The 144,179-nt window shown below is 40.9% G+C and overlaps 4 protein-coding genes across 5 annotated transcripts; 1 reads left to right on the forward strand and 3 right to left on the reverse strand.

Annotated features, from left to right (window-relative positions):
* Window positions 1-19,115: 19,115 nt before the first annotated feature.
* On the reverse strand, window positions 19,116-79,863 carry LOC122039903 (protein YABBY 2-like). Its single transcript, XM_042599320.1, has 8 exons — window positions 79,855-79,863; window positions 78,778-78,860; window positions 55,273-55,507; window positions 20,361-20,489; window positions 20,149-20,272; window positions 19,857-19,905; window positions 19,661-19,736; window positions 19,116-19,211 (listed from the first exon to the last, which is right to left on the reverse strand). Exons 1-8 carry the CDS (start codon window positions 79,861-79,863, stop codon window positions 19,116-19,118), a joined length of 801 nt encoding a protein of 266 aa, XP_042455254.1.
* Window positions 79,864-79,900: 37 nt separating this feature from the next.
* LOC121969452 (fra a 1-associated protein-like) lies at window positions 79,901-83,741 on the forward strand. The gene is made up of 2 exons (XM_042519565.1): window positions 79,901-80,167; window positions 83,187-83,741. Exons 1-2 carry the CDS (start codon window positions 79,944-79,946, stop codon window positions 83,545-83,547), a joined length of 585 nt encoding a protein of 194 aa, XP_042375499.1. The 5' UTR covers window positions 79,901-79,943; the 3' UTR covers window positions 83,548-83,741.
* A 28-nt stretch (window positions 83,742-83,769) lies between these two features.
* Window positions 83,770-85,574, reverse strand: LOC121969442 (protein VAPYRIN-like). The gene has a single exon (XM_042519555.1). It carries the CDS (start codon window positions 85,503-85,505, stop codon window positions 83,874-83,876), a length of 1,632 nt encoding a protein of 543 aa, XP_042375489.1. The 5' UTR covers window positions 85,506-85,574; the 3' UTR covers window positions 83,770-83,873.
* Window positions 85,575-101,253: 15,679 nt separating this feature from the next.
* Window positions 101,254-114,492, reverse strand: LOC121969461 (histone-lysine N-methyltransferase SUVR3-like). 2 transcript variants are annotated; one of them, XM_042519578.1, is made up of 3 exons: window positions 113,808-114,492; window positions 101,841-102,268; window positions 101,254-101,686 (listed from the first exon to the last, which is right to left on the reverse strand). In XM_042519578.1, the coding sequence occupies exons 1-2, from the start codon at window positions 114,451-114,453 to the stop codon at window positions 101,883-101,885; spliced, it is 1,032 nt and encodes a 343-aa protein (XP_042375512.1). In that variant the 5' UTR covers window positions 114,454-114,492; the 3' UTR covers window positions 101,254-101,686; window positions 101,841-101,882. The 2 variants fall into 2 exon arrangements, with proteins under 2 accessions (XP_042375512.1, XP_042375524.1); XM_042519590.1 differs by lacking the exons at window positions 101,254-101,686; window positions 101,841-102,268 and adding an exon at window positions 102,275-110,259.
* Between the last annotated feature and the right edge of the window lie 29,687 nt (window positions 114,493-144,179).

Raw genomic sequence — 144,179 nt, forward strand, 5'->3', positions numbered from 1 at the left:
GAGAAAAAAATTCAAAACAGGTAAAAATACTAGTTTGAAATTAAACGTAAAACTGAAAACCGAAAAAAGATTAATTTTTCACCCCCTGTCTGATTGGTGATTGCACCAAATCAGAGCGGTACCTGCTCTGATACCACTTGTAGGACCGTGATCGTTCGATAGAGGGGGGGGGTGAATATCGATTCGAAAACTCGAGTGTAAAAGTACGCAGCGGAAAAGTAAATGAACACAATTGATTTTACTTCATTCGGAGCCTGTGACGACTCTTACTCGAAGACCCGTGGTCCTTGACCACTTTCGTTGGGCAATCACTAGCAATTCGAATGTGATTACAAAAAGAGTGCAAGAAATGCTAATGAAACAAAACACAAAGCTATACCGACAGAAAAGAAAGCTTAAAGAGCAAGGGCACGTTGTCGGAGCTTTGTTAGCGTCGCTGGAGCACAGAGCAGCAAAGCAATCTGGGAATTCTGAGATGATCTTGAAGCTCCACCCCTGGGGCTTCTTTTATATGCTGCTCCGGGCGCCCTGGTGCGACGTGGCAAGTCCAGTCAGGATGCTCCACGTGGCGAGGCGACGCAGAGGATAAAAGTTGCCTCCGCGCGCCCGGACCACCTTTTTCCAGAGATTCCTTCTCCTGCAAAACAAGGTTAGTCCGAGGCAAAATATATCTTGCAACACAGATTATTAGCACAATTTATAAAGTATGAATTAACAGAAAAAGTATGACTTAGATTCCGTCTTTCCGAGACCGGAATCTAGTCACGATCTCGACTTAGATATCCGAAATGGATCTAAGCCGGATCGACGCCTAATGTTCCCTTCCTGGGAACGCGTCCTCGCAGTCACTCCCCTCCAGTGACTTACCTTACTTACCTGCCAGACTTCCGGTCAGCCCGTCGACCCGTCTGGACTTCGTGCCAGCTATCCGGTCAGCCCGTTGACCTAGCTGGGCTTCGTGCCTAAGCGTCCGATCAGCCCGTCGACCCGCTTGGACTTCGTGCCAGCTATCCGGTCAGCCCATCGACCTAGCTGGGCTTCGTGTCAGACATCCGGTCAGCCCGTCGTCCTGTCTGGACTTATCCTGCATACTCGATCAGAGTGTTAGATCAACAATAAACCTAACTTAACCTATTTGTCATTCATCAAAACCTGGGTTAAATCGTTAGTGCTAACCGCACCAACAGATTCAGGATGAGTGTTTCGACGTAGGATTTTTGATTCGATCTTCTATTGAAGGCGGGTACTTCTTGCTTTGTTTTCTTTTAGTACTTTGACCTTGGTGCATGAACTATTTTGGATAAGGATTGTTTTACCTTGACTCCACTCGTATTTGTCCTGCGCTTGATACTTCCATGTGATCTTTGAGATATTCGTTTCCATATCTATACAGTCTCTTTTTATTGTCCATCATAAGTAGCAGATATTATACACCATGTTTGTGTGCTTTGATTGTTGTTTATTCATGTATTATATTGAACATGCTGGCTTCATGTAGCATACCTAATTTTTTGGTTATATTTGTATGATGACTGTTGTATTTGGCGCATCATATCATAGCATGCATGTCAACGATCAATTCTCCCTTACGGTCGAGAGAGTTGTTGACCAGAGCCGCACCCTCGGCCACCCGAGAGAGTGGTAGCTGGAGTTGATGCCGCTTGTCCTGTCGTGCCGCACTCGGCCACGCGTGGGTAGTGGTAGCTGGAGTTGCGAGCAGCAGGGACCCCCTTCACTGTGTAGCTAGTTAGCTACTCAGCACCTGTCCATCCGGTCACTCGCGGGAGTGGCGGCCTTTGGGTGGTACAGTTGTCATTGATCCGACCTCTAGACCATACCGGGGTCATGGTGCAGAGAGGTGGGCGGGGTGACCATCCATGCATACGTTGTTATTATGCCTGCTTTGGTTGCTGCTATTTACTTATGTTGTTATTGCTTACTTATGCTGTTGTGGTATATTTATGTTGTCGTTGCTTCTTCCTGTTGTTCACTTATGCTGATATGCTGTCTTATGTTGAGATATGCTCACGTTGTAGGTGGTTAAACCTTGGTTTATTAATTGGAAATGTTTATATACCTTACCCATTACCTCTGTAGTTATGAGCAGTACTGTAGCAGATTAGTACCATTTCTGACTTTCTATATCTAGCCTAGGATATGGTTCCAGGTATGAACCTTTATCATGGTTTTATTTTTGTATCTGCTATTCTCTTATGAGACTATATTCCTTTTGGATATTCTTTATTGGTTGATTATGTTCATGCACTATCTTTTCTATACCCGCTGAGTTCCAATACTCACCACCCCACAAAATGGTTTTCTTTCGCTAGGTAACAGATAGATGAGTCATGGATGCTTGGAGAGATGTCGGCTGCCAGTCTTGGGTCCTACGTCACACTCGAGGATAGTTTTCGTTTTGGTTTTGTTATCGTTTGGGTGACATGTTAATTTTGTGTATTTTGTTTTCAACAAGTCGATGTGAATTTTGGGTCAAGTCTGTGATGACAGGTATTCTTGTTAGTGTCGTTGTTGGTTTTACGTTCGTATCGTTTTATGTCTTCCGCTGCTGTGTGTTTACGTTCAGCCGTGTAGGCTTATTAAACTGCGTGGTTGTGTTTATTTCATTTTTTTTCCAGTCGGGTAGGCTGAGTATATTAAACTGTGTGTTCTGTTGTTTATATTTTGTATATATACATTCCAGCCGAGTGTGGCTGAGGTATATTTTGTATGTAGTAATGCTTCAGATTGTCACCCGTACAGGGGAGATGCTGCCGAAATTTCTTCGGACAGAGACTCCTTTGGGGCGTGACAATTTAGTAACCTAGGTCTTTACTGTAGAATTGCATGATCCTATATTTTTAGGAGTCAGCATCTCACAAGCACAGTAGGATCCCTTGCTTGATAACTTAGAATGGGTGAGATGCTTAGGACCTAGCCTAAGATTTCAGATGTTTATGTTAGTGCATCGCAATAAATCTGGACTTTAAACAACATACATGGATCAATTTGAGTTAACTAGCTAGTAACAACCTAGTTAGTCCTAAATATTCAAATTGACCAACCTGCGTCAATTGCTACTATCTTGTGGTCATTAGCTTTGTACAAAGGTTTGACATTTCATCACAAGGATATTTTTTCCTTAGTTTTTTCTAACTATGTTTGGACTTTTAGGATATTATCAATTTTAGGGGAGCTTCAAGCTATAGTTTTCAAGTCTACCTTACATATTTTCCAAATCTTGTTCTGTTTATAAATTCATTTTCAAAATTATTTTTGAAATATTAGTGGAATATTTTCATAATTTTACACTTCTCAAATTTTCAAAATTATTATATTTTGTATCAAAAATTCCTTGATTTTTATATCTCTTTTAAAATTATTTTTCTTTCACTCTTCCTAAAATTTTTTTTATGAAAATAATAATTTTTCAGATTGGATTTTTCCCAAACACTTTACCTATGCTAAAATTTTAACTTTGCTATGTTTCTAAAATCTTAACTTCATTAACTTTTCAAATATTTTTCAAGTTCTTCAAAAGATTTAACTAAAAAATGTTAGGTTTTTCAAATATTATTTCACAAACTGCTATAGGTTTTAAAAAACTTTGTAAAATTTTAACTGGGTTGTAAACCTTAACCTTTTTTAACTCAAAGATTTTCTTTTAAAGTGGTTTTGAATTTTTTCCCCTATTTTTGATGTGTGTCAAAGGGGGAGAGATAGAGAATTCAGGGGGAGTTGTTTAACTCAGGGGGAGAGTTAAAAGTTAAATTGCTTGTTTATTTAATTTTTACATATTTTAACTTAACTTTGAACCTTGGTTGCCAAACATCAAAAAGGGGGAGATTGTTGGTGCGAGTTGCACCAAAATTAAACCTAAGTTTTGATGTTGTCAAAGGTTCAAGTTAAGTCTTGTTGTGATCTAACAAGTTGACTGAGTGTGCAGGCTGTTTACTTAACCGGGAAAGACCTAGTTGGAGGATATTGCAGGAGAAATCTTAGCAGATCCAGGTGCAAGTCCAAGTGGGTCAAGGGGGCCCAACGCTTGGCGGTATGATCGAGAGGTCTGGAGGACCGAAGATCAAGAGAAAAGTCTTGGCGAGCCGATCAAAGCTAAGTGAAAAGTCCAAACTAGATCTGGAGGATCTAAGTTTGGCAGGTAGGTTGAGGTAAACAACTGGAGGAGCGATAGTGAGGTCGGGTTCTCGAAGGGAATAACCTTAGGTTGCTGATCCAATTGAAGAAACCGGGAAGGTCTCCAAGTTGAGATCAAGACAGTTCCACTGTCTTTTATATTACTCATGCATTATAATATTATTGTGCTAACATCTGTTTTGCAGGATATTTTGTCTAACATTGTTTTGTAGGTCCGGCTGGATCGGTCGACCGAATAGGTGAATAAGTCGACCGAACAAGGAGAAATCAAAGTAGTGTTCAGATCAGACCAGAACAGACCGAGTCAAATCAAAGCTTGATCGGTTGACCGATAAATATGTTCGGTCGACCGAACCTGATGACTCAGCACAAAATCAGCACCGATAAGAAGTAGAAGGAAATAAAGCTGATCGGTCGACCGAACCCATGGATCGGTCGACCGAACCAATCAACCATTAATGCAACATTAAAAGTGGATCTTGGCAAATTTCGACGAACATGACAAGAGCATGTTCGGTTGACCGAAAAGAAGGATCGGTCGACCGAACCCTTAATGACCAGTTAATACCGAAGATCGAATCAGCGTCAGACTCCAACCAAGAAAGAAGGAGCTGGTTTGGTCGACCGAACAGAAGGATCGGTCGACCGAACGTCAATTACATTTATAAAAAGGGGCTCAAGGTCTGAGGCTTGATAATACTATTTTTTGATCATCTCAAAGCTCATCTCTGCAAGCGGACCGTGCTACAAGTCTTCTACATCTTTTCAAGCTACTCTGTTTGGAAGTACCGACCGAGCTTCAACCTTTACTTACTATCGTCGGTATATTTTATTTATATTGCATTTAAATTCATATAAGATAGTAGGATTGTTACTATCTTATATCTTTGTATCTGTATGATCTGCTTCTTTCTGAGGATTTTGGAAAGAAGGGTTATAATGGATTGTCCATCGGTGCAGTCAAGGATCGCGGGCCTTCGAGTAGGAGTTGACCTAGACTCCGAATGAAGTAAACGAACTAGTCTTTCATTTTACTTTCCGTTGCACGACTTTGGTTTCTAAAAGAAAAAGAAAAGTTTTAGAAAGCGCGATATTCACCCCTCCCCCCCCCCTCTTTTATCGCACTCATCCGATCCAACAGTTCAGGTGACTCACCATAGCCCAGAAGTTTATCCAAAAAATGCCTGTTTGTTGAACCCAAAGTTAAACTTGAATCTAACACAAGGTTAAATCAAACCCTGAAATTGAACTAAACTTATCTCACAAAATTATAGGATTTCCTGATTGAAAACATACATCGGGTGAGATGACTAAGAACATTAAACTTAAAATTAAAAACTAAATTAAAAATTAAATTAAAACTTAAAATTAAAAATTAAAATTAAAAAAATAAATTAAACTTAAAGTTAAAATTAAATATTAAATCAAACTTAAACTTAAAAATTAAATTAAACTCAACTTAAATTTAAAATTAAATTAAAAACTTAAAATTTAAAAAATAAATTAACTTAAAATTAAAAATTAATTAACTTAAAATTAAAAATTAAACTCAACTTAAACTTAAAAATTAAGTTAAAAACTTAAACTTAAAAATTAAATTAAAAAAATTAAATTAAACTTAACTTAAACTTAAAAATTAAATTAAAAAATTTAAATTAAACTTAACTTAAACTTAAAAATTAAATTAAAAACTTAAACTTAAAAATTAAATTAAACTTAACTTAAACTTATAAATTAAATTAAAAACTTAAACTTATAAATTAAATCAAAAAACTTAAACATAAAACTTAAAATTAAAAACTTAAAACTTAAAATTAAAAACTTAAAACTTAAAATTAAATTAAACTTAAAATTAAAAATTAAATTATACTTAAAAATTAAATTAAAAACTTAAACCTAAAAATCAAATTAAACTTAACTTAAACTTAAAAATTAAATTAAACTCAACTTAAAATTTAATTAACCTAAATTGACTTAAATCAAATTTAAATTAAAATTAACTTAAAATTCAAATTAAATCAAACCTAAATTAACTTAAACTTAAACTAAAGATTAACTTGAACATCCAAATCAAATTAATTTAAAAATCAAATTAACTTAAAATTTTACTTAAACTTAAATTTTAAAAAAAAAAACAGGGGCGGGCGCCCCTGGTATTCGACTCCGGGCACCCGGAACATGCTCCGCGCCCTTCCTCGCCGTCCCGCTCCAGGCGCCCGGACCTTGTTCGGGCGCCTGGACCACCCTATAAAAGGGGTGGCAAGGGTGCCCCCATAGCCTTGCACCTCTAACTTTCTCTTTTTGTAAAGGCCTTCATCAGGCTTTAACGCAAAAGGAATAAAAGTTTAAAAAAAAATTCTTCCTCCGGTTACTACGCCGTTGCGGAACAACCGAGATCGTCAATTTTAGTATTTTCAACAATGTGTCAGTAAATTTTCTTTCCTTTCCTAATTTTTTTTAAAATTATTTTATTTAAGTATTTTATGCTTAGTTTAGTTTTCCTTGATAAATTAGGAAATGCTCTAATCTTGGTACTGGACCCTCTATTGCTAGTACTGACCCTAGGTTTCCTACTGAGGAACTTAGGATTAGGTTTGCCATCACTATCTATATGCCTATATGGACTAGGTGTCTAGATAGATAGTTTTTTATGCGTTCATGTATTCCTGCTGTAGAGATCATTAACTACTATAGTTTGCAGCGTTTGGTTTATTGTACCAGTTCAGTTAACATAGGTTTATGTGCTGAATTGTACAACAACCTAGTTAGAATATATGACTTTACATACACCACTAGGTTAGATGGTACTGATATCACGCTATCCCCTACTGTCATTCAGACCTTTCTAGGATTACATCCATCTACATGCACTTTTCAGTTCTATCCCCCTAGGGATCCACCATTTGGTGATCCATACTCGGACATTACACTTAATACGATCTATTCATATTTTTTTATGGAAGAGCAAGTACCCACAACTACCCTATTTAAGTCAGTCTCCCTTAGAGTCCTGGACTATGCTCTTTATAGGGTCTTAGTCTCTTGCATTTTGTCGTTGACCACTCGCGACGTCGCGATGATGCGTCCCTTTCACTCATTTTTACTATATGCCTTCTATTATAGATTAGATATAGATATTATTTTATATATTTTTCATGTCATTCTTTACTCAGCTGGACTCATCACCAGCAGACGGGTTCACATGCCCTATTGCCACATCTTGACTGCATACATTGCCTCTTTAGGTATTGATGTCACCAGAGGTAATGTCAAAGCTCTGACTAGTTTGACATGGTAGGATCTAGGAACCTTTATTTAGGTGGTATTCATACAAATGATGAAGGTGTCTTGGCCCAGCACCAACTTGACTCGGACATCGAGCCACAGCCAGATGTCGAGGGGGAGGAGGCAGGGGTGGATGAGTTCATGGTTGTGCTTTTTGGTGACCCCGTAGCACGTCCTGCCCCTCGTACTCTAGCCGACCAAGTTATCGTCCTTGAGTCAACTGTGACCAGCCTTCGGCAGGATGTCACTGATCTTCGACGGGACACGAGGCAGGAGATTTCTGATCTTGGATGGGACATGCGACAGGATGTCTCCGATCTTCGACAGGACCTGTCCAACTCTCGCGAGGATGACCAGACTCGTCACACTGAGTTGATAGAGATGTTGCACTCTCTGAGTTCCGGACCACCCTCCTCATCATCACAGTAGATTAGGTTTATATTGTCTACTTGTATTTGCCTTGATTATTATTAGAGTATCCACATCAATTTTCCTATTAATATATCTAAAATTTAGGACAAATGTCCCACTTTATTAAATTTAGATAATCACTTTTCACTACACACTACATCAAATACCCTAAAATTTCCATCATCCTTAATTTTTTTATTATTTTATTCTCTTTCTTCTTTTTTTTATTATTATATTTATGGAATGAGTGGAAGGAGAGAAATTAAAAAAATAATATTTTATTTTTAGGGTAGATGTTTCATTCCTTAAATTTAGAGAAATACTATTCATCAAATCTAAATTTAGGGAATAGATTGAGTAACTGATGCAGAGGGAAGTCCTAATTGGAGGTTAGACAAGGGAAGTCCAGCAGGAATGTTGGCAGAAGATGAAAATATACCTGGGTCAGTATTGATCGAACAATTGGTGAGAAATCTTAGTGAGTGAAGCCATGTGAAAGTTCTAGTGAGTGAAGCTATGTGATGGGAAAATCCTGGTGAGTGAAACCAGGTGAAAGCCCTAGTGAGTGAAGCTAGGCAGATAGAAAATCTTAGTGAGTGAAGCTTGGTGATGGGAAAATCCTGATGAGTGAAGCTAGGTGAAAGCCCTAATGAGTGAAGCTAGGCAGTAAGGAAGTCTTAGTGAGTGAAGCCAGACGCATGGAAATCCAGGTGGATCCAGGTTGACCAGACACTTGGCACAGGGAGAAAAGTCCAAGCGGGTCAAAGGATTGACCAGACACTTGATGATGAAGTCCCAGCAAGTCAAGGTTGACCAGATGCTAGGCATGAGGGAGTTCTAATAGGTCATGGTTGACCAGATGTTAGGTTTGGGACCCTAGACTTGGGTTAGTTAAGTTAGGGCTAGTCAATCGATCAGCTGATCGATTGGGAGAGTGTTGCAAGAAAAAGCGGCCCAATTTATCGATTAATCGATTGGGAGATATTCTCACGAATACAGAGAGGTTCTCAATCGATCAACCAATCGATTGGGCACTGCCAATTGATTAGACGATCAATTGGGATATGACTGTTGCGTATGTAGTGAGCTTTAGATGGCTGAGATTGCGTGGATCTGACATGACAATTGATTGGGAGAAGGCCCAATCGATTGGGAGCCCTAAGAGCGCAAAGTATAAAGTCGTTGGTGAACTTTCTTCTCTGCAAATCTTCACACAATCTTCTCCACTACTGTTCACGGGGCCTAGAGTTTTGGAAGACAAGTGTTGCTGTACTTTTCAACTGGTCCAGAGGCATCTACAAGCTACAAGAGATCAAGCAAGAAGGTTTTTTTTGTTGTATTGTCATGTATTTACTTTTTGTTTTGAGTTGTATGCTTGTGTGAGTTTATACGAGGTTTCTCCACCTCCAGATTATTCCAAGGGGTGTTTTTGTTAGTGGAGAGTGTGCTTGTGTGTGGATCCTTGGATTAGTCACCTCATCTTTAGGTGAATACCAAGTAAATCTTCTGTGTTAGCATTGTGATTTTGCTGTGAGATTTTCAGCTGCATATCATCTTCTTCGACGTAAGCAAACAAGCGAGACGAGCTATTCCCCCCCCCCCCCCCCCAACCCCCTTCTAGCTCCCAAAGTAACCCAACAATTTGAGTTTTCTCTGCTATTTCACACTGTGTTATTCGTACTTTGTATCCAGGCTTGATTTTGTAATAATTTTCCTTGCTCTTGGGTTTTGAACCTTGTGACCACTTTTATTCATTTTTTTTGGATTTTATTATTGTGTAAGTCATGCCAGCATAAAGTATAACGATTCATCTTATTTTCCTATGTAGTTTGTGTTTATACCAACCGTGTGGGCTGAGTAATAGTTTTATCTTCCACTATGTTTAATTCCAGCCATGTGGGTTGTAGCTATTTAGATTAACCCTTAGTCAACCTATTAAATTCATTAGTTGGATTGTTTGTTCATATCTTATTTGGATAATTGAAGCATGTTAACATCTTACTAGCTCAAGTGTTGGAGTTGGTCCGCCTTCATTAGTCAGATGTAGCAGCATCGCAACACAACGGTAATACGAGGTCAGAGCAGCCAAACAGTTAAGGAATCATATAGAAGATGTGTATACTGAATGATGTCATTGACCTCCTTTTAAACAGTGTTGGAGGCAACTCCAAAGCTTCAGGTCACCTTCAATAGAGCTTATCTGAACTAAATACTACGATCTTTATCCGTGTGAGGGAGCTTCTATCAGCTCTGAGGCACCTCCAACGCGCTCTGAGGTGCCTCTAATCACCTTCGAGGTGCCTTTCCGCAGTGAAACCTTATCTTCAAACTTTATTAACATGAGGGCACCTTCGTCCTGTCCAGGGGGCCTCCATTAGCTCTGAGGCACCTCCCCGCAACTCTGAGGCACCTCAAACATTATTCATCCGAGGTAACTTGTGCATTTTAGCTCCTGCAAAATATGTTAGTCTAAATACCAAAGATACCCTATAAAACATAGTTAGTACATGAATAAAATAAATTTATGACTTAGATCCTATCTTACTAAGACTAAGATCTAATCATGGCCTCAACTTAAACTTTTAAAATTGATCTAAGTTGGATCAGCACCTATTGTTCCCTCAACCGAGAATACGTCCTCACTAGATCTTTCTCCTTTGTGCTTACCTCCACTTACCTACCAAACATTTGGTTCTCTAGACTTGTTTGGACTTTCTTTGGCCCTACTTAATGTCTAATCAATCTAATCTACTAAGACTTACTTGCAACATTGAGTTAGTACAATAGGCATAAAATAATAAAGTAAAATAATGTTAGCAATATTAAGAATTCGCTGGTCCAGTCAACCTCACCTAGCTTCACTCACTATGACTTTCATTGTCTGGCTTCACTCACCAGGAATTCCACCACTTAGCTTCACTCACTAGGGCATGACTTCACTCACCAGTACTTTCACTATTTAGCTTTACTCACTAGGTTCTGGCTTCATTCACCAAGACTTCCACTTGCCTAACCTCCATTTAGGACTAGTCACTCATTAGACTTCTCACATGTCTAACCTCCAGTTAGGATTAGTCATTTAGTAGACTTCTCACCTATTTAACCTTTGGTTATAACTTACCCTTGCTAGTCATCTAGTCCTGACTAGACTTCTCTCTTCCAAATATTAAATCTTGTTTGGATTAATCCTTAGTCAACCTGACTCGACATTGGTATATTATCAGGCATCAAAATCCTAGAGGTTGATTGCACTAACTGTTGGAACCCCAAGGTGTTTTGATGTGATCAAACAAGCTAAGTTAGGTCATGCGTTTGTTTAACCCTTGTGTCTAAGTGTGCAGGAGCTTAGGAACACAGGAAGTCGAGCGGAAGACGCGGCTAGCGAGAAGGACGGCACGGGAGAGAGCCGACGGGCTCGATGCGTCTGAGGGACGAGGTGTCCGCGGAAGAGTACACCGGTGGACAAGAAGAGCGTGCGCGGCGCTCGAGGGACGAGAAACCGGGAAGGAAGGCTGCTCGAGGAGAAGGCCGGAACATGGGTTCGGATGAGCCCTATTCCGGAAGGCCGAGATCACCCAAGCTAACGAAGCCGGAGCGAACAGACCCCGACCGAAACGAGCTAAACCGGAGTAGTAGAATCGGACCACAAAAAGTCAACAAAGTTGACTTAAGGGGTCCGGGCGCTCGGAATCATTCCGGGCGCCCGGAACCCCTCCGGGCGCCCGGAGCTGACTTTTGACCAGGATCGCGTCAAACGCGATCTGATCGTTGGGGATAGAATTTTATCCCCTCCAGGGCGCCTGGAACTCCTTCCAGGCGCCCGGGCCAGTACTATAAATATAGTACTGGTCTGCACATTCAGTTTAACTCACTTGTAATCAATTCTTTCTCTGCTTTCAGTTGTGTTCTTTTCATCTGTGCTGTCAACGTTGTAAAGAGGCTTCTCTGCCTAGAGGAGATCATAGTGCGCTTACTTTCCTTGGATTAGCAATCCTCTGATTGCAAACTAAGTAAATCTCTGGTGTATGATTTCTTTACTTAGTCTCTACTTTTTATTACAAGTGTTTATGTTATATAGTTGAAATCTGAGAAAGGTTCGAGTTTAATTTTGTAGGGCAATTCACCCCTCCCCTCTTGCCGGCCTCCAAAGGGACCAACAAGTGGTATCAGAGCAAGGCGCTTCAAGAGGACTAACCGTCGATCGAAGCAACAAGATGGCCGGACCAAGCATCGTCCCACCAAAATTCGAAGGGAACTTCGCAGACTGGAAGCGTCGTATGGAGGTATTCCTAAAAAAAGATTTTGAAATTCGATTTATTATGAAATATGGTTTTGTAACTCCAATAGATAAAGATGGAAAAGAAAAAGAAGAGAGCGATTGGACAAAGAAGGAGCAGAATAAGTCGGTAGCAAACAGCCATGCGGAACATCACCTGCTGAGCGTGTTACCGCCTCAAGAGGTCAACCGCATCGGAAACTATTTATCTGCTAAAGAACTTTGGGAGAAGTTCTTGGAACTCCACGAAGGCACGTCCGAAGCAAAGCTCGCTAGAAGGGACATCCTCCGCAACAAACTGATGAACATCCGTCTGGAGAAAGGTGAGAAAGTAGCTGGTTTACACGCAAAGGTAAAAGAACTAGTTACTGGTCTCGAGAACCTCGGTGAAACGGTAACAAACCGGGACACTATACGATACGCGCTCAACGCGTTTCCAAGAAATCCGGAATGGACATCAATCGTCGACGCCTACTACATCTCAAAAGACCTGGAGGTAAGCACTTTAGAAGAGTTGTTTTCTACTCTTGAATTGCATGATACCAGGTATGCAGGAACGACAAAGGATACAACCCAGACTATGGCACTGAACGTAACCCAGAAGGATGAACTCGAGTCAGACTCCGAAGACGATCAAGAAGCATACATGGTAAGAAATTTTAAAAAGTTTTTTAGATCTAATAAATTTAAAATGTAAAATAAAAGGAATCAAAAAGGTGGAAGAAAGGTGCGGTGCTACCAGTGTCAAAAGGAGGGACACCTAAGAGAAGACTGCCCAGAACTCAAGAAGGCCAAAAGGAAGTCTCCCAAGAAACACAACCTAAAAGCAACTTGGGACGACACTTCTTCATCCGAATCAGAAGCTCAAGAATATGCCGGAATAGCACTAATGGCAAGCTACGATAGACAAAGTATATCAGAACCTAGCATCGATGAAGGGGGAGCGACCTCGGATGAAAGCAGTGAAGCAAGGGGAGATTCAGGCTTCAAGTCCGATATGGTAAGTGAGGTATGCCTCTTACCCCCTGATCAACTTTATTCTGGCATTAAGGCAATGACGAAATCCATGTATAAATTAGAAAATGAAAATATCAAATTAAAAAATGAAATTTTGGAAACAAAAAGAATTTTAACAAAATCATGTCTTATAGAGGATTTTGATAAATTGAAAATTGAAAATGAAAAACTAAAAGAAGAAATAGAAAGATTGAAAAAATATAAAAATTCAAATATTTCTACTTTTAGAAATTATAGAGGTTTAAATTGGTATTATAGATTTCATCAAAGTCAAATTAGAAATATATCAAAAATCTATGTACCTAGGAAATACTTGGTTAACCCTGTAGGTAGGAATCTCTACTGGGTTCCAAAAACCTGTTTAATCTAAAATTAGACTTAGCATTTTCAGCAAGGAAATTAAACGACTAATTTCATTATGAGGCTTTGTCTAAGGAAGTGGTTGTTGCTCCAATAACCAAGAAGGCCTAGTGCCTCGCCACGACCTGGAAGTCAAGTATCGAAATGAAAAGTTTAATTGACTAACTGAAAAAGCATTAATTTAATTTACCTAATGCTTTAAAAGAGTTATTCAATTTGTGTTAGAAAATATTTAAAATTAATTTATAAATAAAAAGAAAAAAAATTGGAAAATAATTTTTTTTAATTGACTTAGAAAATTTCTGAAAATTATTGACTTAGATATTTTTTAACTTAGGAATTTTTCTATGAATATTGTCTTAGACATTTTTCTTTGAAAATTGCCTTAGAAATCTTTTATGAAAAATAACTTAAAAAATTTTCTGTATATTGACTTAGAATTTTTTTTTTAAACTAGATATTCTCTTTTGAAACATTACCTTAGAAATTAATATTAATTATCTTAGAAATTTTTATGAAAATTGACTTAGAAATTTTTTGAGTTATCTTAGAATTTTTTTTATATTGCCTTATAATTTTTTCTTAAAATTGACTTAAATTGTTTAATTAGAAATTTTTTTTGGGAATGCTGAGATAAGTTTTAAACTTAAATTTTTAACACTTATGACTGTTCTTATCTGAAACAATTCTGAAGAGTGTCTTTACTAAATATTTTACACTTAAAAGTTCTTGTTTGAATTTACCTTAGACTTTTTTATAACCCCAATTTTTATGTGATCAAAGGGGGAGAAATATGTTAAGTCTAGGGGGAGGTACTATATAATTTTTCAATTGAAAAATATTTTGACTTATCTTAATATAAATTATTTTTATTGCATATGGTTACCCTAACTTAACTTGGGTTGCTCACATCAAAAAGGGGGAGATTGTTGGAACCCCAAGGTGTTTTGATGTGATCAAACAAGCTAAGTTAGGTCCTGCGTTTGTTTAACCCTTGTGTCTAAGTGTGCAAGAGCTTAGGAACACAGGAAGTCGAGCGGAAGACGCGGCTAGCGAGAAGGACGGCACGGGAGAGAGCCGACGGGCTCGGTGCGTCTGAGGGACGAGGTGTCCGCGGAAGAGTACACCGGTGGACGAGAAGAGCGTGCGCGGCGCTCGAGGGACGAGAAACCGGGAAGGAAGGCTGCTCGAGGAGAAGGCCGGAACATGGGTTCGGGTGAGCCCTATTCCGGAAGGCCGAGATCACCCAAGCTAACGGAGCCGGAGCGAACAGACCCGGACCGAAACGAGCTAAACCGGAGTAGTAGAATCGGACCACAAAAAGTCAACAAAGTTGACTTAAGGGGTCCGGGCGCCCGGAATCATTCCGGGCGCCCCGGGCACTATTGAGGGTCCGGGCGCCCGGAGCTGACTTTTGACCAGGATCGCGTCAAACGCGATTTGATAGTTGGGGATAGAATTTTATCCCCTCCAGGGCGCCCGGAACTCCTTCCAGGCGCCCGGGCCAATACTATAAATATAGTACTGGTCTGCACATTCAGTTTAACTCACTTGTAATCAATTCTTTCTCTGCTTTCAGTTGTGTTCTTTTCATCTGTGCTGTCAACGTTGTAAAGAGGCTTCTCCGCATATGTAACGACCCGGCCCTCTTGGCCCATTTGGCGGCCCATTTGGCGACCTCTCATGTCGTCGACCGTTGGCCCTTATGTCGTCGGCCCATTTGGCGACATCTAATGTCGTCGACTGACGACCCTTGGCCGTGTCGTTACTCACTAGGACTTTCCACCCCTGGCCAGTGGATTTTTGCCTCCCCCAGGATTCGAACTCTAAACCTCCAGGCTTAAGTATTAGAGTTTATGAATCCTGGTAACCAAGTGAGATCGAGGGTCGCCAAATGGGCCAAGAGGGCCGGGTCGTTACAGCCTAGAGGAGATCATAGTGCGCTTACTTTCCTTGGATTAGCAATCCTCTGATTGCAAACCAAGTAAATCTCTGGTGTATGATTTCTTTACTTAGTCTCTACTTTTTATTACAAGTGTTTATGTTATATAGTTGAAATCCGAGAAAGGTTTGAGTTTAATTTTGTAGGGCAATTCACCCCTCCCCTCTTGCCGGCCTCCAAAAGGACCAACACTAACAAGAATGACAATGACGCTTGTACGACTCAAGGGAGATTCTCTTACCAAGTCAACTATGACTGGCTTTCTATTGATCAACCACTCGTCTTAATTCCCTAACATATTGGTGGCAGTCTTGAGTGGAGTGAGTGCCCGACTGAAGGTAGGCATATTAGTGATCTCCCTCGGGAAATCCTTGATTGGAGTCCGAAATAGGAGTCAGGGCCACTTCCATGATCTGCACCACCTTTTCCCCCTTCTGGTTCAAGAATTCTCAATTTTGCAATAAAGGAGGGGGAGCTTTGTGGTCTGGTTGTGTAGGGTCAGAGACTAGGATTGACACTTCCTTTCTTTTTGCAAACTATGCTTCCTCTACCTGAACGTATTTGAGTACTCAAGCCTGCAGTCTGTCGAAGTTGACTAGGGGCTTCCTAGAAGTCTCCATTGATCCAGGGTTGAGAGAAAGCATTACCTGCACCTCAAGGGTGACTAGGAGAGCATCCATGGCTAGCCGATTGAACTATTATAGATACTCCTTCAAGGTTCCTTTGGATTTTTCTTAATGATAAACAAATCATGCGAGGTTTTTTTATATCTATGATTGGTAGTGAAGTGCTGCATGAATACAGTCTTGAATTCCTTGAAAGTCTGAATGGAGGAGGTGAGGAGATGACTGAACCACCTCTGCACCGAGCCTGAAAGTGTTGTCAAGAAGACTCAACATTTGATGTCGCCTATATATTGATGTAATAGGGAGACATTTTTCAAATTTACAGATATAATCCTCAGGGCAAGTTTTGTCGTTGTATTCCCCGATCTGTAATGCTCAGAAATGTCTCGGTAACTCATCTTGGAGGATGCTTATTGAGAATGAATGACCTCAAGGGGCCTTTGTCCTGCCAGATATGGGGGCACTTCCCCTGAGAGGATCCTGATAGGGGTATCTCCCGAAAATTCCAAGGAAGATTCTCTCACAGTCGACATATCGATCTACATAGGGAAAGAAGCCTACGACGTTCCTATTGGCAGGTTAACCTCTGATGAAGCACCAGCGGCGCTTCGACCAACCGAGTCAGTGGCTCAGTTGGAGGGTTGGTCCTCGACGAGAATGTTTGTTGGGCTGCCCTTGAAATACTGCCTACATCATCGTAGCTACTAATCTGTCAAAGTCCTCTGTTGCCATGGTGACGACTTTGGGTCTTCCAGTGTCGTCCATCCTAGCGTCTCAGTTCAAGTTAGAACTATTAATTTGGGTAGGATCCATTGGGTTTGTCCACCCCGTCAAATAATTTAAGTGGATTGGATTGAAATTTTATCAACCTAAGTCTGCTGCTGGCCAACTAGCCTAGGCCCATGACCTGTGCGGGTTAGCCCGCGACAGGCTTGGATTGACTCGTGAATTAAGAAACACATGTAAGTAAAGTTTTATATCAATTTATTATTTTTTTTGTTATAATTTTGAAATAAAAATAATTTTTTTCATCAAATATAAGTACTCGTTTGTGTCTATTTACATTTAAAATATATATTTCTGGATACATTTGATTGATGAAACCTTTCCAAAATAAAACATTGAACATATGAAACCTTTTTTATTTTTATTTTTAAATTTTTTATGGGCTTGTGGGTTGACTTGTCTAACTCGTAACCCGCCTTGGATTGAGTTGAATTTCTCAACCCGCTAAGATGATGGGTTGGTCCACCCCGTCCTACCCAGCCAAATGGCTGGCCCACCACGGGTCGACCCGTCCCTCTATAGGTTGGCCCATCTGACAACTCTAGTTTAGGTCTTAACTTAGTGCTCCCATAGAAGGCGTCAATTGATCCTCCCTGAGAATGTCAACAAACGAGCCACCGATGAGTAAGCGTGTCACCTCTAATTAGCTCCTGTATCAACAATTTAAGTAAATTTGACACAAATTTACTATTAGACTTAGACATATCATATTCACTCAATAATAATATGAATATATCCTTGGAACTCCCCTAACTCTGATTAAGTCTAAAATTTTAGAATTTGAATATTGTACCACCACCAATGTATTTTTGACTAAAACTTACTAATGACTTTAGTCACATCCAAATGAATCCAATTATATATATATATATATAAACTTATCAAAAATCACTACAACTTAATTAAAATCACTTTAAAATTATCATAACAATTATTAAATAGTTGTTATTAACTATTCAATAATTAGTACAATATTATAACATCCATTTAGCCGTATATTTAATAACTACTATAATAAGTTAGATAAATTAAAGTGATTTTGATAAGTTTAAATAATATTTACCAAGTTGATAAAAAAAAATTATATAAAAATGCTTCATATATTAATATTTTTAATTATTTTAAATTAAAAGAATAATTTATTTTAATAAGTTATATCAATCAGTTCATAACTACTATATAAAATTCCCTTTTAATTTTTTATTTTTATTTTGAAAGAACATCCTTAATCTTTTTTAACCTAACATTCATTTAATGCATGGTTTCAGAAAGGGAATGGATCCGAAGCTTCATTCTCTGTGGCATTAATCCTGTTGGCACCTCTCTGCGTCAAAACCAACAAAAATTAAATTAAATACTAGAATATTGAATAATAATAATAATATAATTAATATAATATATTAATTGACAAAACGAGTCATTTTGAAGCTGTAAATATTTTAGAGTTTATTTTTTGATTTTTTTTTTTTAAGTTTTATTCGATACAATTTCTTTAAGGAATACAACAAAAGGGTTTAATTATTAAACTTAATCAATTTTGTTCTCGATAGAAATTTTGATAAAAATTGATATGAGAACCGATAGAACTCAAATCGAAAAACCTTTTAGCTTAGAGTTTTTGAGCAATTTAACTCTATGTAAAAATTTTAATCAAAACTATTAGATGAGTTTGAAAGCCTCAAAACATATATTAAATATTTATTTGTGGAATTTGATCACTTTAGGTATATTTAACAGCTAGATGAACCTAACAATCATTAACATTTGTGATTTATACAAGTTTAAGTCCATCTAACAGTTTAATTCAAATCACTAAACAATCTTCAAAGTCTCCAAAGATGAAAAATATAACACAATATCAATCCAATTACTCAAGCAAAGTGTATAATAATTAAGGTTGTTAATAAAAGGAGAAATGGAAGGTGATACTTGATTATATATTAATATAATAAAATTGTTATTTGAAATATTTAAACCCTTAATTAATGTAAATTTGTGATTGATTAAAAACACACAAATATGAAAAGTGTGCATGGAGTCTCTCAATTCATGAGCTACAAACAACTCAACATATTACAAACAACACTAGTAAGAACTTGAAGATGGCAAGCACACATACAAATGAGTAGTCTCATTAAAACTTCAAATAAAACCAAGTTATGAAGTCCCATAATGAATCTACTTGCTTCACATTTCAATGTATAGATAGAATGGATTCAATCCCATAATGGAGATTTAATTATCTCTGTTTATTTAAGATTTAACCCATCATAGAGTTATTATTCTCCTTGTCAATCTCTATCTTCGTGTTCTCGTCGAGGTTTAGTCCAATTTGAAGGCGAGGGAAGTGTGCCCACTGCAAGCCAATAAATGATTGAAGTAAGAAAAATAATTCCTAGCTAATCATAATTAGTTTTCTTTCATTTGTAGAATTAGTTATTATATATACATATATTTATAAAATGTGTTTACTATACATGATATCGAAAAGGGAAGAAGAGAGCATTAATATTGTCATTAACTTGGAGAAATGCAAAAGGGAGAAAGTGAAAATTATAAAAAGGCTAATGACTTCTCCCATGTCATTTTAAGTGCTTTTTGGGGACCCTAATTCTAATAAAATGTAGTAATTAAGAAATATTGCAATGAATTAATATATTAAACTATATGATCAAAACACACATCCTTAACATGGTGAAGTGTATGAAAACTATATTTTAATTTTCATAAAAATAAACCATATTATATGGTCCTTATATATTATTATTAATTGTTTTATTAATTATAATTATTATATTCACTTACATTCTTTGCTGCTGAACTGAATGCTTCCTTGTGGCTAATACTAGGGTTGTTTGCCTTTATCCTTTGAATTTCTTCCCTGAAAAGGAAATAAATAAATAAATATCAAAGAACAATCATAACTAATGATTCTTGATAAGTAAAACAAATATTTATTTATTTATCTTAATTATATACACCAAACTGGTGGTTTAATTACCTGACAAACCTATTATAAGCAGAAGGAACTCGTTGTCTCTTTTCTGGAGCTGATTAACAAAAACAAAATTAGATATACAGGCAGATTTTGTCACAAATAATTGTGAAAAGTTTGTGTTCTATGGAATTGAAGTCGTTAAGTTTTATCGATCTATGTTTGTATTTTGGATTCTAACACGACTAATAAATGCCACTAACTTTGAAATTCGATTGCTATAACACTTTAACCTTCTCTACAATTTAGAGAAGGAGCAAAACCCTAAAAGGCCAAATGGGGATGATGGTGATCTTACGACGAATAGGTTTAGTCTGTCCTTGATCGTTATGCGTCGGAGCCCAATTGTACATGGACGATGACGACCCGCACTCCACCCAGTTTCTATGAGCTCCGATATCGTAGGCCTGCATTTCAATTTCCTCTCCACCAAATGAATATGCAATGAAAAACCCTAACTTAATTATATGCACAATAACAAACAATGAATGAAGTTAAATGAAACTAAACCTGGAAATCATGGAGAGGTAGAGTTTCGAGCAATGACGTCGATCCCAAATGCACAGAAAGCAAATTTGAGCAATGGCCACATTTCACAGATATTATGTTGAAAACAAGCCTATTGTTTGGCACAAGAACCTGGAAAAATTAATCAAGAAAATATTCATTTCTTTTTAAAAAATGAGAATATTAATACAATATTTAATTAGGCGATAAACTAAACATCTGAATTTATTGATAGTTAGTTCTTATGATCACTTGAAGCAATTAGCAATAGGAACCCTATAAATCCGTCTAAGACAGTAGAACAAAGTAAAGAAATAACAAAAGATCAAATCATATACATAACTTAGTTAGAGTCTCGTTGTATATTCTCATATACAAATTTGGGCATAAAAACATGTGAAAACTAGTATTTCTTTAATTTAATTCCAAGAAGCAATGAACTATGAGAGAGATCTATGAGAGATAGCTATGAAAAAACTAAAAGGAAAAACTTAGGAATCACAACCTTTAATGTTGAGTGGAAGAATGAAAGAGGACTTCCTCTTTGTCCATCTCCTTCTCAAGTTGAAGACGATGGAGAAGAGAAGAGAAGAGGATGGATGGTAATAAATGGAGAGAAATCAAGATCAAACACTAATTAATATGAGAAGAGATGAAAAGACAGTATGTTTTTCTTTCTTTTTTTGCAATCCTTTTTTTCATATGTCAATCTTCTTTTTTGGGTTATTGAAATGTTTCTTTTCCCCAACGTTAGCCTCTGTGAAGACTAAAAATGCAAACATTTATGGATTCCTTGGTCACTCGGCTCTAACTCAAAGGATGAGACAGGAAACCCTAAAAAAAAAAGCTGCAGCTTTAATTCCATCAATGCATGGCAGTGCTCTGACCAGTTCAGCCCTCTTTTCTTAAATTTCTGTGCCCTTCTGGCTTCTTGTTATTGCAAGCGAGCAGCTCTAGCAAAGAATTATATATCAATCAAACAATAAAAAACATAAAGAAAGAAAGAAAGTTGAAATTGAAAGAACTTGTGCTGTTTGAAGAAAGATTATTTGTTGATTAAGGGAAGACCTTTTAGGGCCTTATCTTGTGTCTTCCAAGAAAGATCTCTTCTTTCTAGGTCATGCAAAGAATCTCCAAGTAGGTAGCTGAGTTTTTAGGGTTTAGATTCCACACAGAACATTTGAAGGGTCTTTCTCAAACATATGCAACATTACATACGAATGAAGTACATATCTTCAAGGGATTGAAATGGAAAAAGATTTAATCTCCTGGGCCAAAATCTACTTCAAAGCTTAAAAAAAGAAAGAAAAAAAAAAGATTACATTTTTGTTCATGTCAGATCATCTGTAGATCTTCATGTCAGATCACTATCATTTTGCTACAAAAATGTCAGAAAAAATAAGATCTTTTTATGAAAAACAAATGAAACAAATAAATATACAAGTTTTTCCACAGTATAACTAGATATGTAGGACACTGTTGAATCAGCTATAGCTACTCACAGTGACAGCCTAGATATACATATAGCTCACAAAATTTCGATATCAATCATATAAAACTTTTAGAAAAGAATCAAACAAAACTATACAGTCAAAAATATATATTTTTGACCTCTCTTATATGAGTAATATAAATGTTTACATATTAATTATACCGCAAGGAAAGTGTTGCAAAAGTTGCAATGCACATAGCAAACGTGCTCCGGGGCAGTGAATTGGGCCATCGAGGACATTTCCGGTGATCGGTATCTCTGAATTATGTCGCATAAGGAGGAAGAGAAGGAGGAGTCAGTGAGTGAGTTAATTGTGAAGTAGAAGAGGAAGAGGAGGATCGGAGGATAAGTAAAGTTGTGAGTTTATAAATAGGAGAAGAGAAGGATTGCTTTCTTGATCTTAAATTTGTTTTGGTGGCATTGGAGGACAGCAAACAAAAAGAAGGTGTGAGTGGGGCAACACATTGCTCGATCTCATGGAATGTATGGAGAAGCTAAGCCTCAAGATCACCGAAGGCTTCAAGATGGTGCTAAAAGGTAGAATTCGTCATCTCAGCGGTCTCATACAGTCGACTCTATGACCATTTGTGAGGAGATAAATCAGGAAGTTGTAGTTGACTAGTGCAGGAAGGATTTCTTTCCTTGGCTTTACTGAGATTCAAACCCTTATTCTATGCTAGCAACTCTACCCCGCACTAGTCAACTCAACCCTATCCCGAGGGCACCTGAAGGCTTCAAGAGGTAGATGGGATGGTGGGTGATGTTATATGATTGCTTCTAGGTTAAATGAATGAGTGGGTAGGAGTCCATTTGGCCTTTGCTTTCTTTATTTTGAGAACCATTTCACTTTGTCTCCTAGGGTTTTTAGAAACTTTTTTCACTTCACACCGGGAGCTTAAAAATTACGTCTTAGGCTCGTGTAGTTTTGAAGTTCGTTTTGTTTTCACTCAATAGATTTTCAATGTCACCCACAAACATGTTGCATTATTGTAGTGAACCTAGCTCTTGACCTAACAAACAAAGGAACAAAATGAAGATTGTACTCCTACAATGTGTTTTGGTAAAATACTTAGAGGAACAATAAGAGGATTATAATTCGAATCTCAAATAAGATTAATATTCTTGAGGACACCTTCTGAGTGTGTGTAAGTTGTGCTTCAAATTTACTCTATAGACAAACTAAAGGAAATATCGTTTATCTTGAAAATTAGTTCGGCAAAATCTAGACTGAATTACCAAAAAAAAAGTTTTCAACACTACAAACTACAAAGGGCATTTAGAAATGTAATTTCACAAACTCTTAGGGGATGAGAGACTTTAGGGCAAAGTGAAATTTGGTCTTCTTTAATCTCTCCTATGGAGGAATATGTGGAGGTGAGAGGAGAGGGTTTTAAATGTGGATGCATAGAGAAAGAGACAGAGACAGATTTCCTCTTTTGTGTGAATTATGTACTTGCAGTCGATGACACACAAATTAGATACTGTTGGTACTTGTGAAAAGTTAAATTTAAGGAAAACTACTGTGGATCTATGAACCCTAGAAATTAGGCTTATATCTTATCAAGCTTTGCTGAGTTTTGCCCCGAAGGTTTCAGACTATTTGTAGGTAATTAATACGATTTGGTTTGATTCATTTACATTGAAACTTGTAATATTAGACAAGTTTAGTGTGTAAATAAAAGAAAAAAGTGTAAAATACCGGAGATAGGCGGATATGAATAAGGGAATTTTCCGGAATTTTTGGAAATTTTTCGGGAATTTTTCAGAGCTCGTACGGGCGAGTTGACGGGGATAAAAACGGGATCGGGAAAAGCCTATTTAGGCTACCCGATTTAAGCGAGGAAAAGATTATATTTATATATCCTTTTCCTTTTTATTTCTTTATTTCTTTTCCCTTGCTTTTGTCGCCGAACCCGAGCCAACCCCCGCACCCTTTCCTTCTTCTCCCCGACGCCGCCGCGCACCTTCACCTTCGGTGCCCTAACCGCCGACCGAGCAGTTTTCTCCTCCTCTTCTCAACCCTTTCTTTCCTCCCGACGCCACCCCGGTGCCCTAGCATTTTCCCCGACGCCACTGACACCTCTCGGTCACTTCTCTGTGCCGGCGCCCGAGCTCTAGCACCGCCACCTTCTTTTGCCGACACTGCCGGTCTACCGCAGGCGCCAGCCACGCCCTAGATTCACCGCCGACCACCTCTGCCTTAGCCTCTTCACCGCTGCCCACTGCCGGCCCCAGTTGCTGTGCCCTAGGTATTGGTCACGGGCCACTACGAGTTCTAGCCGTTTTCACGGCTGTATTTCCTTCCTCTCTGCTGAACCCCAGTGCCCACGCCACCTTGCCTGCTGAGTTTGATCTCTGCCCTTTTCCGAGTCTTGGCTCCTCCTCACTGATTTGTGGTGATCTTGAAGATTCTACCTTCGATTCTGATCAAATTCCAGCAAGGTGCTATTCTGTGGATTGATTGGTTCCAGCATCACCAGTGGTTGGATCAAGAGCAGAGGTTTGAATCAAGGTAAGAAGTAGAGTAATTGCTACGTGTTGATGAGTTGGATTCATGTATTGGATTAGGAAAATATTGGATTAATCCATGTTTAGGTATAATCTTGATACCTATTGATAATTTATTCATCATTAGGTTGTGTAGAATAATTATGTTATATGGATTTAGGTTTTAGGATTTTTATCAAAAAGGTTGTTTGGAGTTAAGGTAATTAACCCTAATTAACCGTTAGAAAGGTCGAAGGAAATGGTTTAGGGTTTATCCCTAAATTTCTATTTAGGATTTATTTAGCTGTTTATTTGTATTCTAGCTAAATAAAAGTAAAGGTATTTTTGTTTACACAGGGCTCTGATTCGAGACGGTATCTCGACGTCGGATTTGGACCATTTTGTCGGAGGCGGGTACTTTTGACTTTTGTTGTCTTTGATATGCTTAGTAATGGAATTAACATGTTTCATTAATTATGTTTCTTATCTATTCCGGTTAATCACTACCCAAATCTTGGTACATGTTTGATTGATTGATTTGTTTTACATCCCATGTATACTTTACCTGTCTATACATGCTTATAGGGGGTAGTGATATGCCATGCTTGACCATGTTCAGGACCTAGGTTTTATACCTTCTGTATACCTTTGGATTGTTTTGGATTCGTTGACCTATGATGCACTTTTCTATATATATAGATTAGGTCAGGATGTTTATATAGTTATTGTCATGCATCATTTGCATGATTACATGCTGTGCGATAGTCCGCTTGAGCACATCGCCAGTTACATGGATCCGCACACACCACCACTCATGGGTTAGTGGTCGATTCAGCAGTGTGTGTTGCAGCAGGGACTGTCATAGGCACCGCTGGTCCACTCATAGGTAGTGTGACACAACGTGTTATCCGGCAGGATTCCTCCCCATCGTGTACCGGGAGTTGAGAGCATTGTGCTCCCCATCTATGATTTGGGGTAGGAGGATAGGTGTACTCCGACAAGATTCCGCCCACTCGGTCACCATCGTGAGTAGTGACGCCAGTGCACGGTTGTCACAAACCCTACCCACTCGGCCTCACTTTTGTATGAGATGATCGACTGGCGTCAGGGATGACCAGGATCATATGCATGATGCATTTATTGCTTGTGTTTGTGGTTGCTGCATTTATATATTGTTTGGATACCTATGTTTGACATGCATCAAGATTCCTATACCACTTGGACTGTTTGTCCCTATACCGTGTCCTGGTTAGTACAGATTCTCTCCTGTCTTCTTCGGTTGCATTTACCTTTATTTTTATCAAACGCATGATTAGTGCTAGGTGTTATTTCTTTACTTTGCATATCAACTGTACCTGCTGAGTGTTGGACTCACCCCGCCTCCATTGTTGTTATTTTCAGGTTGATGCTGTCAGGAGGGAGTTCCAGTTGCTAGTCCCCTGCAGACCTCCAGCTATTTGCTATCGTTTGTATTGTTTTTGATTCTCACTTGACTATATTTGGATTTGGATGTTGAATACTTAGATATTATATAGTTTGTCTCGTTGATGGATTTGTTTTCGATTTTATACTACTACATGCCTGCCTGGACGACAGAAGAGGTAAGAAAAATCGGATTTGGGCTTTACGAGTGTAGTTGAGTAGGGTTGATTTCGAGTCAGAGTATTACTATGTTGTTTATTTTATTAACTGCGTGGTTGTGACAGCCAGAGGCTGAATACTTATATAAACTGCGTGGTGATTGGTTTTATTTACTGTTATTATTCCAGCCGTCTGTGGCTGAGGTATTTATGTATGTAGAAAGTTTCAGATTGTCCGCCGTACAGGGGAGCTTCGGACAGAGACTCCTCTGGGGCGTGACAATTTAGTGGTATCAGAGCACAGTTTTACGATCTTTTGTTTCGTATTTTGGATTTTCGGGATTTATCTGATACCAATTTATTTGGTATCAGAGCGGGTTATGATACCTGCTTTCGGTGTTCTGGAGATTTATCGAATACCGGTTGTTGGTATTCTGGATATTTGGGTTAGCCAGTTTGCAGTCAAACCATTTTCGATTCGATATGGTTATGTTTGGATTTCTTTGGATTTATTTGGATTTCCATATGTATGTTCGTAATTTTGAGGTCAAATTGGGGGCTGGACGGAACATCTCCAGGCGGCCAATTGGTATGTTGTTATTTAATGTTAATTCTATTGGTATTGATATCCGTACTTTAATTTAACAGATATGAGACTATCTACTCGTCTTGCTGCGAGACGTGGTGCTGCACGCCCACGTGCGAGGACCACAGGATCTCTGGATATGCCGAGATGCCCACTGATAGTGAGCACCGGGACGGACTCGGGATGCAGCGGGAGCATCGGGCTCTCAAATCCCGATAGCTCCCTGTAGAGATACCTATTTTGGCCACACACCGGTATCCACGTCTACCCTTACCTGCACCATCGGGTACCATTGTGTACCCGACATCCGCTCAACTCAGCCTCACAACAGATTCAAGTCACCGCCACATGGACCTCAGTACCTACACCAGTGCACATGCCCCATTGACTTCTGATGGCAGATCGCACCATATCTCGTACCATTACCTACCGTACCTCCACCGCCACCATTTTGTTCCCCGGCACCCGTCGGCTTTGCTCCGGTATATACAGCAGACGGGAGTTCCTCCTCCGGTTTATTCCGCGGTACCACCTGTAGTATCAGCTCCAGTGTTTCCGCCAGTTCCTGCAGCCGTCCCGACTGCACGAGCTAGGATTCCAGCACTGGCCGAGTCGATGAAGACTCGTTTCACTATTTTCCGCGGAGATCTCGATCCGAGTATGGCTCTGTCATGGATAGAGACTATGGAGCGACTTTTTTCTATATGGCTTGCTCCGAGTGGGAGAAAGCGGAGTGGCGCCTATCATTTACGGAATGCCTGGTGGATTACTCGGCGTTCTATTATTGGTGAACGTAACGCCACTGGACCAGTTCGAGAGGCTTTTGAGAGCCGTTTCTTTCCACCGCCCTATCGATGGCTCGCCGAGTGATTTTATAGTCGAGGCGAATAATCGCCGATGACCGAGTAATATCAATTCCTCGGTTGCGCTTTGTCCGAGTTAGTTGCGGAGGACGTAACTCGCATGATGCAGTTTATACAGGGATTGGATGGTTATCTGCATGTACAGCTTGCCGGATTAGGGATTACATCTTACTCTGATGCATTGAATCGAGCTTTGATGATAGAGTTAGCTCGGCAGACAGCATATCCGGACAGGAAAAGAAAGCATACGGGTCAGACATCAGAGCAGGTCCAGCAGACTCAGGCGACAGGACAGCCTCAGAGTAGTCGCAGACGGTCAGGTCAGGGTACTTCTGGGGCGTCTCGTAGGCCTCAGAAATCAGGGCGGTCGTCTTCAGGACGTTCCCGGTTTTCTCAGCAGAACCGGCAACCACCTTCCGGTGATACTCATTGTTTCAGATGTGGATCCAGAGATCACCTCACCCCAGCTTGCTCTCTGGGACAGTCAGTTTGCTTTTATTGCAAACTGCCGGGGCACCAGAGCCGAGATTGTCAGCTGAAGGCTCAGCACACGGCTTCCGGAGGGTCAGGTCAGAGGGGACAGTCTAGTCAGACGAGGGCATAGCCCAATCTTCTGTCAGAGGCTCCCTCCGCAAAGACATTTGGCATGCTTGGACAGAGTACTCGGTGCTTCAGTAGCACCCCGGAGTTTTGCTCCGTGACCTTATTATCCGACTCGGGCGAGACGACTCGGCCTCACCACCGCACAAGTCACCATCCTCGGCCTTATCGGCACATAGTCAATAGCGGTGTCGCCTGGGCAAGCCCGGCATTGGCGGCAGTACCACCTCCTCCTCCGCGAGACCGGTCGTGTTCATGCGATTACAGAGGATGCTCGGCCCGATGGATCCGTTTTCCGCGATCGATTTCTATTTATGCATTTCCGATATTTTGATTGACACGGTAGTTCAGATTCTTTTATATCCCGTACCTTTATGCGGGAGATTGGTAGATTACCTACTGTTAGGTTGCGGCGATTGACTGTCTCCCTACCGTCCGGTGATACTTTAGACGTCACCCAGGAGATCAGAGGTTGCCCGTTAGACTTTGGCAACATGATACTTACGATAGATCTTCTAGTATTGGAGATGGTCGAGTTTGATGTCATTCTTGGCATGGATTGGCTGTCAGTGTATCATGCTACCGTTGATTGCCAGACGAGGGTGGTCATCTTCCGGCCTCCGAACCAACCCTCGTGGAGTTTCACTGGCATCAGAGACAACGGCATCTCGATTATTTCGGCGATTCAGGTGCAGAAGCTGCTGTCTCACGGCTGTCATGGTTTTTTGTTATCGTTGATCAGTACTGAGGACAGTAGTAGTTCGCAACTCTCCGACGTTCCTGTTGTCTGGGAATACCCAGATGTATTTCCAGAGGAGCTGCCAGGTTTGCCTCCCAGAAGCCAGTGGAGTTCGCTATTGAGCTGATTCCGGGAACCGCGCCGACATCGAAAGCTCCGTATCGTATGGCACCAAAAGAGTTGAACGAGCTGAAGGTTCAACTCCAGGAGCTTTTAGACAGAGGATTCATTCGCCCTAGTGTTTCACCATGGGGTTCTCCAGTTCTATTTGTCAAGAAGAAGGGCGGCATTATGTATTGACTACGGGCTGCAGTTACCATCGTAAATAAATATCCATTACCACGGATTGAGGATTTGTTTGATCAGCTCAGAGGTACATCGGTGTATTCTAAGATTGATCTGCGATCCGGATATCATCAGCTGAGAGTCAGAGACTCGGATATTCAGAAGACTGCTTTCCGTACTAGATACGGTCATTATGAGTTTTTGGTAATGCCATTTGGGCTTACCAATGCTCCAATGGTTTATGGACTTGATGAACCGCATATTTCTGGAGTATCTGGATCAGTTTGTTATCGCTTTCATTGATGACATATTGGTCTACTGTTCCGAGGAGGAGCATGCAAGATCTTCGCACTGCTCTTGGAGATTCTTCGACGACATCACCAGACGCAAGTTCAAGTGTGCATTCGCTATCCTCCGGTTTTCCGACACGTGGTTTCTAGCAGAGGTATTTCATTGATCCTCGAAGATCGAGGCATCACCGGTGGGAAGCGGAGAGCAGAGATTCGCATTAGGATTGGCGGATATTACCGACGCTTTGTCGAGGGCTTCTCGCGTATTGCTATGCCACACGTCTTACCCGGAAAGGCGTGAAGTTCGTATGGTCCGAGGATTGCGAGACCAGCTTCCAGGAGCTGAGATTAGTGTCGGCTCCAGTTTGGTTTTACCTTCGGAGATGATGGATTTGTACTTTACACCGACGCGTCTCTGGGTTGGGCGTTCTAATGCAAGACGGCAGTAGTCTCTTATGCTTTCTAAATGAAGGAGCATGAGAGGAACTACCAGTTCATGACTTGGAGTTAGTTGCCATCATCTTTGCTTGAAGCTATGGCGACATCTTTTATACGGTATCACATTTGAGATTCTCACCGATCATAAGAGTCTCAAATATATTTTCACCGAGGAGCTTAATCTTTGACAGAGGAGATGGATGGAGTTCCGAAGGACTACGATTGTACCATTAACTACCACCAGGAAAGCTAATGTGGTTGCAGATGCACTCAGCAGAAGTCCAGAGGACTTTGGCTTGCCACCGGATTTCGATCACGGACTTGATTCGAGTTTCTGAGTTAGATCTTGAGGAGCGAGGACCGAGCAGGGTATTCTTGTTACCATGGTTGCTCACCGCCGATCGTGACGAGGATCCGAGAGGCACAGCCGATGATCAGCATTTGCGTTTATTAGCGATGATAGCTTCCGGCAGAGTTTATACGAGACGAGGAGGGTATTATATTCTTCCGAGGCGGATTATGCGCACTCGGTCTCATCCGGTCTTACAGGAGCTATTACAGGAGGCACACCGTTCTCGATTTGCGATCCATCCAGGCGAAACCCGTATGTATCGAGACTTGAGGCGTTCCTATTGGTGGAACGGCATGAAGAAAGACATCGCGGATTTCGTAGCTAGGTGTCTTGTTTGTCAGCAGGTGAAGGCTGAGCACCAGAGACCTGCAGGGTTACTTCAGCGGATTCCTATTCCTGAGTGGAAGTGGGATCACATTACCATGGACTTTATGGTAGGGTTGCCGAGGACACGACGAGGCCATGACGCGATTTGGGTAATCGTTGATCGATTAACCAAATCCGCGCACTTTTTAGCGATTCGGAGGACTGATCCCCTGGATCGATTAGCAGATTTGTATTGTCGAGAGATTATCAGACTACATGGTGTTCCGTTGAGTATCATTTTGGATAGAGATCCACTGTTACGTCTCGCTTCTGGCAGTCTCTTGGACACACGGCTCCGTTTCAGTACAGCTTTCCATCCGCAGACAGATGGACAGTTAGAGCGGACCATTCAGACTTTAGAGGACCTGCTGAGGTCATGTGTTATGGATTTCGGAGGCAGTTGGGAGGACCATCTGCCGTTGGTAGAGTTTGCCTACAACAATAGCTTTCATTCGGCTATCCAGATGGCACCGTTTGAGGCGTTGTATGGTAGACCTTGTCGGACACCCGTCCTTTGGGATGAGGTTGGAGAGGCTCAGTTGTTGGGACCTCATAGAGTTCAGCAGGATGCAGAGTTGGTCCGTACTATCAGACGGAGGATGTTAGAGGCGCAGGATCGCCAGAAGAGTTATGCTGATCGGAGACGCAGACCACTAGAGTTCTCTGTGGGCGACCATGTATTTCTGCGAGTTTCACCCACGAAAGGGGTGAAGAGATTTGGCCTCAGAGGTAAGCTAGCTCCGCGGTATATTGGTCCTTTCGAGATCTTGGAGAGGATTGGAGCGGTAACTTACCGATTGGCACTACCACCGTCCTTGTCAGGCGTTCACGATGTATTTCACGTATTGATGCTGAGGAGATACGTGCCTGATCCGACACATGTGCTGGCAGATATTCCAGTTCCAGTTCAGCCTGACATTACATATGAGGAGGTTCCGGTTCGGATTCTCGACCGGAAAGAGCGTCAGTTGCGGAACAAGACTATCCGGCTGGTTAAAGTCGGATGGCAGCATCATTCGGACGAGGAGGCTACTAGGGAGCTCGAGGATACGATCCGAGCTCGATATCCCCATCTTTTCACTTGAGGTATGTGAGTTTATTTACCGTTCAGCATTTATTATTATTATCTGTTATTAGTACTTGCTGATGGTAGATACTGAAATTTGGGGACCAAATTTTTATTAGTGGGGGAGAATGTAAAATACCGGAGATAGGCGGATATGAATAAGGGAATTTTTGGAAATTTTTCGGGAATTTTTCAGAGCTCGTACGGACGAGTTGACGGGGATAAAAACGTGATCGGGAAAAGCCTATTTAGGCTACCCGATTTAAGCGAGGAAAAGATTATATTTATATATCCTTTTCCTTTTTATTTCTTTATTTCTTTTCCCTTGCTTTTGTCGCCGAACCCGAGCCAACCCCCGCACCCTTTCCTTCTTCTCCCCGACGCCGCCGCTCACCTTCACCTTCGGTGCCCTAACCGCCGACCGAGCAGTTTTCTCCTCCTCTTCTCAACCCTTTCTTTCCTCCCGACGCCACCCCGGTGCCCTAGCATTTTCCCCGACGCCACTGACACCTCTCGGTCACTTCTCTGTGCCGGCGCCCGAGCTCTAGCACCGCCACCTTCTTTTGCCGACACTGCCGGTCTACCGCAGGCGCCAGCCACGCCCAAGATTCACCGTCGACCACCTCTGCCTTAGCCTCTTCACCGCTGCCCACTGCCGGCCCCAGTTGCTGTGCCCTAGGTATTGGTCACGGGCCACTACGAGTTCTAGCCGTTTTCACGGCTGTATTTCCTTCCTCTCTGCCGAACCCCAGTGCCCACGCCACCTTGCCTGCTGAGTTTGATCTCTGCCCTTTTCCGAGTCTTGGCTCCTCCTCACTGATTTGTGGTGATCTTGAAGATTCTACCTTCGATTCTGATCAAATTCCAGCAAGGTGCTATTCTGTGGATTGATTGGTTCCAGCATCACCAGTGGTTGGATCAAGAGCAGAGGTTTGAATCAAGGTAAGAAGTAGATTAATTGTTACGTGTTGATGAGTTTGATTCATGTATTGGATTAGGAAAATATTGGATTAATCCATGTTTAGGTATAATCTTGATACCTATTGATAATTTATTCATCATTAGGTTGTGTAGAATAATTATGTTATATGAATTTAGGTTTTTGGATTTTTATCAAAAAGGTTGTTTGGGGTTAAGGTAATTAACCCTAATTAACCGTTAGAAAGGTCGAAGGAAATGGTTTAGGGTTTATCCCTAAATTTCTATTTAGGATTTATTTAGCTGTTTATTTGTATTCTAGCTAAATAAAAGTAAAGGTATTTTTGTTTACACAGGGCTCTGATTCGAGACGGTATCTCGGCGTCGGATTTGGACCATTATTTTCGGAGGCGGGTACTTTTGACTTTTGTTGTCTTTGATATGCTTAGTAATGGAATTAACATGTTTCATTAATTATGTTTCTTATCTATTCCGGTTAATCACTACCCAAATCTTGGTACATGTTTGATTGATTGATTTGTTTTACATCCCATGTATACTTTACCTGTCTATACATGCTTATAGGGGGTAGTGATATGCCATGCTTGACCATGTTCAGGACCTAGGTTTTATACCTTCTGTATACCTTTGGATTGTTTTGGATTCGTTGACCTATGATGCACTTTTCTATATATATGGATTAGGTCAGGATGTTTATATGGTTATTGCCATGCATCATTTGCATGATTGCATGCTGTGCGATAGTCCGCTCCATTATTGCTGAGCACATCGCCAGTTACATGGATCTGCACACACCACCACTCATGGGTTAGTGGTCGATTCAGGCAGAGTGTGTTGCAGCAGGGACTCTGTTAGGCACCGTTGGTCCACTCATGGGTAGTGTGACACAACGTGTTATCCGGCAGGGATTCCTCCCCGTCATCGTGTACCGGGAGTTGAGAGCATTGTGCTCCCCCATCTATGATTTGGGGTAGGAGGATAGGTGTACTCCGACAGCATTTCGTCCACTCGGTCACTCATCAGGAGTAGTGACGTCAGAGTGCACGGTTGTCACAGCCCTACCCACTCGGCCTCACTTTTGTATGAGATGATCGACTGGCGTCAGGGGTGACCAGGACGCATCATTGGCATCATATGCATGATGCATTTATTGCTTGTGTTTGTGGTTGCTGCATTTATATGCTGCATATTGTTTGGATACCTATGTTTGACATGCATACAGGATTCCTATACCACTCGGACTGTTTGTCCCTATACTCAGGTCCTGGTTAGTACAGATTCTCTCCTGTCTTCTTCGGTTGCATTTACCTTTATTTTTATCAGGAGACTGTACGCGTGATTAGTGCTAGGTGTTATTTCTTTACTTTGCATATCAAATGTACCTGCTGAGTGTTGGACTCACCCCGCCTCCATTGTTGTTAGTCTTCACAGGACGGAGTGCTAGTCCCTGCAGACCTCCAGCTATTTGCTATCGTTTGTATTGTTTTTGATTCTCACTTGACTATATTTGGATTTGGATGTTGAATACTTAGATATTATATAGTTTGTCTCGTTGATGGATTTGTTTTCGATTTTATACTACTACATGCCTGCCTGGATGGCAGAAGAGGTAAGAAAAAACGGATTTGGGCTTTACGAGTGTAGTTGAGTAGGGTTGATTTCGAGTCAGAGTATTATTATGTTGTTTATTTTATTAACTGCGTGGTTGTGACAGCCAGAGGCTGAATACTTATATAAACTGGGTGGTGATTGGTTTTATTTACTGTTATTATTCCAGCCGTCTGTGGCTGAGGTATTTATGTATGTAGAAAGTTTCAGATTGTCCGCCGTACAGGGGAGATGCTGCCGAAATTTCTTCGGACAGAGACTCCTCTGGGGCGTGACAAAAAGGATCCAAAAAATATTGTGAGAGATTTAACTTTATCACTCGCTTGAATGAAGATTGAGAGTGAAGCGTCGTTTTCATTGTTAACTTTAGTAATTTTAAAAAACTAATAATTAAATTTGAAGAAAATTTTGCATTCAACCTAAAAAAATTACAAATTATTTTCCAATGCTTTATCACATATACTATTGTATAAGAGCATCCAAATCAGATACCCTATTTAAAAATTTTATCTTAAATTTTGGATAGGATAGCTAAAAAATCTTTACATCAGCTACCCTATTGATTCTCTAAATTATACATTTATGAACAATACTTCTCTAAATTTAGGGAATGGATTCCATTCCTTAAACATTATAGAGGAGAGAGAAGAAATAGGGAAACTGATATAAGATGTATTGAAAAATGGATATCCAAATTTAATAAAGTAATTTTTTACCCTAAATTATATATTTTGGATAGAGAAATTGGTGTGGATGGTCTAATAGTATGACTCTATTTGTATTTTCATTGTGCAATTACCCTGAAAAAAGTTAAATGGTTTTTTAAAATAGTATTTTGCAATGTTTGCACTGGATTTGCTTTTGTATTATATTTTTTGGATGAAGAAAACCATTCTAGGACAATTTTTTTTAACAAAAATATTTTTTCTATATTTTTTAAAAATGGGCGTTCTTAAACATATTTCAAATTTATAAATATCTATAAATGATTTTAACTTCATAAAAATTATTAGCTTTTTCCCCTTAAAATTAAAATATTCTATATTATTTTTATTTTTATCAATATGTCCTATAACTTATTTGTCTTTTTTTATTGATATTAGGAGCATCGGAGGCCTCCATGTGTGCCAAGAAAGTCAATAGTCCTGCTGAGATGAAAGTCAAAGTCTAGATGGGTCAACTCGATCGGGTTATTTGAGATGAGAGAGGTGGTCATTTGGTTTAGATAAATCGAGATGACTCTCTAGCCATCTCCGGTTAATCCTACCAATTAGACGATCAACTCCACTCGGCTCCACCGACTCAACATCTTACACGTCTCCACTCGGCCTATCCATCTATAATAAAGCTGATAGACCGACATTAAGAATGTCCTTCAAAGGTACACGTGACTCTTGGGGCTCAGGTCCCTGACTAATTGATCCGCTTAGTTAGAGTAGCTCGCCTGACTTCTCCAGTCAGTTAACCCAACTCTTGGGGCTCAACTCCCTTGACTCACTACTTTGGTTAGTTAGATCAGCTTGTCCGACTCCTCCAGTATGCCCACCCAACTCTTGGGGCTCAGCTCCCTTGACTCACTATTTTGCCTAGTCAACTTATCTCCCCTGTCTCCTCCAGTTGGACCACCCTATAAGTATCCTGTGATAATTTTGATGTGGTCAACTGAGTTAAGTTCTGTTTGTGTTTGATCCTTGTGTCTAAGTGTGCAAGAACTTAGGAGCACAAGAAGTCCAGTAGAAGACACGATGGACAAAAAGGATGACATAGGAATCGAGTCGATAGGCTCAATGCATCTAAGGGACGAAAAGATGTAGAAGAGTACACCGATGAATAAGAAGAACACGCGCGACACATCTAAGGGATGAGAAGCTGGAAAGGAAGTCTGCTTGAGGAAAAGGTCGGAGTTGGGTTCGGATGAGCTCAACTCTAGATAACTGGAGCATCACCCACACGAAAAAGACTAGCTGGAGGCTGATCTGCCTTGTGGAAGACACCTCCAAGCCTACTAGAGGCACCCTCAAAGCCTTATAGAAGACACCTTCAAACCTGTTGAAGGCGCCTTCAATACCTGTTAGCCGAAAATAAAGTTTTATTTTCGACAAATAAAACTTAATCTATTAAAGGCGCCTTGGACCTACTTGAAGGCACCTCCGATCGAGCCACAGATAGTTTTTTTTCAGGGACTATAAAACGATCCATAAAGTTAGGAAATTAACAACAACTTCTATATTAACTTTCCTAGTCATTTTGAGCTGTCAACGTGTGTAAAAGGCTTCTCCTTCAACGAAGGAGTTCTTTAGTGAGCTTTTCAACGCCTTAAATTAACAACCACCTAGGTTGTAACCAAGTAAAATTCTGACCTTTTACCTATTCTTTTACGTTATTTTTATTAATGTTAATTGTATATATTTACTTAATCTAATTGTGCATCCTTACTAAGCGAAAGTAAGAATTTTTTTACTCTAAATCTAATCGCAGGCTATTCAGCCTCTCTAGTCGACCGCACTGGGACCAACAATTGGTATCAAAGGCCAACCTCTTCAGAAGGACTAACCGTCGACCGAAGCAAACAAGATGATGGTCGAACCAAGTATCTACCATTCAAAATTTGAGGGGGAGTTCACCCTATGGAAAAAGTGAATGGAACTATTTTTTTAAACTGACTTTGAAATTTTATTAATAATCAGATATGATTTTGTAGCTCTAAAAGATCAAAAGACGAAGAAAAAGAAGAGTATGTTTGGACAAAGAAAGAGCAAACAGACTTTGTGGCGAATGGACGAGCTGAATTCTACCTACTAAGTATGATGTCACCTCAAGAAATCAGTAGGATTGATTCCTACGAATCAGCAAAGGAACTTTGGAAAAAGTTCTTGGAGCTACATGAAAGAACTTGAAGCAAAGCTCACGAGACGGGACCTTCTCCGAAACCAACTGACGAACCTTCGGCTGAAAGAAGGAGAGTCAGTAGCGCAACTGCACGCCAAACTGAAGGACCTGATCACCAAACTCATAAATCTCAAAGAAAAGGTAACAAATCGAGATTCTCAAAGGTATGCACTGAATGCTTTTCTGAGGATGCCCGAATGGTCCTCAATAATCACCTCCTACTATATTTCTAAAGATCTAGAGGTAAGTACATTAGAAAGTTTATTTTCCACTTTAGAACTTTACAAATCTAGATGTGCAGAATTAAAGAAAGAGCCAAGTCAGACAATTACCCTGAACACAAGAACAGACGATCCAGACTCTGAAGCATCAATCGACGAAGATGAGACAACCTTAATGGTAAGAAATTTTAGTAAATTTCTTAAAGCTAATAAATTTAATAAGTCTCAGGTAAAGAAGCACCTTCGGAACAAAAGGAAAATTTGATGCTACAATTACCAAGAAGAAGGGTGCATCAAGGACGACTGGCTAAAATTAAAAAGAAAGGAAAAAAAGACAAGGGAAAAGATCAACAAGATTGAAGCACAAGAACCTGAAGGGAATATGGGATGAATCATCGTCATCAGAATCAGAGTTAGAAGAATACACACGATTAGCCCTGATGGAAGACCACCAGAGGAATGACGAAAGTTCTTCAGAAATGAGCATTGACTAAGGGGGAGGATCTTCGAAAGAAAGTAGCGATGAAGGGGAAACGTTAAATCACAAGATAAGTAAGGTGTGTTCCCTACCTCCTGAACAATCTTTCAAATTTAATAAAATACTTTAAAAAAATATGCTAAAATTAGAAAATAAAAATGCTAAGCTTAAATTAAACTTAACAAATTCATGCCCTTTAGTAATGTATACTAATTTTAAAATAGAAAATAAAAAACTAAAAGAATAAATAGAGAAACTGGAAAATGACAATACATGTTCAAATATTTTTAGATCAAGGTTTACTAAACCGGTATATTAGAAATCATAAGGGATAAATAAGGAAAATCCTAGGAATTTTGTACCACCAAAATTTCTAGTGAATCCAATAGGTAGGAACCTATATTGGGTTCTGAAATCCTTTCTAAATTAAATTACCAATTTTTATTGTTAGGGTAGAAATTGTTTTGACTTAGAAATTTTTTTTTTTTATCTTCTAGTTAAACTTTCTATTCAAAATTTCTAGACTAATAGCACAGTCGTGTTTCTGTTTAGGATTTTTTTTTTTGAATTTTCTGATAAATAATAAAATTTCTATAAATTATTTTTTTTAAAAGTTTGTTTTTAATATTAAAAATTTAAAAATAGAAATTTAGAAACTTTAATTTTTTTCTATGGTTAAACAATGTGTTTTACATATCTAGGAAAATTAGTAGAATTTTTAGAATTGAAAATATATTTTTAAATATTTATTTTTAAAAACTAGGTTACTCTACTAAATAATATCTTTCTATAGAAATTTTTCTACTAATCTAGCTTATTCTGTTTAAGTTTGACAAAAAAATTTAGGTTTTTTTAAATCGAAAAGTAATTTTTAAATTATTTTTATAAAAATAGAAGATTAATTAATAAAAATAGAATATTTTTAAAAATTGTTTCTGAAAATATTAGCCTACTGGTGATTCTTATTTTGTACCCCAAGAAATTTTTTAATTTTTCTAAGTATTTATTTTATTTTTTCCTATTTTTTTATGTGATCAAAGGTGGAGAAATAGGTATAAGTTAAGGGGGAGGTGGGATAATTGAAAATTTTATTCCTATACTTATTTGCAAAATAATTAAGTGTTATTATAATTTTCATTCACTTATTTATTATATTACATTTTGTTTTAACCTTAACTTTAACTCAGGTTGATGCACATCAAAAAAGGGGAGATTGTAAGTACCTCGTGATAGTTTTGATGTGGTTAACCGAGTTAAGTTAAGTCCTGTGTGTGTTTGATCCTTGTGTCTAAGTGTGCAAGAACTTAGAAGCACAAAAAGTTGAGCAAAAGACGCGGGAGACGAGAAGGATGGCACAAGAATCGAGTCAACATGCTTGATACATCTGAGGGACAAGAAATTGCGAAAGAGTACAACAATAGATGAGAAGGACACATGTGGTGTATTCGAGGAACGAGAAGTCGGGAAGGAAGCTTACTCGAGGATAAGACCGGAGTTGAATTTGGGTGAGCTCAATTTTGCATAACCGGAGCATCACCCATGCAAAGAAGACTAGTTGAAGGTTGATCTGCCTTGTGGAAGGCACCTCCAAGCCTACTGGAGGAGCCCTCAAAGCCTTATGGAAGGTGTCTTTAAGCCTGTTGAAGGCACCTTCAATACCCATTAGTCGAAAATAAAGTTTTATCTTCGATAGATAAAACTTAATCTATTGAAGTCACGTTGGACCTACTTGAAGACGCTTCCAAGCCATGCATAGGTTTTTCCAGGGGCTATAAAAAGACCACTGGACCTAAGAAATTAACAACTTCTGTATTAACTTTCCTAGTCATTTCTGAGCTGTCAATGGGTGTAAAAGGCTTCTCCGCCTTCAATGAAGGAGTTATTTAGTGAGTTTTTCAACACCTTGGATTAACAACCACATAAATTATAACCAAGTAAAATTTTGGCTTTTTACCTATTCTTTTAAGTCCTTTTTAGTAATGTTAATTGTCTATATTTGCTTAGTCTAATTGTGTATCCTTGCTAAGAAAAAGCAAGAAATTTTTTATTCTAAATCTGATCGCAGGCTATTCATCCCCCTCTAGCCGACCGCATTAGGACCAACACACCCAACTCTTGGGGTTCAACTCCCTCAACCCACTTCTCTGCTCATTCAATCAGCTCACCCGACTACTCCAGTTGGACCAACTGACTCTTGGGACTCAGCTCCCCTGACTCATTAGTCCACTCAATTAGTTCATCTCCCCCGATTCCTCCAATTAGTCCATCAGACTCCAAGGGTTCAGTGATGTGTGGTAAAATCCACAAGTGCATCAAGATGTCATCAAGTAATAAAAGATATCAATCTCACGAGAACTGTAAATCAAGAACTAGTTAGAATGGCAAAATAGATTATCTAGAGAATCAGAAGTTGTCGAAGTCATGAAGAAGCTTAAGAGAGTGAGAGTTGAGAGAGTTGAGAGAGGTTTAAGGAAGAGGTAGAGAAGAGGGTCGAATCAGAGGAGTGAGTGAAGGGTGAAGTGATTCTAGAACTTTAATTTCACCCAGTTGATCATAAACATCTAATCTATTTTTGGTTTTCTATACTTAATGGGTATTTATGTAGTTAGACCATCCTATGGTATCTCATATGAATTTTTTACTTTTGCAATGATGTATCAATCCTAATTATTATCTACAACAAATTAGATTTGATCCATTAAGCTCCATGATGACCTAGGGTTCCTCGTAGTAAACTGGATTGTATTTTTGTATTTGACTCTGAGTCTCAGTTTTTTAGGGTCAGAGGATCGGGTTCTCTTTTCGGTTCATCCCCAAATCCTTGTGGGATACGAATCTCATACTTTTGACATTGTGTTCACATTAATACGGTAGATCCAGACCATAAGCACATATTTCATCAAACAAGAAACATGTAAATGTTGGTTGGTCCTAGGAAGATCGTACCGGCTCCACTGTACAAAAATTTTGTACAAGTGTTGAACCTTTCCTAACAACCTATTATGTTATTTAGAAATTAAATTTGGAATCACAAATGGAACTTAACATTATTGATTCCAAATTTAACTTATCTGTTCTTAGTAGTTTAGACTTGGATTGCAAACGATACTTAACATTATAGATCCAACTCCACCTAGGTTACAAATTTAATTAAATATTTATTTCAAAAATCGGCTCCTAGGTCAAACATGGCGAGGCACTTGGCCTTCTTGGTTATGGGAACATTCACCACTGCCTCGACAGAGCCTCTTATCGAAATTCAATATTTAATTTTCTTATATAACCTTAGGTTTAACTAAAAAAAAACAATCGAATCACAAGATCGACAAATAAAATAAAAGAAACACAACTTCAAATTACAAATCAGAAAATCTAGAATCTCTAGCCTCTTGTGTTTGGAATTCATACAAAGAAAACTAGTATGATATGGAAAACAATTACTAGTTATACCTTTCTTTATAAGCAATAACCTCTTAATCTTCTACCGTATTCCTCTTCTTATCTCGGACGTTGTGTAGGCAATGATCTACCGAGATGAGAATCCACCAAGCCTCCTTCTTCCTTCTTCCTTTTTCCAAGTTTCGGCCAAGCTAATTTCTCCAAGAGAAAGCAAGTCCCAGCCACCTCCACCAAGCTCCAAGGGATGCTAGAAACAAAGCCTCCTTTTTCTCCTTCTTCTCCAAGCAAGATCCGGCCACCTTCCAAGCTCCAAGAGATGATGAGGTTCGGCCAAGGAGAAGAAAGAAAAAGGAGAAGAGAGAATACGAGGGCCGGCCACCACCAAGGAGAAAAGAGAGGAATAATAGAAGAGAGATTAGTTTCATGAAGGCACCTCCTCCCTCTCTTTTATAATTCTTAGTTATGGCAAATAAGGAAATTTAATTATAATTAAAATCCCTTATTTTCCTTGCCATTGGTTAATAAGGAAAATTTAATTAAAAATTCCTTTTAACCCCTTCACATGGTCGACCACCTTAAGAGCTCCAAATTAGTCAAGTTTTAAACACAAAATTAAAACTTCCTTATTTATTTCCGAAAATTTTTAAAATAAAAATTTCTCTATTAATTTTTCCCTTAATGGTTGGTTATAAAAGGAAATTTTATAAATTAAAACCTCTCTATTAAAACATGTGGATGATTTCCAAAAAGGAAAGTTTTATCTAAAATTAAAATCATCCTTTCAATCTACAAATAAGGAAAGATATCAAATCTTTATTTAATCTTTTGTAGAAACTTATAAAAGGAAATATTTAATTTGAAGACTCTCTTTTTAAATCATGAACATGGTTAAAAAAAGGAAAGTTTTATCAAAAATTAAAATCTTTCTTTTAACTACAAATAAGAAAAGATATCAAACCTTTCACTTAATCTTTTATAGAAAGCTATAAAAGGAAAGATTTAAATTTAAACTCTCTTTTAAAACCATGGCTTCCACATAAGGAAAAATTTTAAATAAAATCTCTTTTATTTTATATGTGGTCGACCACACCTAGCTTGGACTCCAAGCTAGGGTCGGCCACTAATCTTGGCTCAATCCCTTGGCTTTGGCCGGCCCAAGCTTGGGCTCCAAGCTTGCTTGGCCGGCCACCTAAGGGTGGGTAGAAAGTGGGTATATGGTGGGTATAATTCTCTATATACAAGAGGCTACGATAGGGACCGAGAGGAGGAATTGGTTTTGGTCTCCCGATGAAATTAAGCTTCTCGTGTTCGCCCCGAACACCTAACTTATTTTCATCAATAATAATTCATACCAGTAAAGAATTATTATTGAACTACCGCACCAATCTCAAATTACATTTTGGGCTCCTTCTTATCATGAGTGTGTTAATCTCCTTGTGTTTAAGATGTCGGATGCCCACTAATTAATTGAGTTACTGATAACTCATTTTAATTAATATCTTTGTCCAAGAGTAGTACCACTCAACCTTATTATCGTGTCGGACTAAGTCCACCTGCAGAGTTTAATATGACAATCCTTATGAGCTCCTCTTAGGGACATTATCAACCTAAATTACTAGGACATAGTTTTCTTCTATAATCAACAACACACACTATAAGTAATATCATTTTCCAACTTATCAGACTTATTGATTTATCGAGCTAAATCTCACCCTCTGATAAGTCAAAGAAATAAATACTAAATATATGCGCTTGTTATTATATTAGGATTAAGAGCACACACTTCTATAATAACTAAGGTCTTGTTCTTTTATTAAGTCAGCATAAAAAGAACTTACCTTAAATGGTCCTACTCAATACACTCAGAGTGTACTAGTGTAATTTTATAGTTAAGATAAACTAATATCAAATTATACTACGACTATTCCAATGATTTGTTCCTTTCCATTTTAGTCGTGAGCTACTATTTATAATTTATAAGGAATTGATAACATGATCTTCTGCGTGTGACACCACATATCATGTTATCTACAATATAAATTAATTGAACAACTACACTTAGCATATAAATGTAGACATTTGACCAATATGGTTCTTATTTCTAAATAAATGTTTATATAAAAAGCTAGGCTTTTAGTATACACTCTAACAGTAAACATATAGATTAACTGAAAAGATGTTCATATAATAAAAGGACTACTCCCTACATTATAGAATCATGAGAACTACTCCATGGAGAAGGAATTACAATCTAAAGACACAAATGAAAACATTCATATTGACGAAAATAATGAATAGAGATAGAGAGATACTTAGGGAGAATATTCTCGGTGTCTTCAGGATGGTTCCCTTGCACTGGAGGTGGACAGATCACTGGAGTGGATAAAGATGATAGCTATAGGGTTTCCCCTATAGGGGAAACTATTGATGTAATTTTTTCTAGGTCAAGGTTGATTAGGTTGACTAATCTTGAGTTAGCTCAAGCTTGAGTCATGGTGTTTGAGTTTTGAAGTTTGACAATATATGAAGATTACAGGTGGAATTATCCATATGGAAGATTGATGGTCAAAGTTTGACCTGAATTTAAGTAGGTCAAGGTTGACTAAATACTTGAATGGAAAGTCCTAACTGAAGGTTAGGCAAGAGCAAGACCAATAGGAAGGTTGTCAAAAGATGAAAATTCAAGTGAGTTAGTGTTGATTGAACACTTGGTGTGAAAGTTCCAGTGAGTGAAGCCAGGTAGTGGAAAAATCCTAGTGAATGAAGTTAGGTGATGGAAAGTCTTGGTGAGTGAAGCTAAATAGTTTGGAAGTCCTGGTGAGTAAAGCCAAGCAGTTGGGAAGTCCTGGTGAGTGAACCGACAGAGTGAAAGTCCTGGTGAGTAAAGCCAAGCAATGTGAAAGTCCTAGTGAGTGAAGCTGGGCAGTGAAAAAATCCTAATAAGTAAAGCTAAGTGATGGAAAGTCCTGGTGAGTGAATCTAGACAATTTGAAAGTCTTGGTGAGTGGAGCCAGGTAGTTGGGAAGTCCCGGTGAGTGCCAGGTAGTGTAAAAGTCCTGGTGAGTGAAGTCAGACAGTTGGAAAAGCCATAGTGAGTGAAACTATGCAAAAGGAAATCCCTAGTGAGTTAAGCTAGACATGTGAAAATCTAGGTGGACTAAGATTGACTGGACATTTGGTGTTTGGAAGTCCAAGTGGGTCATGGAGGACTGGACACTCGGTATGAGATGATAAGTCCAAGTGGGTCAAGGTTGACCAAACACTTGGCACGAGGAGAAAAGTCCAACTGGGTCAAAGGTTTGACCAGACACTTGGTGATGAAGTCCCAGCAGGTCAAGAATGACTGGATACTAAGCATAAAGAAGTCCCGACATGTCATGAATGATCGTATGTTGGACAAGGTAACCCTAGACTTGAATGGAGTAAGATCGATTGAGCCAAAGTCCAATCGATCAATGGATCAATTGGGTAGTGCTTTTTGATGTGGGGAGCTCAATCAATTAGCCGATCGACTGAAAGGAAGTCACGCGAGAACAGAAGGCTTCCAATCGATCATTTGATCGATTGGGCTACTCCAATCGATCAACCAATCAATTGGGGTTTGATTTCTTGCAGTAACACAAGGAAAGCCAGAATCGATTGGTCAATCAATTCCAAGAACTTCTATGACAGCACAGAAGTATTCTGGATCAATCAGTAGCTCCCAATCGATCAGTCGATCGATTGGGAGATGACCGTTGCCCAAGTTGTGAGGTTTGGACGGTTGGGATTCCGCAGATCTGACATGGCAATTGATTGGGAGCAGGTCTAATTGATTGGCAGCTCTAACAGCGCAGATATAAAGGCGACAGTGAGTTTAAACAAGGCCAACTCTTCACTCCATATTCTCCGCAGTTCTTGAAAGCTTAGGGCTGAAGTGTTGCTACACTTCCAAGCTTACAAGAGGCATTTACAAGCAACAAAAGATCAAGCAAGAAGGTTTTCATTTATACTTATGTATTTACTTTTTATTTTGAGTTGTATTTCTTATTCTTGAGTTGTAGAGGTTTCTCCACCTCTGGATTGTTCCGAGTGTTGGTCCCTTGGCGGCCGACAAGAGGAGGGTGAATTGCCCTATAAAAATAAAAACACCTTTCTTGAAACTTGCAGCTTGATTAACACAATCACTTGTACAAAAATAAATAATATATAAATTAAATAAAAGACAAAGGCACCGAAAGTTACTTGGTTTGCAATCAGGGGATTGCTAATCCAAGACGTTTGAAAGCTCACTAATGTCTCCTTAGGTGGAGAAGCCTCTTACAGTAGTCAAAGCTCACAACTACAAAGCTAAACTTAATTAGAATCAAATACAAATGTTGATTTTAGTTTCTAGGATTAGAGATGTATTTATAGCCCTGATTGGGATGCCTGGAAGGGGATAAAAATTTATTCTCATCGCACCAGATCACGACAGTGCGTGTTTGGATAAACTTTCTGGCTTGAGCACTTGGAATGGTACTGGGCGCTCGGACTGGGTCGACACAGCCCCATGGGCGAGGTGCCCAGGTGATTCGGACACCCAAACCGTCCGGGTCTTCTGCTCTGGTACAGCTCACTTGGGTCCTGGTCTTCCGCTCCGGTTTCGCTCGCTTGGGTGATTTCAGCCATCCAGAATAGAGTTCACTCAAACCCATTTTTCGTCCTTCTCGAGTAAACTTCCGCTCTGACTTCTCATCCCTTGGAAACGTCGCATGCCTCCTTCTCGTCCACCAACATACTCTTCCGCAGTACCTTGTCCCTTGAATGCACCGAGCTCGCCAACTCTTTCCCGTGCCGTTCTTCTCGCTAGCTGCGTCTTTCGCTCAACTTCTTGTGCTCCTAAGCTCCTGCACACTTAGACATAGGGCATCAAAAATATAACATGACCTAACTTAACTTAGTTGATCACATCAAAACTACCATAGGGTATTTACAATCTCCTTATTTTTTATGTGAGCAACACAAGTTAAGTTAGGGTAAACCACAAACAAGTAACAGTTATAAAATTGCAAGTAAAAAATAAAAAATGTACCCTCCCCCTTGACTTAATCTCTAATTCTCCCCTTTTGATCACATTAAAATAGAGCAATCTATATAAATAACTGGAAATAAATTGAAGCAAAGTCTAACGGATAAACTATAGTGACTATCATTAAAAAAATCAAGAAGTTTTAAGTTTTGAAAATATAGAATTTTCAATTTATAAACTATTTTTGGAAAAAGTTTTAGACATGAAAAAATTCTAAATTTTTTTATAACAGTTGAACGGTTATATACAAACAAGATACAAATTTTTTAAAAAATATATATATTATTTTAATCAGAAGTAAATTCTTTTCTACATAAAGACATATTTTTAAAAAAATGCTTTAAAAATAGTTATTAATCTCAAAAAAATCTTGAAATATTTTCTAAAAATGTAATAGAGCATGTAACTTTGTAGAAAAATTAAAATTTTAAAAATTAAATTTTTGACAATTTTTAATATTAAAAAATTCTTATTTGGATAAATAATTTGTATAAAATTCAATAACAGTTAGAAATTTTCAAAACTTTTTTTTGAACAAAGAATACGAAAATTTTTCATAGAAAAATAATTTTTGAAAAAAATAACTCAACGAGAATATTTTTAATTTAAAGAATCTGATTTTTGAAAAAAAAAGCATAAGACAAAATTTAATGGTCAGAAAATTTTAAAATTTTTCGTATAGATAAGTGATGAAATTCTCTTTCTTAGAAAAATTTAAAAATAAATTAATATCTATTCAATTTCAAACAAAATTTAAAATAAATTGTTAGACAATTTAAAGCAAGAATTTGAAATCAAAATAAAAATAAAATATGCATAATGATTTTTAATTTAAGCATGATTTTGGAACTCAATATTAGTTCCTTCTAACTAACTTAATCAAAAATTTCTTAGGAATATATTTTCTTGATAATTTTCTGATTTGGCCTGGTGATATCTAAAGTACCAATTAAGTCCATTATAATTTTTGAAATTAGAAATAGTTATATTTGAACATGCATAATTCTTTAGATTCTTTATTTCTATTTTTAATTTTTTTATTTTAAAATTTTATTTTGTCAAAATCCTCTAATCAACAAGATATTGCTAAGGTTAATTTTAATTCTTAATTTTCTTTTTCTAATTTACTGGTGTTTTTCGATAATATTTTTATAAACTAAAATAACTTATTAAGAGGTTGAGACTATACCTAACTTACTTTGTTAATCCCGTAATCTGAAGCTCCCCTTGAAGTGTTGCTTCTTTCTGATGTTGCTCCCCCTTCATCAATACTCTCGATGCTTATTTCAGAAGAACTTGCTTCGTCTTCTTTTTCTTGATGACTTGCTACTAGAGCAAGTCCGGCAAGGGCTTCAATCTCCAACTCGGACGACGTTTCATCCCACGTTGCCTCTAGATTTCGATGCTTTATCTAAACTAGCTTCTTATTCTTCTCCTTGTTCTTCAACTTTGGGCAGTTGTCTTTGACGTGCTCGTCTTCATCACAGTGGTAGTATCTTGTCTTTCTTTTATTTCTTTTTCCCTACACTTGATTAAATTTATTAGTTTTAAAGAATTTTTTAAATTTCCTTACCATGAACGTTGTTTCATCATTGTAAAGGATGTTTCAGACTCTTGCTCATCAATTTTTGCCTCAAGGGCAATGTTCTATGTTGTCTTCATTCTTAGACCTGTATTTATAGATTCATGAATCTCAAATGTTGAAAATAACTCTTCTAAAGTACTTACCTCTAGATCCTTAGAGATGTAATATGTATCTACTAAGGATACCCATTCAGAAGTTCTAGGAAATACATTAAGCACGTACATTAGTGAATTTTGGTTAGTTACTTTTTCTCTGAGATTTGTGTGTTCGGTGATGAGTTCCTTGATCCTTGAGTGAAGGTGTGCAATGGATTCACCTTCTTATAATCAGAGGTTGTTGATCTGGTTCCGGAGCAGATCCCATCTTACTAGTTTTGTCGTCGAGGTCCCTTCGTGTAGTTCCATAAATTTCTCCCAGAGCTCCTTAGCTGACTTATAGGCTCCGATCCGATTAACTTCTTGTGGCGGTAAAATGCTCAGTAGATGGAACTCTATTTTGTCGTTTACCATGAAGTCGGCTTGCTCCTTCTTTTCTCACTGATATTCTTCTTTATCTTTCAGGGCTACAAAACCATATTTCATAATAATTAATAATTCAAAATTTGTTTTAAAAAATATCTCTATCTTTTTCTTCCAGTTCACGAATTCCCCCTCAAACTTCATTGGGTAGATGCTCGATCCGACCATCTCTTGTGCTTTGCTCGACGATTAGTCCTTCTGAAGCAAACCTTGCTCTGATGCCAATTGTTGTACTCAAAAGGATGTTAATATATCTCCACAATGGCGTGATATTATCCACTTTGGGCCTAGGCCCTCATGGCTTTGCTCTTGGACTCTCCCCAAAAGGTCTCATGCCAATAGAGATATCTTACATCCTTATTAAACTCATGATCTTTCTCAAATCTTTCTAATGTAGGACTTTGATTGAACCCCAACACCAAGAAGGAGTGAGGAGAGTGTGCTCGATGTGGATCCTTGGATTAGTAATCTCATCTTGAGGTGGATATCAAGTAAATCCTACTTGTTAGCATTGAGAGCTTGTTGGATCGCGGTGGCCAGCTAGAAAGGGGGTTGAATAGCCTGAAAAAATAATAACGAAAACCCTTCTTGACTTTTCTTAAACTAACACTTGTATAAAATAGAAAAATAATAAATTAAAACAGAAAGTAGAGGCACAAGATGTTTACTTGGTTACAACCGGGGAGGTTGTTAATCCAAGTATGGAACACACTAAAATATCTCCTTCAGGCGGAGAATCCTCTTACAGCAATGAAGCGTACAAAGAAAGAAGCTAAACTCTAAATGAAAGCTTACAAGTGTTGGAAATGAATTGCTTTAGTTGATGAAAAGCTTCTAGACCAAGGTTGTATTTATAGCCTTGGTCGGGGCGCCTCGAAGTGTTCCGAGCGCCCTGGGGGGATAAAACTTTATTTCCAACGTACAGATCTCAATTTGATCGAGATCTGGATAAACTTTTGGTCCAGACGCCCGGAAGGGTTCCGGGCACCCCGGACTGGTCCGGGCGCCCCGAACAGTTCCGGCCACTCCGGACTGTTCTGGGCGCCCCGAACAGTTCCGGGCGCCCCAGCTGGGAAAGTCAACCCCGTTGACTTTTTTAGCTCGGGTCTTCTGCTCCGGCTCCGTTCGCCTCAGTCTGAGTCTTCCGCTCACTTGGGTAATCTCTGCCATCAGGAATAGGGCTCACTCAAACCCAACTTCCGGTCTTCTCGAACAAGCTTCCGCTCCGGCTTCTCGTCCCTCGAAATCGTCGCGTGCTTCCTTCTCGTCCGCCAGGGTACTCATCCGTAGTCTTCGTCCCTCGGTCTCACCCTGTGCCGACCTTCTCGCTAGCTGCGTCTCTTGCTCCCCGAGCAGTCTTCGGCTCCGGCTTCTCGTCCCTCGGAACCATCGCATGCTTCCTTCTCGTTCGCCGGTGTACTCTTCTGCAGTGCCTCATCCCTCTGACGCACCGCATGTCGTCCTTCTCGCTAGCTACGTCTTTCGCTCGTCTACCTGTGCTCCTAATCTCCTGCACACTTAGACACAAGGTTAAAAAATGGCAGGACCTAACTTAACTTGTTGATCACACCAAAACAACCTTGGGGTTCCAACAAACTCCCCTTTTTTGATGTGAGAAACCCAAGTTAAGGTAGGGTAAATAGACGTAAAAAAAAATAAACTAACTAATTTTACAATAAAGTGCAAAATGATAGAAAATTTAAATTTTGGTCTACCTCCCCCTAGACTTATATTTTTCCTTCTCCCCTTTTGATCACAAAAAAATGGGGTTCAAAGAAAAAAACTCTAAGGGAAAAAATTTGTAACTTTGAAAAAACTTTTGCAATAATTTTCAATGAAAAAAATTTTCTAAGTTAAAATATTTCTAAGTAAAACTTTAAGTAAGAAAATTTTAAAAAATTCTGACTTAGGAAATTTTGCAAAAATATTTTTTTAAAAAAAATTCTAAGTAAAAATTTAAGCAGAAATTTTTAATTTTAGAAGAACTTTTAACTTATTTTTCTAAGTAAAAGTTTTATGCAAAAAAAAAATCTAAGAAAAAAAAATGTTTAAAAGACTTTTTAAAGCATTATTAAATTTCAACCTTAATGCTTTATCAGAAAGTTAATTAAACATTTTATTTCAATATTTCGGCTTCCAGGTCGTGGCGAGGCACTTGGCCTTCTTGGTTATTGGAGCAACAATCATTTCCTTAGACAAAGCCTCATAAAGAAACTGATTATTTAATTTCTTCACTGAAAGTGCTAAATTCGATTAAAAGTTCAATTTAAATATGACTTTGGAACCTAATAAAGGTTCCAGCCTACTGGATTGACTAAAAATTTTTTAGGGACATATCTTTTTGAAATGTTCCTAATTTGTCCCTTAGGATATCTAAAATACCAATTTAAATTGTTAAATTTTCTAACATTGGTATTAGATGAGCATGCATGGTTTTTCAAGTTATTTACTTGTACTTTTAAATTATCATTTTCTACTTTTAATTTTTCATTTTCTAATTTAATTCTGTCGAGTTCTTCTATTGGGCAAGATTTAGCTAATATTATTTTTAAATTCTTAATTTCTTTTTCTAATTTACAGCAATCCTTAGTTAATAATTTAACAAACTTAAAGAGTTTATCGGGAGGAAGAGATCGTACCTGACTTACCTTGTCAATCTCGTTGTCCGTTTCTCCCCCTGAACTGCTGCTATCTTCCGACGTGGCTCCCCCTTCATCGATGCTCTCGATGCTCATTTCGAAAGAGCTTGACTCGCAGTCGTCGTCTTGATGACTTGCCATTAGTGCAAGTTTGGAGAACGCTTCGACTTCTGATTCGGACGAGGTATCATCCCACGTCGCTTTTAATAGCTTGGGGCAATTGTCCTTGATGTGTCCTTCATCATCAAAGTGGTAGCAGCGGATGGCCTTTTTCTTTCTACCCTACGGATGGTTAGTTTTTTAAAAATTACAAAGATTCTTGAATCGTCTTACCATCATTACCATTTCCTCGTCGTCGAGAGAAGACTCCGACTCAGGTTCGCGATACTTTGAGGGCGATATTGTGCTTGGGCTCCTTCGCACCTGCACATCTTGATTCATGCACTTCAAATGTGGAAAAGAATTCTTCTAATGTAATTTTTTCTAAATCTTTCGAAATATAAAAGGCATCTACTAGTGATGCCCATTTTGTATTTCTAGGAAATGAATTAAGGGTGTACCTTAGCGAATCTCGGTTACTTACCTTTTCTCCGAGCTCCGAGAGTCTGGTGATGATTTCCTTTATTCATGAGTGCAGATGCGCAACTGTCTCATCTTCCCCAAGTCGTAGGTTGGTGAGTTGGTTGCGGAGTAAATCTCATTTTGCGAGCTTGGCTTCGGATGTTCCTTCGTGCAGCTCAAGGAACTTCTCCCAAAGTTCCTTTGCGGAGTCATAGTTGCCGATTCGGTTGACTTCTTGTGGCGGGAGAACGCTTAGTAGATGGTCCTCTGCTTTGCCATTTGCCACGTAGTCACTCTGCTCCATTTTTGTCCAGTGGTATTTCTCCTTACCTTCCGGTGTTGTAAAACTGAATTCCATAATTAACATTAAATCAAAATTGATTTTAAAAAATACCTACATTCTCTTTTTCCAGCTAGCGAATTTCCCTTCGAATTTTGGCGGGTAGATGCTTGGTCCAACCATTATTTCATTGCTTCGTTCAGTGGTTAGTCCTCCTGAAGTGTCTTGGCTCTGATACCACTTGTTGGACCGCGGCGGCCGGCTAGAAGGGGTTGAATAGCCTAAAAAAATAATAACAAAAACCCTTCTTGACTTTTCTTAAACTAACACTTGTATAAAACAGAAAAGCAATAAATTAAAATAGAAAGTAGAGGCACAAGATGTTTACTTGGTTACAACCGGGAAGGTTGTTAATCCAAGGAATGAAACACACTAGAATATCTCCTTCAGGCGGAGAAGCATTTTACAGCAATGAAGCGCACAAAGAAAGAAGTTAAACTCTAAATGAAAGCTTACAAGTGTTGGAAATGAATTGCTTGAGTTGATGAAAAGCTTCTGGACCAAGGCTTTATTTATAGCCTTGGTCGGGGCGCCCCGAAGTGTTCCGGACACCTTGGGGGGATAAAACTTTATCCCCAAAGTACAGATCTCAGTTTGACCGAGATCTGGATAAACTTTTGGTTCGGACGCACGGAAGAGTTCGGGGGCACCCCGGCTGGGAAAGTCAATCTCGTTGACTTTTTCAGCCCGGGACTTCTGCTCCGGCTCCGTTCGCCTCAGTCCGAGTCTTCCGCTCGCTTGTGTGATCAATGCCATCCGGAATAGGGCTCACCTGAATCCAACTTCCGGTCTTCTCGAGCAGGCTTCCGCTCTAGCTTCTCGTCCCTCAGAATCGTCGCGTGCTTCCTTCCCGTCTGCCAGCGTACTCATCGGCAGTCTTCGTCCCTCGGTCGCACCCCATGCCAGCCTTCTCACTAGCTGCGTCTCTTGCTCCCCGAGCAGTCTTCCGCTCCGGCTTCTCGTCCCTCGGAACCATCGCACGCTTCCTTCTCATCCGCCGGTGTACTCTTCCGCAGCGCCGCGGCTCTCGGATGCAGCGCATGTCATCCTTCTCGCTAGCTACGTCTTCTACTTGACTACCTGTGCTCCTAAGCTCCCGCACACTTAGACACAAGGTTAAAAAATGATAGGACGTAACCTAACTTATTGATCACACCAAAACAACCTTGGGGTTCCAATAGAGCTTGCTTTGAATTTATCTATTGTAAAATCAACATCGTCGAAGCGAGCAAGATGAGCTATTCAACCCCCCCCCCGAAGTGTCCCAACAAGTGGTATCTGAGTGAGGCTGATCTTCACCAGGCTCATCACTAGAAAGGGCAAAGAGCTAGAGGAAGAAGAAGAAGTTGAAGTCCCAAACTTCTACAAGTCAAAGATTATCACCAAGGGAGCTCAACTTGAAGATGGATTTCTAAGACAAATTTAAATATGATACAAGAGCACCTCTGCCATTCGTATCTACATGCTTTGATCTTTGGAAATCAAGGATCGAAAAATTCTTAATGATGGAGATAGGACAATGGTTTAATCTAATGGAAGGATTTAAGGCTCCAAAGGATGACAAAGGCAAAATCCTCAAAAAGAGAAAATGGAGCAAGGAGCAAACTCAAAATATGAGGCGAATGACCAAGGTATTGGTCAATTTATTATGAAGTATTGGTCAATTTATTACGAAGTAATATTTTGAGTCAAATTGGGGAATATCAAGATGCCAAGGAGTTTTAGAGTAAATTAGCGAAGATCCATGAAGAACCCTTTGCTACACCAAATCAAGAAGAATCCAAAGAGGACAACTCATTAGATAAAGAAGAAGAGGACTCTAAAGTTGAGAAGTACTCAACATTGGAAGAAGAAGGAGAAGGTTCATCCTCTAGAGAGCATGAAGATAAAGGCAAAAGAGTGTACTCCTTATTTTATGTGCATGAGGATTCGGACGTTGAGAGATGCTCAACATCTGAGAATGAAACAGAAGAGGCATCTACCTGAAGGATTAAGGGGGGACATGGAGCATCATTGTCGGATCAAGAAGAAGCTTCTACATCCAGATTAAAAGAATCAAATGCCAACCCTACAAACAAAGGTATAAAGAGTTCAATTGTTAATAATAGAAATCATATTATATGCTTTGAGTGTAAGAAAAAAGGGCATTACAAAAGTAAGTACCCAAAATTGACCAATAAGAAGGGTCAAGCAGCACCAAAAGCTAAGGAGAAGACTAAGAAGGTCAGCCCCATTATAAGGAAGGGCAAAGAACGCATCGTGTATTTTTTGTGCAAATAAAATGGCCATTATCAGAGTCAATGTCCAAAGGAAAAGATTTCGACCAAGGTCAAAGAAGGAAACCTAAGTCAAGGGGGAGCTTCCAAGACTAAAGTTAAGGTACCATTAATTAGTGGTAATTCTTTTAGTCATGATAAAATGCATGCTAGAAATAATTTATATCACTTTAATACATGAAAATAGGAAGCATGATAGGATAAAAGAAAAATATGTAGTGTATCATACTAAGATTACTTAAGGATAGGAAAGTAGTGAATGGTTTGGTTAAGAATTCTAAGGATTTTAGATATAGGCCTAAAAATAGAAATGCTCAAGGATTTAATGAAAAATCAAAATATAAAGATTTTGTTGTATCGAGATCGCGTTAGAGGAGGGTGAATACACTCGTGGCTTTCACGCATTTTGGATTCGCAAAACAATGACTAACACAGCGAAAAAATAAATGCAATACAGAAAGACACAAGGAATTACTTGGTTCGGAGCCTAGGGCGACTCATACTCCAAGACCCGCGATCGTTGATCGCTTTTAGTGGGCAACAACTATAATATCGCAAATTTGATACAATAAAGGATTACAATTAAGTGCACAATTAACAGTAATAAAATATACTGACGACAAGAAAATTGATGGAATCGGAGTGTCGGGTCGTCAGGAACTTGCTGTAGCTTTGTCAGAACTTTCTCGTTAGTAGCTGGATGCAGAAAGGTTGCTTGTTAATAGATTAAAACAACTGCTCTCGAACCCTCCTTAAATAGCCTGCTTGAGGCGCCTCAAAGCCCTTCCAAGGTTGTAAAATCCTGAAAATTAGCGAATAATGATAAGGAATTTTTCGGAAATTTTTCGGAAATTTTTCGGAGCTCATATGGACGAGTTTACGGGGATAAAATAGGGCCCCGGGAAAAGCCTGTTTAGGCTACCCATTTAAGTGAGGAAATGTTATTTATAAATACATTTTCTTTTCTATTTCTTATTTCCTTCTTCCCCGCCGAAACCATGCGCCGACGCCGAACATTCTTCTCCCGATTTTCTGCCCTAACCGACGCCCCTTTCTTCTTCTCCACTTCTCATCTTCTCCGAGCCGATTTCCCTTCTCTGCCGGTTCTTCTCCTCCTCTATTTCTTTCTTCCTCACTGACGCCGCGACACCCAGAGCCTCTGTACAGCGCCGACGCCGCGTGGAACTACCGCCGGTTGCCCTAGCCGACGCCTTCTCCCCTCTGTGCTGCCACTGACACCCTACAGCCGATGCGACTCACAGCCGAACCCTAGCGCCGGTCGCGATCTCTTCTATGACAGCCACCGAGATTTTCCCTTGCCCACTGCTCTCTGCTCCGTCGGCCGTCGCCTTGTTGAGCAGCGGCGCAAGGAGTCCTCCTCGACGCTGTGGCGATCTCTGTGGCGTGGAGGTTTGTTGCTCGGGTTCACCACTGGATAGGACACCAATTCCGGCAGAGGCCAACAACTCTTGTTCCTCACAGTTGCATTTGGAGGGGAGGTTGCTGTAGAATCCAGTTTGGGGTAAGATGTATATAAATTTGAATTAATATTGAATTAAATCCATTGTTTGTTTGGCTGCATTGGATTGATTTCATTCTGGTGAGGTGTTAATGGTGGATGGAGGATAGATTCATCATGGGTTTGGAATTTGTGGATCAAAGATTGATTTTGTGTTCTTGCTAGGGTGTATGCATCTGATTTAGTGTTCATATATTTAGGTGAGTTGTTGTTTAATTTTGGGTTGGATTAAGTGTGGTAGATAAATTATGTAAAATTGATTTTTGATCTAGAAGGAGTTGGATTAAGGATTTATTTGGAGGATTAATCAGAAATCAGATATTAGTGGAGTTATCCTAATTGGGTTGGAGATTTATTTAGCTATTTTAATTTATATAAATTTAGCTAAATAAAATATATATATATATATTGATTGATGCAGGACTTGGATTCGGGACGAGCGTTTCGACATGGGAGATTACTTGATACGATCTACTTATAAAGGCGGGTACCTCTTGACTTATCTTTTATGATATTGTCATAGGATATGCATAGTATTTTATAACTACATGCAATGAACATGTTTGCCTTTGGTATGTCACTGTTTGATATCCATAGCATGTTAGGTTTGTCACCTGTGATGTATCCGTGCTTATATCTCGTGATTTGTTGCCATGATTATCTTGTTACCATGAGTATCTTAGTTTCTAGAGTGACATACCATGCTTACTGAGGTTAGGACTAGGATTTGGATTGTTGTTTCTGGCCTGTGTATCTAGATTATCTGATACTTAGGTTTTTGTGCCATATCAGATTTGTGTACCTCTATTTGTATATCATATATGATTCGGGTGTTTAGACCCTGATTCTTTGATCTGTGTATATTGTTGGTACATATGCTATGGAAGAGGGATATGATTTGGGTCTAGGTTGTTATACCTTAGAGGACTTGTATACCCTAGATCCGTGGATTTGGCTTACTGATACTGTGGTACCCATATTATGTATATATGGATTTTTCTATGCTGATCAGGATATTCCATACTTATTATGTTCAGGACATAGGGTTTTTGATATTCTATCTGACCTGTGTACTCTAGATCTTGGTATGTGACCATCGCTTTTACAGTACCCATTTTGTATGTATGGATATGGTTATGTTGATCAGTTTTTGCTATGCATAGTGACATGCATCATGATTGCATGCTGTGCGATTGTCGGCTCCACTATGGTTGAGCCCATCGCCAGTTACATGTACTGCACACACCCCCACTCATGGTTTAGTGGTATATCAGACAGGTGTGTGGTGGTTCTGCTGTTTGGCTCCGTTGGTCTGAGGACTCAGCGTGGTAGCCGGCAGACAGTTCCGCTCTGTTTGGCTCCGCTGGCATTTAGTGTAGCAGCGTAGTAGCCGGCAGACGGTGGACTCTGTTTGGCTCCGTTGGTCAGGTGACTCAGCGTGGTAGCCGGCAGAGATACCTCCCCGTCATCGTGTACCGGGAGTTGAGAGCATTGAGCTCCCCCATTTATGATTTGGGGTCACAGGACAGGAGTACTCCGACAGCATCCCGTCCACTCGGTCACTCATCAGGAGCAGTGACGACAGAGTGCACGGTTGTTACAGGTCTCACCATTTGTGTATGAGATGACTGACTGGCGTCAGGGGTGACCAGGACGCATCATTAGCATCATATGCATTGATGCATTTATATTTTTATGATTGTGTTTGCTGCATTTGGTTGCTGCATTTTGGTTGGATACATACTTTTGACCTGCATACAGGATTATTGACACTTTCGGTTTGACGACCCTTTTGTCTGGATAGGAGTTCCTGGTGAGTACAGCTTCCTCAGTTACCTTTCAGTTTTTGCGTATTCCCTATATATGATTAGGAAGCTGTATTCCATGTTTGTTGCTGTTAGATATATCTTACTACTCATGTCCATTGGTATTCGCTGAGTTGTTGAACTCACCCCCGTTGATACTATTTTTTTCAGGTACCAGGTTGGTTTTGGTGTCGCTTGGAGTATCCTGTCTGCTGGTCCCCACGTCACATCAGAGGACTTATCGGTTTTACGTATGTTTTGTTTGTTTATGTATCAGTTTGTTTAGCTCTGTACTCCGGTTTTGTTTTGGAGTGTTGATGTTGTTATGTGGTATTTTGTATTTGTTGTTGGTTGTGTAAGCCTAGCCGGCTAGAAGTTTTGTGTTTTGGTTTGTATTTGGTTTCTGTCATTTTTTTCGTATTTTGGTTTTGTTCCAGCCGAGTGGGCTGATGATATACATATAACTGCGTGGTTGTGTGTATATATATTCCAGCCGGCTGTGGCTGATGTATTTTGTGTATGTAGAAAGTTTCAGATTGTCCGCCGTACAGGGGAGGTGCTGCCGAAATTTCTTCGGACAGGGACTCCTCCAGGGCGTGACAAAGGTGCCTCAAACCTGCCGAGTCAGCCGCATGGATGAATGTTGAATTCTTCATCTCTGATCCACTTGAAGGCGCCTCCATAGCCAGTCCAAGGCGCCTCCAAGCAGTCTGAGGTGCCTCCATATCCTTTGAGGCACCTCCAGCTCTGTTGTGCACAGAGTTCAGCTCCTTTGCACCCGAGGTGCCTCCAAGCTCCATGGAGGTGCCTTGGACACTGTTCATCCGAGGGAAAACCTTGTTCTCTCATACATGCAAGACATGTTAGTCCAAAAGATACAAACATATCCTGCAAAACAAAGTTAGTACATATAATTATGATAATTAAAATACTTTGACAGTCTCCGGACTATCCGGTTCTGACTTCAGATTTCTGACCGGAAACCCTAGGTCGAACCGACGCCTAAAGTTCCCTCCGCGGGGAATGCGCCCTTACCTACTCCACTCAGGAGAGTTTACCTTTTGCCAGTTCGATCCTCCAGACCGACTGGACTTTTGCTCGGCGCTCGAGTCTTCCATTCTTCATGCTGGGCGTCCAGTCCACGACCCGTCCAAGCTTCCACCCGGTTTGCGACACCAGGATTTCAACCTAGGGTTACCACCCCCTAGGATTTTTGCCCGAAGACATCGACCCGCCAAGGCTTTCCGCATAGGATTACCACCCCCTATGACCTAGGGTTACAGCCCCCTAGGGTTTTCCGCTTGCCTAACCGCAGCTAGGATTTTTGCCTAAGTACACTTAGGACTTTTCCTGCAACGCTCATTCAACATATTCGTAAACAAAACACCTTAACTTTGAACCCTTTGGCAAAATCAAAACATAGGTTCGATCGTCGGATGCTTCCCGCACCAACAATCTCCTCCTTTTTTATTATGGCAACACAGTTCAAAGTTAAGTAAAACATAACAGTAATTATGAAAATTTCTAACAAGAAATAGGAGCATAAGTAAGCAAAAAAAAAATTTTAATTACAAAAACTTACTCCTAAAGCTCCCCCTAGATCAAAGGTTATATATTTAAATATGTTTAAATTAACTTTGACTTTTCTCTCCCCCTTTGACATAAATCAAAAAGAACCCAAGTAGAGAAAGGGTTGTTAAAAAAATATTAACTTTGTTTAGTTTTAAGCTCCCCCTGAAGGGTAGCTAATATTTGAACAAAAAATGTTTAAAATTTTAACAACAAATGTTTGGAAAAAACACTTAGCTAATTTTGAAAGTGCTTTGAAAAAACTTAGTTCTTTCAACAAAAACTTCTTTAAATAATTGCTTTGAAAAATATTTAGCTAAATTTGAAAACTTTTTAACAAGCATTGAAAAAGACTTAGCGAAATTTTAAAAATTCTTTTTAGCAATATATACATATATATATATATATATATTAAAAATAGTAATAATTTTTCAAATAATTTTTTAAAGGATTTTTAAATAATTTTTAAATAATTTTTAAATAATTTTTAAATAATTTTTCAAGAATTTTTAGAGTATTTTTAAATAATTTTTCAAATAATTTTTAAATAATTTTTCAAGAATTTTTAAATAATTTTTCAAATATTTTTTATATAAAATTTTAAAAGTTTTTTAAATAATTTTTAAAGAATTTTTCAAATAATTTTTAAAGAAATTTTAAAGAATTTTTAAATAATTTTTTAAAGGTTTTTAAAATAATTTTGCAAATATTTTTTAAAGGTTTTTAAAATAATGTTTCAAATAATTTTTAAAGGATTTTTAAATAATTTTTCAAATAATTTTTAAAGAATTTTTAATTAATTTTTAAAATAATTTTTAAAGGATTTTTAAATATTTTTCAAATAATTTTTAAAGAATTTTTCAAAAAAAATTTAAAGGTTTTTAAATAATTTTCAAATAATCTTTAATGAATTTTTAAATAATTTTTAAAAGATTTTTAAATAATTTTTTTAATAATTTTTAAAAGATTTTAAAATATTTTTAAATGATTATTGAGTTAATTAAGTTGATTTTAATTTGATTAAATTTGAATTAATTTGTTTTAAATTAAATTTACTTGATTGATATTATTGATCCATCTCACTCGATTCTAAGTTATCAATCAGGTAATCTTAAATAATTTTGTGAGATGATTATCTTTAATTTAGATTATTTCTAAGGATTAATTTATATTTGAGTTAAACTTAGGTTTTCTAATTAGTCAATTAAATATGTATTTCAAAAATTGGTTCCCAAGTCGTGGCAAGGCACTTGGTCTTCTTGGGTATGAGATCATCCACCACTTCCTAGACAGAACCGCTCAAGGAAATTATATATTTAATTTTCTTTTTCAAACCCCTAGGTTTAACTAAACAAGTGTAAATTATGCCTAAGTCCTTAAACTATCCTAAAACTAAACATGTATAATAAAAAAAATCAGACAATTCTATCTATTTATAAAGATGGTCTTTCTATTGGCTCCCCCTGGATCATAGTCTCGATATGGTCTATCAAGGTAGTAGATCTGATCCTTGGGAACCCAATATAGTCCAAGTCCAACTTGATTAACCAAGTTTGACTTGGGGACCCATGCTTGGACTATGTTTCTATTTTTTCTATTAACTAAGGATAGATATGCTTTGTATTTTCTTTTGGTTTTAAATCCAAGTCCGGATTTGTTGAAAATAGCTCGCTGTTTTCCAAGAATCAGATCAAGATTCTTGGAACTCAGGGTGAACCGTTCCAACGTTTTCTTGAGTTCTTTAATTTGTGTTTTCAAATTAGAATTTTCTTCCTCAAGTTATTGGACTTGAGTTGAACTTCCAATTTGAACTGACTCAGTTAAAGAATTCGAGTCAGTTGCTTCCTTAAGGGTTGTTACCTCCTTTTGGAGTGACTTGACCAGGACGTTGGATTTATCCAACTTTTTTAATAAATAAGGAACTAAATTCTTTAAATCATCTAATTGAGTTTCAGCGAGTAGAGAACTTACAGTGGGGTTCGGTCCTTCAGAAACGGATGCGGATATGTGGCTTCACTCGGACTCGGTTTCTGACTCGCTCTCACTTTCAAACTCGAACTCGGACTCGGTTTCGACGATGTTTGCTTGCACTGGTAACGTGAGGAAGCTTGCCAGTTCTTCTTCGTCTGACTCGGATTCATCTGACGGCTCGGACCAAGTTGCCTTTAATGTCTTCTTTCTTTGTTGATTCTTATTTGGACAGTCCGGCTTGTAGTGCCCCTTCTGGTTACAGCCGTAGCAGGTGACTCCAGTCTTGTCCTTCATGTTTGTTTGAGTCACCTTTTTCAATTTGCATATCTTCCGTACGAGCTTTACCAGTTCAGAAATAGCCTCGTCGTCGTCTTCTACGTTTGATTCGTCTTTGGACTCGAGTTTGGTTTTACGCTTTGGTTTAGTTTCCTGGGTTCTGCTTGTACCTACAATTAAGGCAATACCCTTCTCGGCTGGGCATGCATTAGTCTGCTCATGTAATTCGAATTCAAAGAACAATCCATCTAATTTAATTGAAGATAAGTCATTGGATACTTTGTAAGCATCAACCATGGATGCCCACAAAGTGTTCCTCGAAAAAGCATTAAGCGCATACCTTATGATGTCGCAATTTTCTATTCTCTGGCCAATTGCATGGAGGTCGTTAAGAAGGTCCTGGATGCGTGCATGGAGCTGGCTCGCCGTCTCAATTTCTTGCATTTTAATGTTATATAATTTATTTAAAATTAAGTCGTGTTTGCTTACCTTAGCATCGGGAGTGCCCTCGTGCAGCTCAATCAACTTTTCCCATAGCTCTTTGGCTCTTGAGAAGGGTCCTACTCTATTAAGTTCCTCCTTTGTCAGCCTACATTGTAGCATGCAGGTTGCTTTGGCATTGGCTTCAACCTTCTTCATTATGCTGGTGTCCCATTTGATGCATAAAACTAGTTCTCCGATGTCGTTATGTGGAAGCTCGAGACTGGTCTGGATAATGATCCACATCTCGACTTGCGTCTTGAGGTGGTATTCCATCTGGTTCTTCCAATAGCCAAAATCGTCTCCGGTGTAGAGCGGGGGTCGGGCTGTACTGTAGCCTTCTTGGAAAGCCATGAAAGTAAAATCTCGCACACAAAGAAAAAATGGAAAGAATGTCCCAGGACTTAATCCTGGATTAGTAGTGCGGGAAAAAGATAGAAATGGAAATTCACGAATTTTGCGAGAAAATAATAAAATAATAAAATATTATTAAAAAATTAAAAAAAATATTATTTCAAATTTTACTAAATGTGATATTTTATCAATATTAATAAGTGGTGAAGAGATGGAAATGAATTTTTCAAAAACAGTTAGGGAGGGCAAAAAATTAAAAAAAACGCTCGAATGGTAGTTGTACCAATTAAGAGCAACCCCGCTCTAATACAAATTGTTGGATCGAGATCGCGCTAGAGGGGGGGGTGAATAGCGCTTGTGACTTTCACGCGTTTCGGATTCGCAACACAATGAGTAACACAGCGGAAAAATAAATGCAATACAGAAAGACACAAGGAGTTACTTAGTTCGGAGCCTAAGGCGACTCCTATTCCAAGGCCCGCGATCATTGATCGCTTTCGGTGGGCAACAACTATAATATCGCAAATTTGATACAATAAAGGATTACAATTAAGTTCACAATTAACAATAATAAAATATACTGACGACAAGAAAATTGACGAAATCAGAGTGTCGAGTCATCAGGAACTTGCTGTGGCTTTGTCGGAACTTTCTCGTTAGTAGCTGGATGCAGAAAGGTTGCTTGTTAATAGATGAAAACAACTACTCTCAAACCCTCCTTAAATAGCCTGCTTGAGGCACCTCAAAGCCCTTCCAAGGTGCCTCAAACCTGCCGAGTCAGCTGCGTGGATGAATGTTAAATTCTTCATCTCTGATCCACTTGAAGGCTCCTCCATGTCCAGTCCAAGGCGCCTCCAAGCAGTCTGAGGCACCTCCAAGCTCCATGGAGGTGCCTCGGACACTGTTCATCCGAGGGAAAACCTTGTTCTATCATACCTGTAAGACATGTTAGTCCAAAAGACACAAACATATCCTGCAAAACAAAGTTAGCACATATAATTATGATAAACAAAATACTTTGACAGTCTCCGGATTGTCCGGTTCTGACTTCATATTTCTGACCGGAAATCCTAGGTCGAACCGACGCCTAGAGCTCCCTCCGTGGGGAACGCGCCCTTACCTACTCCACTCAGGAGAGTTTACCTTTTTCCAGTTCGGTCCTCCAGACCGACTGGACTTTTGCTCGGCGCTCGAGTCTTCTATTCTTCATGTTGGACGTCCGGTCCACGACCCGTCCAGTCTTCCACCTGATTAGCGACACCAGGATTTCAACCTAGGGTTACCGCCCCCTAGGATTTTTGCCCGAAGACCTCGATCGACCCGCCAAGGCTTTCCGCATAAGGTTACCACCCCCTATGACCTAGGGTTACCACCCCCTAGGGTTTTCCTCTTGCCTAACCGCAGCTAGGACTTTTGCCTAAGTACACTTAGGACTTTTCCTGCAATGCTCATTCAACATATTAGTAAATAAAACACCTTAACTTTGAACCCTTTGACATAATCAAAACATAGTTTCGATCGTCGGATGCTTCCCGCACCAACAGATTTAAGGATTAAAAATCAAGTCTTGAGATCAAGGCTTGAAAAATTAGAAAAGACCCTTAAAAGAATGGAAAATATCTTAAAGGGGTCAAATGGACAAAACCTAGGAATAGATAGGCAAGAGCCGTCCAATAATGATAGAGGTTTATGATACAAACCTAAAGCCAAGAAGGATGTGCCTTTATACCATAGAGTTCCATATAACTATGGAACTAACCCTACATCTAGGGGTTAAGTCAAGGCTATGAGGGAGGTCATTCCTAGAGTTAACCTTGAAGAGACCAAGGCGACTAAAGCTTTTAAGAAGCCTAAGAGAGTAACTAAAAAGGTCAAAAGGGAAGTTATCTCTAGAGTTAACTTAGAGGAATATAGTGTGCCCAAGGCTTCTAAGAAACCTAGAAAGGTCATTAGGAAGGTATCAAGGGAAGTTGCCCCCAGTGAATACCAAGAACACCCAAGGAGTACCAATCAATTTTGGATTTCTAGGAGTGTGTTCTCTATACCCTAGAAAGGTTTAGAGAGTGTCAACTCTAATTAGAAGGGTAGTTAACCTAACATTAAAGAAGTTGACAAGTAGTTGTACTCCTTGAAAATGAGAAGGATTAATTGTTTACTCTTTTGGAAGGATAAAATATGTCAAAATTTGAGGAAGCGAACTTAATTAAATTGGCACAATTAGGATAAAAGCCAAAGAAATGCCAAGTTAGGTTTTTGGTATTTTATTGGGAGAAAAAGGAGGCAACTTAGGATTAATTTTAGTTTAGTAATTATTTAGGAATACTTAGATAGATAATCTAGGTATATTATTTATGATAAATTACCATGCTTTGTTTGCCCATCATATGTCATGACATCAAAAATTTGCATTCATAATTGTTATAAAAAATAAAAATACCATGTCAAGTTATATACGTCATATAGTTATAGTATGCTTTCTTTTGGAACTTATTCATTTTGATATATGTCATAAATCATTTTCATGTATTATTTTAAATTCCTTGTAATTAAGGGCAATGACATTAATCAACAAGTGATATCCTAGGTAGATGGTCAATTTTTAAAATACCTAAATAGATATACATGAACTTTTAGATTAGGATAAACCAATATCTACATCTCACAAAGACCATAAGTTGACTTATATGTGTTTTAGTACACATTAAATACAAGTGAGATGTTAGGAGGATGAACAAAACTCATGATATTAATTTAGTGCATCTATTTGAGTTTTAGCTTCATCAAAATACATAGATTATATGTTATCCAATCATTAAGAAAGCTAGTGTACAAGTCATGTGTATTTAACCCAAAGAACGTTATTAGAAATTAGTTTTAAAAATATTTCAAAAATATTTTTGAAAAACCTTGGTGAAGGCTATCTTTTGATAGGAATCATCATTGTAATAGTTAGACACAAACTAGAGCAAAACATTGAACTTTTCAAGAATTTTTAAGTTTGTGTCAATCTTTGAAAAAAAGATGTATTTTTATAGAAAATCATTTTTTTTTCTTGATAGTATATGACATAACTAATGTCTACACAAAATTTCATAAATTTTGATAAATGTAGAATTAGTTAGAGATTTCTAAAATTTGGTCTATTTTTGAAATCAGAAATTTTAGAAATTCAATCGATCGGGCATGTTTGATCGATCAGTCGATCAATTGAACTAGGTTTTCCATGAATAGTAGCTTGTAAAATCGATCAATTGATCGATTGACCCCTAACTGAATCAATCAGTTGATTGATTCAAGTGCTTTTCTATGAATAGAGCCTTGCTGAATCGATCAGTTGATCGATTGAAAGGCTTCAATCGATTGAGTCCCAACTTTAATTAATTAGAAAAGCTAATTTTTAGCTAAAATGGTCTGATTTTAGTCCATTGAGCTGCATTTAGTCATGTTAACCATTCTTAACCCTATGAACCTTATTTATGTACATTTAAGAGCAATTTTCTTGATAAAAATGAGAATGAAATGGTTAAGGAGACTAATTTAAAGTTTAGGATGAGGTGTGCATTCAATATTGATTCTTGAACATCAAAATTTTAAATTTTGGGATTCCTAAATATTTAGGAATTCTAAGTCATTGTTGGTGCAATGATAGAAGTTTAGAGCATGTTTTGAGGGGGAGCTACTCCTTGAAGATATGAATTTATTTTTCTTTAACAAAGCCATGGAAGGTTGTAAACCTTCATTATTATGAATGCTCAAGGTTGAGCATTAGATGATGGAAATATGCTCTAAGATGAGTATGTTGGAGACAATGAAGGATATATTGTGATGTTGTGAATAACAAATGAGGTTGTGAACAACATGTGGATAACTTTTTAGGAGGAGAGTTTTTAATGTGTGCCAAAGGGAGAGAATGTATGGTTTAAGTAAGGAAACCTTCATTACCCAAAGGGGAAGGTTACCCTTTTAGAAAAGGAGAGAATGAAGAAAACCCTTATTCATGCTTTAGCATGAAGAAGAAGTTGAGGTTATGAGATTAGCCTAACTTAAACGTATTATCAAATATCAAAAAGGGAAAGATTATTGGTGCAATTTTCCTTGGGTCAAGGTTGACCAGGTTGACTAAACTTGAGTTTGCTCAAGTTTGAGTCGTGGTGTTTGAGTTTTGATGTTTGATAATATATGGAGATTGCAGGTGTAATTATCCATATAGAAGATTGATGGTCAAAGTTTGACTAGAAGTCAAGTAGGTTAAGCTTGATTGAATACTTGACTGGGAAGTTCTAACTGGAGGTTAGGCAAGGACAATAACAAAAGAAATGTTGGTAGAAGATGAAAATTTAAGTGGGTCAGTGTTGACCGGACACTTGGTGTGGAAGTCCCGATGAGTGAAGTCGAGCAGTGGAAAAATCCTAGTGAGTAAAGTTAGATGATGGAAAGTCTTAGTAAGTAAAGCTAGACAGTTTAGAAGTTCTGGTGAGTGAAGTAAGGTAGTTGGGAAGTCTTGGTGAGTGATGTCAGACAATGTAAAAGTCCTAGTGAGTGAAGTCAGGTAATATAAAAGTCCTGGTGAATGAAGTCAAAAAGTGAGAAAATCCTAGTAAGTGAAGCTAGGTGATGGAAAGTCTTGGTGAGTAAAGTCTAGCAGTTTAAAAGTCCTAGTGAGTGAAGCTAGGCAAAAGGAAAGCCCTAGTGAGTAAAGTCAGACATGTGAAAATCCAAATGGGTCAACATTGACTGAACACCTGGTGTTTGAAAATCCAAATGAGTCATGGAGGACCAGACACTCGGCACGAGATGATAAATCCAAGTAGGTCAAGATTGACCAGACACTTGGCACGAGGGGAAAAGTCCAAGTGGGTCAAAGGTTTGATCGGAGACTTGATGACGAAGTCCCAGCAAGTCAAAAATGACCGGATAATAGGCATAAATGATGATAGGCATAAAGAAGTCCTAACAGATCACAGTTGACCATATATTGGGCTAGGAAACCCTAGACTTGAATGGAGTAAGTTAGGGTTATCCAATCAGGTGATTGATTGAGCCAGAGTCTAATCGATAAGTGGATTGATTGGGTAGTACTTTTTGATGCGAGGAGCTTAATCGATCAGTCAATCGATTGAAAGGAAGTCACGTGAACACAGAAGGCTTCCTAATCGATTATCTGATTGATTGAGCTATTACAATTTATCAACCGATCGATTGGGGTTCAATTTCTTGCAATAATGTGAGGAAAGCCAGAATTATTGGTCAATCAATTCTAGGGACTTCTGTGGAAGCACAAAAGCATTCTGATTGATCAACCGATCGATACAGTAGCTCCCAATCAATCAGCCAATCGATTAGGAGATGAACGTTGCCTAGGTTATGAGGTTTGGATGACTGGGATCGTGAAGATTTGACGCGGCATTCAATTAGGAGCATGTTCAATCGATTGGGAGCCATAAAAGCACAGATATAAAGGCAATGATGAGTTCAAATGAGGCCAACTCTTCACTCCATCTTCTTCACTAGTTCTTGGAAACTTAGGGCTAAAGTCTGCACTTCCAAGTTTACAAGAGACATTCACAAGCAACAAGAGATCAAGCAAGAAGGTTTTTCATTTATACTTGTTATTTACTTCTTGTTCTTGAGTTGTTGAAGTTTCTCCACCTCTGAATTATTCCAAGAAGGAGTGTATTTTATAGTGGAGAGTGAGTTCGGTGTGGATCCTTGGATTAGTAATCTCATCATGAGGTGGATACCAAGTAAATTCTATTTGTTAGCATTAAGAGTTTGCTTTTGAGTTTATCTGCTATAAATCAATATCGACGAAGTGGGCGAGTGAGCAAGACAAGTTATTCACCTTCCCCCCCCCCCCCTCTAGCTCTGGAGTATCCCAATAGAAACCCTCTTCCAAGTAGGAGGAAGAAGTCCTCTGCTCCAAGATTCCCCAAACAAGGGTTTGCATGACCCTTTTATACGTCCTCCCAAGCTGTCCAGATCTACAGAATTACTTGACTATACCAAAACTAGTTTTTCGACCCTTGAACCTAGTTTTCTCAAGTTAGACTCTGAATCAAAGTTGTAGATCTTAAAATGAACCTGTTATATCAATAACATTAGGTTAGGATTATGATTCATCAACCTGCTAGTTCTTTTTATGATGGAAGATCAGGGGACTTTTTCAGGGAAACGAGACAGAGAGTGAAACTTCGCGAAACCCTCACAAAGGTTTATGTACAAAGAACAGGTATGCCTCTTTGGGTTGTAGCCCAAGACAACTCAACACGAGATAAGAGAAAGAAATAATAGTAACTTGGTCTCGGGCATCTACTATTATACCCACAATGATTGGCTATACAATCGCTATTCATAATGGAAAGGAACATTTACCTATTTATATAATGGATTGTATGGTGGGTCACAAATTGGGAGAATTTGCACCTACTCTGTCTTTTACGAGACACGCAAGAAACGATAATAAATCTCGTCGTTAAGTTCATTTCTTATACTTTATATACTTATGTATTTGTATTTAACTATACCAAAACTAGTTTTTCGACCCTGAAACCTAGTTTTCTCAAGTTAGACCCTGAATCAAAGTTGTAGATCTTAAAATTAACTACATTTTCATATATTGTTAGACCAATAGATCCAACTAAACCGAAAGTTATGGTCATTCAAAGTTTAGTTTATAGTTTAGGTCGCACATACAGATCTGCCAGATTTATAGTGCTCTACTAAATCAGTATTTTTGACCATTAGATCTAGTTTTCTTGAGTAGACCCTAAAGCAAAATTATAGATCTTGAACTTATCTACATTTTTATATTTAGTTTGACCCGTAACTTAATTGAAAAAAAAGTTATGATCATTCAAAATTTGGTCTATAGTGTAGGCAGAGGCCCGCCACGGTCTCTCGTGTTTAGCTCAGGAAAATGCCCATTTCTGCCATGGGTTGTGCCCAATAGCTCGGGTGCCCATGGTGAGCTCTGTTGGGAGGTGTTTTGGGGTTGTTTTTGGCTCATTTTCTTCTGTATGAACACATTTATGTTATGATACATTGTCAAAATGTGTTCCTTGCTCAAAACTTAATTTAATGGATTTTTGAATCCTTTTTCTTCGTAAACGTTTCGTGTGTTCGGCTTGATAATGAAGTTTGATGTTCAATGCTCCATTTTAGCTCCAAATTCACGTCCTATAAATGAAATTAAGGAAAGAGCAGTTCTCCAAACTAAAGCAATAAACTAAAGCACACAAATATAAAAATATGAAATATATACATATAAAATGAGATAGGATGTGTGTTAAACCACGATAAAAACCCTATATGAAATGCATACATCATTCAGCTCCCCCAACATCCTACTCAGCTCTCTTGATTTGACATGCTCGTACTATTCAACTTCTCCCCATCGATTTGACTCAATCTTCCTTCACTTAGCGGACCCAACCCTTTGGCCCAATTAATTATATGGGCTTGTGCCAACACTTGGATTGACGTAACATGTGGGATGTCATGTGGGGTATCAGAGCACGTGGAGCGGTATAATTATACAAATAAGGGATATGGGAGACATGACTACATGATACGACAAGGATATAGTGATGTGACGTCTTCCTTATTATGACATGATGTTCAATTAATGAGGAAAGAGGTATTATTTCTTCAGCAATGCTATAAAAGGAGCTTGCTCCCACTGACAAAGGTATACATACGCACACATACATACACATTCTTCATCTACTGTTCATATTCTCCTTCACCCCTATCGGAGACTGACTTGAGCGTCGAAATGGACAAACTGGGGCACTCTGCCTCTATTCTAACCCTTTTCTTCTCCCTCTCTTTCTTGCAACCTTTAGAGACTCTCTTGGTGATAGACCCTCTTGTCTTCGGCATATGATGACTTTGTCAACACAAACGATATCTCATTGGTGGCTCACCCATCAGCAGTCTCAAACAGGAATAAATTTAGCACCGTCTGTGGGAACTCTAATGTCTTGAACTGAGATGTTGAGATGATGGCACTGGAAGACCTCCCATCATCACCATGACCCACGAAGACTTCAACCAGTTGGTTGTAGCCAAGGTGCAATAGGCATTACAGAGGCAACAAACAGAGAACCCTTCGCCTTTAAAGATAACCTTGGCATTAGTCGAGATACCCCAAGTGCCCGACAGAAGGTCGAGGTCGCTACGACTGACTGAAATCCCTCCAACTTTGATCCTGACTCTCACTAGGACTTTCATGAGGCCCAAGCAGTCATTTGAGTCTTCTACCAGAGAGATGCCTCCCTAAGACCCTCTTCAAGGTAAAGGCCCATCTACCGATGACACGAAGAATTCTTTGGGCACTACTTTTTCTCAGAGTATCCTTGAAAATAGGCTACCTCATCATTTCTGACCATTATAGATCAAGGAATACACAGGAACAACTGACCCGGAAGATCACCTATGCAAGTTTTAAAATGTAGTCCTATTGCATCAATATACTAACGACATCAAGTGTCGAGTGTTCCTGACAACTGATTTAAAGGTGGTTCAATCGACTCCCCATCTCCTCCATCCAATCTTTAGAAGACTTCAATACCGCTTTCCTGCATCATTTCACCATCAGCAGAAGATACCACAAAACTCCACTCAACTTATTCACTCTCAAGCAGAAGTCGAAGAAAACTTTGAAAGACCCATGGAATTGATAATGGTCTAGTTGGTCCAACAGTTGTCCCTACACCTAGCCCAACATCTATCCCTACACCTGGCCTTAAATTTGATCACAGTTCAGAAACAGTAATTCCATGGTTTGAACTTGCTGGTTCAATAGTTTTTAGCAGGCCGACTCTTAACCTTCATTATCTAAAACAATTATGATTCACGATTTGGAACCACTAGTTCATGGTTCGATTCACGATTTATCATGGTTCAAGATTATTATATTATTTTTAAAAGATATATAAATTTATAAAGTCATTTGCACACTATTAAACTATGATTATTAAAAATAATTATATAGTAAATGAAAATTATTAATTATTTATCAAATAATTAACTAACACATGAAATCATTTACCGACAAACGATTATAAATTAACTAAGAAATAAATAAGCAGTCTCTCTTACTCTTCTTCCAATTATTAAAAATAATAATATAACAAAAGAACACTATTGATTAGTCATTAAATAATTATCTAACCCATTCAAGTATTAATGGTTATAGTCTAGTTGGTTAGGAGACTTGATGCTCATTTCGGAGATCTGGATTCGAGTCCCAACATTAATATATCTATGGCCCTAAATCTGAATTCGACAATATAAATTAAGAGTAATAAATTTTTAAATTTGTAAAGGCTTGATTAAATTTATCAAATCTCATTATAAGATCTAAGACAATGGTACTCACTAACCATTACCATACACTAATGGGTTCCTAAGATTCTTTGGATCGAAAATATCAAACTTTTAAATTATCAAATAATGTAGGTCCATCAGCCAATTTTGTCCGTAAATGGATGATAGACCTAGATAACTCCGAATTATTTCAAATCAAAACCAATGTACTCATGGAAGCCTTCTTGATATATCTATGCTCTCATATCTAAATTTGATAATGTAAATTGAGAGCAGTGAATTTTTAAATTTACAAAGACTTGATAAAATATCACAAGTTCATTATAAGACTTACGACAATGACACTTATTAACTAATACCACCAACAAATTTCTACGACTCCCTTATCAGTGGTGTAGCTAGAATTTTTAACTAATGGGGGTGAATTCAATAAATTTAAAAAATTAATACAACACAAAATCAAATTATTCAACTCAAAAATACTTCAAATATAAGATGAAATTTTTAAAAATTCCAAACATTATTGTAAGTTGATTTTCACAATCCAAAAGCTTAAATTTCAAATTTAAAGGGCTGAAAATGAATTTAAATTTGAAATTTTTCACTAACAATCCGTCAATGCCTTGGTTCTAGTTGAAACAATGATCTGCCGATCCCTAGAGCTTATATATGACTCAAAGTTGAAGAATCATTTGTGATCTCATTTCCTCATAATATTTAGCATTCATATATATAGGACCTTTATTCCAATCTAAATAAGCATCCAACTAGCAATTTAATAAAATAAAATTTACACTTACAACTCTCCTTTAATTAATGAAACATGAAACAAGAAAGGAACAACTCATTTCTCATGCTATAGTTGTGGTTGGCTGACAAAGAGGAAAAAGATCTAGCTGCTTGTAAAGGGATGCTTGTTGGAAAAATAAAAGGAAGAATGTTGCTTTTGAGAAAAACAGAGAAAAGAAGATATGGATGAAGAAGCAAAAGAAGAGAGCTTTACTTTCTTCGTTAGCAGTCTCGATTAGCTTCGGTGAGCTTGGCAATGACACAAAGAGAGCAAAGCAAGACAAAATAGGGCTATACTTGAGGCGTCAACAAAATCCTAGAAAACATGCAAAGAGGAAGAAGATACGAGGGCTCCTTTTATTGTTGGAAGAGACTGCAGTTGAAGCTGTGTTTCTTGCTTGCAGGAGAAGAGAAATGAGAAGAAAAGAGAGCCCTTGTACTTGACAAGAGGAGAGAAAAAAATTACAAGTTTATTACAATTACAGAAGAAAAGGAGAAGAAAGATACAAGGAAGAAGAGGAAGCGAAAAATAAAAGAGATGGATGAGTAAGGACATGGTGGTGGCGTATAGGATGATGGGGATTGCTATGTGCATAGGGAGAAAAAAGAAAGAGAAGTTTCCTTAAAAATATTGTAATTCATTTTAAACTGATTGAACAAATTGTTTAAACCTTAAACTTAGTTTAATCGTAACTTGGTCAAATCAACTCCAAAACAATCTCGATTTGAACTAATATAATCCTTATCTCCACGCCTACCCATTGGATTTAGTTCGAATCTGATCTGATTTTAATTTAGCACCCTCATTTTGTGTTCTATGATTTGATTAATCCATTTATTATTATAGATTTTATTTTTAAAATTCAATACTTAACATTCCTTAACAATCCAAGTTGCAATATTTTCTCATAAAAGTGGTACCAATGGATAACTTAGTTTGAGGGTTTTTCAAATATGAGGTCAATTTCAAATTTCCAACAACGAGGTAATGAATCGACTAGTGAAAATGACAGTGAGAGTTTGATATTAATTTTTGAAAATAAATCTGAGGGGCAGTCACACCCCATGAGGGCCCTCATCCCCATGTGGCTATGACAATGCCCATGATTTAAAAAATATCAAACTTTTGAATTTTTAAATGGTATAGGCCCATTAGTCAATTTTATCTGAAATTGACTAATGACTATAGAGAACTCTGAATTGTTTCAAATAGAAATGAATGTACTAGTAGAAGCTTCATTAATATATCCATGTCCTTAAATCTAAATTCTATGATATAAATCTAGAACAATGAAATTTTTATACTGGCAAATACTTATAAATATAAGACCTATGATAATGATAATCACTAATCAATACCATAGATAAGTTCCTAGGACTCTCTTGATTTGAAAAATATCAAACTTTTTAAAATTTTAGAATGGTATAGGTTGATCAACTAATTTTGTTCGAAATTAATTAATAACCTAGAGAACTAATCACTTCAAACTAATATCAATGTACTCCTGAAAGTTTCCTTAATGTATTATATCTTTAGATCTAAATTTGATAGTATAAATTGATAACAGTAAAATTTTGAATTGATAGAGCAAAAATTTAAAGATGCATGCTATATAATTATTCAAGAAAGAAACATGAGGGGTATAATGGGCATGTGGTGTGTGATTGTGATATTATGAAAATTAGGTATATGAAATAAGAAATCCTGAAATCTACACAATTTAGTAGAATGCCGGAAAAAACATAAGAATGCCTATAAAAAATGAATGAAGCAAACAAATTAAACTATCACACACAAAAAAAAAAATCAAAAGGATATTTCTTTAATAATTAAAATTGGAATCATAATCCTGTTTTATATATTAACAATAAAACTTATTCATCTTAAAATAACAACACAATTTACCTCAAATAAAATCCTAATTAACTATTATAAAATTATATTTAAACAACTTAAAAATTTGTTAATTTTTTTTGACAATTTTAAATAGGTTCAAAAATACTAATTGTGTCGCGTAAGGTAAGATATTATTGATCAATATTCAGTATCATATTAATATAATCCATATATCATGTTTCTTTAACTCAAATAGTAGTCTGAAGATTAAAAATACAAATTTAAATAATAAGCGCTCCGAACTATTCTGGGTGCCCCGGGCGAGAAAATCAACCTCGTTGACTTTTTTCAGCCCGGGTCTTCTGCTCCGGCTCCGTTCACCTCATACCGAGTCTTCCGCTCGCTTGGGTGATCTCTGTCATCCGGAATATAGTTCACTCAAACCCAACTTCCGGTCTTCTCGAGCAGGCTTTCGCTCCGGCTTCTCATCCCTCAGAATCACCGTGTGGTTCCTTCTCGTCCGCCAGCGTACTCATCCACAGTCTTCGTCCCTCGGTCGCACCCCGTGCCAACCTTCTCACTAGCTGCATCTCTTGCTCCTCGAGCAGTCTTCCGCTCCGGCTTCTCGCCCCTCGGAACCACCGCACGCTTCCTTCTCGTCCGCCGATGTACTCTTCTGCAGTGCCTCGTCCCTCAGACGGACCGCGTGCCGTCCTTCTCGCTAGCTGCGTCTTCCGCTCGACTACCTGTGCTCCTAAGCTCCTGCACACTTGACACAAGGTTAGAAACACACAGGACCTAACTTAACTTGTTGATCACACCAAAATAACCTTGGAGTTCTAACAATCTCCCCCTTTTTGATGTGATCAACCCAAGTTAAGCTAGGGTTAAAATAGACATAAAAATAAACAATTTATATTGCAATAACGTGCAACAAAATATAAAAATTAAATTTCAAAAAATTTTAATTTCTACCTCCCCATAGACTTATACTTTTTCTTCTCCCCCTTTGATCACATAAAAAATTGGGGTTACAAGAAAAATCTAAGGGTTGACACTTAGAAAAATTATAAAAATCTATTCCAATGATTTTATGGAAAATATTTCTAAGTCAAAAATAACTTTTGAAAAATTTCTAAGTTTTCGTCATCAAGAATTAAAAACTTTCTAAGCCAAAAACTTTATGTAAGAAATTTTTTTAAAAAAAAATTGGAGAACAAAAAAAAATTTCTATGCATTTATTTTATTTTATTTTTTTAATTCTAATGCTTTTATCAGAAAGTTTAAAATTTTCATTTTAATTTATCATAACTTCTTAAATCACACTTTTTCAGATTTAAAGCAACTAATATTAAACATGCAAAAAATTGTATCATGTTAATTTCTATTATTAGTTTGTCGAGATTCTTTAATCGACAAACTATTTCTTTTGACTTAATATTTTTTGTTATATTTTGAATTTCTAATTCACAAAAATATTTCGATAATATAAATTTTAACTTGATAAAGTTTTTCGATAGTATTTCTAATTTACAAAATTCGTTTGACAAAATATTTTGTAATTTGTAAAATTTATTCGACAGAAGATTTTCTAATCCGGAAAACTCTTTCGATGATTCCATTTCTAATTCGCAAAATTCTTTCGGCGACTTTTCGATTGATTTAACTAATTGTTTAGAAGGTGGAGACCATATCTGACTTACCTTGTCAGCAGTTGATTCTCCCCTGTCGAGTTGCTTTCTTCCGAAGCTTCTCCCCCTTTATCGATGCTCATCTGGGATGAGCTTTCTGTAGCTTCGGGATGGAGTTCGGCTGTCTCGGCAGTTTCCTTATTCTCATATTGTTCTGTCGGTGACTTGGTGTCCATCGAGGAGTTGGATTCGACTTCAGCTTGTTCTTCGTAGATCTTCAAGAACTTTTCCCAAAGTTCTTTTGCACTTTTGTATTCTCCGATTCTGTCGAGATCTTCATTTGGTATTACTCTTAGTAGGTGAAATTCTGCCCGAGCGTTTGCCATACTCTCCTCACGTTGCTTCTCGGTCCAGAGATACTTCTTGATTTCTTCTCCATTCGTTATCTTTGGTGCTTCATAACCAAATTTTATTATTAAAGAAATACCAAAATCTGTGTTTAGATATACCTCCATTTGTTGCTTCCAAAAAGCAAACTCCCCCTTGAATGCTAGTGTGTAGACTCTAGCTCCGGCCATCGTTTTGTTGCTTCGATCGGCGGTTAGTCCTCCTGAAGCGCCTTGGCTCTGATACCACTTGTTGGACTGTTGTGACCGACTAGAAGGGGGTTGGGGGGTTGGATAGCCTGCAAATACAAAATCAAAACCAACCATTCTCGAACTCTTAAGCTAACACTTGCATAAATAAAGTAAACAATAAAACATAAAGGAAGTAAAAGGCATACAGAGATTTACTTGGTTACAACCGAGGAGGTTGTTAATCCAAGGAAGATGAAGCACTAGTATCTCCTTCAGGCGGAGAAGCCTTTTACAGCGTTTAAGCACAGAAACAGAAGCTCAACTCTAAACTAAAGCACACAAGCGTTGAAATTATAATTCTTGAGTTCGTTGAAAAGCTTCTATACCAAAGCTATATTTATAGCTTTAGTTGGGGCGCACCGAAGGGTTCTGGGTGCTCTGCGGGGGATAAAACTTTATCCACAACGTTCATATCGAGTCAAATCTCAATCTGGTCAAATATCGACTTCCGGGAGCCCCGGTACGTTCCGGACGCCCCGGTACGGTCCGAGCACCCCGGACTGTTCCGGGTGCCCCGGGCAAGAAAGTCAACCTCATTGACTTTTTTCAGCCGGGGTCTTCTGCTCAGGCTCCGTTCACCTCAGACCGAATCTTCCGCTTGCTTGGGTGATCTCTGCCATCCGGAATAGGGCTCACCCGAACCCAACTTCCGGTCTTCTCGAGTAGGCTTCCTCTCCGGTTTCTCGTTCCTCGGAATCGTCGCGTGGTTCCTTCTCGTCTGCCAGCGTACTCATCCGCAGTGTTCGTCCCTCAGTCACACCACGTGTCGACCTTCTCGCTAGCTGCGTCGTTTGCTCCACGAGCAGTCTTCCGCTCCGGCTTCTCGTCCCTCGGAACCACCGCACGCTTCCTTCTCGTCCGCTAGTGTACTCTTCCGCAGCGCCTCGCCCCTCGGACGCACCGCATGTCGTCCTTCTCGCTAGCTGCGTCTTCCGCTCGACTACCTGTGCTCCTAAGCTCCTGCACACTTAGACACAAGGTTAGAAACACACAGGACCTAATTTAACTTGTTGATCACACCAAAACAACCTTGGGGTTCCAATTCATACATATACAACTTTACCCAGGGTATAGCATAAACGGTGGGTGCATAACATCTTTGGCGTAATGACCAAGGTCGATTCTCAGGAACTGACGACTTAGGGTCTACCTCACCATGTGTCTAATATATGTGTACCTATATTTACCTCCCTTCATATCTATGGGGCTGACACTAGAGGGGTCATTAATATAGCAAATCTTTTTTTTTGTCTATTAAAAAAATGAAAAAAAGATTAGGCAACAACATAATATTTATTTACTAGAAAAGGATAAAGAATAAAGGAAAGAATTAATTAATCAAGGAATTAAAAAAGAAAGAGTTTATCTTCTTCCAAAAATAAAGTAATTTACCAACACTCTCCTTAAGCTGAAATATAAATATTTGTCATTTGTAGCTTGTTCACCATATTCTCAAATATTGATTTTTGAAGACTTTTTGTTAAGATGCCTACAATTTGTTCCTTAATTGGAATGTATATCATATGAATAATTCCTTTATCAATTTTTTCCTTTATGAAATGACGATCCACTTAAGCGTGCTTTGTTTGATCGTAATGAATTGGATTATGAGCAATACTAGCAGCTGCTTGATTATCACAGTAAAACATCATTGGAGAGTTATTAGAAAACTTTAATTCTTCCAACAATCTTCGAAGTCATATCCCCTCACATATCTCATGTGCAAGTGCTCGAAACTCTTCTTCTACACGGCTTCAAGCCACTATAGGTTGTTTTTTTGACTTCTCCATGTCACAAAGTTACCCCAAACATATGTACAATATCCTGAGGTTGATTTTTTATCTATTAAGGAACCTGCCCAATTAGCATCAGTATAACTTCAATCATTCTATGATCTCTTTTCTTGAAAAATAAACCCTTTCCAAGAGTGCCTTTGAGATATCTTAAAATTCTATAGATTGCTTCAAGATGTCTTTCCTTACGAAAATGCATAAATTGACTAATACTACTTATTGCAAAGGCTATATTAAGACGTGTATGTGATAGATAAATAAGCTTGCCAACAAGTCTTTGATATTGTTCTAGATTAACCTCCTTTCCGCCTTAAGCCCAAGTTTAACATTAGGCTCCATAGGTGTCTCAGCTGGCTTGCACCCCAATATACCTATCTCTCTTACAAGATCAAGTATATATTTTCTTTGAGAAACAACAATTCCTACATTACTTCAAACAACTTCCATACCTAAGAAGTATTTGAGAGCACCTAAATCTTTTAATTCAAATTCACTTGCCAAATACCTATGATATTTTGTACTCGAGGATGTCCCCAAATGTCACTATGAATTAGAGAAAATGGAAGAGAATCTTTGTATGGTTTGGATGGAAATGATGCTCGTGTGTGTTTAGCTAATTGACAAGAGTCACATGTAAACAAATTAGGATTCTTATTGATAAATACATACAGAAATAAGCGTTTAAGATAATAAAAATTAGGGTGGCCTAACCTATGATGCCACATTATTACATCCTTGTTGGAAAACATAAGAAGAATTATTCTCAGTCATAGTAGCTTACCTTTCCATATGATCATAATTCTCAAAGTAGTACAGTCCACCATCCTCCTTAGCAATGTCAATCATCCTCTCCGATCCCTGCTCCTGTATTTGGCAAGATTTGGCAGAAAACTTAGTAGTGCAATCAAGATCATAAGTTAGTTTGCTAATTGACACTAAGTTGTACGCTAACCTAGGAACATAAAATACAGAATACAGAATAAGAGAATCTAACGAATGGACAGACCCTTTTCCAACAATAGGGGAGACAATTCCATCTACTATTTTTACCCAAGAGATCTTATCACATGATGTATAGGTGTAAAATAGAGATGAATTACCTGTCATATGATTGGATGCACCAGAATCAAATATCCAAGAGTTTATTTTTTGTATACTAAGAGTAGTACCTTGATGAGCAAAATTGTTTAATGCATTATTAGAATTACTTATATTTTGTTGATTTAATAGTTTACATATCTTCTCAAACTCATCCTTGTTTAAGAAAATCCCTGAGTTGGTTGATTCATCATACTTGTTTTCTACCATTGTTCGGAAGACTTTGGTTTGACTCTGTCTTAATTGATTTGCATATGTAGGTTTTCTAGAGATCTCAACTTCTGTCTTGAGTATGGCCAAGTTTATTGTAGTGAAAACATTATCCAATGATTTGAAATCTTATATCTTACTCCATAAAATTATTAAAATTTATCATTTCAACAAATTAAAAAAAATCGATACTATTTGACACATAATCGTGTCAATCATATTTATGAATATTCTTTCATATGAATACTCCGCTTGACATATTAAAATAATAATGTATTATTTATTTTTTTAAAATTTATTTACATATAAGATAATATCAAAAATATACTATTTCAAATGGAAAGAAAATTTGGTCTTATATTCTTTAAAATTTACAAAACTCAAATATCTAATTTTTTTTTAAAAAAAAATGGACAAGATTGAGCTCGGCTAGACCTGGCGAAGGTTGGATCAATGGGCTGATTATTCAAAAGATCCGTATGAGTTGCACTAGTGTCCTCCTCATCTTGCAATTCCTCCAATGTTCCGTTCTTTTAAATATCTAACGGACCTGAGCCATCGAGCCCCAAAGTCATAATCAGTTCACGCCCCTTTTAAAAGGCAAAGCAGCCAGACGGAGAGGGAGAGGGAGAGGGAGAGATGGGGTGGAAACGGGAGGACGACGAGCTTTCGGGGCGTGGCTTCGGCGATCTCGCAAACCGCCCTAACTCGAACCCTAATTTCCCTCGATCCGCGGAGGGCGGCGACCGTTTCTCGACGCGTAGGGTGGTCCGATCGAACTGCCGGACGGAGGAGGTGGAGCCTGGCAGGTTCGTGCGCAAGTGTGAGAAGACAGAGCAGCTTCTGAGGGATTGCGTTGGCAGGTATCTCATTGTCTTTGAAATATTCTGCAACTGGTTTCACGTACTTCTGTTTCATGACCGTGCGACTGCGTTAGGGTTCCTATGTTTGTTTCACGCCTATCTATGTATGTTTGTTGCGAGCGATCGAGAAATTATCTTTATGGATTCAAGTACTGTTACCTTTCGTACGATCTGATCGTTTAAAGTCGATCAGGAGGAGTTCATGGTATAGTTGTTTGGGATCCGTTCTGATAAACAGATTTAGGCGTATGTATCCCTGTCTGCTATAGCATTTGTTGCCGTCTGATTGTTCTTCGGTTTCCTGCGAGGAAAAGCTCGTGGGAAAAAAAGTTTTTCAGGCACTGTTATCCGTTGTGCCCTAAACGATGGATTGAAAAAGAAGCTGCTGAGAAAATTTATTTCTTCAGCATCGTTCCAATCTAGAGTTTGTTAATGAACCAAGCCGAGTTCGATTATGCTCAAGTATGTTCATTTATCTTACCTAGCTTGAGCTTGAATCTTGCAGAGGTGGAGCTTCTATCTAGCTCATGAAGAAATATTAATATGTTTATCATTTTAGTTCATATATCAGGAAAACGTATTATTTCCTCATATCTGCTGTATTATAAATGATATAAAACTATAAAATTTATAAGATGCATTATATTTTTTATACATTTAAATAAAAAACTTAACTAGTAAGATTAAATCAAAATTCTTGCAAGTTAATAAACAAATTAAATCAAGAATTATTTGTGAGCTTTGTTATGAACATTAATGAGCTAAGCTCAATTGTGTTCAAGTTTGTTCATATAATTTACTTTTAATATCAAACGAACTTAAATAAGCATTTATCGTGCCGAGTACCGAGCTTGGTCATGAGCATCATTTACAATGCTATCTGAATAGAGCTAAGCATTGCTATTCATATGTTTTTGCCCTATTTGGGACTTTTTTTCTTTAATAAATCTATATAATCACACACCTTTTGTTATGGTTTAAAATAATCAATTTTAGGATTTTTTTTCTTTCCCTTTTTTCGTTGAAGGAATTATAAGTTAAGACTCAAACAGCATGGGTCAACTTGTTGCATGGTGCAAATGACAGTATGTTCGTGAACAAGTTGACCCCCATGTTATTTGAATATGCTCTAGCTGGGATCCAATTTCTTTTCCTTAGCTCATTCCTTCCGTAACTGTTTTCCTTCTTTGTGAGAAGTTATTGGCAAAAGTTATTTTATTTCTCTGAATTTGGGCATCATCAGGTTAAGAGTTTGATTTTTACATATTGACCTTATTCATTTCTTTGTATTATTGCTTCACTACAGTATTTCAGCCATCATTTCTGAAGTATATTGTATTCTTCTTGCTTAACATTCCCTTCTTATTGGTTTACTTTTGGGTACTTTTCAGGTCCCATTAAGTGATGAATTTTTTGTGATAAGAAAAATACTTTCACCAATCACTTATTCAGTTTTTGCTTTTTGTTAATGCTAATAATTTTAAATTATTTTTTTTCTATATCTATTTGTGTAATACTTGTATGGTTATTTAAATTCATCTCTTATTAGTTTAAGAACCAACTATTTCCAAAATTTATTTTAATCCAATTATTACTTAATTGTGGTGGAAAATCTTGAATCGTAGTTGTTGAACGTATAGCTGGCTGAATAAAAAGTGTATTCATACAACGTGGGGTCAACTTGTTGCATGGTGCAAATGTGCTATGTAGCAATATGGATGGATACTAGTTACTATTAAGAAATTTTTTTTGGTAAGTGTATTCATAAAAGTGTAAGTTAAAACAATCGTTATGATATTAATGGAAATAAAAAGTCCACAAAAGTAGTTCACTTGTCACATATAAGTATTATGAAAATTTAAATAAATCCAAGTTTCCTACAGTTACTGAGTTTTCAGCACTTTTCTTTCCCTTTGTGGTCCAATTGTCTGATTGCTGCTCTTAAATTGGGATAAGATTCTTGTTTTGAATTGGGTGAAATCTTTCTGATTCATAGAGATTCTCAGCCCTGGTTCCAACCAAATATTTCTGATTTTTTTTTACCAATTTCCATCAAACCTATTGATCTTCAAATCTATGTTTATTCCAATTGGTGAATGAGGGTGAATATTACCTGTTGGCATTGTTTCAGACAATGATGAGGCTGCCTGAGAGTCTGGATTTTTTTTTTAGTAGGGTCACTCGAATAAAGAGACCATGCATTACTGATGCATCTTCGAGGTACCAGATTCATGGAGAAACAAAAATACTGATGCATGTCCATCTCACACCATGCATTACTACCTGCTCTAGAATAGGCAGTATTGTATTCCAGTGATAGATCTGATGAGGTTATAGTTAGCGATTAATGTGCATTTCCATCGTTACAGTTTATCAATGTGATAGGTATGATGATTGAATCAATTCCCTAAACTACTTTTAGCCGTCGTGTGGACTATCCAAATGTACCAATGCAGAAAAGGACCCTTGTTTTTCTTTTCAGACTTTGTTGATTAGGTCTAATGATGCATGTTATAACATAGCTTTTCAGATGGGTCTAAGCCTGGCCAGCATTTTTCCAAGTTAATTGAATATGCGAGTATACTCATTTGTCTTTATTTTCCATTTAATGTGTTATACATCTAAAGTATGTATATCTTGAAATCTAAAATATTTGACAATGATTGAAACTTCTAAACCAGAACATTTTGGTCAATTAGATAGATTAAATTTTCATGTCTAATATGGTTGAACAATAGAACCGGACAAATCTTCAAGTGCTTGTCTTTACCTGTCCAAGCCCTTACAAGGTTTTGTAAGCCATACCATTTTTCCTTCAGGTAGATGCGTTGAAAAAAAAAAAAAATCAGGTCATCATTCTGGGAATGAACATTTTACATGTAGATGTTTCTCTGTTTTCACATCATTGTAAAGGTGCTCATGGTGTGCAACCATCTAATTCATCCATTTTGAATAAGTATACATGAGATTAGATGTTAATTACTAAGTACAGGTTCATTGTTATTTCGTTTGTCATCAGGCCTCCACAGGTAGTTGAATCAAATACTGAGTACACTGAAGTCGATGTCACTGAAGATATGAACAAGGGACACATACCTTTTGACCCACCTTCAGCAGAGCCCTTCACTTTTCCCGGGCTTCAAAATGATATCAATAGTATCGAAAGGACATTGTTCGGAGGCTTCAGGCATTTCTTGGAGGCAGCAGAAGAGATGACGAATGAGTTCTTCAGATCAATGGGGGATCCTTTGCAGCGTCGAAGTGAACCAGCACCATTTGGTCACTCCAGGCCTGCTGACGAGCAACTGAAGAATGACCATCCTACACAACCGAGCAAGTCAGATTTCTCTGGCTATTCCGGGCAGATGACAGATGTCTAAACAATACAACTGCTGCATACTGAACAAATCTGTCACACTTGTGTCATGCTTTAGTTTTTGTGTTGCATGTAGAGAGTTTGTGCCACATAGAATGTGTTTGTTTTGCTTAAAACCCCCGTGTTTGTGTAGTACATTTTCGATGAATTTTTTTTTACAGGAATACTGAATGTTATAGAATGCTTTAGGTTTTTTATTTGCAACAATGTTCCATTCAATTACACTCTATTTACTATCTTAAAACTAGGGTGGGTGTATGAGGAGCAACAATAAAAAAAATGGACTTGAATCACAATATCGCAAAAAAATTGGACTAAAACGCTTGAGATCTAGTGCGACCACGTCACCTCCGCTTCGGCCACGTCAACGCGACCGCCGCTCCTCGCCGCCAGTGCGCCGCCGCCGATCCTCCTCCCCCGCCTTCTACTTTCTCGTACCTTCCCCTTCTTCTCCGCTTTGTCTTTGACCCCTCCCTTCCCCACCGCCAGAAGATCCTGCCGCGGCGTCGCCGCTCCCTCACCCAGCACCCTTAAGACCTCGTCGTTCCCGTAGACGGCGGCTATCTCCGCCGCGGTCGCTCCCTTCGCCGTCCGCGCCTCGGTGTCGACCCCTCGCTTAAGGAGCGCCTCCACCGCCTCGGCATGCCCTGCCTCCGCCGCGCAATGGAGCGCCGTGTACCCCTCCTCGTCCCTCGCCTCCACCTCCGCCCCCTTCTCTATCAGCACTCGCATCGTCTCCACCTTCCCCTTGAACGCCGCCCTCATCAGCGCCGTCCACCCATGCTGGTCCTGCCCGTCCACCGCCGCCCCTTGTTCGACCATCCGCGCCGCAGCCCACGGATCGCCCTTCCTAGCGGCCGCCGCCAGATCGTCTCCCAGCTTTAGCGCGTCCAGCATCCTCGCGTGGCCGCCCTCTGCCGCGAGATCGTACGCCGTCCGCCCGGCCGCATTTCGCACTTCCTTCGCCCCGGCCGCACTGCGGGACAGTAGCAGTTTCGCCATGGCCTCGTCCCCTGCGACCGCCGCAGCGTGGAGCGGCGTTCCCCTGTCGGCGCCGCCTCGGGCGTCCGCCCTCGCACCGGAGGCAAGCAGAAGCTTCACGCACTCCCTCTGCCTACCCTCTACGGCCACTCGCAACGCTGTCCGTCCGTCCGCCGTGGGCGCATCCACGCTCACTCCTTTAAGTATAAGGAGCCGAAGCACCTCCGCGTGGCCGGCGGCGGCAGCCAGGTGCAGCGGGCCGAGCTCTGACCCCTGAGATCTCTCCGTCGACGCCCGCCTCGATAGAAGAAGCTCAGCAATTAGGGTTTCCCCGGCTGCCGCCGCCGCCTCCAGCGGCGATTGGCCGGTCCGATCGGTAGCCTCCACGTTAGGGTCGAACTCGAGGAGGAGCTGAACCAAATCCGGTCTGGACCGGGCAATTGCTAAATGGAGCAAGGTCTGCCCGGTCGAATCGACCGAGTCGACCGCTCGCCACTCGGGGTCACTCTTCTCTAACACTTCCCTCACCGAATCCATCGACCCGTCCGCTATCAACCGAGTCAACACGGCCGATCCCACAAAGAAGACCCTGATGCCACTGTCCGTGAACACCTGCTTCTTCTTATTGCTGAACCACTCGCTGGGGACCGAGTCGACGGTGGAGGTTCGTTCCTTGGAGGAGGCGCTGGGGACGACGACGCTGTGGAGGAGGAACGGGTCGTCGCAGCGAGGAACCGAGTCGGGCAGCGCCGAGTTGAGCGGCAGCAGGTAGGTGAACTCAACCGTCATCGTCGCCAACGGCGCGATGATGCCGGAACTCGGACGGACCGCGTACCGAGCCTTGTTCACCGGCTCGATACGGAACGCTACCGGCATGGTGAACATGACGTTGCGGAGGACGAGCTGGCCGGAGCACTTCTGCCCCAGTTCCACCCGGACCGGCACCTGGTTCGACGGCTCTAAGCTTATTAGCCTATCCATCAATGGTCTCTCGATCTAAAGTGCAGTCTTTTTCGCATCAAAATCAGATCTTGGCGAGCTCTTCAAACAGTCCATGGGAATCTCGGGGAAGGAAGAGGGGATTGGGGAAATCCAAGTAGAAACTGCCTAGGCCGGCAGCTAATTTGAAAGGATTCTCAGCGAAGTTAGCTCGGCTGGAGAGAAGAGCACGCCACCGGGTGAGAAGAACAGAGGCTTGTTCTATCACTGCAAAATTCTTTTTTGAGCAGGTCATTGCATTTGATAAAAATTAAAAAAAAAAATCCACTAGGTATTCTTTAGGATGTCCTTTTCTCTGTTAACAAAGATATGGAAAATCATAGGTGGAGGTAGAATAATGACTATACTAATATCTTTGTCGGTTCTGACATGATCTTTCTATGTGATTTCTTGTCTGATGGGTGATGGTTTTGACAGTATCAATGCTTACTCGAATCAAAGACGAGCACATTCTGTTTGGTTTGCTTATAAATGAATATCGAGCTTGTTGGAAGATAGCCAATTCATGGTAACCAAGCATTGTATATAAGTTCTTTTTACTCCCTACGGATTCAGATCAAAATTTGAGTCGGGTGAAGGTCAATTGAGATAGTATCGGTGTTGATGAAGAGGTGACTTAAATACACCTAATGTATGTACATCGGAAAGACGGATCCTCACATGAAGCTTAAGGACAATGGTGACGAGACCGGTGGTACTTAGACTCTGTGCACACTCAGACAAAGCACACGGAACGTTAGATATCAGAAATAAGGAAAAAAGTTTCCGGCGTAGATCCTCCACACTCAAGTCAGGTATTTTTTTCCCCCAAAAGAACAGTGTATGAAAGAAAAAAAAGAATTGTAGAAGACGAGTGTAAATGGGCGCGTACCTGCTCAAGGGAGAGGACCTCCTTTTTTATATGACAATGCATACCTTTGGAGTCTGACCGATGTCAAAGAATGTCTGGTGTTAAGACCTATCGGGTGATGGAAGACACGTGGTGCCCTCTCATTGGTTGAAAGAATGTTCCATTCTCAAGGAATGACCGACTATTGGAATATTCCTTGGCTGATGACAGTTATTTTTTGACAGGTGGTTACGATTCCCTAACTGATCCGGTGGTAAGAACATGGGACCCCGTCCGGTGAGGTCAATGCCACGTGGAAGTCAGACTGGAAGGAGGCCCGTCCGGAGATGGGAGGTCCGAACGGCCGACCGGCCGTTCGATGGAGTCAATGTCCGGAGAGGGCTGGGTCCGACCGTCCGATGTATGGCTAATGGTTAAAGGTGCCCTGTAGGAAGTCAGGGTTCCGGCGCTCAGTGGAAAAGATCGCAAAGCCGAGCAGACAGCACGCTCGGCCAAAGTCATAAGGTAGCATACTGTTAATAGTCTCCACAACGCACGTGATTGAGAATCTCCCCAAGTAAATCATCGTATACGTCCGGCCGGACTCCGAGGAAGCCGGCCGGCCGGACGATAGATCGGGAGTAAGGGAAAAGGACAAGGGGCATCTTTGTCCGATAGCGAGTATGCTCCGCGTGTAAGCTATACTCCAAATCTTATGACAGGAGATTCCACTGTCCCATCGAGGACATGCTCGGACTGTAGCAGTATGGGTCAGGTAAGCTCACTGACAAGCCTTTGCTGGGGTATGGGCCATGGACACGTGTACACCTCGGTATGTGTACACTCGCTTCTCTGTTGCTCTATATAAAGGCCCTCACCCTTCGCCGGAGGTACGCCTGCTACGAGTTTTGGAGCCACTTTTTCTCTCTTGAGCTTCGCCTGACTTGAGCGTCGGAGGGTCGCCGCCGGGAACCCCTTCCCGGCCCGACTTTTGTGCAGGTTCGCCGGAGCATCGTGCAGTTAGTCGAAGATCCACATCAGCAGCAGGGGAGCGCCACGTGCCCAGCGTCCGTTGGTTCAGCATTCGGACAGGATCAATTTGGCGCCGTCTGTGGGAACGCTCCTGCATCCGAACGGAAATGATGGATGAGGCTGGACGACAACACACGGTGACGCTCTCCACGGAGGAACTCGACGCTCTGATCAAGTTGAGGGCGGCCAAGCTTGTGGAGCAAAAACAGAAAGCAGCAGCCGAGCGGCCGGAGCAGCAAGCAACATCCGTGTCGGGTGGCCGAGCGGAAGCACCGCAGGCCACCGTTGCATTTCATCGGGCCCTATTTCGCACGCCTGAAGCCGCAGCAACGAATAGAGATCAAGGATCATCTTCGGATGAACGGCCGAGATGAGAAGACAAAAAAGGGAAAGCCCCCCGCACGGACGCCTCACCCGAGCGGATCAATCGCCAATTTTCAGAGGCTATTCTACGAGATCCTCTGCCCAAGCACTACGTGCCTCCGACGATCGGCGAGTACAATGGGACAACCGACCCGGATGATCATCTGGGTAAGTTTGATAACACAGCTACGCTCCATCAATACACAGATGGAGTAAAATGCCGAGTTTTTCTTACCACCCTCCCGGGATCGGCTCAACGGTGGTTCCGGAGACTGCCGGACGGCTCTATCACAAGCTTCAAGGACTTCCGAACGGCGTTCCTCCATCATTTTGCAAGCAGCCGTCGTTATCAGAAGACGAGTGTCAGCTTGTTCGCCATCAAACAAGAAGCCCGCGAATCACTCCGAACCTACATACAACGGTTCAACAAGGTGACCATGGATATCCCTACGGCCACCTCGGAGACTATGATGAATGCCTTCACTCAAGGCCTCGTGGATGGGGATTTCTTCCGCTCGCTCGTTCGGAAGCCGCCCCGAGACTACGATCACATGCTACATCGAGCCAACGAATACATCAACGTGGAAGAAGCTCAAGCCGCCCGGAAAAAAGAAACTCCAACCGAGCGGGCCCCTCCTATCGAACGGAAGTCGCACGCTGCTCATCAGCCGCCCAGAGGACCAAGGGCCGAAGCAATTCGTTCTCACCCACATGCAAGGAACCAAGCGATCCAAGAAGTATCTGTCGAGCGGCCCAAGCAAAAGAAGAAATGGACGCCCATGTTTTGTTCATATCACCGGACCGACACGCACAACACCCGGGATTGCCGAAGTCTCCCCTTTATTGCTCATCCTGTTCCCCGAAATGGCGGTCGACGATCTCCCTCATCCGACAGGCGACAGAGAGCTCAGGAAGCCGATCGGACGATAGCTGAAGGGCGACAACAACAGACTCCCGGTCGGCATCGCTCACCAAGGCGGGAGAATCGCCGTATGTCTAGAGAACGGTCTCGCCCGTCCGCTCGGGAAGAAGAAAATAGAAGTAATACTTCTCGAGGCGAGATAAACATCATAGCTGGTGGTCCGACCGGAGGAGATTCCAACCGAGCAAGGAAGGCGAGCGTCCGACAGCTCCAGATCCATGCGGTCGGCTGCAGTCAGGAAAGGGCGAGCGAACCCGAAATCAGTTTTGGGCCTGGGGACTTGGAAGGAGTTGAAGTACCCCACGACGACGCTCTGCTCATCAAAGCGGTAATATCCAACTACACTATTCACCGAATTTTTATTGACACAGGGAGTTCGATCAACATCATCTTCAAAAAGGCGTTCGATCAGCTACAAATAGATCGAGCCGAGCTGCTACCCATGACGACCCCCCTCTACGGGTTTACGGGCAACGAAGTTCTGCCGGTCGGACAGATCCGACTGGCTATCTCACTGGGGGAGGAGTCGCTCAGGAGGACGCGGACAGCAAACTTCGTGGTGGTCGACGCTCCCTCGTCATACAACGTCATCCTAGGAAGACCGGCTCTCAGTGAATTCCGAGCGGTCGTGTCCACCTTCCACCAGAAGATCAAGTTCTCCGTCGAGGACAAAGTGGGAGAAGTACGGGGAGATCAACTAGCAGCTCGGCGATGCTACATCGAGATGGTCCGAGCAGAAGCAAATGCTGCTCGGAAGTCGCCACGGATCGAGGTGAACGCTATAACTGAAAAACCTTCCTCTTTGATTTATGAAGAAAAAGAAGAAGTGTAGATACACCCGATCCGATCGGAGGCCACGACGTTCATCGCGTCCGATCTGGAGGCGAATGAGAAAGAGGAGGTGATCCAATGCCTCCGAAGAAACCATGATGTCTTCGTCTGGTCGACACATGAGCTGCCCGAAATTTCACCAAGTATAGCGCAGCATGAGCTCCACGTCCAACCGGACGCTCGGCCAGTAAAGCAAAGAAAAAGGGATTTCAGCGCTGAGCAGAATGCCATCATCCGGGCGGAAGTAGAGAAACTTCTGGAGGCCGGCCATATACGAGAGGTTCAGTTCCCGAGCTGGCTGGCGAATGTAGTATTAGTCTCCAAGCCGGGCAACAAGTGGAGGGTATGCATTGATTTTCAGGATCTCAACAAAGCTTGCCCGAAAGATTTTTATCCCCTGCCTCGGATCGATCAGTTGGTGGACTCCACGGTCGGCTGCGAATTGATATGCATGCTCGACGCTCATCAGGGATATCATCAAGTGCCGCTCGCCCAGGAAGATCAAGAAAAAGTAAGTTTCGTAACAGCCGACGACACCTATTGCTATAATGTGATGTCGTTCGGATTGAAGAATGTCAGAGCCACATATCAGCGTATGATGAACAAAGTGTTCAAGTAGCAGATCGGTCGAAATCTGGAAGTATATGTGGACGACATTCTCATCAAGTCCATCCGAGCGGCCGACCTCTTTAAAGACATGGAGGAAACTTTCCGAACGCTGCGGAAATATGGAGTCAAACTGAATCCTCAGAAATGCCTGTTCGGAGCAAAAGGAGGACGTTTCTTAGGTTACATAGTGACCGAGCGGGGTATCGAAGCAAATCCCAGCAAGGTGAAAGCTCTACAAGATATGCCGCCTCCAAGAAATTTAAGGGAAGTCCAGCGCTTGACCGGTCGGATAACTGCTCTGTCCAGATTCATCTCAAAAATCGCCGACCGGAGCCTACCTTTCTTCAAAATCCTGTGAAAAGCCACTAAATTCCAGTGGGATGAGTAATGCGACCAAGCGTTCGAGGAGCTAAAGGCATATCTCAATTCTCTGCCTATACTTGCCAAGCCGACCGGGGGTGAGCCGCTTTATATTTATCTGTCTTCTACCGAGCACGATGTGGGCTCGGCGCTTGTGAGTTCGAGCGGCGAAGAACGACCGGTGTATTTTTTAAGTCACATTTTAAAATATGCTGAATCTCGCTACACCGGGCTCGAGAAGCTGGCCTTCGCTTTGGTCCTCGCCGCTCGGCGCCTTCGCCCATATTTCTTGGCCCATGTCATCATCGTCCGGACGAATAGTCCACTAGGAAGAGTTCTGTTGAATCCAGAAGCGTCCGGACGGCTCATCAAATGGACCACGGAATTGAGCGAATTCGACATCCAATACCAACCCCGCTCGGCAATCAAGGCATAGTCCTTGGCGGATTTTGTCACCGAGGTACAAAGGCCAGAACCCGAAGCCATGTGGAAGATATTTGTGGACGGATCGTCCACTCGTCTCGGGAGCGGTATTGGTGTATTATTGCTATCTCCCCAAGAAGAGAAGATGCATCTATCCGTCCGGCTGGATTATAGAGCCACGAACAATGAAGCAGAGTATGAGGCCCTCATAGCCGGCTTGCAGGCAGCACGGCATGTGGGAGCCGATCGGGTAACGCTTCATTCGGATTCTCAGTTGGCCACGCAACAGCTCTCTGGCACTTTTGAAATTAACAGCGCCCGGCTCAAGCTCTACGCTGAAGCGTTTGAGAAACTTAAAGCCAATTTTAGAGAAGTTATTGTCCAGAAGATACCCAGGGCAGAAAATCAAGCAGTCGATGAGTTAGCCAAACTCGCGAGCTCAATAACGTCGGTCGCCATTCAGCAGCCAATCGAACAGGTATCTTTGGTGGCGCACGTCGATCGGATGGAGGGCCTCACGTTTCCGAGCGATTGGAGGACACCCATCATGGAGTTTCTCCGCTCGGGTGCTACATCGTCCGATCGGGATGAAACTCAGCTGCTAAGGAGGAGAGTCGGCCGGTTCACACTCATCGGCGATCAGCTTTACAAGAAATCTTTCTCACGACCGCTGTTGAAGTGCGTGAGCTCGGAGGACTCGGCTTACATCCTCCAAGAAGTACATCAAGGATCCTGCGGAGGGCATCCGGGCGGACGATCACTAGCTAAGAAGATCCTGCTAGCTGGATACTTTTGGCCGACCTTACAAGCTGATGCCGCTCGGACCGTCGCGACATGTCTATCTTGCCAGAAGTATCACAATATCTCTCACCAACCGACAGAAGAAATGAAGACTTCCACCGTCTCCTGCCCGTTCGACCAGTGGGGAATGGACATTGTTGGTCCATTTCCAATGGCAACCGGGCAGCGGAAATTTCTATTAGTGGCAGTTGATTATTTTTCCAAGTGAGTGGAGGCCGAGCCGCTAGCCAAGATCACCGAGCAGATGGTCAAGAAATTTATTTGGCAGAACATCATCTGTCGGTTCGGCATCCCCCGTCGACTTATCTCCGACAATGGGCGGCAATTCACAGGGAAGTTACTCGAAGATTGGTGCAAAAGCTATGGAATCGAGCAACACTTCACGTCCGTGGCCTATCCCCAAAGCAACGGTCAAGCCGAAGTAGCCAATCGGGAAATTCTTCGAATTCTGCGCGCTCGGCTCGACCATTTGGGAGGAATCAGGGTAGATGAAGTGTCGGGCGTCCTATGGGCCATCCGAACGACTCCTAAGGAAGGAACGGGCGTCACGCCTTTTCATCTGGTATACGGCGGCGAAGCGGTGATTCCTGTCGAAGTCGGCGTCGAGTCCGCCAGGATCCAACATTACGATGATGATAACGCCGAGTGGAGGAACATGGAACTGGATTTAGTCGACGAAGAGCGAGCCGAGGCGTCCGTCTGGCTGATGGCATACCGTCAACGAATGAAGCAAAACTACAACCGGCGCGTCATTCCCAGATCATTCCAGGTCGGCGATCTTGTCTGGAAGAAAGTCAAGCCGGTCGGCGACGTCGGCAAGCTTGAAGCTCCTTGGGCGGGCCCCTTCAAGGTTATTGAAAAGCTCCGCTCGGACGCTTATTATTTGGAGGATGAGGACGGTCGACAGCTAGATAGGCCGTGGAGCGCGAACCACCTCCAGCCTTACCGGGCGAGGTGAAAAAAGACTAAAACAAATATAAGGCATCGTCAGCGAAAAACGAAGGCCCCGTACCGTTCGGCCGGAGGTAAATTATCCGAGCCAAGCGCTCGAAAACCGAAGGCTCCGTGCCGTTTGGCCGGAGGTAAATTATCCGAGCCAAGCGCTCGAAAACCGAAGGCCCCGTGCCGTGCGGGCGAAGGTAGATTATCCGAGCTGAAAGGAGCGAAAGGGTGTAATAACATGCTTTGTATATTTTCTGGTAGCCTGTATCCTTGTAATGCAGGAAGCAAAAATGATAAAGAGGATGGCAAACAACTTAGCCGAACGGAAGCGTCAAAATTAGCCTTAAAGGCCGTCTAGCCCAGACGTTAAACCGTAGAGACGAGCCGGCGTCTATAAACCCTCCGAGCGGAAGACCGTCTAGCCCAGACGTTAAACCGTAGAGACGGGCCGGCGTCTATAAACCCTCCGAGCGGAAGACCGTCTAGCCCAGACGTTAAACCGTAGAGACGAGCCGGCGTCTATAAACCCTCCGAGCGGAAGACCGTCTAGCCCAGACGTTAAACCGTAGAGACGAGCCGGCGTCTATAAACCCTCCGAGCGGAAGACCGTCTAGCCCAGACGTTAAACCGTAGAGACGAGCCGGCGTCTATAAACCCTCCGAGCGGAAGACTGTCTAGCCCAGATGTTAAACCGTAGAGACGAGCCGACGTCTATAAACCCTCCGAGTGGAAGACCGTCTAACCCAGACGTTAAATATCGAGAGACGAGCCGGCGTTTATAAACGTCCGAGCGGAAGATGCCAATAAAAAGGATGCAATGGCCCCAGAAACTCGTCCTCAATATCGTTAAATCATCTCTACGCTCCGCTCAGTCTAGAACCCAAAGGCATGGGGTATCTAGCGAGTGATCTCTGCTATCAAAGCGGAAAATTAAGTAGGCGAAGTATTACATGTTAAGCCGGGCAGAAAGGAAACACCAGACACTTAGTAAAAATCCCTTTCGAATACCAGAAGGGTGATAATGGGCGAGCGGATAAACACATATTTTGATTATGTAAAAGACAGTGAATACAAGGAAAACATTGCATTAAAGTTCAGACTTTAGGCCGGGCGGGCTAATTACAAAAAGGGTGATATTTAGTCGAGTGGCCAAAGTACAGAAACTACTCAATATAATCATACAGGGTCTTGGGGATGTTATCCAGAAGCGCCACCTGATCGCCGGCCGGAATATTGGTGGACTCAGGAAGAAGACCCTTTGACTTCAGATAAGTCATGGTGGCGGTCATAGCCAAGTCGAAGGCGGTGTACATCCGCTCGCAGATTTTTTTCGAGAAATCGAGTGAGCGGATGTAGCCTTGTCGTAGAGCTGCAACCCAATTCGGCTCGGCCTCTTGGTACTCTTTGAAGGCCAGTTGAGCTGCAGCAAGTGATTCTTGCAAAGTGGTCAGCTCATCCTTATGCTTGGTGGCGTTGGCCGAGCGGCTCGCTTTCTCTTGGTCGAGCTGCTCCATCAACTCCTTGATCTTCAGCTCCAAGCCTCTAGCCTCCACATTCTTCTTCTCCAAGTCAGAAATGGTCGTGTTCTTCCGAGTGGTAGCCAGGGTAATTTTTTGGTCAAGTGACTTGACCTGCCGCTCGAGCTCGGCCAGACGGTGAGCCTGGTCGGTTGTTTTCTTCTGCTCGGTCGCCAGCATATCTTGAGCCTTCTTAAGCTCCTTCTGCAGCTCGGCATACGAAGGTCCATGCGAGCCGGACGGACTGCCTGCCGCCTGCAATTGCCTTAGCTCCTCGTCCACCATAGCCAGGCGGTTGGAAACTGCTATCTCTTCCACCCATCTCTGAAGCAAAAAGGCGAAGTTGTTAAAAGCCGAGCGGAAAAAATACACGCAAAATTTCGGAAAAAATGAACTTACCCCAGTAGACTCCTGCATGTGGCTATTGGCCAAATTGCGGAGGGGAATCATCGCGATGCGCGCCCGAGCGTCGGCCCACATCTCTGCTAGGGGCCCCTTCAAAGTAATGGTGTGCTCGGGCGCGGTGGGTCGGTCGGCTTCTGGCAGCAACTCTTCAGTCGGGAGATGAAGAGTGACCCGTACTGTGCGGCCGTGACCAGGTATCATCCGACCGGGATCAGAAGTCGGCGCGGAACAGCCTCAATGGGCACAGCCGGCACGTCCCATTCAGAAGGCGTCCGGTCGGACGAAATGGCTTCGGCCTCCGGCGCCTTGCCTCGAGCGGCGGCAGTTGCCCGCTCGGACGGTTGGACCGCTGATGTAGCCGAGCGCAGGGGAGTCGCCACTCGGCGCCTCTTTTGTTGAGGCTGCTCCTCCTCCCGAGCGGAACCTTCCTCGGGGGCGGTTTGTTCTCCAGGGGGGTGGCTCCGCTGGCCACATTTTGTTGAGAAGCCTGAGCGACCAACTCAGCTTGAGTCCCGCTCTCTCCTTCGTGGGATCCGACCGGCTGGATACCCAACGTTTCCATCTCCCTGGCCGCCGCGGCCTCTAACGCTGCCGCCTTTCTCTTCAGAACGCCAGCCATGACCGAGTCCATGACGATGTCCGCTACAAAGGAAAGAAAAGAAATCAGTTAGCAATCAAAGCAAATGCCCAAGTAGAGTTCTTACCGAAGCCGGTCGGAAGAGGGGTCCGTATAGGACTCAGGCCGAAGATGTACATCACTCCTTCGTGAAGAAGCTTATTGATGTCAAGTCGCAGACCGGCTAATATATTTGCGGCATGGAGATAGTCCGGTCGGGTCTTGAACTTCTTCAGCTCGGGGGTGGGAGGCAAGCTGACCTGCCACTTTGTCGGGAAGGTGGCCTGATCGGGCATACGGATGTAGAAAAAATAATCCTTCCAATGTTTATTGGAAGAAGGAAGTTTGTTGAAGAAGACTAATCCGGGCCGAGCTTGGAACATGAAAGTGTCTGGCTCGGCTTGCTTGGGGTAGTAGAAATAAAAGAAGACCTCCGGTCGGAGGGGGATGTTGTGAATCTTGAACAAAACAACAACACCGCAGAGGAGACGGAAGGTATTGGGTACTAGGCTGCCGAGCGGCACCCCGAAAAAATTACAAACATCAATGATGAAAGGATGTACAGGGAAACGCAGACCGGCGGTAAACTAGTCGCGGAAGACACAGAAAGCTCCGCGCGACGGCCTATGCGGCCGAGCGGAGGGACCGGCCAAACGAATTTCAAAATCCTCGTGGATTTCAAAATTGTCTGTCAGAATATCAAAATCACGCTGGTCGAATCGCGACTGCATGGTGGTGTACCATGGGCCGAGCGACTGGTCTTCGGGATTGGAAGAACTAGCCATGGGCCGACCGGAAGGAATCAAAAAGGCGAAAAGGCTAGAGAAAAACAACCGCAAGCGAAAGGAGGTTTCAAGGATCGAAACTGGGAAAGAGATGCGGAGTGAACACCGGAAACAAGAAAGAAGAGGTGCAGAGCCTTACTGTGAGGAGAAAAGATCAGGGAGGAGGCGCTGGGGAGCGTCGGAGAGCAAGAAGGAAATCGCCGGAGCACCAAAACGCTGGAGACGAAGGTCGGAATCGCGGAGGAAAATGATGGAGAGAAGGAAACGAAGGATTTATAGGGTGGGCACCGGGCGGCCTCCACCGTTGGATCCAGGTCACGGGAACCAAAGAGTGCATCGCGCCGTCCATTTCGAATCGCTTCGATCACATCAAAACACCATGCCACCGCCGCCGTTAGCCGATGGCAGTGCGCCACGTGGCATTCGACCATTCGGGGTATTTAATGAAAGCATGCTCAACCTTAATGTCGAAGATTGGCGCATAACACGAGGAGATCCGGTGAATGCCATTGTTGATTCGTTTAAGGCCATCTCTGCGGTCGGCCGATCGGAGGATACTAGCACGGAGAAGCCGCCCAGCATGATTCGTAGTCCAGTCAGTCGGACAATTCGCCTCCTTCGACTAGACTTGAAGGGGAGGCAAGTGATCCGGTGGTAAGAACAGGGGACCCCGTCCGGTGAGGTCAATGCCACGTGGAAGTCAGAGTGGAAGGAGGCCCGTCCGGAGATGGGAGGTCCGAACGCCCGACCGGCCGTTCGGTGGAGTCAACGTCCGGAGAGGGCTGGGTCCGACCGTCCGATGTATGGCTAATGGTTAAAGGTGCCCTGTAGGAAGTCAGGGTTCCGACGCTCAGTGGAAAAGATCGCAAAGCCGAGCAGACAGCACGCTAGTCTCCACAGAACACGTGATTGAGAATCTCCCAAGTAAATCACCGTATACGTCCGGCCGGACTCCGAGGAAGCCGGCCGCCCGGACTCCATGTCGGGAGTAAGGGAAAAGGACAAGGGACATCTGTCTGATAGTGAGTATGTTCAGGCCATACTCCAAATCTTATGACAGGAGATTCCACCGTCCCATCGAGGACATGCTCGGACTGTAGCAGTATGGGTCAGGTAAGCTCACTGACAAGCCCTTGCTGGGGTATGGGCCATGGACACGTGTACACCTCGGTATGTGTACACTCGCTTCTCTGTTGCTCTATATAAAGGCCCTCACCCTTCGCCGGAGGTACGCCTGCTACGAGTTTTGGAGCCACTTTTTCTCTCTTGAGCTTCGCCTGACTTGAGCGTCGGAGGGTCGCCGCCGGGAACCCCTTCCCGGCCCGACTTTTGTGCAGGTTCGCCGGAGCATCGTGCAGTTAGTCGAAGATCCACATCAGCAGCAGGGGAGCGCCACGTGCCCAGCGTCCGTTGGTTCAGCATTCGGACAGGATCACTAACATTGTTTGTCGCTTAGCGCTTTCTGCACTGCCCAAGTTTAGTTACGGACAGCTCGAGATGACCGTTCGGGTGTGCCACCTGACTCGAGTCTTGATGAGGGAGACGAGCTGTGGCGAAGGTCCCATCTTTCATGCTTGGATTGCTGAAGGGCCGACCGGGAGTTGTCTTACTGAAAGTACCAGGCTTGGCTATATGGCTCGAACTGAGAAAACTCGACTAGTCGAGGTAGGTCAGGCATTACTCCAGGCTGCATCTTATGTCTCAGATCTGGGACCTTGATCTGTCTATACCTGATCGGGAATTATGCGGCTGATGACGTTAGGCGATCTAACTCCTTTCCCCTCCTAACTGCTGACTACCACGTCCTTTTGACTTCTGACTGTCACGTCCCCTTGACTTTGGACTATCCTTGACTGTCACGTCCTCTTGACTTCTGACTACCTGGTCTTATCGGGTCCCACCTTTATGCACCGTATCACCTACTATTTTTTATTGTTATGAGTGGGTGGGTTCTTACTGTAAGGGCATCCATAATGCATCATCATTATAACACTCGCCACCTCATCAAAGTATGAGGTCCACTGTCACACACTCATTATAATAACATATCTCTTTCAACTACATTTCTTTTAAATAAATATATTTTAAAATATTTTAATTATTATTAATATTTTTAATAATAATCTTACTTTTTAAAATTATTAATATTTTTAAAATTTTAATTTTTTAATAAATAAAATTTTAAAAAATAACACACACACACTGACTGGCCCACCCCACATTGCTTGAACGCGTTTAATTCTTTGAACACGTTTAAGTGGAGGGGTGCTATAACACCCCTCCACAACAGGTGTTAACACCAAGAGGTGTTATAACACCCTTATTAACAGAGCATTACAGATGCTCTAATGCCTTTACTTTCTTTCGTCCAAGTTGCTTCTATGCTTGCTGATGTGGATATGTCTTAGGGACCCAAGAATAATTAGGGAGAAGGGTGAGGACATTTTGGTCAAATCACTATTTAGGGCTTTAAAAGGAGTGGAGGCATTGTTCCAGCGGGGAGGGGCTTCGTAGGCTTTGTCGCCGCCACCACAAACAGAGAGGGGCTTCGTTGGCTTTGTCGCCGCCACCACAAGCAGGAAGGGAGCTTCTTCTTCGAGGTTCGCTTCCGCCGCCAAGGGGGTGACCTTCTTCCACGCTCTCACGCTCCTCTCCTCGTTGTCGTCGGTCGCTCCCCTCCTCTTCTTCCTCAAGTCGTCATCTCCACCCATGGAGCTTTCTCCCAACATTGTCGTCTCTGCTCTCCTCCGAGGTCGACTGTCACTTTCCTCCATCGCACCGTGCCGTCCTCCTCATGCCATCGCTGTCGCTGGGAGCATACCATCGGAGCATCGTCTCCGGCTTCAACCGCCTTCGAGGCCAACCGCCCCTTTCCTTCCTCTTTGTGTTGCTTTCGTGGCCAACACTGCCTTTGTCGTCACACATCATGGGCCAACACTGCCCCCGCCGCTCTCTCCCTCACACACGTTGGTAGCCCATATGCCTTCTCGCCACGTCCGACCAATTGCCTCCGGTGGCCGACGCCGCTCACATCTAGTCGACATCGCCCACAGTCGGGCGACACTATCTTCAACGACTGAGCTATCCTCCGGACCATCCTTATCGCATGCCCTTTTGATCCATCCAACAGTACATGTCTGACAACGTTCCAACATTCTGCTTGACCTCGCCGATCGAACCCGTCTTCGGCTTCTGAGCCCCTGCATCTATCGCCATTCCGCTCTAGTGCCTTGCTATATTCCAACATTGTAGTCGTTTGACTTGTGTGATGTTTTTATGTTCCGGGCTTCATGGCGCCATTATATCCCAGCCTGCGCGCCGATATCTTATCTCGGCCTACGTGTCGATATCTTATCCTGATCTGCGTGTCAATGTCATATCACGACCTTCGTGCAGAGGTCGCATCCAATTTCGTGTCACCGTGTTCGGCTCCGCGTTGTCAAATCTAGCTCTCCAACCTATTCAAAGTCATCTACCTTTCCGGTCAAGGCAACGTAAGCAGCATCCTAACCAACTCACCAATCCACCAGAGGGTGTCCCTGGGTCAGGGTACGTTCTCCATTCTTATTCTATACGCATTTCATTATTATACATCTTAGCATGTTTCTTATATATTTGTTGGATCTGCCTCGAGCATCAGAGTACCAGAGACCAAGGCGACCCGGTCGCTGGCTGCAGGTAACGTTGACCATAGAACTTTTAACGACTTGGTCAACATAGAAATCATCTCAACATACCTCTCCCCCCAATCCAGACCATAGCAATTCGGTCAATATTTCATTCACCTCACCTGATGGTCTCTTTGACTCAGATTTCGAACAGAATCACTTGCACGTCAACACACACATGTCAGCGGATGCCGACATGATCCTCCGACAGTCATGTAAGTAGTCGACTGAGGAGAAAATGAATAGGAAGGAACGATAGATAAGGAGGGATCAAGAGAGTCTTCTCTTCACTACCCAATTTTTTTGGAGAGCGCTACCATCCACATCGGCCGCCATGTCAGCTTAGGACCGACTTAGTCGATGGAGTAGACCAACTTAGTCGATGGAGCTATGTCAGGTGCAAGGCAACGACAACGTTAATGCCGTACCTTTGACACAGTCTGGACACCCACTACGAGTCTCATTTGTAGCTCGCCTTGTCAAAGGTGGCGACTAGTAGCCTTGTGTTAGGGCCGTAGCTGTCAGGAACGATCAAAGATTTGCTTCAAAGGGATTTGACTTAACGGATATGTTCCCAAAGAGTGTAATCAACTTTGGGGATGTTCTCAAAGAGTATAATCAGCTATCGGGATGTTCTCAAAGTGTGTAATTTGCTACTAGCATATTCTTAATAGGAAATGTTCTCAAAGTGAGTGCACTGTTAGAATCCTGTGTGATTTGTTGTGGAAATGTTCCCAGAATCTACAGGCTAACTTTGAAACATTAAAAGAGACCCAGTTCATGGGTTTTTCTTTAAATGATTGGCAATTAAGCCACTATCTAACCTACTGTCCTCTCAATGTGTTTCCCTTCTTGTTCTTTAAATTGTGTAGATTTTAGTTCCATATATTAGATGAATTCTCAATCATTAATCTCTGGGATTTTCCTTGAAAATGGAGAGTCAATAAGCTATGACATCTGGAGACGCTAAACAAAGTCATTTATATGAAACACTTTTGCAGAAAGAAATATTGTAGCTCTGAAATCTCAACCTCCCTCAAAGCTAACTACTGTGCTGCATTTTCCATTAAACAAGTGTTCCTTGTTCCCCCGTACTTTAGTTTTCTTGCAATAAGTTAAAGTTCCTTTAGTCACTGTCCTGCTGTCCTGCCAATTGGACTCATTCGTACTTTCGCAATATCCATTGTCAATAAAAAAAACATTGTGATAAGGAACCGATTGGATTGTTTGAAGCATTCCGAGCCAGATAATAAATTGAATTATATGTTAAAGGAAAAACAGACGTAGATGATTAGCCAGCAATTCTGTGGATTCAAGATGAACGTAATGAAAGAGTCTTTCACTGAATATCCCATAAAAAATAAATTCGTTATCTTAACAACCCCCAATACCAACCGTACAAATATAGAGAGAGGTAAATACATATATACAAGTCATAGGTACATGGGGGCCTAAATATCCTATAAAAGACTTGATGAATGATGTAGCCTGATGCAGATACTGAGAGAACATTTCAGTCATCACTTTGCTTTACTCTGAAATTTGAGTTATTTTCTGTTTTAAAATTAGGTTTTGAAGGGTTCTTGACGTGAAACGGCCTCTGGCTGTTTCAAGAACAAAGAACATGGAAAAGAGTAATTTATCATAAACCATGAGTTATTTATATCGAGTTGTTTGTTTACAATCAATATTTATTTAAGACAGCCCAAGACCAGCTAGCTAATTCCTAGAAAGTGAATAACAAGGCTCTAATAGGCCAAAAAAACTACGAGGAGAATGTGAAACAATTGTTATATTGATTATATAAACTAGAGGAGCATCCTTAACAAGTTTCAGGGAGTCGATCAACATTTGGCAGGTTCTGACTAGAGTTGAATGATATTTCTCAAAGCTTTCAACAGGGAAATCAAACATCACCTTCGAACTATTGCATATCACTGTCTGTTTCGCCAATTGGATTGTGTTCCATACATGCAAGAGTTGTTTTCATGACTTGTACTTGCAAACCTTTGTATGCTTTGTTGGTGCCAGGAGCATATGATAAGGAACTGATCTTGTTGCTAGTTAATAAGTTGAACAATATGTTAAAGAAGACGACAAAGGAAATTAGATGAAAGAACAATAATTAATTTACAGAGATGCGAATGAATTAAAAGAAGCTGAAAGTCAATCCTCAGTGGAAAACAGGGAAAGAAATAAGTTTAGGAGTCTTACATGGTTGACTGTTGTTTAGATTCTCTTCTTGAGGAAAATCAATCATGTTTCTTCTGATGGTAGCCTGCCAACACAAGAAGGGCTTCCACAGTGGCAGGGAAGGCCTTTTCTATGATCAGAAACTCCATAGCTAAAGGCGAGTTCTTCGCCATCCAATATATCTTTCACGGCAAAGAAACAAAGTCTTGGAAGTAGTGACCCGTTGCTCCTTACTAAAACCGTCAAAAGATTGCCACCATCACATGAATGATTGATGAACCGAGCTATGTTTCCCACCTTAGTAGCATCGATGTTGACTCTTAAGCATGCTTTGCCTGATGGAAGATGCTCCCTTACAACCAAAAGAGCAGGGGAAAGCTTGCCCACCGATGCAAGCTCATCGTATGTCCGCTGCCTCCTCCTGGCTTCTTCTGTTGTCAAGAATTCACCTGAACAAAGATAACTCCAAAGCAATGTCAAAGAAGTTAACAAGAACCCAAAGAAATTAAGAAGCTAATGCCAAAACCTAAACATTTCACATGAGTATATCAGTTAATAACTTGATAGTCAGTTTGCCAAGTGTTAGAAGCTGTCTTTCGACTTGAGCTTAACCCAGAGGAATTAGTATCTATGGCAAGAGTATAAATTGGATGCTCGTTTGAAGATGAAAGGATCAAAACAATTGTCATCGCAGCAACTAGGAGAAACCCCCTTCACTTCAAACTAAAGGGGGATTCAAATTCACACTACAATGCCTTGGACACCATACTAATCAAAATGGGCATAAAATCATTCATTTGCCACATATCAAAAGAATGCAATCCATACGAATACTTTGACCATCCTTCAGGGTCCTAACACGCTGAGTCATCATATGTTGATACAAGCTTGAACAGTCAAAATGGAGTAATAATAACAGCAGGCGCACAGCGCCAGGTACATGAGCCCACGACATCAGCAGCAGGTCATCAGGCCGGATATAGGGACCGAGTGGAGCATGTATCCGTACAAGGCCAGAATAAAAAACCGACGGGCACATACAGAAACGTGCCCAACGCGTCAATCCACTTCCATCGGACACTGTTCCATACCCCATCATAGGAGCAGTGCCGAGCGGACAAGGAACGAGGATCCTCATCGAGCGACGCGCCCGTTCCGGAAGCACGGAAAGGGAAAGCACCAAGGAATGATGATTTGCTTGAGCGAATCAACGAACAGTTCTCTCAGGAGATCCTGGACGATCCTCTACCAAGACACTACACTCCATTGACGATCGGAGAATACATGGAACGACTGATTCGGACGACCACCTGACCAAATTTGATAACGCGGGCACACTCCATCAATACCCTGACGGAGTGAAGTGTTGGGTCTTCTTCATTACCCTTTCCGGATCGGTGCAACGCTGGTTCAGACGCCTGCCGATCGGATCAATTCACAGTTTTAAGGATTTCCGAGCGAAGTTCTTACACCACTTCACTAGTAGTCGCCGCTACAAGTGTTAACCTATTCACGTTGAAGCAGGAGCCCAAAGAGGCGCCGAGAGCCTACATTAAGCGGTTCAACAAGATGGCCATGGATATTCCATCGGTCTCCTCGGAGATTTAGTGAATGTCTTCGCCCAAGGACTTACCGAAGGGGAATTCTTTCGCTCTCTCATCTGGAGACTGCCAAAGGACTTCGACGATCTACTCCGGAGAGTCACCGAATACATAAATGTGGAGGAAGCCCAGGCGGCACGAAGTAAGGAAGCACCTGCCAAGCATGCTGCTCTCGCGGAACGGCGACCAACCACCAACCATCAACCACCGAAAGACCCCTAATCGGGAGCAGCACAGCCACATCAGGAGCCAAGGACACATGCTATGCAGCATGTAGCAGCCAGCCGTCTGAAAGTTGCAAAAGGCAAGTCATGGACACCATTATTTTGCTCCTTCCATCAGTTGACTACACGCAACATGCGCGACTGCTGACTGCTACGACCTGACACCCATTGCAAGCAGACCGACTCCACAAGGATATTGCCGTCAGTCACCATCTCCCGATCGACGTCATAGGCATCAATCAGCCGGTCGAAGAGAAGAAGACAGGTAGGCGGACGAGCGGCGCCATCGTCACCCTCAAAGGAGAAATAACACAAGTCCCGCCCGAGCTTCTGCTGAGCAGACTAGGACCTCGGCTTGGGAGGAGGAGAACCAAAACAACGTCGCTTGGGGAGAGATAGGAATCATCGCCAGTGGGCCGACCGGAGGTGATTCTAACCGAGCGAGGAAGTCGCACACTCGGCGACTAGAAATACATGTTGTTGGATGCAGCAAGGAGAAGGCCGAGGGACCCGAGATCAGCTTCGGCCTCTGAGACTTAGAGGGAGTAGAGACCTCACATGATGATGTTTGATCATCTAGGCAGTGATAGTTAATTATACTATTCATCGAACTTTTGTTGATACAGATAGCTTGGTGAATATTATATTTAAGAAGGCGTTCGACCAGTTGCAAATTGACCGAAGTGAGTTGCAGCCAATGATAATCCCGCTCTATAGGTTCACAAACAATAAAATGTTGCCGATCGGCCAAGCACGGCTGACCATATAACTCGGAGAAGAACCGCTCAAGAGGACAAGGACCATAAACTTCATTGTAGGTCCACCTACAATGTCATATTAAGCAGACCGGCCCTCAATGAGTTTCGAGCGATGGTGTCCACTTTCTGCTAGAAAATAAGGTTCCCGGTGGACAATGAAGTAGGCGAAGTCAAAGGTGTCACCTGGCCGCTCGACGATGTTACGTCGAGATGATCAAGACAGAGGTGAGAGCAACACGGAAGATCCAATGTTTGGAGGTGAACGCCATCATGGAGGAACCTCCCGCGCTGGTCTATGAGAAAAAGGAGGAAGTCCAGATACATCGCAGTCAGTCGGAGGCCACCACCTTCATCGCCGCTGACCTGATAGAGGAGAAGAAGGCGGAGCTGGTCACCTGCCTTAGACGGAACCATGATGTGTTCGCCTGGTCGACACACGAGCTCCCGGGCATCTCATCGAGCATAGCTTAACACAAGCTTCACGTCTGATAGGACGCTCGACAGATGAAACAGCGGAAGAGGGACTTTAGTGCGGAGCAGAACCAAATCATTTGAGCGAAGATTGAAAAATTGCTAGAAGCCAGTCACATCCGCGAGGTTCAGTTCCCGAACTAGTTGGCCAACATCGTGTTGGTCTCCAAGCCGGACAACAAGTGGCGAGTCTGCATCGACTTCCGTGATCTGAACAATGTCTGCCAAAGGACTTATATCCACTCCTCCGAATAGACAAAATGGTGGACTCCACGGCGGGTTGCAAGCTGATCTGCATGCTCGACGCATACCAAGGTTACCATCAAGTGCTGCTTGCCCGTGACGGGACTTACTGTTACAATGTGATGTCGTTCGGATTGAAGAATGTCAGCGCCACCTATCAGAGACTGATGAATAAGGTATTCCAACGGTAGATCGGCCGCAACATGGAGGTATATGTTGATGACATATTAATAAAATCTCTCCGAGTCGTTGACCTTTGTACAGACATTGAAAAAACTTACTGAACCCTAACGGCATATAGAATAAAGTTGAACCTAAATAAGTGTCTGTTAAAAACAAGGAGTATCGTCACCGAACGGGGAATCGAGGCGAACCCAAGCAAGGTGAAGGCATTGCAGGACATGCCCCCACCCCGCAACTTGAAGGAGGCTCAACGGCTGACCGGACATATCACCGCGCTATCAAGGTTCATCTCTAAATCATCCGACCGGAGTCACCCGTTCTTCAAGGTGTTGCGCCTCCTTACCTCTATTGGTCAAGCCAAGCGTTGGCGAGCCACTCTGGATCTACTTGTCGTCCACCAACTATGTGGTTGGCTGGACATTGGTGCGCTAGAACGACTCTGAGCAACAACCCGTGTACTTTCTAAGTCATATATTAAAAGATACAGAATTCCGCTACACCAATCTAAAAAAAATTGACGTATGCACTCGTACTCGCCTCTCGGAGGCTTCGTCCGTACTTTCTCTCACACCCAATTGTGATGATGACCAACAATGCACTGGGAAGAAATCTCCTTAACCCAGAAGCGTCCGGATGACTGATCAAATGGGTCACCGAGCTGAGTGAATTCGACATACAATATCAACCCCGAACGACGATCAAAACTCAGGCCTTAGCTAATTTTGTGATCGAGATCCAAAATGCCGAGTCAGATGCGACTTGGAAAATATATGTAGATGGTTTCTCTACTCGGTAAGCCAGCGGGGTCGGCATTCTCTTGATTTGGCCTCGAAAGGACATGATGCAGTTGTCCGTGCGGCTGAATTATCGTGCTACAAATAATGAAGCCGAATATGAGGCCCTGATAGCCGGCTTACAGGCAGCTCGGCATATAGGAGCTACGAGAGTTCTCATTCACTCGGGTTCTCTACTGGTGGCTCAACAGCTACTGGGGGCGTTCAAGATAGACAACTCCCGACTCAGGTTATATGCAGAAGCTTTTGAGAAGTTGAAGGCAAACTTCCAAGAAGTGGTTATACAGAAGATCCCCCGGTCAGACAACCAGGCTGCGGACGAGCTGGCTAAGTTAGCCAGTACATTATCGTCGATCATGATACATCAGCTGATCGAACAGGTCTCACTGGTGGCGCACATCGATAGGATGGATGGAATAACTTTCCCGAGCAACTGGAGGACGCCACTGATAGAGTTCCTCCGACCAGGCGCCATACCAGCTGATCAAGAAGAAGCTCGTCTGTTGAAGAAGAGGGTTGGACAATTCACTGCGATCGGGGATCAGCTCTACAAAAGAGCTTTCTCAAGGCTGCTGCTCAAGTGTATGGGATCGGAGGACGTTGAATACATCTTGCAAGAGGTACATCAAGGATCTTGCGGAAGCCACTCAAGCGGTAGATCACTGACTTGAAAGATCCTGTTGGCGGGATATTTTTGGCCCACCTTGCAGGATGACTCCAATCGGACAGTAACCACCTACTTATCATGTCAAAAATATCATAGCATCCCGTATCGACCCACTGAGGAGATGAAGACATCCACAGTGTCTTGTCCATTTGACCAATGGGGCATATACATCGTTGGACCATTTCCAATGACAACCGGTCAGCAAAGATTTCTACTCGTCGCAATAGATTATTTTTCAAAGTGGGTGAAAGTTGAGTCGCTAGCCAAGATAACCGAACATATGGTCATCAAGTTTATATGGCAAAATATCTTATGTCGGTTAACATCCCTCATCGGCTCATCTCGGACAACGGACGACAGTTCACAGAACAGAGGCTCAAGGAATGGTGCGAAGGTTAAGGTATTGTGCAAGCTTTCACCTCGATGGCCTACCCCAGAGCAACGACCAAGCGGAAGTCACCAACCAGAAAATCCTCAGAGGATTACAGGCTCGGCTTAACTACGTTGGAGGCAGCTGGGTTGATGAACTCCCTAGCGTCTTGTGGGCCCATCGCACCACACCAAGAGAGGCGATCGGCGTCACACCGTTCCATCTGGTATACGGAGGTGAAGCAGTAGTTCTAGTGGAAGTCGGAGTAGAGTTTGATCGAGTGCAGCTCTACGATGATGGGATCGCCAAGCGGAGATTCATGAAGCTCGACCTGGTGGACGAAGCCTAGGATAAGGTCGCCGTCCGACTCATGGCGTACAGGCAGCATATGAAGCTGAACTACAATCGAAAGGTGATCCCAAGGTCATTCCAGGTCGGCGACCTGCTTTAAAAAAGAGTGAAGTCGATCAGCGACGTCACCAAGCTAGAAGCTCCATGGGGAGGACCTTATAGAGTCATTCAGAAGCTTCGCTCGAGAGTCTATTACTTGCAGGACGAGGATAGGAGAAGGCTTGAATGGCCTTAGAGCGCAAACCATCTTCAGCCTTATAGGGTCGGATGAGAGGTGCGTGGTTAAATCCAGATAAAATTATATCATCGTATGTCCTGTAAATGTAGGTGAACAATGAATAAAATTCACAAGTGTTCCAAGCCTCTTGCATCGATCAGCCAAGTTAAAAGTCGAGCAACAACTATAAACCCTTGTCTTTATCAACAGTCGAGCGACAACTATAAACTCTTGTCAACGAATCAACAGTCGAACGACGACAATAAACACTTGTCTGTGTCAATAATCAAGGGCGACTATAAACCCTTGTCAACGAATCAACAGTCGAGCGGCGACTATACACTCTTGTCTTCGTTAATAGTCAAACGATAACTATAAACCTTTATCGATGAATCAATAGTCGAGCGGCGACTATAAACTCTTGTCTTCGTCAACAGTCGAATGACAACTATAAACCTTTGTCGACCAATCAATAATCAAGCGGCGACTATAAACACTTGTCTTCATCAACCGCCGAGCGGCGACTATAAACCCGAGTCTACGCCAACAACAGTCGAGCGGCAACTATAAACCCTTGTCTACGTCAACAATCGAACGACGACTATAAACCCGAGTTTACAAAATCAATAGCCGAGCAACGGCTATAAACCCGATCCGATGACAAATAAAACCCATCGACGACTATGCAAGCCAAGAATACACTTGATAAGAGGTCAAGTTGCAGCTAGAAACATCAATCTTTCGCTAAAATATGACCATTTAGCCACACTAAGGTGATGACCAGTTACATCGACGATCGGGATCGCGGGGAATTATACTTGGAAAATTTTCACAAACGCTAAGTGGTACACATCCCACTTGAGCCGAATGGCGATGCATTCATTAATACTTGCAAAATCTGACAGAAGAAAGATGCACCGAACGAACGATCATTCATTAATACTTAGAAAATTTTTACACAACATCTAGAGGGAGTACAAAAGGAGGCCTGCAAAGCAGAGAGGGGAGGTCACTCGAGATAATCCAGCACGTCGTCTGGTAGCGACTCGGTCAGCTTCTCCCGATTGATGATCTTGTTGGTCATTGCTGTAGAGAGATAGTCATCGTCCTTCAACTGGTCGAGGGTCCTATCAATGCCGAAGTTGAAGAGGCGGAGCACTCAGTCCGTGAGTCGATGGTTGAAGGGATCCGAGCGGAGATAATCATGCTTGAAAACCTCAAACCGGTCGATCTCCCCCTCTTGATAGATCTTGAAGGTCGATCGAGATGCCTCCAACTCGGTCCTTAACGAGGCAAACTCGGCATCCTTGGCGGCGAGCTGGATCTTCACTGAGGCTTGTTCAGCCGATCGGTTCTACCGATCGGCTCTACCGATCGGCTCTGTCCTTCGGCACTCAGAGCTATCTCAGACTCCTTCGGATTCTGAGCCAAGACCAAAGCCTCTTTGTTCTTAATATTCAGGTCCTCAATGGCTCGGAATTTCCCATTGGTGGAATTGATCTTCGACTCAGAAGAGCTGACCTGCTTGTTAAGTTCCGCCAGTTGCGAAGCCTACTCGACACTCTTGCTCCTCTATGTCTGCAGCAGCTCGATGCACTTCTGCAAATCGGCCCTTAGCTAAGCAGCCTGCTGAACCTTGTGCTCCAAAAAAGCTAACCTTTGACACATGGCTAGGCTTTCAACCAAGTACTGCGGTGGCAATAAGATTATAAGTGTCAAGCGGGGTACAAGCAAGTAAATCTAGAAGCAATATACATACCCTAGTGGTCATCGGAGTGTCGCTGTCCGCGAGCTCCTCCGAGGAAATGACCACCGCGTGGGCCTTAACATCGGCCCACACCTATGCTAGCGACCCCTGAATCCGAATTTGGTCCTCGAGGGAAAGGGTCTCGGCGTCGTCCGGTTGACGTCATTCTGCGCAAGTGGATGATGGTTGTTATATGCCTCTGGCCGCTCGGACCAGAGGGCTCAAAAGTTAGTTTGCCCGTGGAGTTGGGCATCGGGGACAGTCGGATGGTGGACACTTGTGCGGCCAGCGAGGAGTGCGGTGGCATGAACACGATGATCGGCACACAGATAGTCCCCAACGACAACCCAGACAGGGAAGGCGTCCGATCGGATGACACAGATGTAGGGATCGAGGCGCCCGCCGGCTTGAGAAATGCGGGTGATAAAGTTTCACCCCACTCGGAGGAGAGACGCGAACCGGTACATGCGGAGTTTGCAAAGCGGAAGTGGTCGATCGAGAAGAAGCTTCCCTATGATGCCTCTTGCATTGTATTAGAGGCTCGCCTGATGTGGTCGGCTCCGAGAGCACCGCGATCGGCAACATGGAAGGTCGTTTGGGAGGCAGGTCTGCTGTAGCAGCCACAGCATCGCTAGCCGTCGTCTGACTCGCTCCACCCTCGCTAGCCAGCGCATGTGTCCCTCTAGCCTCGTCAAGCAGATCGTCAAAGTGGGTGGCCGGCTGTAGGCCACAACTCTCTCGGCCACGCCCGCAGCATTGATTTCAGCGTCCGCAAGCCTTTTGTCACTCAGACACGCCCTTAGCATGATTTGGGCTGCAAAAAAAAAAAAAAATCAGTTAGATTCAAAGATGAGAAGAAAAAAGAGCATACATAGGCTGGATGACAGTCGCATTTGGATCGGGCTCAATCTGAACATGTATAGGACACACTCCAACAACAGCCGATGGATATGATATTTCTAACCGGCCAAACTGGCGATAGCCTGGAGATAGTCCAATCGGCTTCAATATTTGCTCGGCTTCATCGCTTCCATCTGTTAACTGGTCGAGAAGTCAGGCCGAACGGGAAAGCGAACGAAAAAATAGTACTCTCTCCAGTGCTTATTGGAGAAAGGCATCTTATCAAAAAAGACGGAACCCACTCGGGAAATCGAAGACCGACACAAAACTGGTCCTTAAAGAAAGGCAGGAAGCCGACTGGAGGCTCATGGGGCTGGTCATAGGCGAAGGGAATGTATATCTGATAGTCAGAGGGGAAATGGTAGGTGAACCTCATCTGGCCTATCTCATCTCCATTGAACTTCGACTCGGTAGAAGTATACCAGCCTGGCGATGGACACAGGAGGTTGTGGAGAATCGACCATCGAAAACAAAGAAATCGAGAAGAAGCGACGTACGGATTCAACGAAGGAAAGAAAGAAGAACCTTAGAAAGATCGCCAGAGAAGATGAGGAGGCGAAGAAGCTTCACAGAACGTGCTCGAAACTGAAAACACGAGAAGGAACAGAGATAACGACGAGTGAGTAACGACTTATAAAGCCCAGCGAACGATTGCTCTAAGTCGTTCAATCAAGGGTTGCGCAAAACCAGAACGAGATCTGCATGTGAAATTTGAAAAGGCATATGTTCCATCATCAGCAGATATCCACCTGTCACGTCAAGCGTGCGGTGGCAGAAAGTGGGACACGTGATGGTTGGCTTCCGGAAGGCATTAATAGGGCTTAATTAAAAGACATAAGCGGTGTGCTTGGCCATAATGATTAGAGATTTGTACGGTCTTCTAGAAATTGAGATGATGTCAGCCATTATCATTGGGCACTCATCCGAGAAAGCGTAGAAAAATTCGCTTAAGTGTTGTCGTCAACCATCCCGATCGGCACAGATATCTGACTATGATATAGCCGAGCAGCCGATCCACCACCAACCTTAGGAGGTATTGTCTGAGCGACAACTACACACCCAAGTCAGCAAAATGGAGCCGAACGGCGAAGATTATGTGATCCGATCAGGAACTCAATAATAAAGAAGGTCCGATCAGACGTGGATGTCACCAAAGGCGCTACTTGTCCAATTAGTCGGACTTGCAGCCTCCTTCGACTAGACTTGAGGGGAAGGCTTGCGATACGGTGATAAAGAGGGGCCCACTAAGTGCGGGTCAAAGTACAGAGATAGCAATCGACATAGAGGTCAAAGTCAAGGAGGTCAACGCTAGAAAACCAACGGGCTCACCAAAGGGGGATCGAGCGAAGTTCTCTTACAATGGCCGAGCGGAGCTCTCTTGTAGTGGCCGATCAAGCATGAACTGCCTGATCGGCAAAGGCTGGTCCAAACAGAACGACCGTACGACCAAGATCATCATACGCTCATCACAGAGTAGAGAAATGTTGGGACGACCGGAACGTTAGTCCGGTCAGACGAAAACAAGCTATTGAGGCAAGTCATTGCAGGGAAGAGCAGCCAAGTCCGTCCGAGCAGAGGAGTTCCTAGCCGAGCAACTATCCTGCTCGGCCGAGCAGAGGGATCATTGATGTATCTCTTAATATCCTTCTGGGAGATAGTGCCACTGACACAAGCCATGGTCAACAGGCGAATCGTATGACGGAGGTTTCTACTGTCTTGTCAGGGATATGCATGTCCTGTTAAGGTATGGTGTCATAGGCACTTTCCTAACATGTCCTTTCATAAAACAAATTGGAGAATGTGCCCATGCCTCGAAGAGCGTGCACATCGCTCGTTGGGGCTCTATGTAAAGGAGGATTCATGCACTGGTGGAGGTATACGTTATTCACTATTCACACTTGCGCTCACTTACTATTCCGGTGACTAACTTGAGCGTCGGAGAGCCAACACCGGGGACCCCTTCCCCGGCTCGGCACTGACGTTTCAGAGTCTACATCCAGTCAACGCAGTAGCCACATCCCCAACTAACCATCTTCCTGATTTTCAAAGAGGATCAGCCGCCAATCTCACATTCAGTGTGGTTCTTGACTTGGCGCAATAATGCACATGTCGGCCACATCTAAAACTCGTCAATTCGATAGATGCTAATCATATGCGACAACTGATGCTTTGCTTGCTCCTAGGACCTATAAATAGTCAAGCGCACTCGGGGCTTGCTAGCCTTTTACCGGGAGAATAGCAAAAGTATGCATGCTCCCCACTTTGTTCCTTATCTCTTGGAGCAAGTACCGTCTTGACAATTGATGTATGTCCTGGCTGAGAGATCAGATCCTCTGTCCCACTTTTTCCCTGTCCCCGTGTCCCACTCATCACCTCCAACCCATCACCGACGGACTCCAGCCGCCGGACCGACCAAAACTATACCCTGAGAGAAGGTGAACCCAGGGGGATCTCTGCCGACGCGATCGGCGCCGAAATCCGACTAGATCTGAGCAGAAACTCAGATCAACAACAGAGGAAAGTCTACTTAGATCCGACCGGATTTCAGCACCGATTGCACCGGTGGTGATCCCTCTGGGTTCACCTTGCCCCCGGAGCGGCCGAAGGCCGCCGGCGATGGACTGGGCCGACGAGTGGAACACGGGGACAGGGGATTTTGGGAACAGAGGATCCGATGTCCCTAGCTGAGCCCATTCCTGACATCTCTCTCCCTTCTGCAAGTTCCAGCTCGACTTGTAATGCGACCAAATCAATTTATTTTTTCCATCGTGTTACGATCATAACCTGACTACCACTTTCAACATTAAGGGTCCAATTACTCATATGGAAGGTAAAAAGGAGAGGACAAATGACAAAAAAAACTATACGTAAATGATGGAGCTCCCCATATGATCCTTTCCCTCCTTTCATATCTCCATTCAAATAATCTGACCTTAAGACTTTGCATCTTAAGGCTGAAAAGGCTAAGGATGGAAAAAGTGGTTATGGAAACAAGGTGGAAAGTATTACTTTTTCCTAGTTTCATTAGGAGTGAAAATTGCTAGGGAAACTTTCCTAGAAGGAATTAAATATCTCTAAATCCGAAAGTTTCCTGGCCAAAATGGGAGCAAAATATGTTGACACCACTGTTCCCTTGTGATTGTCGGTTTACATCTCTTCTTCCAAAAGACTTTGCACCCTTCATAGGAAATATGTGGAAGAGAATATTTTCATTGGTTTTCTACAGATGTTCCCCCTTTTCTTGGTGATTTTCCCACCTCACTTTCCCCATAGGAAACACATGCTAAGTCTTACGGGACACCTAAGTCTTCACTTCATTTTCAGAACATGTTCATTATTGTTTGCAGTTGCATCTATATCATTCAGGAGGATGATCGGATGAACTCATTTAAATCCGTCCCCAATTCTCTGATATGTAAACATGGAGTGAGCAAGGGAAGAGTAGAAGATGAAGAATTGTACCAGCATATTCACAAACAAATTGCCCTCTTGCAATGAATTGAGCCGCGTGCAATCCCCATCCCTTCTTCTCGTCCTTCACGATCCTCAATTTCACCGAAACACCTCGCTGAGTCGACCGATTGAGGCACTCATCTCCGCAAGAACAGTTCGCCCCGCACTCCAGCATCAGCTCCATTCCGGGGCCGGAAGCCAGAAAAGCTCCCTCCTCGGGACTCAAGCACGGGCAGATGCCGAGTTCCCCTCCGAAAGAGCAATCCTTGCAGCCGCAACCGGACTCGCTTCCGGCGATCGGCGACGCGAACGCCGACATGGAAGAAGCGTCATCCAAGGTGCGACTTTTATCGGGGTGGTCTACGCCTCCCCACGGCCGAGCCGAGAGAGGCATCGAGGAAGATGGTAAGACGGGGACGCGAGTGTAGAGGAAGAAGGAGTAGGGTTGGCCGTCGAGGGTGGGGTTGAAAAAGGGGATCGGGTGGCACTCGACGCCTCGGGAAGCGTCTGACGCCCGCCGGGAGGAGATTGAAGCGACCTCGCGGCCGAAGGCCTTACAGGAGGATGCGGCGGCGGCGAGATCAGACGGAGGGAGCCGTGGCAGGACGAGCTCCGCCACCCGTAGGAGACCGGATTCGTCGAGGGTTTTCTTCATGAAGAATTGGATCTAGCTGCAAAAGTTCCTTATCGATCAGGCAGTGTAAGAGGGGTGCCATATTCCAGATAAACCCAAGATAAATTTCAGTAAATACTTCTAGCTTCATAATTCCCAAATAACATCCCTGATCGACGTATAGTTACGAACTACATCTCAAATCACGCCCTATATTTTTGAAATTCCCAAACCTCACAATTAGGATAACAGTAAATCTAAGCCTATAAACCTAACTTCATCGTAAGAGCATCCACATCAATTACCCTAAACTAAATTTTTATCTTAAATTTTATATTTTGCATTAAAAAAATATCTGCATCAGGTACCCTACTTATTCCCTAAATATACATTCTCTCCCCTTCCTCTAATAATAAAAAATTTCTCTCTCCTTTATCTCTTTCCTCCATCTAATAATAAAAAATATGAAGGAAAGAGAAAAAATAATAAAAAAAATAAATATATGGTAAATTATATGGAAACTGATGTATCATATGGTGAAAAATAGATATCTAAATTTAATAAAATAGTTCTTTTACTCTAAATTTTAGATTTTGGATGAGGATATTGATATGGATGCTCTAAAACTTACTCTATCGTATTATTGTCACATTAAAAATAAAAAACCAATAATTTTCATAAACTTCTATCTTTACCATCATAAACTTAAAAAATAATTTTATATTAAATCACATCACATCATTATCTATTTTTTAATTTAATATTTTTATGTATAATATTCATTTATATATATATACATATATATATATATATTAATTTATTAATAATATTTATTTATTTTATTTAATCATTTTTAATAAAAAATTATCGTTTCTAACTGGTTTGCATATTTAAAAAATTAATTTTTAAAAAAATGTTTGTCCATTTGATTTTGATATAAATTTATATATTTAAAAAAATATATAAAAAAAATGAAGGGGACCTTAGCCACCACAGGTAAAGCCCGCCGTTAACTAATTTTTTTTTAAAAAAAAATTGTACCGAACCAACATCAAAATTTAGATATTTTAAAAACCAACTAATCTTACAATACGGCTGGATTTACAAAACCCAATTACTTGAGTCTTATAAACCTATCATTGCGGTTACCTTTATGCGTTTTTTTTTAAATTCCAAATTACGCCCTACACTTTTTAAATTCTTATTGTTCACACACTTTCTCCCACCTAAACTATTCTTAGCTTCACAAAATTAATCTATTTTATATTGTAATTGTAATGCTTTTAAGTGAACTTTTATCATTTAAACAAATAGGGGTAGCTACATCTGTATGAAGGAAAAAGTTTTAGATTTGCTCTTGGATAATGATGCGTCATGATAAATGGTGGAACATAGGGATATAAATGAACTAAATGGTTCGTGAATTATTCGGATTTTGATTTAGTAAAACACGTACTCAAGTTTGTTTGTTTATTTTATCGAGCCGAGCTTGAGTTCAATTTCAAACTCAATAATCTTATCGAGCTCGAGCTCGAGCTTAAGGATAAACGACTTGTAAGTTCGCGAACATGTTCGGTTATAGGTTCGCAAGCTCGGGTTCAAGCTCGGTTCGTTTAAAAGGCTCGAGAATATATTCATTTATATGCTCGTGAATTCGGACTTGAGCTCGGCTCGATTAAAGGGCGGATGAACATGTTCATTTATAGACTCGTGAATTTAAGTCATTTAGGGTGACAGGTAAACATGTTCATTTATATGGATTGCAAGCTCAAGCTCAAATTTGGCTTGTTTATTTGGTTAAAGCTGGAATTGTGTTCAAATCTTGTCATTTATTTACATATTTGTGAATATGCTCGCCTGCATGGCTTGTGATCGAGCTCAAACTAGGATAAATGAGAAGATTTGAACATAAGATTTTATTGAAATAAAGATTAATCATATCACTTAGCCATAATTTACCACAAGACCTTTTTTCCAAAAAAATTTCACCACTGAGTTATAAAGTTAAATGTACGTTGAGTAAATTTAAAAATTATTATATTTAAATATTATTTTATGTCAAAAGATTCAATAATCAAATTTTCCTAATTATCGTGATAGGTAGAAAATTTCTATAGGGTTGAATCGATCACTTCCATAATTAATTGACTATCATTATTTTCCGATTTATCTTAATGGTTAGAGGAAAACTTCTATAAGAATAGATTAATCACCTCTAGGATTAATCGATCATCAATACTTTTTAATTTATCTTGATGATAAAAAAAAACTTTCATGAGATTAAGTCGATCAACTTAAGTCAAACCCGGATACTTGGATTGCAAGGGGGAAAAAACCTTTTCATTTGAAATAATTTATTTTTATTTGATTCATATATATATATATATATATATATTTTGATGCGGTGATAAAGGTGATGTTCATGCAAGGTGCACTGGAATCGAATCAGAGTTTTGATGTTATTAAAGATTTAAGTCAAGTCTTGTTATGATCTAATAAGCTAACTAAGTGTGCATGATGTTTGCTCAATCTGAAAAGACTTAGTAGATCGTGGAAGTCAGACAGGAAGTTCAACTGGGTTGAGAGGACTTTACACTTAGCAGAGAATCTCAATAGATCTCGATAATCTAGTATCAAGAGGAAGCCCTGTGAGCCAATCCGATGCTAAGTAGTAAAATCCAAACAGGTCTGGAGGATCAATGTTTGGCAAGTAGATTGAGGTAAGCAACTAGACAGGAGTGACGTTGAGGTCGTGTTCCAGAAAACAATAACCTTAAGTCGCTAATCCAATTGAAGAAACCGGGAGGTTTCCAAGTTGAGATCGAGATACTTTTACTGTCAATTACTACTCATGCATCATATATAATCACTGAATTAACTTGATTTTACAGGAGTATTTATTTTAACTCTATTTTGCAAAAATCGAAATTATCGGTCGACCGAACACTAGGATCGGTCGATCGAACCACGTTGATACAAAACAGAGATCAGTTTGAAGTAAAGTTTGGTAAAGTGATTGATCGATCGACTGAACTAGCAGATCGATCGATCGAACAAAAGTGACATGGCAGAGATTAGATCGAGCCAAAGAAAATCTGGAAACCAAGTCGATCAGTCGACCAAACACAGGGATCGATCGACCGAACAATCAGAGAATTAATGACAAATCTCAACGAACAGGAAAACTGCACAAATCAGTCGACCGATCAAGGGGATTAGTCGACTGAACCATAAATGCGCGGAGATTGAATCTCGTTAAAGAAGAAAAGCAAGAGGTTCAACCCACCAATAGGAGGATTAGTCGACTGAAAGAATCAGCCGACCAAATAGTTTTTGGTCGACCGAACTAAGCTTATATAAGGGGAACTCGTGGTTCGAGGCAAAGCATTGATTTTCAGTTCATCTCTGTGCAAAACTGATGTTTGTGTTCTTACTCTATGCTTCATTTTCATAAGCAAGCTACTCCATCAAGAAGTGCCGACAAAGCTTCATCTCCTACCTATTGTCGGTATAATTTCAGTTAAGCTTGCATTGTTTTACTTTCTTTCTAAAAGATAGTAATCTTTTCATTTATACGAAGTGCTTCTTTCCAAAGATTTCAGGAAGAATGATTATAGTGAATTTCCCAATAGTATGATCAAGGATCGCAGGTCTTAGAGTAGAAGTCGACATAGGCTTCGAACCAAGTAATCACCTGAGTCATCTGTGTTTCTTGTGCTATCTTATTTTCAGTTGCCTTACTTTGATATTTGTTTTACGAATCAATACAAAAAGAAAAGTTTTTAACGGGCGATATTCACTCTCCTTCTATCGCTTTATTTCGATCCATCAATTGGCATCAGAGCATGTCGCTCTGAATTTACTTGACAGTTTTTCGAGTAATTTTAAAAACTTTTTCATTCTTTAAAAAGATTTTTCTTGCTATACGCTTATTTCCTTTTATCTTGCACTGCTAATCCCAAGATGAGAGTCTTGGAAATTCTTTTTGTTAATTCTGTGATTGCAAGCATGTCAAACTCCTACCAAGAAGGTTACAACATGGTCTGCCCCTGCTATTCAAAGGGGAAAACGTCCGCTACTAAAAAAAAGAATGGAGTGCTACCTCAAGTTCGATATCGAGCTCTGGTTCACCATACTAAAAGGATACACACCTCCGATGGAAGACAGAAAGCCATTAGAACCAGAAAACTAGACTCCTCCAATGATCAAGAAGGCACAATTAAATTACAAGGTGATTAACACTATCTAGTGCGGGTTGACTATGGAGGAACTAAACTAAGTCAGGCTCTACAAGAATGCAAAGGAACTTTGGAATCACCTGGTAAAACTACACAAAAGAACTGATAATTCAAAGGTAAATAAGAGAGATCTTTTATTAAATAATTTATTTAATATTAAAATACTTCCCGGAGAAACAACCACCTAACTGCACGCGCGACTGAAAGATATCCTCAATGGCCTCCATCTGATTGGGCACCACCTGAAGAACCACGACAGAATAAGGTACGCGCTAAATGTCTTCCCGCGAAATGCTTTGTAAGCATCTATAATAGATGCTTACAAAGTTTCAAGGGTCTTTCAATTCTTAAGTTAGACAAATTATTTTGTAAATTAAAATTACATGAGCAGACTAACTTGAGTCAAGTCGAGAAAAGAATTGTCCTGTATGCAAGACCAAGCAAGGAGACCAAATCAAAAACAAAGAATAAATCAGAAAGTGAGTCAAACACAGACTCAATAAATTAAGAAGAACTGGTCAACATGGTTTGAAGACTGCTGACAAGGAAGAAGTTCAAGAGGAGCACCAAGAAGTTACCCCAAGCTAGTTTTGATGAGATCAAATAAGTTAAGTTAGGCCCTGTGTGTTTAACCTTATGTCTAAATGTCCAGAATCTTAGGAGCACAAGAAGTCGAGCAAAAGACGCAGCGAGCGACAAGGATGGCACTGGAGAGAGCCGACGAGCTCGGTGTGTCTGAGGGACAAGGTGTTGTGAAAGAGTACGCGAGCGGACAAGAAGGAGGCGCGCGGCGTTTCTGAGAGACGAGAAGCCAGAGCGGAAAGTTGCTCGAGAAGGTCGGAAGTTGGGTTCGGGTGAGCCCTATTCTGGATGGCCGAAATCACCCAAGCGAACGGAGCTGGCTGAAGACCTGGACCGAGGCAAGCAACACCGGAGCAAAGGGCTCGGACCAGAAAAAGTCAACTCTATTGACTTTTAGGGTCCAAGCGCCCGAAATCCCATTTTTATACACTTCACCGTGGATGTTGACTATTGTGTCAGGGATAGAATTCTATCTCACTCCAGGTGTCTGACGCCCCGACCAAGGCTATAAATACAACCTTGGTTCAGAAGCTAGAATAGAATAAGCAATTACTGAAACAACACTTGTGTACTTTCCTTTCTAGTTTAGCTTCTCATTTTTTATGCTTATACTGCTGTAAAGAGTCTTCTCTGCCTGAAAGAGAATTTAGTGTTACTCTATTCCTTGGATTAACAACCTCGCCGGTTGTAACCAAGTAAATTCTCCGAACCTCTATTTTTTTAGTTTATTTAATTATTTTATGCAAGTGTTCTTTTAAGTCCGAGAAGGGTTCGTTTGTTTTAATTGTGTAGGGTTATTCAACCCGCCTTCTAGCCGGCCAACAGTCCTAACAAGTGGTATCATAGCCAGGACACTTCAGGAGGATTAACCGCCGATTGAAGCACTGAATCAATGCCCAGACCGAGCATATACCCACGAAGTTTGAGGGGGAGTTCGCTAGCTAGAAAAAGAGAATCCAGGTATTCTTTAAATCCGACTTTAAATTACTTTTAATAATGAAGTTCGATTTTGTAGCAGCCGAGGGTAAGGAAGAATATCAGTGGACGAAAAAGGAGCAGGCCGACTATGTCGCAAACGGCAAAGCAGAGTTCCATCTGCTGAGCGTCCTTTCGCCACAAAAAGTCAACCAGATTGACACCTACAACTCAGCAAAGGAGGTTTGGAAGAAGTTCCTTGAGCTACACGAAGGGACGTCCAAAGCTAAGCTCGTAAGACGGGACTTACTTCGCAACCAGCTCACCAACCTACGATTTGAAGAAGACGAAACGATTGCACACCTTCACTCGAGGATTAAGGAGCTCATCGCTAGACTTTCGAATCTCGGAGAAAAGGTAAGCAACCAAGATTCGCTAAGGTATACTCTTAATACATTCCCTAGAAATACAAAATAGGCATCACTAGTAGATGCCTTCTATATCTCTAAGGACTTAGAATCTATTATCTTAGAAGAATTATTTTTAACTTTTGAAGTGCATGAATCGAGATGTGCAGGTATGAAGGAGCTGAAGCACAACATCACCTTCAAGGCAACGAGAGACGAACATGAGTCAGAAACCTCTCTCGACGACGATGAAATGGTAATGATGGTAAGAAGTTTTAAAAAGTTATTTAAATCAAGAAAAACTAACCATCCGCTGGGTAGAAAGAAAAGGACAATCAGATGCTACCACTGTAACGAAGAAGTGCACGTTAAGGACAATTGCCATAAGTTAAGGAACAAGGATAAGGACAAAGGAAAGAAGCATGTCCAAACGAACAAGTATAAGACTTTAAAAGCGACGTGGGACTCGTCCGAATTGGAAGTTGATGTTAGGGTCGAAATATGCTAGAAGGGGGGGGGGGTTGAATAGCTCTTCGCACTTGTTAATGTGCTTCTTCGATGATATGTAGTGGAATAAACAATAAGAAACATACTCACAACGCTAACACTAAGGATTTACTTGGTATCCACCTCAAAAAGAGGTGACAAATCCAAGGATCCGACCCTCACTCACTCATCCATTATAAAAACACTCCTTTACGGTAACTACTGAAGGCAGAGAAACCTTGTACAAGCTCACACACAAAGATATACAAGAAGAACAAAATACAAACTAATACAATATCAAATCTTACAAGATTTACACGACAGAACCCCTAGCTTACTTTTTTCTTCTTGCTTGAATACACCTCTTGACTTGCTTGGAAGTGCAATAACACTCCTCTCTAAGTCTCCAAGATCTGGTGTGTGTCGGTGAGCTTAGTGGAGAACAGATCATGAAGATCGGAGAAGAAACGCTCGAAGCCATATCGAAGAAATTGCTTGCAACAGTTTTAAATCTAGGCAACGGTCGGATCCCAAAGAATGGCTCTCAATCGATTAGGGAGACTTTGAATTGATTGGTCGATCGATTCAAAGCGCTTCTGTGCTCTCTAGAAATGGCTGAATCGATCGACCAATCGATCCAGCCTTTCTTGCGTCTGCGCGTGAGAAATCCAGTCTCCAATCGATCGGCCGATCGATTGGAGATGTCTAATCGATCAGCTGATCGATTGGGAGAGATTCTGTGCCCGCGACAATTGCTCTTAATCGATCGACCGATCGATTGGGCCAAACCTTCTTTACAGCACACATCTAATCGATTAACTGATCGATTGGACTACAGTTCAATCGATCGGTCGATCGATTGACCCACCTTTGACTTGCCTAAACTCAAGTCCAAGGTCCCCGATTCTAACATTCGGTCAACCGTGACTTGTTGAAACCTCATGCCTAGCATCCGGTCAACCTTGACCTGCTAGGACTTCTTCAGCAAGTGTCCGGTCAATCCCGTTGACCTACTTGGACTTTTCTCCTCGTGCCAAGTGTCTGATCAACCTTGACCCACTTGGACTTCCACCAGATGTCCGGTCACTCTTGACCCATCTGGATTTCCTTGTACCAAGTATCCGGTAAATCATTTGACCTAGTTAGACTTTCCAACACCAGATGTCTGGTCAACCTTGACCCACTTGGATTTCCACGTGTTTGGCTTCACTCACCAGGGCTTTCACCTAGTTTCAGTCACTAGGATTTTCACCTGGCTTCACTCATCAGGAATTTCCCACTGTCCGACTTCACTCACCGGGACTTTCACCTACCTGGCTTCACTCACCAGGACTTTTACCTAGCTTCACTCACTAGGATTTTCACCTGGCTTCACTCACCAGGATTTTCCTCTGCTTGGCTTCACTCACCAGAACTTTTCATCTGCTTGGCTTCACTCTCCAGGACTTCCCATCTGCCTAACCTCCAGTTAGGACTTTCCCAGTCAAGTATTCGGTCAACCTTGATCTACTTGACTCTTCTTCATACCAAACTGGTCAAACCCTGACCAGAAGGGAAATGCACAGCAATCTCCCCAATCAGATTATTGCACCTGTAATATCCATGTATTATCAAACATCGAAATCCAAACATCTAGACTCAGGCTTGAGCCACCTCAAGCCTAGTCAGCCTGGTCAACCTTGACCCAAGGGATATTGCACCAACAATCTTCCCCTTTTTTATTTTTGACAATATCTTTAAGTTAGGCTAATCCCATAGCCTCAACTTCCTTTTTCAGGCCAAAGCATGAATGAGGATTTCCTTCATTCTCTTCCTTTCCTAGAGGATAAACTCCCTCTTAAGGTAATGAAGGCATAGTACAGACCCTGCATTTTCCCTCCTAAATTTTCTAGAGGGCAAAGGCCTAACTTAAACTCTATATTCTCCCCCTATTGTTACACATCAAAAACTCTCTCCCTGAAGAGTTACTCACCGTTGTTCACAATTTCACTTGTTGTTCACAACACCACAATGAAGGTCTCATACCCTTCATTATCTCCAATGCTCACCCTTGAGCATTAACTAATCTAACAATGAAGGTCTTATATCCTTCATTATCTTCAATGCCCACCTTGAGCATTACACAATTAAACAATGAAGATATCCACTCTCCATTATTTCCTAATGCTCAACCTTGAGCATTTGTCCAAAAAAAAAAGAATATACCACCTTCCATGGTTTCGGGAAATTAATTTTCATGTCCTTAAAGAGTAACTCCCCTTAAAGACATGCTCGTAACTTCTGTCATTGCACCAACAATAACTTGGAATCCCTAAATATTTAGGAAACCTAAATTTAGAAGTTTTGAGGTTCAAAAATCCAATATCGAAACTAAACCTCAACCTAAACTTCTACTTAGTCTTCCTTAACTAATCCATCCTTGTTTTCATCATGAAAACTCCCCCTAAATGTATACAAATGTATTTCAAGGGGTTAGGAATAGTTATCTAGACTCAAAATGGTTTAAAATACTGAAATCAGACTTTCCCACCCAAAATCAGCATTTTCAATCGATTGAAGTTGGGTCTCAATCGATTGAAACCATTTCAATCGATCCACTGATCGATTTCGTGAGCTTCTGTTTACCGAAATTGCCCTTGAATCAATCAGTTGATCGATCCAACTTGGGTCAATCGATCGGCTGATCAATTCCGCAACGTTCTGGTCATGAAAAATATATTCTCAATCGATCGGCTGATCGATTGAGACCTTCCAATCGATCGGCTGATCGATTGAGACCTTCCAATCGATCGGCTAATCGATTGGATTTCTGATTTACTGAAATTCAATTTCAGCGAAATTCAGAAATACCCTAGAAATTTTAATAAATTCTAAAAATCATGAAAATTCATGTAGACATTACATAGGGTATATACTATCATAGAAAAATAGTTTTTTTATGAAAATACTTCCTATTTTTAAAGATTAATGTTAGGACCAAAAGTAGCTAGAGGGGGGGGGTGAATAGCTCGTCGCGTTCGCTCGGTGCTCGGCGTTGCTTGTTTCTTCAAAGATATGGCAGCGGAAAATACACAAACAACTACACAACGCTAACACAGTTGGTTTACTTGGTATCCACCTCACAAGAGGTGACTAATCCAAGGATCCACACCAACACACACACCCTCCACTAATAAAACTCTCCTTTATGGTAACTACCAAGGGCGGAGAAGCCCTACAAGACTCAATACAAGAAGAGAGGGAAAGGATACAAGAAATACAAGCTTACAAGCTTACAATGAGTATAAACCCTAACCCTAGCTTCTCTTCTTGGCTTTGATCCGCCTCTTGACTTGGAGAACTTCCAAGATCCTTCAAGAACTGGCGATCTGAGCTTTGTGAGTGCTGTGGAGGAGCTGACGAGAGATCTGGAGTGAATCGGTGAAGCGATACAGAAAGAATCGTGCGCCTGCGGTCTTTATCGACGCTAACGGTCGGATCCCGATCGATTCGAATGTTCCCAATCGATCGGGGAGGCTTTGGATCGATCCACGGATCGATCCAGAGCGCCTCTGTGCTCTGGAGTAACGCCTGGATCGATCCACGGATCGATCCAGCGCTTATCGCGCGAAGTAGCATCGTCCCGATCGATTCACTGATCGATTGGGACATCTGGATCGATCCACGGATCGATCCAGAGGCTCTCTGTTCGCTAGAAAAGGCCTGGATCGATCCACTGATCGATCCAACACTTGGTTTTTGCCCAAAACCAAGTTCCAAGCCTCTCAAACCAACATCCGGTCAACCTTGACCTGTTGGTACATCATGCCTAGCATCTGGTTACTCCTTTGACCTGCTAGGACTTCCCACCAAGTGTCTGGTCAATCCCTTTGACCCACTTGGACTTTTCTATTCATGCCAAGTATCTGGTCACTCCCTTGACCTACTTGGACTTCCACCAGATGTCCGGTCAATCCCTTTGACCTATCTGTATTTCCTCGTGCCAAGTATCCAATCAATCCTTTGACCTACTTGGACTTCCCAACACCAGATGTCCGATCGTCCTTGATCCATCTGAATTTTCCCTTGCCTGGCTTCACTCACCAGGACTTTCACCTAGCTTCACTCACTAGGGTTTTCCATCTGCCTAGCTTCACTCACTAGGGCTTTCCATCTACCTAGCTTCACTCACTAGGGCTTTCACCTGGCTTCACTCACCAGGGTTTTCCCTTCTGCCTGGCTTCGCTCACCAGGACTTCCATTCTACCTAACATCCCAGTTAGGACTTCCCAGTCAAGTATCCGGTCAACCTTGACCTACTTGACTCTTCTTCAATCAATTTCTTATTGTCAAACATCTAAACTCAAACCAAGACTCAGCTTGGTCAACCAGGTCAACCTTGACCTGAGGGATGTTGCACCAACAATCTCCCCCTTTTTGATGTTTGACAATACCACAATAAGTTAGGCTAATCCTATAGCCTCAATCTTCATGCCACCAGGTAATGAACACATAAATTAAGCTCTTCATTCTCCCCCTAAGAGGGCACACTCCCTCTAGGTAATGAAAGCCTAACTTACACCCATTCACAGGTCCTTTCATTCTCCCCCTATTGGCACACATCAACCCATCTTTTGGTACACATCAACCCAAGCCCCAATTTTGGGTACACATCAACAAATCCAATTTTGGGTACACAACATCACTCGTTGTGATCAACACGATAATGAAGGTCCCATACCCTTCATTTATCCTTAACTTCTCCCTCAATGTAGACAAATACCCAACCTTGAGCATTTTATAACCACTTGAGTTCCCACTTGAAATAATGAGGATATCCACTCCCCATTACCAGTTCAAAAGCTCATACATGAGCATTTTCTTTAAAGAAGATTAACCACCTTCCAAGGTTCATAAAAATAATTTTTTATGTCTTTAAAGAGTCCCTCCCCCTAAAGACATGGTGGTAACTTCTGTCATTGTACCAACAATGACTTGGAATCCCTAAACCTTTAGGAAACCCAAATTTAGAAGTTTTGAGGTTCAAATACTCAAAATTTGAAACAAACCTCAACCTAAACTTCAATGAAGCCTTCCTTAACCAATCCATCCTTGTTTTCACATGAAAACACCCTTTGTATGTATACAAATGTATTGTAGGGGTTTGGAATGGTTACCTAGACTCAAAGAGGTTCAAAGATGCTGAAATCAGGCCTTCCCAGCCAAAATCAGCAACTTGGATCGATTGGAGTTGGGTTCCAATCGATTGAACCTTTCTGAATCGATCCACTGATCGATTCAGACTACCTGGATCGATCGTCTGATCGATCCAGCGAGCTTCTGCTCGCGGGAGACTTGCCTTCTGAATCAATCCACGGATCGATTCAGGCACTCCAATCGATCCATGGATCGATCGGAGCTCTGATAGTTGCTGAAATTCCATTTCAGTCAACTTCAGAAACCCCTAGAAAATTCTACAAAAATCCAAAAATCATAAAATTTCGTGTAGATATTATTTAGGGCATACTTAATCATGGAAAAATAGTTTTCTATGAAAAGACATCATATTTTCAAAGATTGACACAAGCTTGAACACTTGCTAAAACTTTAACGTTTTCTTCAAGTTTGTGTCTAACTATTCAATGGTGATTACTATCAAAAGATAGCCTTCACCATGGTTTTCCAAAAGCATTTTAAAAATATTTTCAAAACCAATATCCCATCATGTTCCTTGGGCATAATGCACATGACTTGTACATTAGCTTTCCCAATGATGGGAAAACACATAACTATGTGTTTTGATGAACCTAAAACTCAAAAGAATGCACTAAATCAACATCTTGAGCTTTATTCATCATCCTAACATCTCACTTGTATCTAATGTGTACTAAAAACACATACAAGTCATCTTATAGGTCTTTGTGAGATGTAGATTTTGGTTTTGCCCTTAATCTAGGGATCATGCATATCTATCTAGGCATTTTGGAGATATTAGACACCCACCTAGGATGTCACTTGTTAATAAGTGTTGTTAAATGCCTTTTGTCCTTAATTACAAGGGAATTAAACTTAATGCAAGATAATGTTATGGCATACATCAAAAAGAAATAATTTTCAAAAGAAAATATCCTATAACTACATGATGTATGAATGTCATGACATGGTATTTTTGGATTTTTCATAATAAAACATGAATGCAAAAATAGACATGATGTCATGGCATATGATGGGCAAACAATCATGGCAAGATTTAGCATAAATAAAATATACCTAGATTAACTATCTAAGTATCCTTAAAACCTTAGCTAAACTTACAGCTTAAACCTAGATTGCCCTAAAGTGCTTCAAGAAAATGCCAAAGCCTAAATTGGCATTTCTAATTCCCTTGATTAATTTATGCCAGTCGAAAATAAGCATATCCTCAAATGTTGGCATATTTCATTTTTTTTTTTTTTTTTACAAAAGTAGCACTTTTAAATTAAGGCCCAGATTGCCTTAAATTTCCTAAGAACATACCAAAATCCCAACTTGGTAGTTCTTATGAATTTCCCAATATGTGCCATTTAAGATTAAAATCAATTTTTCACCACTAGGCACATTTTACTCTTTCAAGGAGTAAATAATAATTCCATTCCATTTTCAAAGATTAACAAAAACCTTGAAAATGCTCCTTGAGTGTCAATTTCCTCAAAGTTGGGTTAACTACCCTTCTAATCGGAGTTGACACTCTCTAACCCATCTATGGGGTAGAGAAGATGCTCCTAGGAACCCAACACCTATTGGTGCTCCTTGGATACTCTAGGTATTCACTAGGGATTACTTCCCTAGATACCTTCCTAGTGACTTTGTTGGGCTTCTTAAAAGCCTTGGTCACATTTTCTAGGTCAACTCTAGGGATATCCTCCCTTGTGACCTTGTTGGTGACTTTCTTAGACTTCTTAGAAGCCTTAGTCACTTTTATTGCAAAAACACTCTTAGGGATGACCTCCCTAGTATTTTTGACTTGACCACTAGACCTAGGGTTTGTTCCATAACTGTATGAAACTCTATGGTAAGAGGGAGCATCCTTCTTAGCCTTTGGTTTGTATCCCAAACCTCTATGGCCATTGGATGACCTTTGTGCTCCTAGCCCTAGGTATTGCTCATTTTGCCCTTTTAGGATATTTTCCATCCTTTTTAGGGTCTTTTCCATTTTATCAAGTCTTGACCTCAAGACTTGATTTTCTATCATTAAATCCTTAGGTTTTGGTCCATGAGCCTTTTTGATCTTGGGCATGTATCTATTTTCCTTAGTGTTCCTGCCCAAGTGTCTATCTACCTTCCTAACCTTGGGTTGGGTAGTTTTGGCATGTAGGGCCACATGCTTTTCCTGAAAGCCCTCATGCTTTCTATTCTTATGGTAAATTACATTAAAATGATAAAAATTAGAACTATCATGCTTTTTACCATAATGTAAAGGGGTAGACTCAATAAAAGATACCTTCTTCTTTACCTTGGAGGCTCCCCCTTGACTAGTGCCTCCTTGAGCCTTGACCACCTTCTTCCCCTTGGGGCATTGACTTCGGTAATGCCCCTTTTGATTGCAAGAGAAGCATATAATATGCTCCTTGCTCTTCTTTGTGTTGGGGATGATCTCCTTGGGCTTCACCTTGCCTTTTTGTGCCACTTGGCCCTTCTTCTTGGCCAATTTAGGGCACTTGCTCTTGTAGTGTCCATGTTCCCTACACTCAAAGTGTTGGTGCGGGAAGCATCCGACGATCGAACCTAAGTTTTGATAATGGCAAAGGATTCAAAGTTAAGGTGCTTTGTTATCTGATAGCTTTTGCTGAGTGTTTCAGGAAATTCCTAACTGCGGTTAGGCAAGGTAAAACCCTAGGGGGTGGTAACCCTAGGTCATAGGGGGTGGTAACCCTATGCGGAAAGTCTTGGCAGGTCGATGGCTTCAGGCAAAAGTCCTAGGGGGTGGTAACCCTAGGTGGAAAGTCCTGGTGTCGCGAACCAGGTGAAAGTCTGAACTGGCCGGTGAAGCGGATGTTCAGCAGAAAGTCCGGAAGCATCGAGTGCCGAGCAAAAGTCCAGTCGATCTGGAGGATCGTACTGGCAACAGGTAAATCTCCTGAGTGGAGTAGGTGAGGACGCGTTCCCCGTAGAGGGAACAGTAGGCGTCGGGTCGACCTAGGGTTTCCGGTAGGAAACCTGAAGTCAGACTCGGACAGTCCAGAGACTGTCAAATATTTCAATACTTATATCACTGTTTTGTGCTAACTTTGTGCTGCAGGATATTTTTGGGATTAACATATCTTGCAGGGACCAAAGTGGAAAAAAGACCTCGGATGAACAGTGCCGAGGCGCCTCCATGGAGCTTGAGCCAGGAAAAGGCCAGCGCAGCAGACTGGAGGCGCCTTGAATGGAGTTCAAGGCGCCTTGGACCGGAGGTTGAAGGCGCCTTGGATAGGCTGAAGGCGCCTTGAACCAGATAGAGTTCGACCAGGTCCGTGCTGATCCACGCGGGTGACTCGGCTCGTTCAAGGCGCCTTGGTGAACAGTATAAGGCGCCTTGAACCCCCTTTATAAGGGGTCTCGACCAGCAGCTTCAATATACAACTTCCAAGCTTCCATTCTGCTGTGTTCTGCTCAAGTGCTGCTTCCGAAGTGCTGTTGCAACATTCCGACGACCCGAAGCTCAGATTTCTTTTCTACTACTGTTGTCGGTATAATTTTAATTGCAGTTACATCTTGTAATTAATCTGTAATATTCATACGAAATTATAGTTGTTGCCCACGGAAAGCGATCAAGGATCGCGGGCCTTCGAGTAGGAGTCGACCTAGGCTCCGAACGAAGTAAACCACTGTGTTCTTGTGTTTGTTTCCTTTATTCCGCTGCTTTAATTACTCTACGAACGTTTTACGATTCCGATAATCGAACAAATAGCCACGAGCACTATTCACCCCCCCTCTAGCGCGTCTCGATCCAACAATTGGTATCAGAGCGGGGTCGTTTTGAATTGGTGCAACCACCTTTCGAAACAAATTTTTCGCAGTTTTTTTTCGTTTTCGGAGTCGAATTAGAATTTAGCCTTATAGCTATATTCTAATTTTTGTTTCCCTCGAATCGACTTTTGCTCGAAGTAGGTGCAACACCACTCGAGTTCGTTTTTATTATTCTTTATTCCAGCACTACTAATCCAAGACTTAGTCTTGGAACATATTCTGTTATTTTCTTTTGTTACATATTATAAATGGCCCAACAAGAGGGTTTCAGCACTGTACGCCCCCCGCTATTCTCCGGAGAGGATTTTGGCTACTGGAAGGGAAGAATGGAAACGTATCTAAAGATACAATTCGAAACGTGGATGATCATAAAGACGGGACTGAAACTGCCAATCGATGACGACGGCAAAACTACACCCTGCGAGAAGTGGGACGCTTCTCTAATAAAAAAGGTGGAAGCCGACGCCAAAGCTACCTGCACCCTCCAGTGTGGTCTTACCAAGGAAGAACTCAACAGAGTTGGCCCGTTCTCCTCTGCAAAGGAGCTCTGGGAAAAGCTAATCGAACTCCACGAAGGCACTGACGACACCAAGGTAAGTAAAAGAGATCTTTTACTTAATAAATTATATAATCTAAAAATGCAGGAAGGCGAAACGGCGAGTTCTCTTCACGCGAGAATACAAGACATCCTTAACTCTCTTCACGGAATTGGCCAGAAGATAGAAAATCGGGACGTAATAAGGTATGCGCTAAACTCGTTTCCAAGGAATACATTGTGGGCATCAATGGTAGATGCCTACAAAGTTTCCAAGGATTTATCTTCTTTAAAACTAGATGAACTTTTTAGTGAATTTGAACTTCATGAGCAGACTAATGCACAGCCAACCGAGAAAGGTATTGCGTTGGTTGCAGGTACAAGCCGAACCCGGGAACCGAGACCACGACGGAGAACCGAACCAACATCGGAAGCTGAACCAGACTCTGACGATGAAGAAGGTGACATTACAACCGAGTTGGTAAACCTCGTGAAGAAGCTCTACAAGACGAAAGGATTCGACAAAAGGGATCTAAAGAAGGCAGTAAAATCAAAGGAAGGCCCACAAAATACAAAGATGAAGTTTGAAGTTACATGCTACGGGTGTAACCAAAGAGGGCACATCAAATCCAACTGCCCTAACCTGAAGGAGGTCAAAAAGCAAAGAAGGAAAAAGGTCCTTAAGGCAACATGGGACGAATCTTCATCGGAGGACGACGACGACGAGCTCGAACAAACGAGTCTACTCGCATTAATGGCCCGGGACCAAGTCGTCGAATACGGATGCGAGAGCGAGTCTGAGGCAGAGTCCGAGCAAAGCCACGGATCCGTATCCGTTTCCGAAGGACCAGACCCCGCTGTAAGTATCTCCCGGTTGAACATTTTAGTTAGCTATTTATTGCGCAAATTAGCTAAGTCAAACCTGAAAGTTAAGTCACTTCTAAAGGAAGTAAGTGTCCTTAAAGAAGTGGCTAACACTAAACCCTTACCTGACCAGAGTCAGACTGAATTTCCAACTCAAGTTCAAAAACTTGAGGAAGAAAATTCAAGTTTAACAAATCAGGTTAAAGATTTAGAAAATACCTTAGAACGGTTTACTTTAGGCTCCAAGAATTTGGACTTGATTCTTGGGACACAAAGAGCCGTCTACAACAGAACTGGGTTGGGATACAAAAGTAAATATAGATCTTATTTATCACTAATAAACAAACAAAGTATTAAATCAGTCCAAGCATGGGTCTCCAAGTCTAACTTGGTCAATCAAGTTGGACTTGGCCAATACTGGGTTCCGAAGGATCAAATATACTACTTCGATAGACCATATCGAGGCCATGATCCAGGGGGAGCAAAAAGAAAAACAATCCTAAAAATTTAGAATTCTAAATTCTAAATTGAAATTAAAGTTAAATTCAAAATTCGAAATTAAAATTAAAAATTAAATTCAAAATTCGAAATTAAAATTAAAAATTAAATTCAAAATTCAAAATTCGAAATTAAAATTAAAATTAAAATTCAAAATTCGAAATTAAAATTAAATTCAAAATTCGAAATTGAAATTAAAAATTAAAGTTAAATTCAAAATTCAAAATTCGAAATTGAAATTAAAAATTAAATTCAAAATTCAAAATTCGAAATTAAAATTAAAAATTAAAAATTAAATTCGAAATTGAAATTAAAAATTAAAGTTAAATTCAAAATTCGAAATTGAAATTAAAAATTAAAGTTAAATTCAAGATTCGAAATTGAAATTCAAAATTAAATTATAAATTCAAAACTCAAAATTAAAATCAACTTCAAAATTAAGTTATAAATTCAAGATTCGAAATTAAATTAAAATAAAGATGGAGGATCCAGACTCGCTGGCACCCCCAACTAAACTACCCGGCAGGGTAACTGAACCTAATCTACCCGAAATGGGTAAAACAAGAGTAGATTACCCGGCAGGGTAATTAAGGTTAGATTAAAACGGACTAAGGTTAACTTGAACCACAGTACTGGTGAAGTTTTTGGATGATAGTACGTTAGGGAAACTTGGGCATCGCATGTCTAGGAAGATATGGCTTCGACCTGGTGCATTTGGCCAAGTGGAACTGACCGAAGCTACCCTTAAATGGATCCTGACTAGTTAGACCAAGGATTGGTATTAAGTTCAATGGGTAGGACTATTTGGAAAACCTCGAAGGCATGGTTACTTTAATGAGCTCCTTGTGACTCACCATAGCCCAGAAGTTTATCCAAAGAATGCTTACTTGTTGAACCCAAAGCCAAATCTGAATCTAACACAAAGTTAAACCAAACTCCTGAATTCAACAATAAATCATCTCACATCAATCATAGGATTCCCTGATTGAAAATTTAGATCGGGTGAGATGACTAAGTAATAAAATTCATTTGAAAATTATTTAAGAAAAAAAAAATCCTTTCAAAATCATTTCAAAATTATTTTCAAAACTCAATTTCAAAATTATTTTAAAACTCAATTTCAAAATTATTTCAAAACTCAATTTTAAAATTATTTTAAAACTCAATTTCAAAACTTAATTTTAAAATTATTTTAAAACTCAATTTCAAAATTATTTCAAAACTCAATTTCAAAACTCAAAATTATTTTAAAACTCAATTTCAAAAACTTAAAGTTCAAAATTATTTTTAAAAACTTAAATTTCAAAATTATTTTAAAAATTCAATTTCAAAACTCCTTCAAAATTTATCTCTAACAAGTTTACTTCAATTTAACTATTGTGAAATCCATTAAAACAATTCAACCACTTCTTATGTAGGAATTGGATCAATGGATGTTGGATAGTGGCTGCTCCAGACACATGACTGGAGATAAATTGAAGTTTACTAAACTCACGTACAAGAACTTAGGATCAGTTGCATTCGGTAACGAAGGTCAACTTAAGGTAATCGGAAGAGGTAATATCGAACTCAACTCCGATTTTATTATTCGAAAAGTCCTTTTAGTTGAAAATTTCAAGTTTAATTTACTAAGTATAAGTCAATTGTGTGATAGCGGATACTTAGTAACTTTTGACAAAACCAGGTGTTTAGTTAAAAACATTGAAAATCCTGAAATCTTACTTAAGGGACTTAGGATAAATAATATGTATTCAATTAATCTACCGACATCCTCAACAAAGTGTTTTCTAACACAAGAAGAGGAAACTGCTTTGTGGCACAGAAGATTGTGTCACACTCACACTAGACTCATTTCAAAAATGAGTCATAATGGTCTAGTTAAAGGTTTACCAAATCTAAAATTCATTGAAAATTCTATCTGTAATGCTTGTCAACAAGGAAAACAAACCAAGTCAACACACAAATCAACAAATCTTGAAAGAACCAGCTCCTTACTTGAGCTCCTTCACCTTGACTTATTTGATTCACATGGAGCTAAGTCACTAAGCAAGAACCAGTATTGCTTAGTAATAATTGATGACTACTCTAGATTTTCATGGGTAAAATTCCTAAAAACTAAAGATGAAACCTATGAAATATTTAGTAACTTTTGTAAATTAATAGAAAATGAAAAAGATACTAAAATTAAAAGAATAAGAAGTGATCACGGAGGGGAATTTGAAAATCATAAATTTACCCAATTTTGTAAAATAAATGGATATCAACATGAATTTTCATGTCCTAGAACCCCCCAACAAAATGGTCTGGTGGAACGTAAAAATAGAACTCTACAAGAAGCTGCTAGAACCATGTTAAATGAATATAATTTAAATCACCAATTCTGGGCAGAAGCAATAAATACTGCAAATCATATTCAAAATTGAATTTTGATCAACAAATTTCACAAGAAAACCCCTTATGAACTATATTATCATAAAATTCCTAACTTAAATTATTTAAAAGTATTTGGATGTAAAGTTCACATTTTAAATACTAAAGATTATTTAAGAAAATTCACACCCAAATCTAACAAAGGAATATTTTTAGGATACTCCTCAAACAGTCGAGCCTATAGAGTCTACAATCAAAACACCCTAAAAGTTGAAGAAACAACTAATATAATATTTGATGAAGAAAATAATCTACCAAATATAAATGAGAATATTGATATTGATCCAAGAAATATAGAAGATGATGAAATTCAGCCAAATCTTAATAAACCAGAGGAACCAGCCCCTGACCCACTTATAAGACCAACTAGGGCCAGCACCTCTCACCCATCTGATCAAATTTTGGGTGATCCAAATCTAGGAGTCAGAACTAGATCCTCCTATAGAATCCACAGTCAGATTGCCCTAATTTCTAAAATCGAACCAAAAACAATAGAAGAAGCACTACCTGACCCGGACTGGATCATAGCTATGCAGGAAGAGTTAGCCCAATTTGAGAGAAATCAAGTCTGGGAACTTGTATCTAAACCCTCAAATAAATCAATAATCGATACAAAATGGGTATTTAGAAACAAGCTAGATGATCAAGGTGAAATAATTAGAAATAAGGCTAGGCTTGTAGCTAAAGGATTTAGCCAAGTTGAAGGTTTGGACTATGATGAAACCTATGCCCCAGTAGCTAGACTCGAATCCATTAGAATGTTGTTAGCCTATGCAGCAAACAAAGGATTTAAACTATACCAAATGGATGTCAAGTCAACATTCTTAAATGGATTTATTAAGGAGGAAGTATATGTAAGCCAACCCCCAGGATTTGAGGACTTAGGATATCCTAATCATGTATTTAAGTTAAAAAAGGCCTTGTACGGACTTAAACAAGCCCCTAGGGCATGGTATGAACGATTATCAAATCACTTAATATCCAAAGGTTTCAACCAAGGTCAAATAGATCCAACTCTATTTGTAAAATCAGAAAAGACATCTTCATAGCTCAAATCTATGTTGATGATATAATTTTGGATCAAATAACTCTAAATTTTTAAAAGAATTTATTAGATTAATGGAAAATGAATTTGAAATGAGTATGGTTGGTGAACTTAATTTTTTCTTAGGCTTACAAATAAAACAAACTAAAGATGGTATATACATTTATCAAACTAAATATGCAAAGGAATTAATTAAAAAATTCTGCATGGAAAATTCAAAAATAATAAATACTCCAATGGCCACCAACATTAACATAGACTCTGACCCTCAAGGAAAACCAGTAGATCCAAAGTACTATAGGAGTGCCATAGGAAGCTTGCTTTACCTAACTGCAAGCCGACCCGACATATTATTTGCGGTTGGTATGTGCGCAAGATACCAATCTTGTGCAAAAGAGTCACATTTAACCTATGTTAAAAGAATACTTAGGTACATTAAAGGTACTCTAAATATAGGACTCTGGTACCCTAGAACTTGCACCTTGACCTTCTTGGCTATTCTGACTCGGATTACGCCGGATGCAAGTTAGATAGAAAAAGCACAAGTGGTAGTTGTCAATTTCTAGGACAATGCCTAGTAAGTTGGTCAAGTAGAAAGTAACATTGTGTTGCTTTATCTACCACTGAAGCTGAATATATAGCCTTAGGTGAATGCACATCTCAATTGCTTTGGATGATGCACACTCTTAAAGACTATCAACTGAACTATCATAACACAAAAATCTCAATTGATAATATAAGTTCCATAAATTTAACAAAAAACCCAATTCATCACTCAAGGACTAAACATATAGAAGTGAAGCACCATTTTGTAAGAGATCATGTAGCTAAGGGTGATATTATACTCAACTATGTTGAGTCAAAATCAAATCTGGCTGACATCTTTACAAAACCCTTACCTGAACTTGAGTTCAGCTCACTTAGAAGACAAATAGGAATGTGTTGGGTAGAATAGACAATGTTTTTTTTTGGTTTATCATTTGCTTTTAAAATTCTAGGAAAATACTTATTTCAAAATTCCAATTTCTTAGAATTTTCAAAAATTCGGATTACGCCTAGGTTTTCCCCTAGATATCATGTACCCCTAGATTAAAGCCAGAGCATCTCACAATCACCTAGGTATACCTTGCTTGTGTTTGACAAACTTAGAATGGCGTGAGATGCATAGGGTACAACCTGGACTCAGGAATGCTTATATTTGTGCATCGATATGAGTCTGGGCGTTAAACACATCATAAATAATAATCAAGTCAAGTCTTCCAGCTCTAGCTAACTCTAACTGGACCAAATGGACTTAATTTGACTAACCATGTGAAAGCTACTGCCCTCTAGGCAATCAGCAAGTAGCTAAAGGTTAGACAATTGGGAAAAGTGTGTTTCAATTTTTTTTTTAAGCATGATTGTACTTTAAGGTTCTAATCAAATTACCTTACCTGATTATTTTAAGGCTCTGATACTTAATCAAATTAAACTCAATAATTTAATTTGACTCATGCTTGGACTAGAAAACAAACTACTGCTACTCCCTCTGTCCTAAAACTAAATATTTTTCTTTAATATCAAAGTTTCTTCAAAATGAGTATTCAAAACTTAATTACAGTTTTTCAAAAAACTTGTCCATGTAATTGAGTATTCAAATCTAGTCATCTTTTTATAACGTTTTAAAGTTATTTTTTTAAGTGACCTCATATTTTATAACTTCTAAGCAAATCCTTTTATTGAAAATTCAAATACTCATATTTTCGAACTTAGTTAATTTTAAGACTATTTTAACTAGACTTAGTTAGATTGTACTCTAAACTTAGCTATTTGGCAAAATATTTTCTCAATACAAATCATTTCGAAGCTGAATATATAGCTAAGTATTTTCAAATTTGGCAAATTCCAAAACTCAAAAAGCTAAGTCGTTTTTTGCTAAGAAGAAGATTTATCTTTTTCCCTCTTTGAAAATTTTCCTTCAGAAAAATACAAATCTACTTTCAAACTGGTTTATTCTTGATATATGGCAAAGGGGGAGAGTAGGTAAATTAAAGTTAAAGGAAAACTCAAAGCAGAGAGTAGGTAAATTAAAATTAAATTCAAAGTATTTAATAAAAGGAGGGCTTTTATTAAGGGGGAGTCTAATATTATAAAGTACAAAGTTTCCAGCTTAACTGTTATTGCATTTGAAGTTTATTTACTTAAGCTTGGTTAACTTTATGCAGTTATTACATATGTTGTTTTTCTTAACTTTGAATTACGTGTTGCCATAATCAAAAATGGTTAGATTGTTTGTGCGGGAATCATCCGACGATCGAACCTAAGTTTTGATAATGGCAAAGGATTCAAAGTTAAGGTGTTGTTATCTACTTTGTGTTAAGAAAGTCCTAAGTGTTTAAAGTCCTAGCTGTGGTAGGCAGGTAAAACCCTAGGGGTGGTAACCCTAGGTCATAGGGGTGGTAACCCTATGCGGAAAGTCTTGGCGGGTCGAGAGCTTCAGGCAAAAGTCCTAGGGGGTGGTAACCTTAGGTGGAAAAGTCCTGGTGTCGCGAACCAGGTGGAAGACTGGACGAGCCAGGAGCGGGCGCCCAGCAGAAAGTCCAGAAGCATCGAGCGCCGAGCAAAAGTCTAGTCGATCTGGAGGATCGTGCTAGCAACAGGTAAATCTCCTGAGTGGAGTAGGTGAGGACGCGTTCCCCGCGGTCGACCTAGGGTTTCCGGTAGGAAACCCGAAGTCAGACTCGGATAGAGACTCACAAATATTTCAATACTTATATCACTGTTTTGTGCTAACTTTGTGCAGGATATTTTGGGATTAACATATCTTGCAGGGACCAAAGTAAAAAGAAACCTCGGCCGAGGCGCCCATGGAGCTTGAGGCGCCTCGAGTGCAATGCCAGCGCAGCAGACTGGAGGCGCCTTGAATGGAGTTCAAGGCGCCTTGGACCAGAGGTTGAAGGCGCCTTGGATAGGCTGAAAGCGCCTTGAACCAGATAGAGTTCGACCAGGTCCGTGCTGATCCACGCGGGTGACTCGGCTCGTTCAAGGCGCCTTGGTGAACAGTATAAGGCGCCTTGAACCCCCTTTATAAGGGGTCTCGACCAGAATACAACTTCCAAGCTTCCATTCTGCTGTGTTCTGCTCAAGTGCTGCTTCCGAAGTGCTGTTGCAACATTCCGACGACCCGAAGCTCAGATTTCTTTTCTACTACTGTTGTCGGTATAATTTTAATTGCAGTTACATCTTGTAATTAATCTGTAATATTCATACAAAATTATAGTTGTTGCCCACGGAAAGCGATCAAGGATCGCGGGCCTTCGAGTAGGAGTCGACCTAGGCTCCGAACGAAGTAAACCACTGTGTTCTTGTGTTTGTTTCCTTTATTCCACTGCTTTAATTACTCTACGAACGTTTTACGATTCCGATAATCGAACAAATAGCCACGAGCGCTATTCACCCCCCCCTCTAGCGCGTCTCGATCCAACACAAAGCATATAATATGTTTTTTATTATTAATTGAAATATTTATACCTTTGCTTGTAGGGGTGGCATTTTCTTTGGATCCGGAGGTAGAAGCTTCCTCTTGATCGGACCTTGATTCTCCTCCATTTGATTTTTCTTGACTTGTGGAGGTAGAATCTTCTTCCTCCTCTTTGTCTCTTGACCCGGATGTAGAAGCTTCTCCTTCTTCTTGATCCGGCGTCACCAAGAATTGCTCCCCCTCAATCCTAGAGGTGGAGGCTTCATCATCTTGAATATGAAACGAGGAGTATGCTCCCTCCTTGTTCCCTTCGTTGCATTCCCTTGAGGATGAAGCTTCTTGGATTTCCTCTTCTTCGGAGGTTGAGCATCTCTCAACCTCGGAGTCCTCCTCTTGGTCTTGCTCCAAAGAGTCACCCTCTCTGGATACTTCTTGCTCTTGTACAGTGGAGGGGATCTCTTCATGAAGCTTGGCCAATTTGCTCCATAATTCCTTTACATCTTCAAATTCTCCAATTTTGCAAAGGATGGTGCTTGGCAATAAATTGATCAAAAGCTTGGTCACTTTGTCATTTGCATCGCACCTTTGGACTTGCTCCGAGCTCCATTTGCTTTTCTTGAGAAGCTTGCCCTTCGAGTTTGTTGGAGCTTCAAATCCTTCCATTAGAGCAAACCATTGCTCTATCTCCATCATAAGAAAGTTTTCGATTCTTGATTTCCAAGAATCGAAGCTCGTGGAAGTGTATGGTGGAGCCACCCTTGTGTCAAATCCAAGTCCATCTTGGAATTGCATCTTGAAGTTGAGCTTCTTGAAATCTTTGACTTTTGATGAATTTGCTTCAACTTCTTCACCCTCTAGCTTTTCTTGTTATGCTTGACCCTGCCGGCGATGATTCCGGTGAAGAGCGGCCTCGCTCTGATACCACTTGCGATGATTCCGGTGAAGAGCGGCCTCGCTCTGATACCACTTGTTAGGACCAAAATTAGCTAGAGGGGGGGGGGGTGAATAGCTCGTCGCGTTCGCTCGGTGCTCGGCGTTGCTTGTTTCTTCAAAGATATGGCAGCGGAAAATACACAAACAACCACACAACGCTAACACGGTTGGTTTACTTGGTATCCACCTCACAAGAGGTGACTAATCCAAGGATCCACACCAACACACACACCCTCCACTAATAAAACTCTCCTTTATGGTAACTACCAAGGGCGGAGAAGCCCTACAAGACTCAATACAAGAAGAGAGGGAAAGGATACAAGAAATACAAGCTTACAAGCTTACAATGAGTATAAACCCTAACCCTAGCTTCTCTTCTTGGCTTTGATCCGCCTCTTGACTTGGAGAACTTCCAAGATCCTTTAAAAACTGGCGATCTGAGCTTTGTGAGTGCTGTGGAGGAGCTGGCGAGAGATCTGGAGTGAATCGGTGAAGCGATGTAGAAGGAATCGTGCGCCTGCGGTCTTTATCGACGCTAACGGTGGGATCCCGATCGATTCGAATGTTCCCAATCGATCGGGGAGGCTTTGGATCGATCCACGGATCGATCCAGAGCGCCTCTGTGCTCTGGAGTAACACCTGGATCGATCCACGGATCGATCCAGCGCTTATCGCGCGAAGCAGCATCATCCCGATCGATTCACTGATCGATTGGGACATCTGGATCGATCCACGGATCGATCCAGAGGCTCTCTGTTCGCTAGAAAAGGCCTGGATCGATCCACTGATCGATCCAACACTTGGTTTTTGCCTAAAACCAAGTTCCAAGCTTCTCAAACCAACATCCGGTCAACCTTGACCTGTTGGTACATCATGCCTAGCATCTGGTTACTCCTTTGACCTGCTAGGACTTCCCACCAAGTGTCTGGTCAATCCCTTTGACCCACTTGGACTTTTCTATTCATGCCAAGTATCTGGTCACTCCCTTGACCTACTTGGACTTCCACCAGATGTCCGATCAATCCCTTTGACCTATCTGTATTTCCTCGTGCCAAGTATCCAGTCAATCCTTTGACCTACTTGGACTTCCCAACACCAGATGTCCGATCGTCCTTGATCCATCTGGATTTTCCCTTGCCTGGCTTCACTCACCAGGACTTTCACCTAGCTTCACTCACTAGGGTTTTCTATCTGCCTAGCTTCACTCACTAGGGCTTTCCATCTGCCTAGCTTCACTCACTAGGGCTTTCACCTGGCTTCACTCACCAGGGTTTTCCCTTCTGCCTGGCTTCGCTCACCAGGACTTCCATTCTACCTAACATCCCAGTTAGGACTTCCCAGTCAAGTATCCGGTCAACCTTGACCTACTTGACTCTTCTTCAATCAATTTCTTATTGTCAAACATCTAAACTCAAGCCAAGACTCAGCTTGGTCAACCAGGTCAACCTTGACCTGAGGGATGTTGCACCAACAATTAACACAAACTTAAAAACTTGTAAAAACTTCAATATTTTCTTCTATTTTATGTCTAACTTTTCAATGATGATTATTATCAAAAGATAGTATTCACCCAGGTTTTCCAAAGTATATTTAAAATCATTTCAAAACCAATATCTAACCATGTTCTTTGGGCTCAATGCACATGACTTGTACATTAGCTTTTCCAATGATTGGAAAACACATAACTATGTGTTTTGATGAACCTAAAACTCAAAAAGAATGCACTAAATCAACATCCTGAGTTTTGTTCATCATCCTAACATCTTACTTGTATCTAATGTATACTAAAACACATACAAGTCACCTTATATTTTTTTGTGAAATGTAAAGTTTGGTTTTCCCCTAAACTAAGGATCATGCATATCCACCTAAGCATTTTGGATTATGAACATCCACCTAAGATGTTACTTGTTAGTCAATGTCATTATCCTTAATTGCAAGGAATTAAAAATAATGCATGATGAGTTATGGCATACATCAAAATGAATAATTTTCAAAATAAAATTTACTATAATTACATGATGTATGTATGTCATGACATGATATTTTTTTGTATTTTTCATAATAAAGCATGAATGCAAAATATGATGTCATGACATATGATGGGCAAACAATAATGACAAATTAGCATAAATAAAATATACCTAGATTACCTATCTAAGTATCCTTAACTTTAGCTAACTTAAAATTAAATCCTAGATTGCCCACCCTTTTTCTTCAAGAAAATGTCAAAACCCAACTTGACATTTCTTTACCTCTTGATTAATTGTGCCAATTTAAAATTAAGTATATTTCTCAAATTTTTGGCACATTTTACTCTTCCAAAAAGTACTCATTTTAAATTAAGGCTTAGATTAGCCCTTAATTTACTAAGAAAATACCCAAGTCCCAACTTGATATTTCTTATGCTTTTTCCAATTGTGCCAATTTAAATTGAATTCCAATTCCTCAAGTTTTGGTACATTTTACTCTTTCAAAGAGTAAATGATAATTCACTTCATTTTTAAAGATTAACAATAACCTTGAAAATGCTCTCCGAGTGTCAACTACATCAAGGTTGGGTTAACTACCCTTCCAATTAGAGTTGACACTCTCTAACCCATCTAAGGGGTAGAGAAAATGCTCCTACGAACCCAAAACCTATTGATGCTCCTTGGATGCTCTAGGTACTCACTAAGGATAACCTCCCTAGTTACTTTCCTAATGACCTTCCTAGGTTTCTTAGAAGCTTTGGTCATCTCCTCTAGGTCAACTCTAGGGAGTGCTTCCCTTGTGACCTTCTTAGTGACTTTCTTAGACTTCTTAGAAGTCTTAGTCATATTTGTAGTTGCAAAGATACTCCTAGGGATAACTTCCCTTGTTTCCTTGACTTGACACCTAGACCTAGAGTTGGTTCCATAGCTATATAGAATCCTATGGTAAGAAGTTGCATCCTTCTTAGCCTTAGGTTTGTATCCCAAGCCTCTATGGCCATTGGATGACTTTTGCACTCCTAGACCTACGTTATGTTCATTTTGCCCTTTTAGGATATTTTTCATCTTTTTTAGGGTCTTTTCCATTTTATCAAGCCTTGACCTCAACACTTGATTTTCTTTCCATAAATCCCTAAATTTTGATTTTTCATTTTGTCCTTGAGCATTTTTATTTTTTGGCCTATAACTAAAATCCTTAGAGTTATTGCCTAAATTTTTATCTACCTTCCTACCACTAGGTGTGGTAGTCTTAGCATGAAGAGTCACATGATTTTCATTGATTCTATCATGCCTCCTATGTTTATGGTAAATAGCATTAAAATGATATAGGTTAGAACTAGCATGCTTTTTACCATGATTTAAAGGGATAGGCTCAATGAATGATACCTTGGGTTTTACCTTGGAAGCTCCCCTTGACTTGTGTTTCCTCCCTTATGCTTGACCGACTTCTTCCCCTTAGGATATTGACTTCGATAATGTCCTTTGTGATTGCACAAGAAGCACACAATGTGCTCCTTGCTCTTCTTTGTTGTGGGGGTGGTCTCCTTTGGCTTCTCCTTGCCCTTTAGTGACGGTTGACTCTTTTTCTTGGTCAACTTAGGGTATTTGCTCTTGTAATGCCCATGTTCCCTACACTCAAAATATATAATATGATTTTTATTTTTAATTAGACTAGTTATACCTTCACGTGTAGGGATGACACTTGATCCTCCATTTGATTTTGCTTGTGTTGTGGAGGTTGCCCCATCTTCTTCTTCTCCTGACCCGGAAGTAGAAGCTTCTCCTTCTTCTTGATCCGATGTCAATGAAGGTCACTCCCCCTCAATCCTTGAGGTGAAGGCTTTTTCATCTTGATCTTGTACATGGAATAAAGAGTATGCTCCCTCTTTGCCCTTTTCGTTGCATTCCGTTGAAGATGAAGCTTCTTGGACTTCTTCTTCGGATGTTAAGCATCTCTCAAACTCTGAGTCCTCCTTCTCTTTGTCTTGCTCCAATGAGTTGTCATCTTTGGATTTCTCTTGAGTTGGTACAATAGAGGATTCTTCATGAAGCTTGGCAATTTGCTCCAAAGTTCATTTGCGTCCTTGTACTCTCCAATTTTGCAAATGATTGTGCTTGATAATAGACTAACCAATAACTTGGTTACCTTGTCATTTTCCTTGCACCTTTGAATTTGCTCCTTACTCCATTTGCTTTTCTTGAGAATTTTACCTTTTGAATCTTTTGGAACTTCAAAGCTTTCCATGAGAGCAAACCATTGCTCTATCTCCATCATCAAGAAATTTTTGATTCTTGATTTTCAAGAATCGAAGTTCGTCATTGTGAATGGTGGAGGCACCCTTGTGCCCAATCTGAGTCCATCTCGGAATTTCATCTTGAAGTTGAGTTGTTGATGATGTCTTTGACTTGATGAAATTGCTTCAACTTCTTCA

The sequence above is a fragment of the Zingiber officinale genome, chromosome 1B, assembly GCF_018446385.1.
Source record: "Zingiber officinale cultivar Zhangliang chromosome 1B, Zo_v1.1, whole genome shotgun sequence".
Taxonomy (NCBI): Eukaryota; Viridiplantae; Streptophyta; class Magnoliopsida; order Zingiberales; family Zingiberaceae; genus Zingiber; species Zingiber officinale.

Excerpts from the sequence above, each read along its gene's own strand:
- LOC121969461 (XM_042519578.1), bottom strand. The coding sequence starts at position 114,453 with ATGAAGAAAACCCTCGACGAATCCGGTCTCCTACGGGTGGCGGAGCTC. Across the intron at positions 102,269-113,807 it reads ATTTGTTTGTGAATATGCTG|GTGAATTCTTGACAACAGAA; the intron begins GTACAATTCTTC and ends ATCTTTGTTCAG.
- LOC121969452 (XM_042519565.1), top strand. The coding sequence starts at position 79,944 with ATGGGGTGGAAACGGGAGGACGACGAGCTTTCGGGGCGTGGCTTCGGC. Across the intron at positions 80,168-83,186 it reads CTGAGGGATTGCGTTGGCAG|GCCTCCACAGGTAGTTGAAT; the intron begins GTATCTCATTGT and ends GTTTGTCATCAG.
- LOC122039903 (XM_042599320.1), bottom strand. Across the intron at positions 19,906-20,148 it reads ACAGACTAAACCTATTCGTC|CTCCAGAAAAGAGACAACGA; the intron begins GTAAGATCACCA and ends TTTGTTAATCAG. Across the intron at positions 19,737-19,856 it reads GCTTATAATAGGTTTGTCAG|GGAAGAAATTCAAAGGATAA; the intron begins GTAATTAAACCA and ends TTTCCTTTTCAG.
- LOC121969442 (XM_042519555.1), bottom strand. The coding sequence starts at position 85,505 with ATGGATAGGCTAATAAGCTTAGAGCCGTCGAACCAGGTGCCGGTCCGG.